General features: G+C 37.5%; 1 protein-coding gene across 1 annotated transcript; it reads right to left on the minus strand.

The window, feature by feature from the left end:
- Window positions 1-488: 488 nt before the first annotated feature.
- Window positions 489-68,600, minus strand: LOC132556141 (atrial natriuretic peptide-converting enzyme-like). The gene is made up of 20 exons (XM_060220530.1): window positions 68,535-68,600; window positions 42,897-43,173; window positions 28,695-28,742; window positions 18,958-19,088; window positions 17,415-17,482; window positions 16,515-16,669; window positions 13,268-13,303; window positions 11,485-11,721; window positions 11,031-11,144; window positions 7,732-7,995; window positions 6,411-6,554; window positions 5,713-5,820; window positions 4,788-4,904; window positions 3,577-3,709; window positions 3,021-3,137; window positions 2,714-2,763; window positions 2,227-2,407; window positions 1,820-2,091; window positions 1,344-1,501; window positions 489-668 (listed from the first exon to the last, which is right to left on the minus strand). The coding sequence occupies exons 1-20, from the start codon at window positions 68,598-68,600 to the stop codon at window positions 489-491; spliced, it is 2,856 nt and encodes a 951-aa protein (XP_060076513.1).
- Window positions 68,601-144,179: the final 75,579 nt, after the last annotated feature.

Raw genomic sequence — 144,179 nt, forward strand, 5'->3', positions numbered from 1 at the left:
AGTTTCATATCAGCATGTAACACAAGTGGACAAATATCCAATTTGTTCATATATGTCTGGTTCGCAGGAATAATTGGGGTTATACACCGTGATGTGATTTCGCCAGCCACAGAAGCATGTTTTGTGCGTAAAGCAGTACCATGCTCGGACAAGAGTTAACGGCTAGTATGTTGAGTCGTCCAGTACATTATGGATTACTTCACATATAACGAAAAACAAAAACCCTGCTTAACATCACAAATACACAAGTCCCCGGAATGGTCCAGAGTGACTGAGATCAAGGGATCGCAAACTTTGGGACAAATCTCCTCTTCTTCAATACACCGTATTACAATATTGTGCGATATTTCCTTTATTACTGCCGTTTTTACAATATTTCTTTGTTGCCATTTACGTTAAACTCTTCTTGGTGACCGCCCCGTTTTTATATACAAATTTATATAGCATCCTTTATTACTATGATGCCACACGTATATGTCACTAAGTCTTCATATACGTAAATGATTGTGCGTGACGTTTCTGATCCATTCTAAGTATAGAGGCACATCAGTGTACACTCCCGGGATGTTGGGCACAGCACATCCTACTCCCCACGAGACCACTCCTGCCACGTACCATGTCGTCCGCCTTTGGTCGGCTGGACACAACAAAGGCCCACCACTGTCGCCCTATAGAACATGACAGAAAAAGTCGAACAAATTATAGGCTGATGAGGTGTCAGAATATTGAGTACATATTACACCTACTAGCTATGTGCCACTATACACCAATAAATCTAATTTCCATTTCCAACCAATTTCATTTTATGTTGTTAATAATGCTACCATGAGGAGGTAAATTTTGATCCTGGCCTTTTACCTAACTTTTGATCTTGACCTTTTACCTCACTTTTGATCCTGACCTTTTACCTCACTTTTGATCCTGACCATTAACCTAATTTTTGATCCTGACACTGAACCTGACCTGGTTTGATAACGAACACCATAACAGATAAGATCACAATGTTTACAAGTTCCGCATCATCATACCAATATATTTAATTTAATTCCGTTTCTTTAAAATTACATATCTACTATCACAGCCCATTGTTAGCAAACAAAGAATTGTTGGTAAATGAAGAGTGGGAAAACAAAAAACAAAAAATGAACTAGATCTAATGTGATAAATGTACACAGTAAAATGCATTGTTTGAAATGAAATATGCTCGATGTTTCCTAAGGTATATCGTTCGGATAAAATAATATGTATGACGTCTTTCATCCTATAGTTAAGTTTGGTAATGATGCTTATAAAAGGACCACCATAGGTATGTGAGTACAAGTTGAATAAGAGCAGACACGTACAGAACACGCATCATGCCCCACTCCGCCTCCGGCACACATCATGTTAGGCGTTAGCTTGTAAGGGGTGGAGATGTCCGACGTGGCGATAGCTTTGCGACAGCTTTCCCAATTCACCACATCCAGATTTACTTCCTGTATAGCTCTTTGGTACTCCAAAGCTGAAATAAGAGACGTAACAAGGACTTGATCTAGGAGCAGTTACTTCAATGAACCAGAAATCCTAGCATGTACTTTAGGAAAGTTCAAATGTAATGTCTTGTTCTGCTTCATGATTTATCCCATATAAGCTACGATAGTGCTGCCATTTTATTCAGAAACTGTAAATCTATTATCTACATAAAGAGAGAAGAAATAAGACACTGAATAAAAAGAGACTTAATCACATAATGTTAAGTAAGCTTAGAGTTACACACATGAAAAATGGATGCACTTAGCTATGCCGGCATACAAACCATAAAGACAAATGTGTTTCTTACCCGTCTCGTTGGCTTTTCCCCAGCCCGTGGCGAAACAACGTGTTCCTACAGGCGTCCTATGTTCCCAGTGTGGCAGACAGATCGGTCTAACGTAGTCATTAAAAAACACCGGTGTTGCCAGTTCTATGAGTGCAATGTCGTTGTCCACTGTTTGTGGGTTATAACCTTCATGCACGTGCAGTGATTTTGGTTTCCGCACTTGTCGGAATTCTGAGTATGTGTCTCGTCTCGTGGCACCAATCTTCAAAGTGATTCCACCAGGGGAGGTTGTCCTAATAAAACAAAATACACTTTTATCACTTTCTGAATTGATATCCTGTTTGCAACATTATGTTGGTATATCTAAAATGTCAAGATACTAGTGCCGTCATCTGGATAACTAGAGTGTAAAGCGTCACGCAACGTACCCTCCGAGACAATGACCAGCAGTTAGAACCCACGTCTCACTTAGAAGCGTACCACCACAGAAGAACCGCTCGGCTGGTCCACCATGCAAGGAGACCATGAAGGGCCAAGTGCCTGGATCCACTTCTTTCCCAGCCACAATCCGCGAAGCAGATTTATAGTTGGCAGGTCTGGTACCACACACTATAAAGAAAAAATATTTAACAGCAATTCTAAAAAAAAATTAAAAGCATATTCTACTCAGTTTTTTGGTCCTGATGGAAGCGCATGAAAGGTCTTTCAGTGGTAGGATTACGAGTACCCGGGAGAAACCCCAGACCCAAAGCCAAAACGGTACATTGAATCAAAGCAGAAACGCTTGACTAAGCATAAAATATTATTATTTCAGGTACGCAAGGTCTTAAAAAGCCATTGCTTAGTTTTAACTACATATATTTCTTTCGATTAGCGAAACACCGAAAGAAGTCCCTTATGTATTATCATCCTTACCAGGAGGTCCGCACCTAACATTCACGACTTGGTTACTCGGACAGGCAACACTGAAAATTAAAAGAAAAAACACCGTTTTAACTGTAATAATGGGTTACTAGAATGATCCATAATTTTCCAACTTGACTGGCAAGTCACAACAGTTTGAGATATATTTTTACATTGGCGGTCTTTATATTTACGTGTAAACATCAAAGGTTCACTCCCAGCATGTGATGGTGCTCTAAATTGAATATTCTTCTGTATATATATATATATATATTTAAATTATCTCTTTTCCTAGGTACATTCAACTAAATGTCGTTACCCTTTTGTTAGAAAACTCTGGAGAACGTTTAGGTCACTAGAGTTGTGCGGCGAGTTGTGGAGGATGGCCTTTGTTCCTCCTGGTTTTGGAGCATTGTTTATATAGCTCACGGCGTACCTGCAAATCAAAACAATATCAAGTGTTAATACAACTTGTATTCCAACTAAGCCCTGACCATTTAAAAGGTATTTGTGTCCCTATAATAATCTGACTTATAAGTGTCCAGTCTATACGGTTTTACTCGTTTGTGTACTATCACGTTGTCTAGGTGATTCTCTTGTTCCTGATGATTACTTTCCCTGGCTAAGACAACTCGAGATTTTTCTCTTTCACCTTTGTCACTCATATGTAACTCTTTATTTTATCAAGAATGGATATTGTTCACTTTACTTACTAATAAACGGTCTTTTTACCAAGGACTTACCTGACCTTGACTATCAACTCGTTGACTGAAAACTTTAATTACAAATAGCCGAGCTGACGTCTGAAGATTAGCCCCTAGCACATGTTTTGACTGTATTTTACTTACTGACAGCCAAGCTGAGTATCTACTTACTCGTAGCCCAGTTGTTGACAAACAAGTTGACTAAATGTGATGTTCCAGTCGTCCGCGCACACTTCCTCCCATGTCCCAGACGCAACGTTGTGGATTTTAACAACACCGCTAGACGTTCCCTCGCCAAGTTTTACTATCAATTATAAAAGAAAATGTTTTTCATGAAACACTTGATTTAAGTTGCTAAGTATCATTGATATTTGTACACCAAACAGTTTGAAGCGTTAAAACGTCACCAAATAACCGATCATCAATATAAAGAAAGTAGAGTGTGCTGCGCTTGAAAAGTTCAAAAATCGCTTTACAACCATCCATACCACTTATTAGCAACGCTTTGGTATAGCTATGGATAGTTTCTCCAAATGTGACAAACATTTGAAGAAAGGAGTTGGAGCTTCTGCCCTGTTAGAGTGCAAGCTTATGGATACGACAACATCAGAGACAGTCAAAAGAGTGAACAGAATAATTTGACTACGCATACCAATACTGTAGATACACTTGCACCATAGACAGCATTCGATTCACATTGGCGGCATAAATCAATGGCATTCAGTCCTACTTGTAAAGAAAGATCATGGGAAAGTCAAAGTATTGGTCCAAAGGATAAGGACACACAGGTGCCCGTAATGCTCCTTGTTTGATGAAAGCATAAACTGAATAAATAGGTGAAAGGAACGAAAAGATGAAAATTAGTATCACCAAGGGAAAAAAAGAACAGAAAACACCAACATATCAACAGAATCATAAACCAAACTCAAATGAAGTAAACTTGTTGCAATATGAGTCATGAAAGGCATGCATGATACGATCCAAAGGCCATGGCATCACAACTGCGATGAAACCTCACAGGACACTTCGAAATAGTATGGTACAGTCAGTGTTTAAGCACATTGTGGAGTGTGCATACAAAATACTAAGCAGTGATGCATTATATATCGGAGGGTCTGGATTTAGTGAGTTTGTGAACACCTAAGAGACTTGGAAAATCAATATGGCGTAGTATACGAAAGTCTTGATGATTACAATTTCGTACATTAAACCTAATAAAAAACTAATATATAATCACGCATGAATCGTCTTATATGTCTATTAATATTTTGTAGGATTCGTTTTCCATTCATATCACTAAAAGAGTCACCCTCTTACTCAGTAATGTGTCATATGATTTCCGGGAATGTTCCAGCCACGGAAAAGATTTAGAGGGTACCTACCACAACCAGCCTCATCAACATCTTCAAAACAGTCTGTGATTCCGTCACACACAGCAGCATTGTCTATACAGAGAGCAGATACTGGTCGACACTGGTACTGGTTACCGGAACAGGAAGCTGTAACATGTATCATACAACTATCTATCAAGGACATACACGAGTAAACAATGGTACCGGTTACCGGAACAGGAAACTATAACGTCTATCATACTACTTTCTATAGAGGGCATACACGAGGAGACACTGGTACCGGTCACCGGAACAGGAAGCTTGAACATGTATCATATTACTTTCTATAGAAGACAGACACGAGTAGACATTTGTACTGGTCACCGGAACAGGAAACTCTAACGTGTATCATACTACTGTCTATAGAGGATAGACACGGATCGACACTGGTACTGGTCACCGGAACAAGAGGCTGTAACATGTACCATATTACTATTTACAGAGGGTATAAACGAGTAGACACTTGTACTGGTCACCGGAACAGGAAGTTATAACATGCATCATAATATTGTCAATGCTGTTATTTTCAAAGTACTCTCATTTCCAAGGATAGAACTGCGGAATTGCCCACTTTGAAAACAAAAATAATAATGAAGAACACAAAAATTTATTTGAACTCCCGCAATCAATACGTGTTTCAAGCTTCGGTAACATTGCGAATATCTGAACCATTGAAAATACATCCTTTACGATAACCAATTGAGGAAAACAATTTCTAATACAGAAGTAATTGTTAAAATACATTAAACGTCATACAGCTCATACCAAATGGCCGCCAATGAAAAAAACACTACTTTATTCTTTCTTCCTTTTCGTCTGTTCGCTATATATTACATTTGTGGTGACTACTAAAATGACGACAAGTTTTCGCCCGTATCAATTCTATTCTTAGTAAAACAGAGCATGTGTCACTTACCGCAATGCATCTCATCTGCCTTGTCGGCACAGTCGATGAAGCCATCACATATCCAGGAAGGTGGGATACATGTGTTGTTGTCACAACGCAATTCTCCCTTCTTACAATCTGAATGGCAAATGGCATCAAATTGAAAACATCCAGTTGTAACATCTATATTCTATACCAAATCATATTAACCGAGTTAATTAAGGAAAAGTGATAAGATCCTATCGTTGCTTAGTGATAACCGTAGCATTGTTTATTGTTATATATCAAAAACTATGATTTATATCCAAGATACGTGATCTATTAATTTAAGTTTAAAATCCGTTGCAATTCTAGTTGCTCTTAAAGAGGCTCCACTGCATCGTCGGTAACCCACAGTCTTGACGTTTACACAATGACACCGTGGGTTACCGACGATGGCTCCACTATTTATCTGTAGCCTATCTTATATTACATTAACAGATGGGAAATATTTAATCAGTCCTATCACCGTTACCAACGTGTCAACGATTTTAAGTTAGGATCATGAGTTATTTTACACGTCGTCATATTTATTACCTTCTATCTGTTTATATGATCAAGGAAAAAGGTTTGATTTACACCAGCAACGTTCATGTGTGGAGATTTTTATCTATAATGCCTGAGAAATAACTACAAAGGTGTGACATGATGAGGTATTAACGTATATCATGGTACCATATGCTATTTACCTTCTATCAGGGGTGGTTCATTTGCCTGGGCGTAACCAATACACACAGACGTATCATTAACATCAGGGAATGCGGAACAGTTCAATGAAGACGGCCAGGGCGCGTGAAAAATCTCCATAAATATTGAACAGCGAGATTTAACGCCTGCAAATAAAAATGAGTTGGAGCCATTTTCAATTACATTCAATATTCCCTAAAACACGGCTGTGCTGCATCTATTAGCTTTACTCTGCGTAAAGTTGAGGTGCCTTTTAATACTACCACCCTTAACTGGGAAATAGTTTCCCTTGCTCTGTGGAACTATTATTAGCGACAAAATGTATTATTTCAAAGCTTCAAGTGATAAATTAAATTACACGTGATCCTCATATTCACAGCTGACAAAAAAATAAATTTAAAGGATTTTATCCCAAAACAAATCAAACAGCAATATATTACTCATTATTCCATTGCCTGCATATGACTTATAATTAACCCGGCTTGGTGATTTCTATCTCTGTATAAAACTCAAGGGATACAATTATGCACATTTTATACTAATACCACCAAAACCACAATTTAATTATAACATGTCCAGGAATATAACAGTGTATGGGCGACTTAAAAAGTGACCCTTTCCAGTCGTGATACTGACTGGCAGTAGGGTTACTCATTTCTTTTCGCCGTTTGTATGTACATGTACATCGTATGTTTAACCACTTTTTCTCCACAAGAAGTAACTCGACAATGCGCTCTTCTATGACATTATCTAGACTGACGGTATATTAAGCAGGAAAGTACATCAGCTGGAGGAGAATACATCTCGTTTTTAGACAACCCTACATGATATACAAAATGGGCGGAGAGATGACCTTGTCAAATCATCGATATATGCCTATGAAAACAATTGCATTTCTGTTGGAATATGTGTTTGGAATCATTAGAAACATGTGTTTCTTCCAATAACCACTTTCGTTTAAAGAGGAATATATGTTCCGTCCACAGAATAAATGTACGATTTTATTCCAATCATTTGTATCTTCCAAAACAAATGGTCTGAACACAACGTTTGTACAAACCCATGAATAACGCATAGTATGCATTCATCAGAACTAGTACTGTTATTTACACATTGGTCCGCATGTATCAGTGAAATAGTCAGATAATGTTCAATGAAATGAAAATGTAAGGACATGTTCCCCACGTGCTAGATCTATCTAGGGTGAGTTTTTCAGTGTTTCGATAAAAGGCTTATACATGTTGTTATATCAACATTCTATCGGTGAAATCACAAACGCGTATTGTCCCGTAACAAATAAATCATATATCTAAAAGTATATACCTTCACACAAACTTCTACATGGAGGAATGGTATGTTGACCAACAACGTCACTTCCAGAACACTTCGGAACAAAAGCTGCACATGCGAAGTAGGAGGCATGTCTGTTGCACATAGTGGCAGATTCAATGTTACTCAGCAGCATTAACATGTCAGCTGCTGATGTCTGGCCTATGTTGCCGGCGTAGTTTGGAAACGCTGTCTCCGTGAACCCAAGGTGAACACAGGTGGCTAACATCGGATTTGTCACCTGCATACACTTCCCAGCTACAAAGTACAGAGAAGTTACAATAATTTATAATGGGCATATGGCGATACTTCCACCACAGAGTGTTAACAACATGAACAAAATAACATCTGAAAGCCGATAAGGAGATCACACACAAAGCGTAAATCATGTTTCAAAACAAAAAACACATGCTGACGACAAAAGATACGTCTAAACAGCATGAAGTATATTAGTTATGTTACGTAAAAGGAAAAACATTATTACTCTACACATTGGCAGGTGCTCTGAATGTTGACGTAGAGAAACAACAAAAAAGGAAATACGTGATAGTTCCAAATAAAGGCACACTATGGAGAATATAATTCCTTACCATGTAAATTGGAAGCAAAATATACATTATTGTTAAGTAATTATCAGTGTTTTAATGAATACTTGCGTTGTTCAGAGTGGTAACCTTGATATTAGGGGTTCAAATTACTCCATACAGTCACAAGTACAAGTATATCAGGAATCTATAATATTGATAAACGTATCTCATTTTCTTTCTAAAGAATATCTGGGTCAAATTAATTTAATCTATTTCCGGATGTCTTTATTTACTTTGGGCGTCTTGCTTCACTGAACAGTAACAGTAAGGTGGGAAAATGCTCTCTTGTTTAATTATACTATTTCTGCGTAATTATATGGTTTTTTTGGGGTTTTTTTTGTGAAATTGTACATATTTGATGATTACACTGATATTTTACTGTTTAAAGGTTATCGCAGATCGTCAAGACAATGTTGATTATTTTATATTAATGATTTTAAAACCCACTTTTCTATTTGTGATAAAAAAGAAACTTACCCTGACAACTGTTTAATTGTGACCCGTCCCAACTGGATATTGTAATAGGATTTGGATTCAACTCTTACAGAAAAAATGAGTACTACATCATTTTATTATACAGGCTATCTAACCTTTCTTTGCAACAAAGTAGCGTTCCTGAAACCACACTGCTGGACAATTGGAAACTGTTTGATTACACACCATGACTTGATGTGTTTATGTCTCTACAACACTTGGCAATCTTATCTAAAAAAAACTCGAGCCACGTATATTTCAGTTACCCAAGTTATTCTTTGTTTGTCTGGAATGCAATTGCAATTTCAACCTGTCATTCACCGACATCCTTTTGTATATATTGCAATATGAATTGCAGACAAGTAAAACACAAATAGATCCTAGCACGTCCGATGTACGGATGCTGTGGAATTGTGAAAGTATCGAGAATGTCGGCACAATCTTTATGACCTTAGAACGGCAACGAGACAGCTCCGTAGCTCTTCAGTGCAGGGAGGACGGGACAAGGTGATAACGCACCTGAAGTCATCTGGGTGGTGATGGAAATTGTTATTGATATTATTGAAGTAAATGTCAGCCATTACAGACCCGTCGCAATAACCAGCAAATTTCTCCGCTATCGGATATCGCTCCGAAAGTGTCGAGTAAGGAGGTGCCTAGAATGACACAGCATATGAAAATGCCATGCATGTTAAGACAATATACCACGAGTGTTTACCATCAAACACTCAGCTTTCAATCAACAATAGTTTTAAAAGTACAATTCCTAAGACGTCGCATGGAAATAGCTACCTGGAAAGATTAATGCGAGGGCAGATTAAAGACTGCACTTCAATTTGCAGCTTTGGGCACAAGGGAAGTAATGAGAATTAATGGGGCACAAACATCACGTTTAATTTTTTTTCGTTGCAAGTAAAGACATCTGTTTATGTCTCTTGGCGGAACAATGTTTACTTTTAATGACTTTGAAACATAGTTTATTTGAGATGCGTCGTAGCAATTTTTACCTTTATTACATTTCATGCGAATCTTATTACACTATAGACGATGTCAGATATCGGCATTAGAAGGCTCCATATACACGGTGTTGAATATTATGAAGGATAACAAACTAACACATTCATTCTGGTGTCGCTGACTAGTTACTTATAATTAAGGTTCAACCAGCCTTTCAAAATAGTTTGGTCATAGTAAACTCAACCCCGCGATCATAGTCATATTCGCCAAGAACACTTGCGCATCAAAACTGAGATAGTGTATTGGCATCTAATGCACGTGTACTCTTTGTGATACGTAAGCGTTGCTTTTATTTGTAATGAGGCATAAGAGACTTATATATCACCATCTGTAAGAATATCATGTGTGACGTTTCGATTCACCAACGTTCATTATCATCTCGAACACTGGTAACTGTGCAATCTGACCATAACTAATAGATTTTGACCACCGAAACGTATGCATATGTGTCTTCGTTATTGAGAGTACCACAATGGTACAATGGTTACTGTTGTAATTATAACGGATAAACGTTTTGATGCCAAAAATAATTATTTCGAGGCTCGGATAGGCAAAAAGACCATTACCAATGTGCACTTTGATGTGCTTTATTAAGATAAATCTCAGTTTTTACATGTAGGAAATAATTCCATGTACACACCAGTTTTTACATGGAGCAACTAATTCCATGTATACACCAGTTTTTAAATTTCGTACATTCCAATTCAATTTACCATTGTTTATATTTGTAAAGCACAAGGCACTTTAATGGATATGTGGATGTTTTAATCAATGTTGCACATAACTTTTGATTGATGTCCATTTAAAAGTTTTGATGAAGTATCTATGACTACGTAATAAAGTCACGTAGATTTAGATAAAGATTTACCTAAAAATACCTCACTTAAGGGTATGATTCCATTAAATCAATACTTGGAGATATAGCAAAGCACTGTCCAATGGACTTTTGTCTTTGGTGAGTTCCTTTCCAGACATATCTGAAACATTGTATTTACCTTGGGAAAAATAAGTTCATTCAAAATTTTAAAAATCAGCAATGACTGTGTGTTGCATAAATTGAGTGTTTGTCTGTTGTTTCCTTGTTAAAATCTTAAATCTAAGATAATATCACTGGAATAAAACTCTAACTCTTTAACAAAACGATGAGTTTATAATTTGTCTGTCTTGCCATAGTTTGACAAAAAGATGATGACGTAAACTAATCAATATACTTACGTGTATAAGGATTGGGCCGACAGACGGATGGGTCATTCGAGTCTGGCAAAGAATTGCAGTGGATGGGCCAGGAAAAATTGCTGGGATAGTGTCCATCACAGTGCCTCTGGACATCTGCAATTCAAAACATAAGCTTTATAATACAACGTTAACTGATTCGAAAATCCTTCCGTGACGTTACTACTCACAGTAAGATCGCGTCAACACGTTTGGTAGTGTAACCGTACCACAATTGGGCATCGTTACCAATTTCAATTTGAAGGGAAGAGCAGTTTGGTAAATGGATTGATTTATTTCGGTAGATACAACGGAAAACATTAACCTAAGAATAACGTATTAATAAAGGGGGGTTCATTTTGACAGTCCTAATGAATGTGAATTCCTTTTACTATTGGTAAATCTATAAAAAGGTAACCTATTGCTTTATAGTTAGTCTTTTTCTAAGATGTTTAACCTTGACAATAGTCCCGGCATGGTGGTATGATACGACCTCCGCTACATTCGGGGGCCCACGCTGAACACCAAAAGTCGTTTGAATAGTCGTAACAGGGAAATGTAAAAAGTTCCCCGTATGTAGATAATGCTGTCATAGCCTGGTGATCTGACATATGACCGAGAGCGTTGGGATACATCGTGTTGTGGTATGTTGTGGCATTTTCACAAACTGGTAAAGTGATTGCGGAACACTGGCCTATAAAGTGCAAAATGAAAGTATGAATTAACAATCGAAAAGTAAATGAAAATTTATGTTAAAAATACATCGAATAATGAAGGGAATAAAACGACAGTGTACGCTTACTATGATACGAAAGATTAGCATTACAAACGACTTTTAACATGACAACAGTTACAATGTCATTACGATTACACATGAAAAGGTAACAGATAATTCACCATTCAACAAACAATAATAATCTATATATCGTTATCTTGAACATCTGCTCTTGAAAAACACCTCTTTTTATAAAAACATGTCTTCCCCATTATCTACACTATCATACGATATTCTTAACTTAGGTTTTTTCATAAGAAGGAGGACGACAGTACATGAGTACGGTCGTCAGTGATACTGAATAAAATTTCGTGTCAAAAGTGTGTGAAAAACAAAGAGGATAGAATCGTTAGTCAGCTGGTGAAATTCGTCAGACATACTATTACCATACACATAGAACCGTACTAGTGCGACTTTTTTTACTTCCACATTAAGGCTGAAATCTTTCTTATGAAAACAGCTACAAAACCTTGTTAAATTCTTCAATTTATTTAAGATATATTGAAGTCTTGTTTTAAATATGAAGAAATAAGTTGGTCACTTTCATTAAGTTTACACACCATAACTGGTAAACAAACTATTTTATGTAAAACACCTACTTCGACGTCGACATCGACCACGCAATCAATATAAGCGTAATGGCTCTAATTAATGCATGTTCCGTTTCTAGATAGTAATAAGCCTCCTTCCAAAAGTTCCAGTGTTTAAATGTCACGGTTAATGTTTTGGAGGGCTGGTAACCAGTATCATGGTAAGCGTGATATCGACGACTGACTGAGGAACCACAGGGTACTCGTTGATGAAGACTTAACCTACATCAATGGAACCTCGTGCTGTGGTGTTATATTCTGATGTTCATACGTAGTGATACATATGGCATTACATTACTTACTTGGATTCAGCCAGATTTATATTACTAATGAAACGGGTTTAAGATACTTAACATGAGTTTTAGGACATTGAATAGGAATTTAAAGATATTCAACACAAGTTATAGGACATTAGATAGAAGTTTAAGGATATTCAACACGAGTTATAGGGTACTAAACATGAGTTCTGATATATAACATTAGTTTCAGGTTTGTGTATATTAAATGTGAGTTTTAGGATATTTAACACGAGCTTCATGATACTTGGTATGATTTATGATATTCATTGTGAGGTTTAGGATAGTTTTTATGAGTTTAGGACTTTTATCATGATATTTGGGATAATTGACATGAGTTTTAGTACTTTTGCCGTTGCCGAGAATGAGTATTAGTATTATACCATTGTCGTTAAATCAGTATTCTAATATATTCATCCTCGCTCCATTATTATTCACTTCTCATTTGAAACTATTTGTTGTTAGACAAAAAATATATATTCATTACTCATCGGTCCTTTTTCTCCCCTTATGGTAATCTGTGTTGAAGACATAACTTTCACTATATAGTGTTATTTAAACAGACGATTGGACACATACCTGATGGCGGTGCTGGAGTTGTAGTAGGGATGATAGCTGCAAGTACATCAACAACGTACTTTACAATACATACTTTTAATTAAAACAGCTACTCACCAGGACAATCAGTCAACCAATTAGAACAGTAAACCATTTGAAAGGGAAAATATGACACCATAAGTATGGGTAGTCGTCCTTTTGAATATCGATATTTAAGATGATATTCCATTAATCCTGACTACACTTACGATTTTAGAATTATAGACAAGATATCAGATTTGGTCAACATATATTACAATATCAAATGCAGGAATAATGAACAATAGGTACACTTATTACAATACAGACATAGCATATACTTGTTACAATTATTGACAAGAACGATAACTCTTCGGGTCGCATAATGTTAACGCACTCGCGTTTCAACTCGTGAACACATGTTCTACTACGTAGGTATTCTTGGGGTATTCAATTTCCCTCCTACGTTAAAATCTTTTGCGTGTTTCCGTACAGCCGAACGACGAGAAAAAGTTGAAATGTATGTATATTCAATGAGGTTTCTGACGAATAAATTTAGATAAAGCCGAACAGTATTATATAAATGAATAATGGATAAAGTTCGTTTGTGGCAGCATAAATTGATGACTGACACAAGTTAAAGGGACTAAAACCAGCAGTGTTCTCTCTATTGCTACAGGATGTTTGGATAAAAGCACATCGATCGATACGTATTATCATTGAAACATTCGAAACAAGTTTGTCATATAATTCCTAGATATAGTTTCTTTACAAAGAGATCATCCGGATGATGTATAAAATAGCAAATATCAAATGAGAGATATATCACAAATCGAATCACGGTGCGTCACCCTTTATTATTTCTCATCTTGGGTCGACCAATAACACGCCTAATGAGGAAATCGACACCGACGTCTATCACCTTTGTCTCGTGCCAATCAGACGGTCGCACCCCCGGCATCCCCAGGAGGGACCGTTTTTACACACTATAACGGTGGCCTCGCTATCCCCGGAGTATGTCTGCCCGCTAATGAAAACGTTCAGATATGTGCAAATGTTATGGCCGCATTTTGTTCAGCTGCGACCTGTTCCTCAAGGCAGACAGATGATACGCTCTGACACACAAATAACAGGAGGAGAGTCCGTAGTCGTTAATGATACGTACTCTCCAAAGTACGGATCTGTATATTCGGCACGAAAAGCCAAACATATCAGCGACGAATGTTGATAGAAAGCTACACGTTCCATGTAAACAATTTGTCCACGACCTTGTACATAGACATAGCCCCAGGATCTCGTATAGATGGTTATCGTTTTCATTAATCAATAGATGTAGAAAACTTCGATAATGATGTAATTTCAATTTCCTTTTCAACTGAAACGTATTCTGTTTTTCAAATTCCAAGATCCACATCAAAAAATATTTTGTGTTAATTTTTTTTTTAGAAAAAGAAACCTAAAGTTATTTGAAAGATTATTAATTCTCCTGCTCCGTTACATATTACGATGTTACGTTCAGGAAATTAACAATACTATCCTGTCAGCATAACGCAGTAGTGCTAGGAACCACTTCTGTCCTGATATCCGTTGGATGTGTTAATGCGGGTTGAGATGGTTAGAGGTGTTACCATGTTACCAAATGCTTAGATCTTTCAAGAGAGTTACATTGGTGAGTTGTCACGGCATTACATTTAGGACAAGATCCAACTTATTTTGTATATCAGTTTTCCAAAGTCAGTAAGTCGAGCACTCGAGATAATATGTATAGCGAGATTATAGACAATAATATTGTTCCTATCCTAAATTAATAAATGCTTTTTATAGAAAACACATCAATTTTCAAGAAAGTCGTACACGTGCTTTGCTCACTACTCAATGAAGTTAAAACTAGATGGTGAACAACTATACAATACATTGTTACATTGAGGACTTGATAACTATGGCTGAAAATTTTCATCTTCATTTCAATTCTAAGGAACAGGTTCGCTCTGATGTTTTTTACAAGGAAAGTGACAGGCGCAACACAATATAGATGGTTCTGATGCTATTTAACTCAACCCAGTTCAAAATTATCATCTGACTGTTGATCTACACCCGCCACCTAATCAGCTAACTATCGTGAAAATGTCTGAACCAGACATCCACCTCTAAGTCCTGAGTTCGAGACCTACGTGGAATAGTCGCGAAGCGCTTGCCGCAGGTCGGCTGTTTTTCACCGTGAACGCCAGCTGTTTCCCATCAACCGATACGTCCTTAAACGACCCTGGTTGTTCATAGGACGTAGAACAACAATGAACTTCACATTTATTTTTACGCGAAATTTCTGTAACTTTATGGTAACATCAAGATTATCCTTCAGTTCTAAGACGCGGCTGTGTAGATATGTATTTCCGATGATTACGAACAATTGATGATTTTGAGTGACGAAGGCTGACTGGTGAAGATTTTTAAACTTGCGTAATCGTAACGTGTATGCTTTATTCCTTGTTGACTTGTCTCAATATGTGTACTGAATTCCATACGTATTGTTACGTGTGTACTGAATTCCTTACGTATCGTTACGTGTGTACTGAATTCCTTACGTATTGTTACGTGTGTATTGAATTCCTTCATTACGTATCGTTACGTGTGTACTGAATTCCTTACGTATTGTTACGTGTGTACTGAATTAGTTACGTATCGTTACGTGTGTACTGAATTCCTTACGTATTGTTACGTGTGTATTGAATTCCTTCATTACGTATCGTTACGTGTGTACTGAATTCCTTACGTATTGTTACGTGTGTACTGAATTAGTTACGTATCGTTACGTGTGTACTGAATTCCTTACGTATCGTTACGTGTGTACTGAATTCCTTACGTATCGTTACGTGTGTACTGAATTCCTTAAGTATCGTTACGTGTGTACTGAATTCCATACGTATTGTTACGTGTGTACTGAATTCCTTAAGTATTGTTACGTTTGTACTGAATTCCTTAAGTATTGTTACGTTTGTACTGAATTCCTTAAGTATTGTTACGTGTGTACTGAATTCCATACGTATTGTTACGTGTATACTGAATTCCTTACGTATCGTCACGTGTATGTTCAATTCCTTCATTACGTATAGTTACGTATGTGCTAAAATTCCTTATGGAAAATGTGCCCTACATTCCTTGATAACGTATTGCAAAAGTCCATGATTATGTAACACGAAGACTGCCTTAGTTATACTTCAGCGTGTTGATTTGACCTTCGCCTGATACATACCTTGAGCATGTATACTGACTGAGTTGAAGTCAGTGGTGAATAGGTCTCCGTCCAGACTACGCTTGAGCAGTGATGACATATATGATTCCGTGTTTGACGTCACTGTGATGGGTGGTATGAAATGGAGGGTGAAACTCACAATGACACTACCAGACCTGCCGTAAGTGAAACATATATGTGAAGTTAGAGAGAACACAATCGTTAGTAGTACAATCTAGAATTAAAATAACTGAGGTCATTTTATTATTCGACAATACATTGAACCTCTCCTACATGAAGTTATAGCCAAACATGTAATAGTTATCAATAAAATTGCATCAAAGATATATTATGTCTTTGGAAAATTACAACTTTAAAGATCTAACGGTATATAAAAGATTATTCTTAAACGTCGTCCCTTCCAGTAACGCCATGTAATGCTCATTTTAGGCACTGCTCGTAAACTGGAGCAACATGTCACAAGTGAGGATATGCTGCCATATTGAATTTTCGAGCCTCTGGCTTGGCAAAACACAAAAAAAATGTTACTCGTTTCATAAATCTCATATGAAATGGAAATGAAATTGTGATATTAGAATTATTTATCACATCAGTTTGCAAACAATCGCGAAATCAATATTTCATCATGCTAATACGAAATATAATCTTGAGGTATTCTGACTCTGTATCCCTTTGTCAGCTGACGACACTGATAACAGAGTAACTTTTAGACAACAACATGACAGTACGATATTGGGGTATTCTAACAGAAACAAAGTATGTTGGGAAAATCACAAGGAAGCAAAGTGTTCAACGTTAAAAGAAGTGTAATTCAAGTAAATGTTAACATTCATGGACAATTCAGACGAACAGACGAATCCCGCTTATTCAGACGGACGGACAGACGTCGGAACTACTTACGTGATGGATTCTATCTCCGTACGATTATAATCTAATCTGTATATACTGCTTTGAAAAACTAATTTCATCTGAAAGGAGACAATAACACAAGTTAAATAACAAATAATGCAGGGAGATTGAAGAGGAATTTATTCATTTATCTTCAAAATGTCGAATCAATGTCTTCCATAAACATATCTTTTAAGCCACACACACACACACACACACACACACACACACACACACACATATATATATATATATATATATAATAGCACATAGCCGTCAACTTACTATGACATGTGCTTGTGCAGCTATCTACTGAAGGGAAAATGGATTCCTTTCAGACGTAATAAGAGTGACAATTCACAGTCCTTTTTCTTCTCTTTTGTGTGTTTTCTTAATTTTATTCCTATTTCGTTTCTCTTTCTGAATAATATTAATCAAATATGACCAGTACGTTTATACCGGGTCAAATAATATGTTTATGGCACATACAGACTGCAAAACCCTCGATGATTTGACAGCAATGTTATGGTTATTTTATATACTCACTCGCCTGTTGGTTCCGTTCTTGTATACCTGGTTCTTGTTTTAGAACGTGACATTACTTACTTGGATTGACCAAACTTTACATGGCCGGTGTCGTCGATGAAGCTAAAGACGCTTACTCTTCCGGAAATGCCTGATCTTATACTCCTAGTACTTTTCAGGAGTCTCCTGCTAATATTTGTTTTGTTCCTATTTTACCTAGTTTTATTGATTTGAGTTTTGATTATAACTGAATTGATAAGTTGGTATTTTCTTGTTGTTTCTAATAGTATAAAATGCACTAAACAAGGTATTTGTTAGCGTGATGGTTATCGTTCTATTGATTTGGTGATATAGATGCATATGCGTATAAAATGCGCTAAACATATATGGCCACACGACTTTTAAGAAATCCCTGCTAAAGACCAATCTATATTTCTAGAAGGAAAGACGTTACAGATGCTGAAGTGCAATTTTAAAACAGTTTTCCTATGATTAAAGCTGAACAATAAGATTCCTTAAAGCCTACGTTTATGTAATGATGGCCAAAACAGAACTAATATTTGCTGTATACTTTTTACGGGGATGTGATTGACATTGACTTTCTAAATAATCTGGTGGACAACAAATGTATAGAAATGCATCCGAGTAATCAAACAAGGATAAAATCAGCATTTATCAGTGTAGCCATCAGTACGAGAAAATCACCCAGCACACTCCCTCCATTCAGCTACTTTGCATATAAATTAACAAGGACCTTTGTACAGGGAAGGATTTTTGTTAAATTAATCAATATTGCCCCCACCCACTTCATCTATCTATATGTTAATCATTCACCATATAGCTATCGTGCGATTTCAGCCATTTCCATGTTTAAGATTTTTCCTATCTTTAAAGATTACACGTGGTTATTTTCAAAGAGTCTGAAGAAGAAACCCGTTAAACTACGATTACAAAGAATTGTAATCACGATTCATGCATATTTGTAGTATGTTACAACAAATATGACACAGGCTAAATAAACAATACTTACTTTATATAAAAAAGCGTCAGAAAACAAGACGTACGCTTCCGAGTCCGTGTTACTATAATCAGGCTTATATATAGAAAATGGCCCCTCGATTACCCGCATGCTTCCCCTAAACGTCGAAGACAGGAAGAGCACTGGAAGGTAAGAATAAATTATTCAGTGAACAACGACGTAAAAATAGCAACGTAAATATTAGGATTGCTTGCACGGTGTTGTTTATAAACCAAGCTGTACAAACGTATACATAATTATATGTATAAAGATAAATACAAAATACAAAAATCATCAGTGTATAAAGAAATATATACAGGCTGTCTCGAGTACACTTTCATCAGTTGGAAATCCAACGCAAAGAAGTAAATAAAGATCAGAGTAAAATTAAATAAGATTGCTTTTGTATGTGAGGTGTGAGCGATTCAGAAAGTAGAAGCGCCATTAACACGCTGGCAGACTTGGCAGAAAAGAACTTGTCTACGGATGATTCATACATTCGTAAATCAAATTGCATATTAATATCACGTCATCAATTTAGCAAAGAAGTATTCAAAAGACAAAATGAGTACACACAGGCATCGAGCATCATATGAAAACAGAAAAATAAGAACAGGGCAAAACTATCAGTAAAACCAAAGAGACTGACCAGGATTCTTTTCCATACGTATTTTAGATTTTAAAGCGGGCAGTTGAATTTGGTATAGGCAATGACATGTCATTATGATAGCTCTGAGAAACGATAAATAAAGATAATTTTTGAAAAATCAACAATTTTACCATATAGCTTCACAATAATGTGACAATAATTAACAAATAAAAAAATTCATTGTTACCGGGGGAATTTCCTTATTTATGGCTTTTAAATACAGCAGATCTTGGAATTGCTTTTGAAACCTAATCCATTATTCAATAGCACAATGGAACAACAATTAGATCGCCAAACCACACCGGACCCCGAAAACAAGATCTGCATTATATTGAATTCGCCTTTAACAGGTAGCAATAAAACTGAATATGACGCAAAACTAAATAACAATTGGTTAAAAAAAGGAATCCAAATTAGAATTACTTTGAATAGCAAAACGTCTGAGCAGACATTACTATAGACATCATGACAAAATAAGTGTTATATCAGAAAACAGACTAAAGATTTTTCTAGAGGTTCCACAAAGTATTTTCCAGATATTATATGCTTACCTTGTTTCTTAACATTTTTCTTGTGACACATGTGCAATCGGTGTAATCCTATTAGACATTGTATTTATTACGCGATAGTAAGTAAAAATGGAAAGAACAACAAGGAAATTACATCTCAGCATAATCATGATCCAATATCAAACCTAATATAACTAGGTCAAACTATGAGCAAAAGGTAGATTTACACGACATGGAGACTCATAAAAAAGTACACAGAAAATTCGACCAAATATTCCGGAAGAGTAAGCGTCTCGAGTTTTATCGACAACCGCCATGTAAATCTTGGTCAGATCAAGTAAGTAATGCCCCCGTACACAAATGAAAAAAGGTATATAACAACGGAAGCGACAAGTATACAATCGAGCCCATTATTGTCATCGACCTACATCTCTCGTGACTTTGTCTATCAGTTTCTGACATCCTGCACGAAAATCGTGATAATGAGAAATGGAAACTCACATTTATCATAAAACCTGGTAGAAGTTTACCCTGTCGAGTTCGTTGTAGGAAACGATCGATGTAAATAGAGTGTGTCGTATCCTTGACTTCCTATTCAGGTGGGTATATACGATTGACAATCAATACATTTCTAGTTATTTAAGGACAAGACATTATCAATTTATCTTAAATGGAAACTTGATTTTTGTTCAAGTCCAGCGATTTTTTCTGGAGCAGGTTTGTTCCCGAGTTTCTGCTGCCTACCATGTTTGATAATGCCAGCCAGGTTAGTGCTATCGGCCTTCAGTGATTTCTTTGAAATATGATTTATTAATGAAATATAAATCTAAATCTGAAGGTTTGGAAAACGATTGTGTGCAGCTATATAAATGTTACAGACGTGTTTTAAATGGAACTATGACATTTCAATCTAAAACAATCGTTGAAGCATTATCAGCCTGTCCAACACCAGGTCTTCAAATAACTAGATCATGCTGTAAGAATTATAACTATACGGATTATCTGTAAGTCGATTATGGGAAATAAACGATCAGAAACACCTTAACGGCGCGCCGTATGATGTTTAAACTCAGTTACAAGTACGTTTATGAGTTTTCTGACACTGAATGCGTCATAACTCTTCAATCCGTATATCGATTGGTTCTTTTCCCGAGTGGTAACTTGTGCTGATCTATCATCGATGTCTTCGTATTTTGATGGTTATCGCGTGTCTGTTCCATAATACAACAGAATCGGTATTTTTTTTCCTCTCGAGTTTCGATGTATCAAACATAGGACAGAAGCGGTGTAGAGATTGCTTGCTTTCAAAAAATATAAATATAAAAATATATTAAAAGTAAACGGGTATTTTACAGTATCATCAGGCTTTATTCTATTGACCAGGAGGACAGTGTCATTTCGTTATCCTCAATGTTCTGTCTGTTGACCAGGAGGACAGTGTCATTTCGTTATCCTCAATGTTCTGTCTGTTGACCAGGAGGACAGTGTCATTTCGTTATCCTCAATGTTCTGTCTGTTGACCAGGAGGACAGTGTCATTTCGTTATCCTCAATGTTCTGTCTGTTGACCAGGAGGACAGTGTCATTTCGTTATCCTCAATGTTCTGTCTGTTGACCAGGAGGACAGTGTCATTTCGTTATCCTCAATGTTCTGTCTGTTGACCAGGAGGACAGTGTCATTTCGTTATCCTCAATGTTCTGTCTGTTGACCAGGAGGACAGTGTCATTTCGTTATCCTCAATGTTCTGTCTGTTGACCAGGAGGACAGTGTCATTTCGTTATCCTCAATGTTCTGTCTGTTGACCAGGAGGACAGTGTCATTTCGTTATCCTCAATGTTCTGTCTGTTGACCAGGAGGACAGTGTCATTTCGTTATCCTCAATGTTCTGTCTGTTGACCAGGAGGACAGTGTCATTTCGTTATCCTCAATGTTCTGTCTGTTGACCAGGAGGACAGTGTCATTTCGTTATCCTCAATGTTCTGTCTGTTGACCAGGAGGACAGTGTCATTTCGTTATCCTCAATGTTCTGTCTGTTGACCAGGAGGACAGTGTCATTTCGTTATCCTCAATGTTCTGTCTGTTGACCAGGAGGACAGTGTCATTTCGTTATCCTCAATGTTCTGTCTGTTGACCAGGAGGACAGTGTCATTTGTTCTGTTATCCTCAATGTTCTGTTCTGTCTGTTGACCAGGAGGACAGTGTCATTTCGTTATCCTCAATGTTCTGTCTGTTGACCAGGAGGACAGTGTCATTAAGGTATTCTCATTGTTCTGTTTGGTGACCAGGAGGACAGTGTCATTAAGGTATTCTCATTGTTCTGTTTGGTGACCAGGAGGACAGTGTCATTTCGTTATCCTCAATGTTCTGTCTGTTGACCAGGAGGACAGTGTCATTTCGTTATCCTCATTGTTCTGTCTGTTGACCAGGAGGACAGTGTCATTTCGTTATCCTCAATGTTCTGTCTGTTGACCAGGAGGACAGTGTCATTTCGTTATCCTCAATGTTCTGTCTGTTGACCAGGAGGACAGTGTCATTAAGGTATTCTCATTGTTCTGTTTGGTGACCAGGAGGACAGTGTCATTTCGGTATTCTCATTGTTCTGTCTGTTGACCAGGAGGACAGTGTCATTAAGGTATCCTCATTGTTCTATTTGTTGACCAGGAGGACAGTGTCATTTCGGTATTCTCATTGTTCTGTTTGTTGACCAGGAGGACAGTGTCATTTCGGTATTCTCATTGTTCTGTTTGGTGACCAGGAGGACAGTGTCATTTCGGTATTCTCATTGTTCTGTTTGGTGACCAGGAGCATAGTGTCATTTCGGTATTCTCATTGTTCTGTTTGTTGACCAGGAGGACAGTGTCATTTCGTTATCCTCAATGTTCTGTCTGTTGACCAGGAGGACAGTGTCATTAAGGTATTCTCATTGTTCTGTTTGGTGACCAGGAGGACAGTGTCATTTCGGTATTCTCATTGTTCTGTTTGTTGACCAGGAGGACAGTGTCATTTCGGTATTCTCATTGTTCTGTCTGTTGACCAGGAGGACAGTGTCATTAAGGTATTCTCATTGTTCTGTTTGGTGACCAGGAGGACAGTGTCATTAAGGTATTCTCATTGTTCTATTTGGTGACCAGGAGGACAGTGTCATTTCGGTATTCTCATTGTTCTGTTTGGTGACCAGGAGGACAGTGTCATTTCGGTATTCTCATTGTTCTGTTTGGTGACCAGGAGGACAGTGTCATTTCGGTATTCTCATTGTTCTGTTTGTTGACCAGGAGGACAGTGTCATTTCGGTATTCTCATTGTTCTGTTTGTTGACCAGGAGGACAGTGTCATTTCATTGTTCTGTTTTCTCATTGTTCTGTTTGGTGACCAGGAGGACAGTGTCATTTAGGTAATCTCATTGTTCTGTTTGTTGACCAGGAGGACAGTGTCATTAAGGTATTCTCATTGTTCTGTTTGTTGACCAGGAGGACAGTGTCATTTCGGTATTCTCATTGTTCTGTTTGGTGACCAGGAGGACAGTGTCATTAAGGTATTCTCATTGTTCTGTTTGTTGACCAGGAGGACAGTGTCATTAAGGTATTCTCATTGTTCTGTTTGTTGACCAGGAGGACAGTGTCATTAAGATATTCTCATTGTTCTGTTTGGTGACCAGGAGGACAGTGTCATTTCGGTATTCTCATTGTTCTGTTTGGTGACCAGGAGGACAGTGTGTCATTGTTCTGTTTCATTAAGGTATTCTTGACCAGGAGGACAGTGTCATTTCGGTATTCTCAATGTTCTGTTTGGTGACCAGGAGGACAGTGTCATTTTCTATTCTCATTGTTCTGTTTGGTGACATTGTTCTGTTTGGTGACCATATTAAGGTATTCTCATTGTTCTGTTTGGTGACCAGGAGGACAGTGTCTAAGGCCTTTTCTGTGTCCTCTATGTTCTGTTTGGTGACCAGGAGGACAGTGTCATTTCGGTATTCTCATTGTTCTGTTTGGTGACCAGGAGGACAGTGTCATTTAGGTCATTTGACCAGGAGGACAGTGTCATTTAGGTAATCTCATTGTTCTGTTTGTTGACCAGGAGGACAGTGTCATTTCGGTATTCTCATTGTTCTGTTTGTTGACCAGGAGGACAGTGTCATTTCGGTATTCTCATTGTTCTATTTGTTGACCAGGAGGACAGTGTCATTTCGGTATTCTCATTGTTCTGTTTGGTGACCAGGAGGACAGTGTCATTTCGGTATTCTCATTATTCTGTTTGGTGACCAGGAGCATAGTGTCATTTCGGTATCCTCAATGTTCTGTTTGGTGACAAGGAGGACAGCGTCTTTTCTATATACTAAGTGTTCTGTTTGGTGATCAGAAGGGCTAAGGCCTTTTCTGTGTCCTCTATGTTCTGTTTGGTGACCAGGAGGACACCGCCTTCTCTATATACTCAGTGTTCTGTTTGGCAATCAGAAGGGCGAAGTCCTGCACTGTGTCCTCTATGTTTTGTTTGGTGACCAAAAGGACAGAGTTTATTTGTATCCTCTATGTTCTGTTTGTTTGGTTAACAAAAAGTCAGTGTCTATTCCGTACACCAATGTTCTGTTTGGCGAACAGGAGGACAGAGTCTTTTTGGTATCCTCAATAATCTGTTTGATGACCAAAATCAATGTCTGTTCTGTATTGATAAAGTTCCTATTTTACAAGTAGGATTTTAATGATCAGATCAGATAGGGCCTTTAATTTTGTTTGATTGCAGTCAGAATTACTTATAAATAGGAGTTTGAGGAAACTGTTGTTATTATTCCTTGCTGACAACATACACATGTGTGTCAGCATTGTTAACATTTATTAGGAACAAGAATAAGCATTATTCCTATGCATGTGTTACATGAAGGGGGGAGGGCATTATATATGTTTACAGGGAATACGATTTTACCTCTGGAATCTGTGCAGGCTCCGTATCATTTTCTCGTCACACGTTGCGATCACTGCTGCGCGTGCCATTGCCGACTTTATGACATTATAGTGATTCCAAATGCAGACCCGTCCGTGGCATCTGTGGTCAGTTGGTAATAGATGTATGTAATTTAGTTAACGTCGAAGTAAAGTATGCGTTTCCACATTTAGCCGACCAAGTTCGACAAGTGTCTCTTCCTAAATATAGATTTCCCACATTACAGAAAGCCGGCTCCTTAGGAAAGACATCACGGACTATGTATCAATGCTTTTGCGGATATGGCCTTTAGTATAGTGCAATATAAGACACTTTGAAGAACCAAAAAGAAGACAATGAGTGACTAAGTCTTAATATATTCAGCTTATTGTCACGTACGTAAAGTTAAATACAGAAATAAAAACCCGCAGCGTGAAAAAATGTCTTCTTTTCGTCTATATCTAGTTTGCTTAGGTCGAACGGTAAATGTATTTCAACATACGCTCCCTTTTACTGACATTTTTGTATTTTGAGTACACATATCAACGTCGATTTCTCCTTGTACAAGGACACACCAAACAGAAACACTGTTATATCTCAACTGTGAGTGCCCTCTTCTAAGAACGGAATATATCATAAATTAAAAATTCATTCATTATTGTGCGAAAAGAAAAAATTAACAAAATACTCGTTGGCTTTGTTATCAGTTTTTCGACGGGTTGTAATAATTAAGAATAAATGAGTGATCTTTTAAGATCCCTTCAGTCAATCTTTCGAAGCTGTATTAAAGATGAAACTTCAAATTAAGAAGGTTGGTGGTTTTAAAGGCTTTCTTTGCTCTCCCTAGCTTCCACAAATTGATGCATGGATAACGGGCGACAAATGGATCTTAATTTTAACCTGGCCCCTTTAACACTTTTAGAGAAGCAGTTGTAACAATCTGCATATATTTTCCTAATTGAGTCGAAAATGACTTTGTGGGATCTTGTTTCCAAATTGATGAAATTTGACGCCGACAAAACTAAGGACTACGATATCATGTACAAAGGGCTTTGTTATCATCCATCCAGCAGCTTATCAAGCGAAACAAGGTAACATGGAAGATAATAGGACTGCTAATCAGCTGCTTTTTGTCTACAGTTAAATCAAAGTGAATAAAGATATCATATTTCGTCAAATTCCCTTTTATTGCTCCGAGAAAAATAATTCAATTTTTTCTTTTTTTTCTTTTTTTTTTCTATTTTTTTTTTCTTCAGATATCATTGCAATTGAAATATGCGTAATAAGAAGGCATGTCGGATAATTACTCCATCATATCGCCGTGAGAAATAATCATATCATGCTTCAAATCAATGTCTGATGGCTACGGGGCTTCACCGACCCGCCTTCAATTTTAGCATGTCCAATTAGGGATCATGGAGGTCTAGTTTACAATATTTCATCATGTCAGAGAAAAAAAAGCAAAATGTTTGTCGACTTCCTAACACATTGACCGAATGAACGACGAAGCATACAAAAACAATACCAAACCATCATAAACCAAAGCTGTGTTTCGGGAATCTAGAGTCTCCTATAAACATGCAAGCATGCGTGGCGATTACATGATTTCAACTCCTGAATAGCAATAAAATGGAAGGTGCCCCTCCTGAACAGTATATTATTAGTATCATTATTATTCAATTGTGGTATATACACTCATCCAATTTTTTTCATTGTTTGTGCAAATTTCAGACTGATATTGTCTTTTTAGGCTAGCGATTTATTCTAGTGTACAGGAAACACCTCAACGCCAGGATGTTATATCAATATAAAACAGTATAAATCATTCTGTAATAGATAACATTGTTCCTCAATTTTTCTTTTATGTCAACATTATGTATAACACCACGTGGTGCACGATCAATCCTGCTTTAAACGCGGAGAAATTATTAGGATTGCCAATATCTTTCCCTAAACCAGTTATTACATTTCGGAATGAAACAACTAGATTGACCATGGGCTGTTACGTGTCTGGTAAGACCTCCTAATACATGACAAATAACGGCGTTAATATGTTCATGTTATATGTGACGTAATCGTAACGATAGAGGGAGCTCCCTGAAAGCCGAAGACCGCTATATACAACCTTTGAGTAAACAAATTATACCGTTTAAGCATATATGAATACTAATTAGTCGACACATGTCTAATAATGAAAGAGTTGCTAATTGGTTAGGCAGCTCCTTAAAACAAAGCACAGGTACTTAAAGCTTTTTGCTTTTGATTGTGACCTAAGTATACTTCAAAGTGTCTGCATATGTACTATATTTGTAACTAATTAAGTTACATGTTGCTATGTCATAATGACATATAGAGATTCTTACAGTTTCAAGGCATATGATATATATGAAAGAAGTGTGAGAAATTTTCAGGCGAAATTAAATCAAAAACTCATGATGAGTTTTGTAAGTCCTACAGAAATTTGAAAACGAATGTAAGATTCTGTTAATTACACAGATTAGAATGAAACAAATGTTCGCGCAAACAGCTTTTGATTACACTAAAACACAATCTAAGAGAACCTTCAGCTAATCACAGCTCACAATTCATATTACACGTTGGTCATGACAACAAATATTGACGATATTGATGTTATGAGAAACAGAGGCTACACAAGTGGTTGTTGTATATGTATACGTGTATAGAGTTTTACAAAGCACACTAATTTGTGTTATCTGTTTTTACCACAATGAAATAGTTTTCCGACGATGAATTCACCTTTTCTGTAACAATATTTGGGGCGTAATATAACCTATATTGAAATGCTGCTGCTGATTAATTGGTAAAACTAACAGTTTCAGAAATATGTGAATTTTTTATGATGTATTAGAAATCTTAAGATGTAATTAACGGGTTTATTACCTGAAACAGAAACTCTTAAGTTAGATATCAAGTCTTGATGAAGACAGTTGCTTGTTATCAGTGTTAAATATATATTTACACTTAAAATAATAATTCATGTAGAGTGTATCAGTATGGGGAATTTCAACGGTCATCGAGAGGATCTCCTTGGAAAATAGTCTCTTTCTTTTCGCGTTTTTAAGTCGTACGTGTCTGATGTCTTGTGGCTCGTTTGACGTTTACTTTGTTCTCATTTGGGAATGTGACAACACTTACATGAACAAGCTATTCCGTGGATGAAGCAACATTTACACTCCTGGAACACCCGTTCTTATTCTTTAATTCGAATCTGTTGTACGTTTTCAGAGGTCTCCGTGTACATTTTGCTTTGTTCATACTTCGCTCACGTTTTTATCGAATTTGAGTTTAAATAAAGATTCTGTACAAATGTCGATAATTTCTCTGTAGTCAATTGCGTGTGTAATGTGACTTATGTGAAGTGTTTTGTTAAAACATATTTTATTTGAAAAATTCGAAAGGAATCGGACACAAGTTATGACAACCTAGAAACGTCCTTTTCCATCAACAATTAATTAAACACTGGAATCATTTTGATTATTGACAATGTAAATGATGTTAAACAAATATTTTTAAATGATGAATACCAGAATAGTAAATCGTCTCTGTGATACAGAATGACGAATACAAGTATAATTAAGCTTCTATGCATTTCCGAATGGTTAATACAAGAATAGTAAAGCTTCTCTGTGATACAGAATGATGCCAAAGCTACTCACCATTAGTTGGTTGATATGGAACTTCTTCTTTTGTTCCTGATCGGGAACCTGAAAAAAAAACATGGTAAATATGAATTTCATTCCATTAGCAACTAGTGATAGACTTAATCGTAAGTCAAGGGTGTTTAGAGCATTCCCATCAGCTGGGGAATCACACCATGTGAACGTGCTCACAAACGACAGGAGACAGACAAAAACAACGACTCAACAGCAATCAGTAATTTGCTATTTTTCTTAAATATTTACCTAATAACTTTGTCTTCATACACCATTAGATAATTATAATGAGATGGACATATGTTTTATCAGTGTACAGAAAATATCGGCTAAACAGGAAGTCCGACATCGAGTCCGACATCGATAAAACCATGTATCGATTGGAATATAGATGCTCAACAGTTTTGTCATAAAGCAATATGATAAAGTAATATTTATTTCATGGATTCAAAGAATAAAAAACTTTGTATCAACTGCAAAGATAAAAATCAGACTAATACGAGTGATTTGTTGGTATAGTGAAACATCATGAAATTAAATTAAATCATGACAATGCAATTAGTTGTTTGCAAAAAGAAAATAGTGTCAAAATAATACAATGTTTGCCTTTTTACTATTCTTTTCGTTTAGTGTACAAGTCGTGGAAGAGCTTGTCTTTGGGAAATTAAGTCTAGAACCACCCACACAATAAGATTCATTATCAGCATTTTATTTGCTCGACTTGTAAATATGGCTTTTTCTTACACAAGGGTCCATTGACAAAAATATATTCTTATGATATCTTCTCCATGGCTAAAAGATTATTTGAGTGGTCGCAAAACAAAGAGGGGTTTTCATTAGAGAAGTATGTTGAGTAGGTGACATTAATGCCGGAGTACCACAAGGGTCAATATTTTGGACATTTTTGTTTCAAATATTTATCATGACATAGCAGACAATTTGTATAATCTTGTTCAAATGTTTGCAGGAGACACTTTTGTCGCCTAATCTTCTAATAACAGTTAAGAAAATGAATATTATATCAACCATGATCTATCAGATACTGAAAACTGGTCAACGCAGTGGCAAGTTAGTTTTGATCCCAATAAAAACGAAGTTGTATTATTTCAAGGTTCTCTTGGAAAATAATGGTGTTGAATTTATAATTCAACAACACCTACTTATAAACGTCTGACTACCATAGATGTATTATTGGATGAAAACGGGAAATGGTCCTCTAAAAAAAATAGTATTTCAAAGTCGGTCTCTAAACATCTTTCAGTGATGCGGGGGTAGAAGTATAAAGATACTTTGTCTAAAACATATGTTGTTTTTGTTTGACCTCTCTTGGAATATACATCTGAATTATGACACGGCTGTACTATAAGAGACTCGGACAAATTATAAAAATTTCAACTAGAGGCAGCTAGAATTGTTACGGGTCTTCCGTGTTTTGAGAGCAGACAATCTCTATATTTCATGACAGGGTGGCCAAAATTTGAAGAGTGTAGAAAGTAGAAAAGATTGATCCTTTTTAATAAAAATATGTACAGAATACTCCGTCGTATCTGAAAAATCTTCTACTCAGGAATGTTAATCACGTAAGCCAACATAATCTAAAGTTAAGTTATACCTCGCTTTTGTTTAGTTACATATGAAAAATCTTTTATTTCGGACATGATTATAACGTGGAATTCGCTAGATATGTCATTTAGGAATTCCGGTGTCTGAATATATTTAAAAGTAGGACTACAATGAATGTAGATAGGGTACATCAATATTATTCATTAGGATTTTTTTTCGTGCTAAACTCAGACACGGTTGTAGTGCGGAAAATTCAGATTAATTTAGTCCATTCTGCTGCATGTACTTGTTCATATCCATTTGGGAATGTTATCCATTCTTTCTTTGAATGCCATTTACACGAAGAAAACAGAGAACAACTTTTTTTTTTAAATTGGCAAGGTACGGAGAGATAGATATAGACATCTTGTTACATGGATCAAGTGTACTTTTTCCTTCCGGCTGTTTGCGAACGTATGAAGAGTTCAAACCGTTTTACATTTCTATAAATAGTAACATCAATAAAATACTTGAGCTGAAATTTTAGAATTATATTACTATCATATTTTCTTCATCATTCTCATACTTAATAACAGGTGCTTTCGGTGCTCGCATCAATCATGTCATTTTATATTTTAATGTTCATTCTATCCTTAAAACTATCATCATGTTAGTAGGCATTTTGTATTTTGCTGTGTATCACCTGTATTGTATGTTATATGGGCAAAGACGTTGATCTTTTTTTTCAACTTGTGTGCAATTCTGTTTGATTTCATCGCGTGAAAATGTGTTTTAACTAAATATGACTTTTTTCTTCGGAAACATCTGACACTGTTCTAGTCAATTAAAGATATGGAAACTTACGTTTTACAAAAATGGTGAAGGTCAAGAACCTAGCATTGAAGAATTTCACTCGCATGTCTATTCTGATATCTATCTCAGCATAAAATTTCCCTTAATTCTGACAATACAAGTGTCGTCTGGCACAATCCCATCTTGTAAATGCCAAGGTCACGTAGAGTCACGTAAGGATCCATTTAAAGCGGTAACAGGTTTAATGACGTGAAGCCGTGATTTACGAAAGGTTTCGGGAACAACAAACAACCTTGAGATAACAGAGAAATGTTTGTTGTCCCATAAAGAAATACAAATGATTGGTTTAGAACATCAAGTCCCGCTCATGGCTGTATATAGTCTTTAACACTACAGTATAAAAACATTCTGTTTATTGGAGCTGCCACGACGTTATAGGTGTTCCTTTGATTAGTTGAGCATAAAAATCCACTGAGTACCACCATGACGTATCAGCGGTTTATAGTAACGCATCTCAAACAATAACAGGTTTAGAATGTTCCCTCGATGCAACAACCCCTTAAAACACTATCTGATTATAAATAGTATCATGTTTATTGGCATTGCCTGATATTATTGGTTGAAGTTATTTAATTACAGTTTCCGCTGATACTTAAAACCTGTATTTACATTCGAGATATAAATAAATCCAATGTAATTCGCCAGGCTGTGGCTGACGCTTGCCACAGTCTTATCTCTACGTAAGTGAACATGAAGAGATATCAAACAGCTAAATGCCTACAGAATATGTCTACTTGTCATTGTTATTCGTTTTCCTGTCGCAAATTCTGTATTGCCTTTATTTAGAAACATTACTACCGTTTCTACGCAGTGGACACACAACTCGCTATTTAACATTAGTACATCGAACTGAAAGCATCAACAATTTTAAACTATTATAAGTCATGATATTTGGTGAGAACTTATTTAAATAGTAAAGTTTACGTACGCAGTTTTAATGTCATGAATTACATTCAAGACATGATGTTTAAAGTAAGTAGTCACACTAATGTTTGATCAATCACGATAAGTTGAATATTGAAGATCATAAAATCACTGTAGAGATATGTATCATCATCACTAACAGTAGATAGAAACATTGTTCAATTCTTCCCAGAATTAATCAGTCTAAGGCAGACACGTTTTTCGCTGTAGAACATCCATTACCGTGTTAGGGTTAGGACCTTTTCTGTGAATGTATCTTTATCCTAATAGGGTTCTCCTAATCACCAGCATCTTATGTATTTATCTTGTGCTATCCCATTCATAACCTATAAACGTGTGACATTTTACACTCTATCAATATACATTGTCCCAGAGTATGAATGTGTAACCACCAATATAGAACATTACACTAGACATGAGAACACCATCAGTCATGTATTTATATCACACGCCACTAAATTGTTCGTGGTTGTTTTTCTCCAGGACATGCCTAGAACAGCTGGATAGTTTTATCCAAATTGACCACAGATAGATTAGCTAATATCCATACCTAGCTATTGTATCTAAACCGTTTTTTTTAATATAAACCTACATATAACACATTAAGCTTTAGATATGCTAGTTTCCCCTTCGGACGTTAAACCAGTAACATAATTCAAATAAAGATCAACGGTTTTAATTGGATCCTGGAAACATCCTTTAAGCAGATTTCTCGCCTCTAATTTTACACTGAAGCAAATGCCAATAATCGGAGCAACGATCTTTCATGTTGGTATGAAGAAATGATTCGTTGTCCTTATATTCTATCAAAATTCCCCACGCTAACAGGGCAGGAAAACCATCTTTACTCTACCGATGACAGCTATAGAGTCGGAAATGATACATAGTTACATCAGATCGAAGAAATTAAAAAGCGTCGGCATGGATACCTTACAATCTCATCTTCATTGAAATATACCTGTTACTAAACATTATACAGGAAACTATCATTCTTCTCCTCTTTGTTTAAAAAGGAGATAGCTGAAACATCTATTTATTTGCTTTTTTCCCCAAGAATGACAAATCGCCCGTAAAATGCAGTGAAAGTAAACTTGATATATAACCTCATCTACAGCAAAATGCACTTAAGCTGAAATATGAAAAAAATATTGTTTTCAAGTGAGGAGAGATCAATCATGAAGATTTCATATTTTCAAATCCTGTTACGGTATATTTTTCAGCATTGTTGGCGGTAGTTGAACTATATGTTCAAGGGGTAAATTCATCTTTGTTAAGAAATACACAAGAATTCACTAAGATCCTGAAATAGGAATTGTTAATACCAAGCAATCGATCAAGAGGCCACCATCCTTAATTCTAATGATTGATGTCACCACACTCACTGCCCTTTACACAGGTGAAATTGCTGAAACCTATCGGGACACCATCTTTTTATTTAAAAAAGAAATTGAATTAAATATCCTTTACAAATTTTCTAGAGTCGTTGCTGTTGCGGTGTCGCAGTGGTATTTTGTTCTGTGAATTTCGCATTAATCATCAAAGAAAGACTCGTGAAGGGATGATGAATGTATTACAAACATCCATTTTTATTTCCACAACACAGGAAACAAGAGATCCCATATGAATTATTATCTGAGCTCAGATGAATAAATCACAAAATCATCATTGTTATTGATAATCGTATACACCAATGGAAAATCGACTTCGAATCAAAGAATTTATCTAGCTTCTTCATTTGGTCAAACAATCTCTTTTGGGAAGAAAACGGTTATTGAATACTATGCTCATATCTTATCCTTTGAAATAACATCTTAATTAAACAAACAAATAATTAGAAACGGCCTTTAACCAATTTTAAAAGTCAAATACGACATATCGACATGTTGAACATTAAATCAACCTAAAAATGGCAACTTCATATTACCAACAGAGAACAAGTCCAGGATGTTTACAGCAAGTAATGTCAGCAAATAATGTCAGTAAATGAGGATCTCAAAAGACTGGTTGGGGCCATGAACAGAATCACAGGTCAACGAACGGAAATACTGACGAAGTTGATGTATAAAAACTGCTATGTAATGAAACATGTGTCATACCTACACATTCTTACCACCTAAAAAACTATGAATTTAAGTACAGCCAGGGAATCGAACCTTCATTAGCTGTAACAACACTAGTGGCTTTATTGGGTTTCTTACCTCTGATTTACGCCTTATCTGTACTGAATTTGGGGTATTATCCTTCAACACTGTTCGTGGGAGATCTTTATTTTTTTATGTCTCACACCAATTTCTATTTCATCAGAGTTAACAGTTAATACTACCGTTGAATTAACCCCTTCAATTGACAAGATTTGTTTGGTGTAAGTGACTGATGCCCTAAAGAGAGTATATAGGCACTACACGAATGCTGCAGAGGTCAGTCAATCCTCGTGTGGTCACCCGTTATTTAGTGTGATACACTGAGGTTATTTAGCTATATCGATACCGGAAATAGAAAACAAATCCCTCGAGTCCTCAATTCCAATAAATGAGACGTAGACAAATTAAATGTAACATGCAATAAATGAAAGAAAAGCAATGGCTTTGAAAATAGAAATATATTAACTAACGTTGTCGATAATAATGAGACAATGATTTCATGGTGTGTACAAATGAACTATGTAATGACTGTTAAATATCGAACTTTTTCTTTTTCTCTTCTACCTTTGTCTAAAGTTCTTTCTTGTTCATGCCATTTTCAAACTACACAAGAGAAGATGGTAGCGCAATATGAACAGTATTTTGTTAGGCTTTTTTCAGTAAAAGCAGTTTATTGCGCATTGCTATCTACTTAAAAGTGATGGGGCTTTCAATCAGATTTCACAGAGCGACGTGTCTAGTATTTTTTAAGGAATTATTAACCTTTTCCTGTCACGGAGTGGATTTTCAGAAAAGAATAATCATGGCAAATTGTACAAAAGACACACAATAATTTAGAACAAAGGAAGAGCCAAACATTTAATTAAACAGCAGCATACAGCTTTTTCGTTCCTACAGAACTCGTCAGTCTTGCTAAGGGCCACAATATTTAAACCTTGGAGACGCCCAAGGAAAAAACAACTCTGATCGGAAGAAATGTCAAAATATTTATGGGTAGGTTGACTCGCATCATAATTCAGTATTTGTTTCTAATATCTGAAAATTTCTAAAGAAAGTGCTTTTTTAATATTGTAAACCGTATCACTATTCGAATGACTAAAATGTTGTATGGAGGTTACTGCAATACATCGAGTACTAAATTTCCACTAGCAGTGTTTACTGCTTCATAAAATACACACAAAATGAATGGCACCTTTCCATACAATTTTAGAATTACATACGGTAGAGCACGATAAGGATTAAAACTGCGTCATACAACTGTTTCGTCCTTATAGGGTAAAGAATCTAAATATTGAAACCTAAGAGATTTATGGAGAAAAACAGAAAATTGATCGAAATAAATGTCAAGATCTAGATGTGAAAGAGCACTAGCCCCGTAATTCAAATAACTTTCATACATCTGATAATTTCAAAAGAATGGCATTACTACTTAATGAAATAAAACATGACATGTAGATTACCTCGGAGTCTAAACGTCCACCGGTAGTGTCTACCACCTGTTATCTCGCAGAATGATCAAAAGACACACAAGTGAATAGCACTAATAGAAATTATAGGTTTAAGTTGTTAGTGTCAGTAAGTCATAACGAACGTAAAGCTACTGTTTGTTTGCAACTGATTTCTTGTGTGGAGTTCCAGATGGACGTTTGCCCTATGAAGTACACTAACTTGGAAATCTCACATGCTATGGTGCTAATAAGGATTTTCTGGCAAAAAATGTTTGAAAACTTTTTAAAGATACTGAATGGTTTAAATGTGGATTTCCTCACACTCGAGTCTATCAACTACTGAGTAATACGAAATGCTCTATTTACAATCGCCAGGTAAAATTAGCCATGGCGTTTTTCTATGAAATGAAATGAGTATCATAAGAGCAAGCTTGAAACACATAGTAACCCATTGGTATTCAGCATATTTCTTCAGCGATTAAAAAAAATCATTTTCATCATCAACTTTTATCTTTCAAAATCCTGTTTAAATGAAAAAAGTCCGTCGTTAATCAATATCTATAATTGAAATTTCAGTGTTAAGGATAATCAGTGGAAACCACGTTATGATATTGACAAGAGAGAATATTTAGAGCGTGTTTCTCTTGGTTCGATATCTCATAAGGTTTTTACTGTATCGTGAGATGCATGTCGTTTAAAAGTGTGATGATCGTAAGCAAAGGTAAATATTGCATTTCTTTGTGCGGTGTCAGGTGCGATGTGTTCAAGGCTTGATACAGTGTAATATGCCCTTTCCTTTCTAAAAATCTGATTGACCTATATCTTTGTGACGAGTGTCATCGATGAATCAGAATATGCTTACCGTTTCATCGCATCATATCCTCCTTGTCATTACTTATATTTGTAGAAATCTCTAAATATTTGCACTAATTTTTAAGTTTAAAAAATGTTTCTCTGTTCGATAAATTCTGAGTGTTTGGTATATATTAATATTATACTAAATCTACCCACAGGTATATGCATATTATGTCTATTGTGGTTTGACTTTTACTTGGCTTAACTCGTCTCATAGGATTAGTCCTTACTCTAATCCACCTTAACAGTATTTTTAGCACCGGATTGAATTATGACTATCATCAACCGAAATTATTGAAGTTTATTATCTACATATACAGGTATCCTCTTTAAATGAATATCCCCTGACGTCTAGCCTATCAAATTGAAACTGTTCATCCTGTAGCTATTATTAGAAAAGATAAACGCCACTTAGTAACACAAAAAAACAAAGAGGGAAATTCAGAATCATTAAGACTCGATCAGACACCAAAACAAAATGAAAGGCAACATTCTGGTCTCCGGAAGAGTAAATATCTTCACCACAGGTAAATTGACGGCCAAATACGATTCTGTTGATGTAAGACTCAGTAGGGGAAGGTGCCCTACTGTTTAACGACGGGAAGGATCATCAGGTAACCAACATGTCGGACTTAACGTCAATCTGCATAAACTTCAGGTTAAATGGGGTGCTACTGCAAAGTTACTTTACTTCATAGCCAAAGATAAAGTAAGGACTACTACCACTTGCTGCACATTGCTGGTTAGTAAAATACATACAGGATATTATATGTGTTTATCTAAATCCTAATGGTTCCTGTGTATCACGTACAAAAACTGTCTGTCCGTCCATCCTCACCATCATCCATCCCGCTATCTATCCACCTCTGCCTCAACTCATCCATCTATCCATTCATCAATTAATTAAAAATACTGATCAGAGATATTTCGGCGAGTATTTCCATGGAAGATTATTGGTAAATTCTTATTTATGTTCTGTTGCAGTAAGCACATTGATGTTGTAGATGTAAGCGATGTTCGGCCAACTTTCTACATAAAACAACATGACCGTATTCTACATAGATGTAAATCAGTCTACATTATCTACAAATACATTGTGTGCGTGTCTATATGTTGTCTATTACTGTTAAACAATGACTTGTCTCAAACAAAATTTGTTCCACAAAATCATGCTTTAACAATCAATACATCAGAACATGTTTAAGAATGCAGGACCAGTACCCCACTTAATTGCGTACGAATTGTTCATCTTCAATTACTTGTTTATTCAGGAACAATCAGACTGACGAAGATTGTCATTTCGATACCACTCAATATTTCCATCAAAACCGCATCTCGTATGCACGCTGAAGTCTAATTATACAAACTGAGTACAATCAATAAACACCAGCTGCTTTCTCTCCCATCAGCTTCAACATTACAAATTAGGGTCTTAGGTAAATCACACTTGATCAGTATATCAGTCCATTGTTAAATCATTCGAATACAGCGGAAATACTCGTCGGAATATAATAAAATATATGAAATTATCATTGATAAAGAAAACTGATGCGTTATATTGCATAATCAAACTAATAAATATAGATCCAATTTGAATTCCGTGTCATCATTTCTTCAATCTCTACCAACTTCAGTATACGCGATGTTTCCAAATTATTTCATTTGATTTGGCTGTGATAATAATGATTAAATCATAGCAGTAGCAATTCAGAGAAGAGAAAACAAATGTTTCACACCGTTTCATATTGTTACATCCAGCACTGTATACTGTAAGACTAAGGAACATCAAATTCTTTAGTGTTTAAGTCAACTGATGAAAGTGTACAAATAGCTCTTATACCTTCAATATCATACAGGCGTATTCAGTATTACTGATTAAACAGTTAAACAGAACTACCATCTATTATTACCACAACGTAATGTTACGACAACATTAAAGCAGAAAACAAGCCATAATCAGTACAATGAGATCATCTTGAAGCAGATCTAACCGTTAGCATATATAGAAATCCATAAATTTCACGTAGGTAGTTTAGGTAACGACCGAAACATTTTAATGTCATGATTAAATAGAAGAAATCCTGTTAAGGTTAATACACATCAATTGTATTGAATTAAAGCAGTAAATGATAGCGTATGAATATTTGAAATTCAATAAAATAGTCCTACTGAAACAAGAGATAAAAAAAAACTATAACTGGATTTCATGGATTTGAAATTATTAAGTATAATTGTTATAGGCTTAGGTTCATCTGTGAGAAAGCTGGCGTTTCTGTTGGTGAATATCTTAGATTGAGTATGGTGCGTGTAAAATCTTACATATAGCAGCACCGCTCCATAACATCCAAACAACTTTCTTATTCGTTGCCGACCATCACTGTATCTTTATTACTTAATTTTCATCTTTAACGGTGTCCTCACTTGTATGGCCTTCGTATAAATGTCGATGGTTACATAAGCTATTGAAACGTGTCTTGACTTCAAGGATTTATAACACTATCATATTATCTCCAGTTGTAATTTAACCCTCAAATTGCACTATGCTTGATGTTATTGCTAAACAGTAATATCACAATGCTTAGTTTTGATGAAATGAAAATATTGAGTCTATATTTGGTTAAACCTCTGATATCTGCGTCTACATTTGATTCTGTCTCTGGTATTAGTCCTATATATAAATATATATATACACTTGGTTGTGCCCTGGGACATTTGTATCTTGTATTTGTGAGACATATTCATTCCGTTGTGCTTGTGGTACTAGCGGTAGGTCTACATTTGCACCAGGTTTTGAACACGTTTTTTCTATATAATGTCTAAATGTCTACATTCGGTTTCGCCTCTGGTATTTAAGGGAATTGTTACCTCCGTTTTTTCTATCGATTTTATGTTTCGATTAAGTTCCGTTGTGTATTTACGATTCAACACTGCTTCCTGTCGCTTATATGACGAAGACAATCAATGACAAGACAATTTAGAAAAAATATTACAAAACAATAAAAGTAAAATCAAAATCTCTCCCCTCAATCCGACTAGTGGTGCATAAAAACCAAATATTTGAAAATAATTTTCTCCAATTCTCTTGTTTTTTTTTTTTTTTTTTTTACAAAGTAAATCGCTGATTTCAAATATAAACGAGTAGATAATTTCTAACGGTTATGAATCCTAACAGCCCGGACTTAGGAAAGTTCTTGACAGTAAGCTGCACGTTCGATTGCAATGCGATATTAACCAAAACAATCTGTGATGAAGATTCTTTTTACCTTTATCACACATATGACGAAATGTATACTAGCGATACATTGTGCTCTAAACATTGATGATATCAACACAAATTATACGTGTCACTACATGAACATGTAACCGACATTCAATGTTTGTGTTTTGAAACTTTGTTTTTGTCCGAATGCCCTTATCCAAAGTTGGAAAGTTGTTAGCGATATTTAGAAAAAAAATGTTTGTCCACCCCCGGCGCACCTGCAGAAAGGAATCAACAGTTTTTATAACTACAATAGCTGTGAGAACAGAAATAGTTTATATGACCTTGCAAACTTTGTATCATAATTGCCAGCAAAATATGTCAGGTTTATAAATCAAACATATTCGTCCATCCAGCTTCCTCCTAAACCATCAAAACATATAATCACATATAACCAGCACTGTCGGATCTCCGCCTACTGGAGCTATCTTTCCACCACAGTTTGTTATATTTTTATAGGTATGACACATTTGCCGTCTCGATGCTTTAGGAACAAGATTGGCTCGTATGAAGCTGCTATGCTGGAACTCTTTCAAAAACTATCTATTCTCAATGGCAATTAACATACTTCGCTTTCAAATATATGCCAGAAGTTTTATCAAGTTAATTGAACGTTAACAATGCGATGATCGAACAAAAGATTTGTACAAAACAAGAGTCTACGTTGTGAAATGTTACACAGAAACCACGTTAAAATAAAAACAAGAGGTTCGGTAAGATGAGAAATTTTATGGTTCGTTTTATAAATATATGAATGAGAACTCATAAAAGATCTTCTCTGTTTAAGTAATAACAACCAGTAGTACAGGAATAGTGGTTAGTATAGAAACAGTGGGAAGTACGGGATTAGTGGTTAGTATAGAAACAGTGGGAAGTATGGGATTAGTGGTAAGTATGGAAACAGTGGGAAGTACGGGATTAGTGGTAAGTATGGAAACAGTGGGAAGTACGGGATTAATGGTTAGTATGGAAACAGTGGAAAGTACGGGATTAGTGGTTAGTACAGAAACAGTGGGAAGTACGAGATTAGTGGTAAGTATGGAAACAGTGGGAAGTAGACAAATAGTTGTTAGTACAGAAACAGTGGGAAGTACGGGATTAGTGGTTAGTATGGAAACAGTGGGAAGTAGACAAATAGTTGTTAGTACAGAAACAGTGGAAGTACAGGAATAGTGGTTAGTATATAAACAGTGGAAAGTACGGGATTAGTGGTTAGTACAGAAACAGTGAGAAGTACGGGATTAGTGGTAAGTACAGAAACAGTGAAAAGTACGAGATTAGTGGTAAGTACAGAAACAGTGAAAAGTACGAGATTAGTGGTTAGTATAGAAACAGTGGGAAGTAGACAAATAGTGGTTAGTACAGAAACAGTGGGAAGTACGAGATTAGTGGTTAGTACAGAAACAGTGGGAAGTATGGGATTAGTGGTTAGTATGGAAACAGTGGGAAGTAGACAAATAGTGGTTAGTACAGAAACAGTGGGAAGTACGGGATTAGTGGTTAGTATGGAAACAGTGGGAAGTACGGGATTAGTGGTTAGTATGGAAACAGTGGGAAGTAGACAAATAGTGGTTAGTACAGAAACAGTGGCAAGTACGGGATTAGTGGTTAGTATGGAAACAGTGGGAAGTAGACAAATAGTGGTTAGTACAGAAACAGTGGGAAGTACGGGATTAGTGGTTAGTATGGAAACAGTGGGAAGTAGACAAATAGTGGTTAGTACAGAAACAGTGGAAGTACAGGAATAGTGGTTAGTATATAAACAGTGGAAAGTACGGGATTAGTGGTTAGTACAGAAACAGTGAGAAGTACGGGATTAGTGGTAAGTATATAAACAGTGGAAAGTACGGGATTAGTGGTTAGTACAGAAACAGTGAAAAGTACGAGATTAGTGGTAAGTACAGAAACAGTGAAAAGTACGAGATTAGTGGTTAGTATAGAAACAGTGGGAAGTACAGGAATTGTGGTTAGTAAATAAAGAGTGGAAAGTACGGGATTAGTGGTAAGTACAGAAACAGTGAAAAGTACGAAATTAGAGGTTAGTATGGAAACAGTGGGAAGTAGACAAATAGTGGTTAGTATAGAAACAGTGAAAGTACAGGAATAGTGGTAAGTATAGAAACAGTGGGAAGTACGGGAATAGTGGTTAGTATAGAAACAGTGGGAAATACAGAAATAGTTGTTAGTACAGACACAGTGGGAAGTACGGGATTAGTGTTTAGTACAGAAACAGTTGAAGTACAGGAATAGTGGTTAGTATAGAAACAGTGCTAAGTACGAGAAAAGTGGTGAGTTCAGAAACAGTGGGAAGTACGTGAAGAGGGGTTAGTATAACAACAATCGAAAGTACAAGAATAGCGGTTAGTATAGCAACAGTGGGAAGTACAAGAATTGCGGTTAGTATAGCAACAGTGGGAAGTACAAGAATGGCGGTTAGTATAGCAACAGTCGAAAGTACAAGAATAGCGGTTAGTATAGCAACAGTGGGAAGTACAAGAATTGCGGTTAGTATAACAACAGTCGAAAGTACAAGAATAGCGGTTAGTATAGCAACAGTCGAAAGTACAAGAATAGCGGTTAGTATAGCAACAGTCGAAAGTACAAGAATAGCGGTTAGTATAGCAACAGTCGAAAGTACAAGAATAGCGGTTAGTATAGAAACAGTGGGAAGTACAAGAATAGCGGTTAGTATAGCAGCAGTCGAAAGTACAAGAATAGCGGTTAGTATAGCAACAGTGGGAAGTACAGGAAACATGTTGAATACCGAAGACGGGAATAAGACGAATAGTTTTGATACAGAAACCGTAGGAAGTTAAAAAATATAGTGTTTAGTTCAGAAATAGTGGGAAGCAGAGTAATAGTAGCGAGTACAGTAACAGTGGAAAGAATAATAATAGTGGTGGTATAGGTGCAGTGAAAAGTATACGGCTAAAGATGAGTACATAAACGGTGAGAAGTACAGGAATAGTAGTAAGTAAAGAAACGGTGGGAAATATAGGTAGTAGTCGAAAGTATGGAGGTAGTATTGGGAAGAATGTTCATAGTCGGAAATATAGAGACAATCAAAAGTACAGTATTGAGTATCAGTATATCATATAAAGAAAAATACGTGCGATATACCAAATATATTCATGACGCAAAAATATACAATAAAAAAGCTCACCTAGAAAGTGTACAAGTAGTCCAATCAGGAGTGCCACCAATATCACTATGACAACGATAGTCACAACTTTTACCACTGACCGCTGCCGGAAGGGGTACGACTTTTTAAAATGGACGTCAGATGGAGGTAGTTCAGTGGTCACGTGGTAGTCCTTTGCACGCGACCCCTTCTCCCCTGGGGTGCCGTTGCCTCCCGTGGAGCCCATACCATGACGTACCAGGTCGTCCTGTGGGTATCGAGAGTCCTCCTCGTGGAACAACGGGTTGTCATAGCAAGCCTGAAGAAGAGTAACACTCTCATCACCACTAGGATATAGTTTTCTGTGAATTACCTTGAGAGGAATCCTGTTAATGATGTCGCCGCTCATGGCCATGAAGCGGACACAGCACTAAGTTAGAGTGACAACAGGTTTACCATCCCCGACAACTGCAGAGCAATATTGCTACGGGTTAGAAGGAAGGGTCGCCCCACGGCGCCTAACATTTGATTTTTGTATCTAAGTTATCATGCTCTATCTTAGGTTACACTTTCTAATTGACCATTGTTGTAAAACGTGTAGAGGCACAGCAGCAGTGACAGCGGAGGGATGTAACTCGCTCGTGTTTGTCTCGCGCCAACGACACAGAGGGTTACAGGTATCAACATATATGCATAGACTTCCGGTAAAATCAATAAGTTATGCCCGCCGTACTAATTCAACTGGATAATGGACGGCTACGTTTGCATGTGAGACCGAGTCATTTATTACTACTTCTCCCACCCCCGTTCTGCCTCCGGACGGGGCTCAACCATCAGCATTACAATGTAGCTTTTAAATGCCGATATATTAAGATTTGATGCCGAAATTCATCCCCGGAAACAAATGGACCGAGTTGGAGTCCTGTCTGAAACTCCTATTATATACGCCGTTCCATGAGTGCGTCTACATGAAAGTACTTGTTTTGGAGCCGGTAATTCATTCTCTTTCTCGTTTAATCAACACATAAATATCCACTTTGAATGGTGGTAAAGCACTAAATTCGCCGGACGGCAGTTCGGATTTGGAAGTTTAGTGTACTATAAATCCGAATAGACATACTGTAAGATTGATAGAATTGCTTTATCCTTTGATTACAGTGTTTAATGGTAACAAGCAACCCCTGATCATTACAACATTGCCAATTATACCAGTTCTCCTGAAGCCAGGGCAGTGTCTGTAGTAACACGCTCCAGAACAAGGCATCCACTTGGTGCCATCACACAGTACCTCATTGTAACAGAGAGACGTAGGAGGATTTTTAGGAGAAATTACTCACTGCCTCAATTATAAGAACAATGGCTGTTCTAAACTTTACTGTACAAGTTTGCTTTTATATGAACAATAACAAGTTGTGGCAAGATTACAGAAACAGTATTGCACACATTGTAAATGAACGGTTTACAAACAGTGGTCTATATATTGTAGCGAAATAAACATCAGTATCATCAAACATTTCTGATCAAATAAAATGTACTGCTCCATAACTAAAGATTTATTATTATATGACTTTGATGTAAGGACATCAAAGGAGCCATTTCTCGTGTGCCGTAAGGTTGTAGTAATACCTGAGCCTCGATATTTACACGAGGAAATCTGAAAACAGTTGATACATGACGACCGTAGTAAGGTAGTATAAAGTTCTCGAGAGGGCTTTATTGCCGTTATGGTTTAAGAATATAGTCACTATTAATCAGAATTCAAAGTCTTATTTCACTGTGAGCGTATTACTGTTCTTGGTACACAGATCTCCTCCGATCGAGGCAAGTCTGATATTTTGTCGTGCAGGTGAGTGGCGCATGCGATATAAATCGTTATTGGAATAAGTTGTTTAAAGCACTATCATAGGTAATGATTATATCAAAGTTCTACCCATCACTTAATGAACACACATGTATGCACGGTTGATGTATAGTCTGGTTGACCCTTGTGAAATACATGTAGGTACAGATTGATCCTTCAGTGTTCATCAAATCCGATGAGCTGTTCTGTGTTTAAAGATATAATAAAACAGACAACAAAGCCTTAGTGTATGATCGTGTTTATGATATGTCAGCAACGGAATGCAATTAGGAAGTAACGAACTGCTGATGAACCAAGTGCAGGCGTTACAGAATTCAAATCGACCCACTCCAATCAATGGACGTCAATCAGACCACTAGATGCTTTGTAGTTTTACTATTGATATATAATTAGAGATAAATGATTCTTAGGGTTATACTGAGATAATTACAAGTTGTCTCAGATAAGAAGGCAGGGCGATAGCCACCTTAACAAAGCAGACGGGAAAATGTTGCTCGATTATCGTTAGTTGGACAGATAAAAAAGTCGAACATTGCTAATAATAACAACACACGTGTATATAGGCAGAGGGTTTTCACCGTTTTGTACAAATTAAAATTACAAAAGCGTTATAGTTATCTTTGATATTTTTGTAAAATACTCTTCATAAAATTCAAATTATAAATGTGTATATAAAATCTACAAACAAGAGGCCCATAGGGCATGTATCCCTAACGTTATCTAATTCGCTGAAATTGATTCATCTAAACTAAGCTAAAAATCATTTGAAATATTTCTATCTATTTATTCTATTAAATCTGCCCTCTGCCCTATGGGAACCAGATGCATCATTTATGCAAATATTTCCTGCACCCGTGAATACTTCAGACAAAAATTGGGACAAATTCCATCATTCCTAAAAATCCATACTTCACAAAAAAGTTTGGTAAGGTCCAATAATTTTGCCCCGCCCTACCTCTCCAATGGGGCCCTGATCCACTGCTTATGAAAAAATGTGTTCTCTATACTTCAGAACAAATTTAGCAAAATCCCATCATTCCTACGGTAGGAGTAGGATTTAAAGGAATTTGCTCGTCTCCCCCCATGCCAAAGGATTCTTCTTAACCCATTGATGCCTCAGACCAAATTTGGCAAACTCTATTCATTTCTAAAGGTGAAGTGGGATCTGAAAGGGATTGCCAACACATCCTGCCCCGGGTGGACAATACCCACGAATTGTCATCTTACTTAAAGTATTCTTCTGACCGAATTTGGTCAAAATCTGCGCTATCGTTCATCACTACAAGCAACTGGTAGAAAAAGTTTACGGAAGGACGAACGACGGATGCCGCGGTATGTTATTAGCTCACTTGGCTCTTCGGGTTCGGCGAGCTGATTATGATCAGTTAAGATAATATTTCATCAACCGAACCATCAAATGTTTTGAATGAAAACAACACTTACGTTTACATATTCTTAGATTGTTGCTATGAAATAAAAACGGTATCATTTAACCGATTGTTTTTTTTTTTTTTGGGGGGGGGGGGGGGGACTTGGGGTCGGATGAAAGAGACAGACAACCATTCCACACTAGTGACACGTTGCACTCCTGTTACTTTCATCGCTACATAACATTTTTATGTCAATGACTAGCTCAGCGACATGCTTATCTATTGTTAACGATAAGGACAACAGCAGTATTACAGGTGGAAGGCTAACGTCCACAGGAGGCTTGTCGGATGAATGATAGGCCGTTGGTCGTCTCTTGTTTTCTCTGAGCAGGAAACCTTCTGACAGGTCTGGGCTGTTCGTTGTCAAGGCTCTACGGAGTATAGGCCCCGCCGAGAAACGGCGTTGTTTGCCTTTCGCGCTTGCTTGTATTGGAACTGTATCAGACAAAAAGGGCGTACCTCGTCGTAACATCTCAACAACAATCTGTGAATCAAAAAGACAACCATCAGCAAAGAAGAGAACTATGTTTTATAGGATATAATATATATAATACTTATTTAAATATAAATAATTACAAAAAAATAAGCATAAAAATTGTTTCAAATACTTTCCGAATAGCTTAAATACAACATAGTGTCAGCACACAAAGACAAACAACAACATGGTGTCAACACACAAAGACAAACAACGAAATAGTGTCAACACACAAAGACAAACCACACAATAGTGTCAACACAACAAGACAAACTACAACATAGTGTCAACACACAAAGACAAACCACAATACATCTGATCACACACAGACAAACTACAACATAGTGTCAACACACAAAGACAAACCACAATACATATGATCACACACAGACAAACTACAACATAGTGTCAACACACAAAGACAAACTACACAATAGTGTCAACACAACAAGACAAACTACAACATAGTGTCAACACACAAAGACAAACCACAATACATCTGATCACACACAGACAAACTACAACATAGTGTCAACACACAAAGACAAACCACAATACATCTGATCACACACAGACAAACTACAACATAGTGTCAACACACAAAGACAAACCACAATACATCTGATCACACACAGACAAACTACAACATAGTGTCAACACACAAAGACAAACTACACAATAGTGTCAACACAACAAGACAAACTACAACATAGTGTCAACACACAAAGACAAACCACAATACATCTGATCACACACAGACAAACTACAACATAGTGTCAACACACAAAGACAAACCACAATACATCTGATCACACACAGACAAACTACAACATAGTGTCAACACACAAAGACAAACTACACAATAGTGTCAACACAACAAGACAAACTACAACATAGTGTCAACACACAAAGACAAACCACAATACATCTGATCACACACAGACAAACTACAACATAGTGTCAACACACAAAGACAAACTACAATACATATGATCACACACAGACAAACTACAACATAGTGTCAACACACAAAGACAAACTACACAATAGTGTCAACACAACAAGACAAACTACAACAAAGTATCAACACACAAAGACAAACTACACAATAGTGTCAACACACAAAGACAAACTACAACATAGTGTCAACACACAAAGACAAACTACAACATAGTGTCAACACACAAAGACAAACTACAACATAGTGTCAACACACAAAGACAAACTACAACATAGTGTCAGCACACAAAGACAAACTACACATAGTGTTAACACACAAAGACAAACTACAACATAGTGTCAACACACAAAGACAAACTACAACATAGTGTCAGCACACAAAGACAAACAACAACATAGTGTCAACACACACAGACAAACAACAACATAGTGTCAACACACAAAGACAAACTACAACATAGTGTCAGCACACAAAGACAAACAACAACATAGTGTCAACACACACAGACAAACAACAACATAGTGTCAACACACAAAGACAAACTACAACATAGTGTCAGCACACAAAGACAAACAACAACAAAGTATCAACACACAAAGACAAACTACAACATAGTGTCAACACACAAAGACAAACTACAACATAGTGTCAACACACAAAGACAAACTACAACATAGTGTCAACACACAAAGACAAACTACACAATAGTGTCAACACAACAAGACAAACTACAACAAAGTATCAACACACAAAGACAAACTACAACATAGTGTCAACACACAAAGACAAACTACAACATAGTGTCAACACACAAAGACAAACTACAACATAGTGTCAACACACAAAGACAAACTACAACATAGTGTCAGCACACAAAGACAAACAACAATACATATGATCACATACAGACAAACTTAAACACAGATTAATTACAACATTGTGTCAACACACGGAGACAAATTATAACAGAGTGACAACACACACAGACAAACTTTAACACAGATAAATTACAACAGATTGACAACATACACAGACAAACTAAAACATAGTGTCGACACTCACAGACAAATTACAACACAGACAAATTACAACAGTGTCAACACACACAAACTGCAACTGCAAGTTTTCAAAAAAAAAAAAAAAAAAGAAAATCTGATAAACAAACAAAAGAATCCCATCCAAAGACAGACTTCAATAAAGTGAGAACACACAAAAAACTTATATCTTATTGGATTATAAACAAAGAAACACTGCACAACACACACAAACTATACCATAGGATAAACGAAGACACATTTTTTCAAAGGGTTAACACACACATAAACAAACTGCACTTTAGGATCAACGAACAGATTGACACACACGGACAAACTGCACCAAACTTAAACATAAGGTTACCACAAACAAAGATAAACTACAACATAGGATCTACGAACAGATTGACACACAGGGACAAACTGCACCAAACTTAAACATAGGGTTAACACAAACAAAGACAGACTACACCATAAGATCAACACACAAAGACTAACTACAGTACAGGATTAACACACAGAGGGACTAACTACACTATAGGATTAACACACAGAGGGACTAACTACACTATATGATTAACACACACAGGGACTAACTACACTACAGGATTAACACACAGAGGGACTAACTACACTATAGGATTAACACACAGAGGGACTAACTACACTACAGGATTAACACACAGAGGGACTAACTACACCATAGTATTAACACACAGAAGACTAACTACACCATAGGATTAACACACAGAGGGACTAACTACACCATAGGATTAACACACAGAGGGACTAACTACACCATAGGATTAACACAAAGAGGGACTAACTACACCATAGTATTAACACACAGAGGGACTAACTACACCATAGGATTAACACACAGAGGGACTAACTACACCATAGGATTAACACACAGAGGGACTAACTACACCATAGGATTAACACACAGAGGGACTAACTACACCATAGGGTTAACACAAAGAGGGACTAACTACACTATAGGATTAACACACAGAGGGACTAACTACACCATTGTATTAACACACAGAAGACTAACTACACAGAGGGACTAACTACACCATAGGATTAACACACAGAGGGACTAACTACACCATAGGATTAACACACAAAGGGACTAACTACATTATAGGATTAACACACAAAGGGACTAACTACATTATAGGATTAACACACAAAGACTAACTACACTATTGGATTAACACAGAGGGACTAACTACACCATAGGATTAACACACAGAGGGACTAACTACGTTATAGGATTAACACAGAGAGGGACAAACTACACCATAGGATTAACACACACAGGGACTAACTACACTATAGGATTAACACACACAGGGACTAACTACACTATGGGATTAACACACACAGGGACTAACTACAAAAAAGGATGAACATACAGAGGTACTAACTACACCATAGGATTAACACACAAAGGGACTAACTACACCATAGGATTAACATACAGAGGGACAAACTACACTTTAGGATCAACAAAGACAAATTTCACCATAATGTCAGCTCACGAAGATACCATACCGTCAATAAAAACATATACACCACAGTGTCAGAACACAAAAAAGGAAACCTATACCATATTATTAACATACAAAACCAAACTACAACAAAGAGCAAATATACAATGACAAACTGAAACTATATTTTTAAGATAAAAAGACAGACCCACGTGTCAACACACAAAAAATCTACACCACACAAAGACAAATTGAACAACATAATGATAGGACAATGGCCCGTAACAGTCATATTTCACAATCGACAGACAGACGGACGAACGGTCCGCAGATAAAAGGCGATTTGAATAGCTCACCATTTGCTGTTTAAGGTATCACACATCTAATGAACAATACCTGAAGTTATAATTAACTGATAAAGTGTAGGAGTTGTTCACGAAAAACAATTGCTCAATCATGTGACAAAATGGCTACCATGTTGAAGTTTTATAGTTAAAGGCTTATAACAACAATATATTATCTTTTTCTTTTTATTAACAAATGATACTTCAGCCATTTTTCTCACTAGAACGACTGAGACTGGAGAAGTAGTCTAAAATATTTGTTCAAAGTGAGGTTTGATTTTGGACCAAACTTAAAAATAGGGTTTGGTCAGGACAATATCAGTATCACTTCTTGTACGCTTAATACATTTTTAACTTACTAATTGGGCTCAAGACCAAATTTGGTTGAAATTCTTCCGCGCATTAAGAAAGATTAGTATCTTAAATCAAAAAAGTGTGTAACTCCCTTGTTTGTAGTCCCTAATGGTGTATTAACTTTTACTTAATTGACAAAAATGCATTGTCCATCCCTAATGATGTTTCAGATCGAATTTGGATAAAATCTACCAAGGCATGGATACGGAGTAGTGTTTTAAAGCAAAATATTTCCTAAAATCCCTTCTGGAACATCGCTCTTAAATCCCTAGGTGTTCTGAATTTTCAGACAAAAATATTGTCTAATTTCCCATTTTGAGGCCGCATCCCAAGGTATCTTGAGGTCGAATCAGCTTTCTGAATTTAGGAATGATTTCCCAACAAAATGAAATTTAAAATCAGATTTGGTTAAAAGCCTCTAGACGTTAAGCAAGGGTAAGGATTTAAAGGAAATGTTTAAAAAACGACAGACGCAGCACAATAGTAATGGCAAACTGCACCACAGTGTTACATGTAACACACAAACTGCACCATTGTGTCAACATACAAACACAAACTGTACCTTAATGTCACCCACCACAACTTTACCATAGTGTCACATACAAAAAAATCTCACCCTTGTATAACAACACTATAATGTCAACATACAGACACAAACTATATAATTTTGCTACACTATAACGACAATAAATCCAATAGTGTCAACATACAAAGACAAATTACATCATAGCGTCAACATGAACACCCAAACCATAAACTTAACCATGTTGTCAACCACCACACAAAGACAAACAACAATACAGTGTCACAATGCATAAAGATACATCATAGTGTCAATATCCACAGACTCACGACACAATATTGCCATAAAGAAACACTACATCATACTGTCAACACACACAAATTGTCAATACATGAAGACAAAACACACCATAGAATCAACAACACAATGACCAATTCCGCCATAGCGTCAACAAAAATACAACCTTCAACATAGTGTAAACTCATACAGATGAAATACATCACGGTGATAACAAACATGGGCAAAAGAAGTCGTAGTGGCAACACACAAAGTACGCTTTTGTTACAACACACACAGAAAATCTACATTAAAGTGTCCCAATAATGTCTGCAAATACTATGTCATTTTATCGAAGTACACAGACAATTAAACCACAATTACAACGTGCAGCAAAGTAAACGACACCACAGTGTCTACACACAAGGACAAAATCCAAAACTATCGAACATAAAAAAACAAAATATGCCATATTGTCGGCGTTAAGAGAAAGCTACACCACAATTTTAACACTCATTGACAATCTACACCACATTCGCAACACACAAACAAACCATAATTTCAACAAACCAAGACAAAAGACAAGAATGTGTCGTCACGCAAAGACAAATGACAGAAATGTGTCATCATACCGACAAATAACTCCACATTGACAACACAGTGACGAAAGATATACAAAATTATGAACATACCAAAATATATATATTTCTATAACAAAGAACAAATATTCCACAGCGTCAACACACTAGACTTTATAAAAATCTGATAAATACCAATTTTATTGTTCCTTGTGTTTGGTATATTGTTGATTGTCTAGAATTGAATACGCATGCGTCTCACATTTTCAACATGCACAAACGGACATTTTTCGAGAACTGAAAAATGCACTCCTGACAACAATTAAGTACTTACGTCAATGTTCCTACAGCGTGTGTGACTTCTGCTCTCTCTGGGTAAAATCTTTTCTCGCCTTCTTGCTATCCTTGTTTATCAAAAACAAGCGTATTCGTTTTTCTTCAGAAGCGTTTATACGGTTGTCTTCTAAATTGCTCGTATTCATTGATCCAGCGCGTTTCAAAAGTGTCTTAATATATCAGGGGATTTTCAAGTGTTAATTGTGAATCTGTTTGTTACTTTGCAAACTGTTACCGTTGCTGTTTCCAAGCAACTGCCGTTGAGACGTGACTTCTACCGTACAATAGATATATCACACTGTTTATCACATTTTTCATATACGAGTGTTGTTTGCAGAGGACATTAACGACGAAACAAACATAAGAACATAGATTATACCGTATGTATGTGAAAACAAAGTTCTTAACGTTTTCCTGTTTTGAAAACCTTGGAGACATAAAAGGTGAATTAAACAATGGTAGATATTTTACGTGACAAATTCCTTGAAATCATATTTTCCTGCAAAGCGCTTGTCTCCAAAGCGACTGTTTCTTCTGGGTGTTTCCAACGGAGTGACAAACATATTTTCAGTCTTACACAAAAAAGAGCAAGAAATTTAGATTTATTCTGCTTTATTTTTCAATGTAGTCCCCTTCCAATACTTCACACCTGTTTTAATTAGTCTGCGAGTCATTAGTGCATTCAACTAGTCACTAACCAAATTGCAAATCAAGTGCTGGTGAAGCAGAATCCCTCGATGGATTCAATGAGCACCTGTATCAGTAGGTTAGCGCATTATTTGTTATTAATCATGTTTCTATTTGGCAGATAATCGTTGTCAGTCACTCCTTTACTATCCAAAACTAGTCTGTATATAACCCTCTTGGTGGATCTAGTGGCTGTGAAAACATACGATGATTTTATGTCACTAGTTTGGGCAGTGTTAATGTTGTCAAAACTAGTACTGGTTGATAGTGGTCCTGAGTGTGTTTGAGAACGGGGTCATCTTCAAAAGTATTTCTGCCAAGCTGAAAGTCGTTCACCAACCATTTGATAGCTGCTGATAAAGGAAAGGTTAACTTGTACTGTAATCTGTTTCGCAAACTGAAATTCAAAGGCCAGGAACTTTTATCAACGCTCCAAACTAAAATCCTAATTGATGTATGTATCCCATTCAGAAAATCCAGCGACACTCGACCCATCAGAAAAAGCGTCCCGTAATATCACTCTTTCTAAATACAGGGAACGACAAACTTACCAAGAGTACTGTACCAACCTTGTCAGGAGAATGAACAAAAAGACACCAAGACACTACAAAAAGCAAACAGCAGAGGAAGTCAAAAGTAACGCTAAAACATTCTCGAACGATGTCTAACAACAGACCAAAATCACCAACCAAAGTATCAAATCTATATACTGGACAAGACGAGCGAGTCACAATAACAGAGGTGTTACCAAACATATTTAACAGTATTTACTTCGGAAACTGAGGAGAATATGTCCAAGGTCAACCGCATAACAAACGAAGCAATAATGCTATTGCACTACCATCCAGTGTTAATACGATGTGTGTTAATGTCCAGACGATATCTTATCACGAGTCCTGTTATTAGTCTGCGACTGTGCATCGTCTTTAATACTTTAACACAGACTGGAATGGTTCCTGTAGAATGGAAGCAAGCAAGTGTCACAGACATTTAAAAAAAAGAGAGACAGCAAATTCGCCAGTGAATTTAGATCTATGAGCTTAACGTATCTATGTTGCAAAGTATTAGAAACAATGATAAATGAAACGATTATAAAGTACATGCAGATCAATAAATCATTTTTCAAGTGAGTGACAAGTTGGATGTATCCTTAGCAGATCCGCCGTTCTACAATTAATACAGGTAACAGATGATTGGATGGAGATTCAGGCAGAAGCAGTGATGTACATGATTGTACTTTCATGAAAGCATTGGACAAGGTCCCCACCAACGACTCGTCTATCAAATGAGCTGGATTATGGCATTTCGGTAAGTAAAGATTCTTAGTTAACATTGTAGTTTCACGGGGATCCCGTGACCTTTTTTGCTTGTCCTACACATATTTAAATACAAACGTAGGTCTGCTCTCAAATAACAAAAACATTATATATAGAAATATTTAACATCACAGATTGCGAAGATTTACAACAAGACCAGCTTAGAGTACAGCATGGAACAAAACATGGCTAGTGCACTGCCAAACACATGCAAAACCATACGGATTGGTAAAAGTAACATCAGTAACTTTAAACTACATTCTAGGAAGACATAAAAGAACATCCTATACAGAAAATGAGACGTATATTAAAAACACCATAGACAATAAAATAGCATTTAATGTCCACACTCAACAAAGACAATAACATAATGGAACCGATCGGGAGACCTATTGGACCACATGAATCTGCCTTTTATACAAAGGTCTTGTGGGACCCAAAGGAAAGTATACCAGGCGATCCCGCAGCTCCTTTCTGATTAAACATATAGAATCAATAGACAAATGTCCAAAGGTGAGCTACTTAGTCAATAGTAGGAATGAACCTATCAAGATAGACTGCAACGTTAGAAGATGTTCTGTCTTCCAGATAATACAGTCTACGATCTGGGGTTACCTTGGATAATACAGTCTACCATTCGGGGTAGCCTTGGATAATACAGTCTACCATCCGCGGTTACCTTGGATAATACAGTCTACCATTAGGAGTTACCTTGGATAATACAGTCTACCATCCGGGGTTTCCTTGAATAATACAGTCTACGATCTGGGGTTACCTTGGATAATACAGTCTACCATCCGGGGTTTCCTTGAATAATAGTCTACCATTCGGGGTAGCCTTGGATAATACAGTCTACCATCCGCGGTTACCTTGGATAATACAGTCTACGATCTGGGGTTTCCTTGAATAATACAGTCTACCATTCGGGGTTACCTTGGATAATACAGTCTAAAATCTGGGGTTACCTTGGATAATACAGTCTACGATCTGGGGTTACCTTGGATAATACAGTCTACGATCTGGGGTTACCTTGGATAATACAGTCTACGATCTGGGGTTACCTTGGATAATACAGTCTACGATCTGGGGTTACCTTGGATAATACAGTCTACCATCCGCGGTTACCTTGGATAATACAGTCTGAAATCTGGGGTTACCTTAGATAATACAGTCTACCATCTGGGGTTACCTTGGATAATACAATCTACCACCCTGGGTTACCTTGGATGATACAGTCTACCACCATGGGTTGTAAGGTCTGTACAAACTTCTAAATCCAGCCATGATCAACATTTCTGTCGGAATATTGGGAAGCATTATGGCCGGTTGAATTTTTAAAATAACATCAAAACAATGGAGACATACGAATCAGCTGCCATGCATTGAAGATAATAAATCATACATAATCAATTTTAACTTAGAATTTAGAACTGCGATAAAACAGCGGAATCATGTTAAATCATATTATCAATCAATTTTTATTTATATAAATGAGCTGAATGCATAGTAACATGTCATTTCTTAAATTCTTGATGAAATCCGTTGTGAATAAACATCCGTTCAAGTGCGTTTTACCATTCAACTAGCAAAAATATGCTATGAAATTTGTTGACGTTTCCCTACGATTAAACTAGATATAACCTAGAATTGTGGTAGAATAAAGTAAGTACCTTTTTATATCTGCCAAATCAAATTATACAAAACCATACAGCAAACACATCCTGAATGTGAACATTAATTATTGATAAGTGAGAATGCTTTTATTCAATAAAGAGTAAGGACATTCACGTAAGAACTAAATATTACTATTTCTGGCAATAATTATCTGATAGGTGGTCACGTGCAATGTTAGTAGCCGCTCCAACTGACCATTCATAGCATTATCAGCTTTTTGGCGACACGTGGCAATAACCTTAATGTGTCTCTGTGCACAATATCTGCGTTCTAATGTCTGTGTACAGTGTTAGTGACTTTATGTCTGTGTATAGTTACAGTGACTTTATGTCTGTGTATAGTTACAGTGTCTTTATGTCTGTGTTTAGTTACAGTGTCTTTGTGTCTGTGTATAGTTACAGTGTCTTTATGTCTGTGTTCAATGTTAGTGTCTTTATGTCTGTGTGCGGTGTTAGTGACTTTATGTCTGTGTACAGTGACGGTGTCCTTATGTCTGTGTATAGTTACAGTGTCTTTATGTCTGTGTTCAGTGTTAGTGTCTTTATGTCTGTGTATAGTTACAGTGTCTTTATATCTGTGTTCAGTGTTAGTTTCTTTATGTCTGTGTATAGTTACAGTGTCTTTATGTCTGTGTACAGTGACGGTGTCTTTATGTCTGTGTACAGTTACAGTGTCTTTATGTCTGTGTAATGTTACAGTGTCTTTATGTCTGTGTTCAGTGTAAGTGTCTTTATGTCTGTGTATAGTTACAGTGTCTTTATGTCTGTGTTCAGTGTTAGTGTCTTTATGTCTGTGTACAGTGTCAGTGTCTTTATGTTTGTGTACAGTTATAGTGTCTTTATGTCTGCGTAGAGTGACGGTGTCTTTATGTCTGTGTATAGTTACAGTGTCTTTATGTCTGTGTTCAGTGTAAGTGTCTTTATGTCTGTGTATAGTTACAGTGTCTTTATGTCTGTGTACAGTGACGGTGTCTTTATGTCTGTGTACAGTTACAGTGTCTTTATGTCTGTGTACAGTGTTAGTTTCTTTATGTCTGTGTACAGTGTCAGTGTCTTTATGTTTGTGTACAGTTATAGTGTCTTTATGTCTGCGTAGAGTGACGGTGTCTTTATGTCTGTGTATAGTTACAGTGTCTTTATGTCTGTGTTCAGTGTAAGTGTCTTTATGTCTGTGTACAGTGACGGTGTCTTTATGTCTGTGTACAGTTACAGTGTCTTTATGTCTGTGTTCAGTGTTTGTTTTTAATTTCTGGATACAGTTTCGATGTCTTAATATCTGTGTACAGTGTTAGTATCTTTATGTCTGTGTAATGTTAGTGTCTTTATGTCTGAGTATCGTGTCATTGATTATGTCTGTGTACAGTTCAATGACTTTATGTCTGTGTAGTTTTAGTGTCTTTATGTCTTTATACAGTGTTAGTGACTTTATGTCTGTGTACAGTGACGGTGTCTTTATGTCTGTGTATAGTTACAGTGTCTTTATGTCTGTGTTCAGTGTAAGTGTCTTTATGTCTGTGTACAGTGTCGGTGTCTTTATGTTTGTGTACAGTGACGATGTCTTTATGTCTGCGTACAGTTACAGTGTCTTTATGTCTGTGTACAGTGTCGGTGTCTTTATGTTTGTGTACAGTGACGATGTCTTTATGTCTGCGTACAGTTACAGTGTCTTCATGTCGGTGTACAGTGTTAGTGTTTTTATGTCTGTGTACAGTGTTAGTGACTTTATGTCTGCGTACAGTGACGGTGTCTTTATGTCTGCGTACAGTGACGATGTCTTTATGTCTGTGTGCAGTGTTAGTGTCTTTATGTCAGTGTACAGTTACAGTGTCTTTATGTCTGTGTACAGTTACAGTGTCTTTATGTCTGTGTTCAGTGTTTGTTTTTAATTTCTGCGTACATTTTCGATGTCTTAATATCTGTGTACAGTGTGTCTTTATGTCTGTGTAATGTTAGTGTCTTTATGTCTGAGTACCGTGTCATTGATTTTGTCTGTGTACAGTTCAATGACTTTATGTCTGTGTAGTGTTAGTGTCTTTATGTTTTTATACAGTGTTAATGACTCTATGTCTGCGTACATTGTCGGTGTCTGTATACAGTGTTAGTGTCTTTATGTCTGCGTACATTGCCGGTGTCTATGTCTTTGTACATAGCCGGTGTCTATGTCTGTGTACATTGTTGGTGTCTATGTCTGTGTGCAGTATCAGTGACTTGATGTCTGTATACAGTGTTAGTGTCTTTATGTCTGTATACAGTATCAGTGACTTTGTGTCTGTGTATAGTGTCGGTGTCTATATCTGTGTACAGTTTCGGTGTCTCTATGTCTGTGTGCAGTATCAGTGACTTTATGTCTGTGTGCGGTGTTAGTGACTTTATGTCTGTGTACAGTGACGGTGTCCTTATGTCTGTGTATAGTTACAGTGTCTTTATGTCTGTGTTCAGTGTTAGTGTCTTTATGTCTGTGTATAGTTACAGTGTCTTTATGTCTGTGTTCAGTGTTAGTTTCTTTATGTCTGTGTATAGTTACAGTGTCTTTATGTCTGTGTACAGTGACGGTGTCTTTATGTCTGTGTACAGTTACAGTGTCTTTATGTCTGTGTAATGTTACAGTGTCTTTATGTCTGTGTTCAGTGTAAGTGTCTTTATGTCTGTGTATAGTTACAGTGTCTTTATGTCTGTGTTCAGTGTTAGTTTCTTATGTCTGTGTACAGTGTCAGTGTCTTTATGTTTGTGTACAGTTATAGTGTCTTTATGTCTGCGTAGAGTGACGGTGTCTTTATGTCTGTGTATAGTTACAGTGTCTTTATGTCTGTGTTCAGTGTAAGTGTCTTTATGTCTGTGTATAGTTACAGTGTCTTTATGGCTGTGCACAGTGACGGTGTCTTTATGTCTGTGTACAGTTAGTGTCTTTATGTCTGTGTACAGTTACAGTGTCTTTATGTCTGTGTTCAGTGTTTGTTTTTAATTTCTGCGTACATTTTCGATGTCTTAATATCTGTGTACAGTGTGTCTTTATGTCTGTGTAATGTTAGTGTCTTTATGTCTGAGTACCGTGTCATTGATTTTGTCTGTGTACAGTTCAATGACTTTATGTCTGTGTAGTGTTAGTGTCTTTATGTTTTTATACAATGTTAGTGACTCTATGTCTGTGTACATTGTCGGTGTCTGTATACAGTGTTAGTGTCTTTATGTCTGCGTACATTGCCGGTGTCTATGTCTTTGTACATAGCCGGTGTCTATGTCTGTGTACATTGTTGGTGTCTATATCTGTGTGCAGTATCAGTGACTTTGTGTCTGTGCATAGTGTCGGTGTCTATATCTGTGTACAGTTTCGGTGTCTCTATGTCTGTGTGCAGTATCAGTGACTTTATGTCTGTGTATAGTGTCGGTGTCTATATCTGTGTACAGTTTCGGTGTCTCTATGTCTGTGTACAGTATCAGTGACTTTATGTTTGTGTACATTGCCGGTGTCTATGTCTGTGTACATTGCCGGTGTCTATGTCTGTGTACAGTATCAGTGACTTGATGTCTGTGTACATTGTCGGTGTCTATGTCTGTGTGCAGTATCAGTGACTTGATGTCTGTGTATAGTGTCGATGTTTTTTATGTCTGTGTACATTGTCGGTGTCTCTATGTCTGTGTACATTGTCGGTGTTTTTATGTCTGTGTATTGTGTCAGTGAGCTTGTATCTGTGTATAGGTATCTTAACTTCTGTCTTTGCAGAGTATTCTTGACCTTATGTCTGTGTTCAATGTCTGCAACGGTATGGCTGAAGTGTCAGTGTCTTTATGTATGTGTACAATGTCATTGACCTTTTGCCCAGTGAACAGCTCAAGTGACCTTGCGTCTCTGTACATTATCAGTAACTTTATGTCTGTGTACACTGTCAGTGACCTTATACTTGTGTTCAGTGTCTGTGACCTTGTATCTGTCTACGGTCTGTGTCACTGACCTCATACCCTGCTAACATTGACAATGACCTTGTCTCCGTCTGTGTATCAGTCACCATGCGTGTGCATTATTTTAGTGATCATGAGTCCGTATGTGTATATTGTCAGTGATCATGTGTCTTTGTATATTGTCAGTGATCATGTGTCTTTGTATATTGTCAGTGATCATGTGTCTTTGTATATTGTCAGTGATCATGTGTCTTTGTATATTGCCAGTGATCATGTGTCTTTGTATATTGTCAGTGATCATGTGTCTTTGTATATTGTCAGTGATCATGTGTCTTTGAATATTGTCAGTGATCATGTGTCTTTGTATATTGTCATTGACCTTGTGTCTTTGAATATTGTCAGTGATCATGTGTCTTTGTATATTGTCATTGACCTTGTGTCTTTGAATATTGTCAGTGATCATGTGTCTTTGTATATTGTCAGTGATCATGTGTCTTCGTATATTGTCAGTGATCATGTGTCTTTGAATATTGTCAGTGATCATGTGTCTTTGAATATTGTCAGTGATCATGTGTCTTTGAATATTGTCAGTGATCATGTGTCTTTGTATATTGTCAGTGATCATGTGTCTTTGTATATTGTCAGTGATCATGTGTCTTTGAATATTGTCAGTGATCATGTGTCTTTGAATATTGTCAGTGATCATGTGTCTTTGTATATTGTCATTGACCTTGTGTCTTTGTATAATGTGTAATGACATTATGTTTGTTACAATTGTTGATGACCTTACATCTATGTACAATATTACTTACGTAATGCCTTTGTGTAAGTGTTAGCAAATACGTTATTTTGTCTGTTCGTTCCGAAATATTGATTTTATGTTTAAAAAATTCTCGACAGCTTCTATACGAAAACATCAACTATCTTGTTTTCTTTTTAACCAGATATATCCGACGAATGAAAGTCTAGCTATGACCTACATCTAAGGTGTCCCCGATATTTAAAAATGTTGGAGATAACACCTTTGCATGTGATTGGCACGATGACACTAATTAATATATAATTCCGCGCGAAAATCGATGAGTCCAAGGTAATAGGGGTATTACGTCATAAAAATACCCTAAACCAAAACAACACACAATAATCTACTGATTACTGAGGGATCATCTATCGGTATGGTAACAGTTACTCTGTCTACTAAGTATGGAGGGTTATCTATCGGTATGGTAATAGTTCCTCTGTCTACTAAGTATGGGGGGATTATCTATCGGTATGGTAACACTTCATCTGTCTACTAAGTATGGTGGGATTATCTATCGGTATGGTAACAGTTCTTCTGTCTACTAAGTATGGAGGGATTATCTATCGGTATGGTAACAGTTCCTCTGTCTACTAAGTATGGAGGGATTATCTATCGGTTCCTGTCTACTAAGTATGGTGGGATTATCTATCGGTATGGTAACAGTTCCTCTGTCTACTAAGTATGGAGGGATTATCTATCGGTATGGTAACAGTTCCTCTGTCTACTAAGTATGGAGGGATTATCTATCAGTATGGTAACAGTTCCTCTGTCTACTAAGTATGGAGGGATTATCTATCGGTATGGTAACAGTTCCTCTGTCTACTAAGTATGGAGGGATTATCTATCGGTATGGTAACAGTTCCTCTGTCTACTAAGTATGGAGGGATTATCTATCGGTATGGTAACAGTTCCTCTGTCTACTAAGTATGGAGGGATTATCTATCGGTATGGTAACAGTTCCTCTGTCTACTAAGTATGGTGGGATTATCTATCGGTATGGTAACAGTTCCTCTGTCTACTAAGTATGGAGGGATTATCTATCGGTATGGTAACAGTTCCTCTGTCTACTAAGTATGGAGGGATTATCTATCGGTATGGTAACACTTCTTCTGTCTACTAAGTATGGAGGGATTATCTATCGGTATGGTGACAGTTTCTCTGTCTACTAAGTACGTAGGGATTATCTATCGGTATGGTAACAGTTCCTCTGTCTACTAAGTATGGAGGGATTATCTATCGGTATGGTATGGTAACAGTTCGGTATGGTAACTGTTCCTCTGTCTACTAAGTATGGAGGGATTATCTATCGGTATGGTAACTGTTCCTCTGTCTACTAAGTATGGTGGGATTATCTATCGGTATGGTAACTGTTCCTCTGTCTACTAAGTATGGTGGGATTATCTATCGGTATGGTAACAGTTCCTCTGTCTACTAAGTATGGAGGGATTATCTATCGGTATGGTAACTGTTCCTCTGTCTACTAAGTATGGTGGGATTATCTATCGGTATGGTGACAGTTCCTCTGTCTACTAAGTATGGAGGGATTATCTATCGGTATGGTAACTGTTCCTCTGTCTACTAAGTATGGAGGGATTATCTATCGGTATGGTAACTGTTCCTCTGTCTACTAAGTATGGAGGGATTATCTATCGGTATGGTAACAGTTCCTCTACTAAGTATGGTGGGATTATCTATCTGTATGGTAACACTTCTTCTGTCTACTAAGTATGGTGGGATTATCTATCGGTATGGTAACAGTTCCTTTACTAAGTATGGGGGGATTATCTATCGGTATGGTAACAGTTCCTCTGTCTACTAAGTACGTAGGGATTATCTATCGGTATGGTAACAGTTCCTCTGTCTACTAAGTACGTAGGGATTATCTATCGGTATGGTAACAGTTCCTCTATAGTTCTATATTTACGTGGATTTATACTTACATAGTCGCTGTAAGGATAATAGTACAGCTTCTGTAAAATAGAGTTTTCCGACATACTTCCCTTTTTTATATACATGGGAATAGTTGTATGTAAATATCGGTAATAAACTGTACCACATTAAAACGATAGCATGCAACACTATAAACTTGTTTGTGAAGTTTCTCTTTAAAAATGGGACTTGGTCTGTACTTCTAATTTAATGATAATAATTAATATCTAGTTTTACTGTACCGTTGATAATATACTTCAATGCAGGTTTTTTATTGATAATTATCTTCCTTTAAGTAACCTTACATGTCATTTAATTCCTGTTGGTATCGAGTAACATCATGATATATCCGATATCACTGATACAATTATTTCACACGAGTATGTCGATTGGGCTTTTTTTCTAAGAAGAGGTTGACTTTAAAAAACCGAGTTTCAGTTGATATGCATATACATAGCATTAACAAGTATTCAGAGAATCGTCATGTCTGCCTGTTCTGTGATAGAGTAGTATACGAATGATATATAAAGTACTACCAATCGCTATTTATCAGAAACGTCCGTTTAATTCCACTTCTTAAATATCGAAAGTGAGATGTTTTCAGATTTCAGGAATTAAACGGTACATCGAAGAGACCCTGACGCTATATTATGTAATGCCACTTATACTCAGTGGTCGCCATAACACGTGGACTATTAAATCTTTTATCCCATGTCTGCTCTGGGATAGTTTTCTACAGTGTCATCTGGGTAAGAATTGTGTTCACTTCCAAAGACAAGGGAGCGGTGCCGTCGTATTCAGTGAAACATAGCGTTGGATCGCTGTAACGTTCTCATTGATGTCGCGACAAAAATACTTATTGTCTCACGTATGACGAGGTACTACCCCCCTAAATAGATCCATTGATACAGGCCTTTAGATCTTCTAGGCATCACAGTTACATTGCTGCATTGTAACACAGCTACACATTCATTTTAAGAAATACTGACACATAACGATGAGAGCTCGGAATAAAACCACAGATAACCACAAGAGTTCTGCCAAGAGCGGCAAAAACATAATCACCAGCGAAATCAGTACACTTTTCCTAATCAACGCATGGGTGTTTTACAGTCATGACTCCTCGAATCCAAATTGGTGCTAATTTGTAAAAATCTTGTTGTATCACGGTTTTAAATCACAAATGATATGAGTCCTACTTTCATGCAAAATGTGATTATGATACGTCTTAAACATCGTATAAATGTACATTGTGTTGAATGTTTTACTTATATGTGTTTGATTCATCCTTTACATGATTTAGGAAATAAATTACCATTGATATATATATAGATACACCAGATAACTAATATTGGCCCCCACCTGATCTGGTAATCACATATAATTATGTGCAGTAGTTTAAAAATTCACATAAAAAATCGTCGTGCTAGTGTGAGCTGAAAGTGCCAGAAAAATATTAAACTTTTCAAATTTTACATAAAACTGGGACACCCCACAGTGGTGTGAACTCCTGCTGACGTCAGAGTTTTAAATACATTAACGTTAATACGTGCTGTATATTTAGAAGCTTTAGACATTTTTAGATCTACCTTTGTCTACCTTGGCAAAAACCGCGGTTTGCAGTGGCGGCGTCACTGGAGGAAGATTCCTCATTAACTGCTGCATCCACTGTAGTAGCGGAAGCTTCTGTGAGATGGCCAGTACCTAATAATCAGTTCCTACATAGTTTACTGTACAATTTTCATAATTTCACAAACCGTTTGTATTTTTTCAAATGATTCATTTTTATTTTCTTCGTTCTGCATTAAAATCATTGAAATAAGGGTTCCAATAATTTCACATGTCTAACCTCAAAAGGTCAACTAAGATACCATATCACAGCCAAAGAGACAATTTTCTTGTCTTGCTTTCTCCTTACAGACCTTCTCAATCTCAACTGTATCATGCCTATCGTCAGTTACAACTTGCACAATATGAAAACTTGACCCAGATTGGCTGGGCGTCTACAAAGTACATATGAGGCGTTGTCTTAAAATTACCTCGAGTAAAAGGGTTAGAAAGACCGTGTCAATATATCGAATATTGATTTCAAAAAGGAAACTAAACCTGTATTCTTCCATCTTCCACATGTCACCCCTGTATACTTGCCACTTTCTCACACCTTGCCAATGCTCCCAACAGCCCTACCACCCCATACGTCTCACTTGCTTAGCATCCTTTACACTGCAGGTAAGGCGTACGAAATGTACAGACAATCCCAATTGTATGATTCATGTAAGAGGTAATTCATTTTGGGATCTGATATTTTGTTTCTGAACTGTCTCTCTTGACACTGGCTCATACTTCGCCTTTATCTGAATGCTCGTTCCTTTAAGAGAGCTTTGGGGACTGTCAACTAGTCTAGACATACCAGAGCTTTTACAATGGTGGTTACTAATCCGTGTTTAACGTCCAGTATTTTGGTAACAAACACTCATCACGTGCATTCACCTAGCATACCTTAAATGTCACGATATGTAAAAAGACGTTAAACAGTATATATACAACCTTTATCATCTATCAACTTGCTCTCTGTCGCAAAAATTGTCAGTGATTTATGGTATTTTGCGGAATATAATCCAGAACACTCGTAAATACAACGCCCCTTAATCACGAATCTAGGACATGTGGATAACGATTAGAACTCTGGTTTATAAAAATGTAATAGATGCAAGTGTGACAAACAAAATTTGGCCACCAATAGCCGTATCAAAAGTGACAGCGATGACATCAACAGGATGGCCATTAGCCGAATCGACGGCTGCAGCTGGTTTTCTGCGTTGAAGAACCACTCGGCATTGGGATAACTAAACTGTCACTTGGAATACGACGTTAGCTCCAGTTTGGGGAAAACGTGTACCCTGTAATACATGGTCATCACTCAATTGTGAAATATGTACAAAATGTCTTCCAAAGACAACTATAACGACACATCAGAGGATCCAATCATGATAATTTATAAGTATTTAAATTTTACATTGACTCGGCGTTAAGATGCGTTCTAATTCAAAAGAGGATATTATGACGTGTTATTGGCGTCGTGATAACGTTCCTGAACTGAAATGAATCCTAGCTTTACATCGCACATCCGAAAGATGACATACGTTAATATATATTGTGAAATGTAAACCTTCAACGTTCCCGTCGCAACCACATTTTATTGTAGAATTACGAAGAAAGTGATATAAATGAAGAAGGAAGTGATATATAGCCATTTAGTTCATGTATGAGTAGATTAATGGTGTGTCTGTTGGAAAATCAATAGAAATATATCAAAAATGATTACAAGGTATTCCATAACGTTACAATTACATTAAAAGTGTCACGCGGTAGATTGTCTGGCCTTTCCAGGGATTCGACAAGGTAAAATCCACATGTCGAATTGGATGGATGAGATATTGCTTATATTGTGATAGTATATGACGAGTTAAGCGTCGATTTGATGAGGATTGCTAACAGCAAACCATCATTGTGTGTATGATACTTTTCACAGACATTGTCTGGAAGCGAGCTGTCGCTTGAAAGCAATACGGTCCAGCTATATGTACGCAACAGCGTCAACCTCACTTGACTTTTCCTTCGCGTTAGAACGACAAATAAAAAAGATATCTTAGGGATGATAAATAAGACGAGAAACCCTTGGTTTTCAACGATATCTACGAAATATGTCGTCGTCAGTCAGTTCTATCAAGGGGATATATGATGGCACATAAATATGATACGAGATTGATCAAACTCATTCTTCCCGGTATATAGCGAGTCTGGAAACTAATGGGCAGCAGTAATTGTATATATTAAGAAAAGAATCAGGACTTTCATAACTCCATATAACTTAGACAATGACTAAAATCTCCAGTTAAAGATCGACAAGAATAATGTGATCAGACAATCCCTAGCTGTGATTCTTCGACTCAGGTGGAAATTTATTTTGCCGTTTATCGAAACATTTACAATATCTTTATTTTATTTCTTATCTTATTAAATTGCAAGATCATTTTAACATTGATATAAAAAATACTCTATGTCAATATGTAAATATTAGTCCCCATTATTTTGTATGTGTCATTATGATGTCAGGTCCTGAAGTTTGTTGTCGATATAGAAAATGTAGAAAACGGAAGTATCAGTAACTGGTTTGTATGAACTACATTTATCAGCATAGAATAGCTTAAAGTGTTTGACCATTACAAACCACCTATCATGTATACAGAGTGCACTAGCTATAGTCACGTATCATTTTCGCACCTTTACGACTGTTTCAGGATACAGATGATAGAGACATCTTACAAGGAAGTAGCCAAACTAGGAAACAACGCAGGCATTGTTAAGGATCCATAGGATGCAAAATATGAATATTTTGAAATACCTTTAATAGGAGAATAGAAAGCATCAAGTAATTCATACACATCCGTCTCAGTATACAAGTATGAACAACATATCGATTCTGAAGGAAATAACAATAACACAGAAGTAGTCTGATAACAACAAAACGACACTTTTTAATTTCTATCGACAATTTCTGCGATTCCACATCAATCAACTAGGATCTAAACACAATAAAACCATATTTACAACACACCACAAAAAATATTCTAAACACAGTAGCAGTCTCAAAAGATATTCGTTCTGTTCATTTCTTAGCAGGAAATTGTACAGCCAATATTTATTCTGTGACCTACTAAGACATTTCCTTAAATTTTACTGGTCCCTGGGTTTATGAACTTTCAAAGTATGAGTGATATTTTCATACATAGCTATAGGTTACACATTAAAAATGCTATGTAAAAAACATACGTAATAGATATATAAAATATAAATTGTAATTACATGTTTTAATCTGTCATTGCCCATGGAATCTTTGTACAGAATATTTTGTTGAATTCACTGCAGCAGTTCTTAAAACAATGAAATCAGAAAGGTGAAAACGGACAATAGACAACGGGCGACGACGAAGACGGATCAGAAATGAATTGTTCAGGTGACCTAAATAGTAATTATAAAGGGAGACCTGTTGAAAATGGCAAAATGAAGTGGACTTAAAGGGGTTTGCTTTTGTAGGCGGACTTGAGAAGGCAACTGAAACCCATATAAATAGTGCATCTGCCGTAAATACCTCAGTGATTTACTAGAACAAAATAGATAGCCAGATGGATGTCGTTGTTTATGCTAGATTTTTACCCCCTGTCGCGATGGTCAATCTATCTGACGAGGCATGAGCCATATAGTTGGCGAGGTTTGGTTCTGATTACACTCCATCAGCCTCGGAACCGTACTCTCGATCTGCAGTGCAGACTTATCATTTCAAGTGAAATGTTAAATAAATTAAGATCGTGTTTGACGGAGATGTCTTCATGTGAACAAGAGAAAAGAGTCTGTCGTTATTCCAGATTTCTCTGAAAATATATGCGTTTTTTATATTAATTTGAATAATGTATAGTCAATATATTTATAAAATAATTTTCTATTTTTGTATGTCACTCCTCTATAATGACTGCCCAATTTCCGATACATATCCCGAGATTTTAAAGAAGCTGGTTTGAAGTACTTTCTTCTGACTTGTCACAGAGGCCATTTGGTTTGTTCTAACAATACAATTTGCCTTCAAAAATATTTTCTTTTTAAAAATTGGTTTAGGCTAGAGCATATTATGACCTCTTTGTCGTACTCACCAGAGTGACGCAGTCCTGATGACCGACCAGATAGAGATTGTGGGTGTCTTGATCACATTCACACATCACACGTTAACAGTTGGAACAATGGCAGGATAAACTACCTTCTTCAGCGCGATAAGTACAGACATAAACACACAACATCATGGAAAATCCAATTTCAAGAAAATTTCGTATCAGATACATTTAAAGCAACTAATGTTCCCGTAACAGCAGCCGTATCAGACAACAGCTGATACTGTTTTATATTAATCGTTTAGTAACAGTAGTATAACGTAGAAACTATATGATTCGATGATTCTGTGAGCAGTACCCTACTACTGGGTATGTTTGGGTGCATGCTGACACTGGACAGGGAGATGGGCCAAGTCAACCTCTTCCCCTCTCTCATTGTTTACATTAGGAACCTTTCAGGAGATAAGTATTTCGGCGTTGGTATGGTGTAGGGTCTTGTTACAGCGAGGTGCGAACACTAACTGACATAGCTATGCTAATTGGAGATTATTGTTGGTAATTTAGTATCGGCAACACTTTTCCCCCTCCACAGTCATAATGGTACCTATTTACAACTGGAGAAAGTATTGCAAACAACACTGGTTCGTTTTTGGGATAAGTATTACTTCACTCTTACAACTAATGACGTCAGTGTTTACTTCATTAGATATATCTGTTTGACGGCTGGAATTCTGTTTAAAAGAATTAACATTACAGACAGGAAGTGTTTTGCTTGTGACACTATTTTTTACGGTAAGTAACACCGCCGACATCACCAAGCAAGTGCACACATGATCATAGGACTTGACAAGGCGTTCGTATATACAGTGGAGGAGAACGAACCTACAATTAATGTGATTTCAGTAGATCATTGACTTCGTTTATCTAATAGTATAACGGTCCACATGTAGAATCCTAAAAAATCAACCATAACCATAGCCACTAACGTAAAACATTTATATGTAGTCTTTGAGATATCATTATCTCCGCTCTTGTACACAAATATTAGGTTATCTTTGGTCGATCTCAAGCGAATTAAATTAACTTACAGCATGTATCAAAATCATGACAAAAACCAGTTTTCTATTCATTGCCGAAGAAAAATTATTTATATGAAATTTATGTATGTAGGAGCATTTATCCAAAACAACAAAACTCTTTGCGGGAAATCAATTTATTTTCTAGACCGAGATGGAAGTGTGCGAATTCATCAGAAAGCAAATTTGTCACACGATACACTCACGTAGGATCGTCACACAACAGAACGACCCAAGAGGCGGGCTCAGCAGTCCACACATGTAAACGGCGAAACGACCCAAGAGGCGGACTCAGCAGTCCACACATGTAAACGGCGGAACGACCCAAGAGGCGGGATCAGCAGTCCACACATGTAAACGGCGGAACGACCCAAGAGGCGGGCTCAGCAGTCCACACATGTAAACAACGGAACGACCCAAGAGGCGGAGTCAGCAGTCCACACATGTAAACGATGGAACGACCCAAGAGGCGGATTCAGCAGTCCACACATGTAAACGGCGGAACGACCGAAGAGGCGGACTCAGCAGTCCACACATGTTAACGATGGAACGACCGAAGAGGCGGACTCAGCAGTCCACACATGTTAACGATGGAACGACCGAAGAGGCGGACTCAGCAGTCCACACATGTAAACGACGGAGTGGCATATATAAACGACATTATGACACAAGAGGCGGACTCATCAGTCCATACTTGTGAACGACGGAACGACTCAAAGGCGGACTAGGCAGTCTATACACGGAAATGACGGAATGTCCCCAGAGGCGGACCCAACGGTGTACACATGTAAGCGGCATTATAACACAAGAGGTGGTACCGGCAGTCTACACATGTAAACGTCATTATAACACAAGACGTGGTACCGGCAGTCTACATATGTAAACGTCATTATAACACAAGAGGTGTTACCGGCAGTCTACATATGTAAACGTCATTATAACACAAGACGTGGTACCGGCAGTCTACATATGTAAACGACGTTATAACACAAGACGTGGTACCGGCAGTCTACATATGTAAACGTCATTATAACACAAGACGTGGTACCGGCAGTCTACATATGTAAACGACATTATAACACAAGACGTGGTACCGGCAGTCTACATATGTAAACGTCATTATAACACAAGACGTGGTACCGGCAGTCTACATATGTAAACGACGTTATAACACAAGAGGTGGTACCGGCAGTCTACATATGTAAACGACATTATAACACAAGAGGTGGTACCGGCAGTCTACATATGTAAACGACATTATAACACAAGACGTGGTACCGGCAGTCTACATATGTAAACGTCATTATAACACAAGACGTGGTACCGGCAGTCTACATATGTAAACGACATTATAACACAAGACGTGGTACCGGCAGTCTACATATGTAAACGTCAGAATAATCGAACAGGCAAAGTCAGAAGTCTACACAAGTAAACGACGGAAAGTTCCAAGAGGCGGACTCAGCTGTCTACACGTGTGAACGACGGGATGACTTGTATAAACGACGGAATGATACATGTTAACGACGGAAAGTTCCAAGAGGCAGACTCAGCTGTCTACACGTGTAACGACTTTATGACACAATAGGCGGACTCGGCAGTCTACACTTGTAAATGACGAAATGGGCATAAAAGACGGACTCAAGTAGTCTACTCGTGTAAACGACGAAATGGGCCATGAGGAAAGATCCTAGAGGGAGACTCAACAGTCTACATGGGTAAATGATGAGTTCTAGGGTACAAAGTAATGCATGCTACAATACAATTGCTAAGGGGAATTTGCATGATGGCCGAAGACAGTGTCAAATACACATTCAAATAATGTTTATACATGAAAATCGACCATATCTGTGATTGCTTGTCCCCTTTCCTCACCTTTCAAATCTTGCGGGTATGAACAAACTCATTGCGAAATTTATCACTACTTTTCAAATGATATATTCCCTGACATTTCTGGTAATATGTAACTGCGCTTTAACATATTTGTTTTTAAGTTTGTGTATATTCTGAACCTTTTCATTGTTCGAATTTAGACTTAAGAGTGTTTATGATACAGGTTGGATATTTGATGCACCTAGAGACATGAGAATCCTCGGTCTACGACTTCTGTAACCTGTTCTGTTCACAATACTTTTATATCTATTTGTCGTTGTAACCATTGATATCTTCTTGACATGAAACTATTGACAGTGTCGTCAACTCGCATAGGGCGAGTCGATACATTGTTTTTATAAATACACGTCGAACATGTTACCAATAGCAACATCAAAAATATCAATTGATGCTTTACTTTAAGATACGACATACCGAAACTCTTGGCACTGTCTGCACTGTATGTGTTAAAAAAAGATGTGTTTGATGCAGTGTCGGATAGTACAGCCCATATAGTTTTCATTTTCATATCTTAAACAAAGCAAGTACCGAGATATCAAATGAATTTTGCTTCAAACACAGAATAGATGAAATGGGGGCTAAGTACGACCAAAGAAGACACTAGATGGCAAACAGTGTGTTCTGGCAGGATTAGCGTCTTTTTAGTGTCGGAACATCGCTTAAAATCATTTATCGGCGACATACCGTACATCTTGGTCAATCCCAAAAAATAATGTGACGTTCTCAAATGAGAACAAGGTTGCTATGCCTGGTGGTTGTGTTGTCAATGGTGATGGATAATATGACTGACAATGTTAACGATACTTGAGTGTAATTTGAATAGCAAAGTATCAAAACGGGCCTACGTAAAACATCGTTATTGCTATGCATCGCCGTGTAGAATATGTTTTAAAAATTTTGCCAGGCGGCAAAAATAAAGAAAAAAAATGCTGACAGAAAATCTTATCTCAAAATAGAATTTTCTGTATCTAAAGGGACAATAATATGACTTAATCATTAACCATGTACCGTCGCAAAACTTTCAATTAATTTGATAAAGTTTAAATCAACGGTGCTTTTTTATTTATATAATACTATTTGATAGCCTTATAGTATCATATCTTGTCACACTAATGCCGTTTTTCCTGTCGCTTTAACTCAGCAGAAATTCTTGCCGACAGACAACACCGCTGTGTTGTATTGCTGCCGACAAATGAAAACCGAGAGGTGCACAAAATTGAGTGGGATCTATGTCACTAGGTCTGCTAATGTCAATAACACACGCATGTCACTTTATTTTGTATAATCAGTATTGTTTACTATGTTTTACTCTTGTAAATGGCAAACATCGCTCTCTCAGTTTGTGATATACTACTTCTACGTATATAAACACTGTATATGAATGTACTGTTAGTATCATACATGTTCTGTAGAAAGACCCAGGGATCGGGTATTCGAGCCAGGTCCCAGTGATAATTGCTTCCCATGACTCACAGAATACGTATTTTTCAAGTATCATTAAGAATAATCCACTCGTTTCATACCATCATTCGAATGGAAACATTTTCAAATCTACATGGACTTATGCATACGTGTGGTTCAGCGTAAAAATGTCTGTATAATCCCAGATTGTTTAGCAATTAACGTACAATTTGCAAGGAAGTGAGCTAACTTTTAAAAGGTCTAACGAGTGATAACAGTTATAATTAAAAGAGCTAACATAAACATACAAGATACGGAATGTATTTCATTTATATTGTCAAAGCCGAGGGACCATTGAGTAAACGTACCATAAGTATATCGAAGCTGAGGGTCGTAAGACATGTATCAAAACACTTGTTATCAGCTGACCAGCCAAACCTCTTAATTTCCATTCTAAATATACTTGGGTCATCATGAGTATTTAACATCTAGATAGTAATACCGACAACCAGTACGGTATAAACACAAAAACACCAGTGACGTAAGGAAACTAAATCGTCGACAGAACGCTAGCGTGCAAAAACGGTTACAAAATACCAAAGTAAATATTTTTGTATACATTCTGTATACCGATAAGTCGTAGGCAGAAGTCGACACATGTCGAGATTCCTACTACCTTGGCTAATTACATATATGCGTATATACCGTTATCTGATTAAGCAGATCTTACCTCAATACAAAGGCCCACCAGGAGGGCATTCCGCTCGCGCTGTTTCCTTACATGCGGCATGACCCCGCCCTGATGAGGTGGGAGTGGTCTGTAGGTAATTTACGTCACTTTTGACCATTGGTCAATGTTGAATTATGACATTCTTACGATTCCTTTCCAACTTTCACCTTCTTCCAAATCCTTTGTTTTCCCTACTGCATTTGTGCATAAGGCTGCATCTTGATCAACAAATACAATAAGACCACACAAGTTTTCAAATTTTCCACACCGGAAGTTCCTTGTCAAATGTTGAGTGTTCGACCTGATTTGCTACTTCTGGCCAGGTGTTGTCTTTTACAACTAGCCACAGGTGGTTCTGATCAGCCGGATACGTCTTATTGGGCAAACGTCCAAACCTACTGACCGCTATAACCAAAAAGTCTGATGACCAGAGCTATTACACCAAGCTGACCAGCGGCGTCCTTACTGTTCAACTGAATGCCCTGTCGATTGCCGCCGTCTGTCTATCAAATATATGTGCCATCTCTGCTGTCTGTTTACCCAACAAAACACCACATTAACAATTTCTCAATAATTATCGCAACCTATGGCACCACAGGGAATCACCAGGAGACCAACTTTTATATATCATTAAAGTAATTAATACTAATTCTATTTCATGCAAATTACTGTCGCGCGTAGCCGCCAATCACAGACTGGCGGAAGATAGATATCGCTCTCTAGCGAAGCCCAAGCATAGCAGTCATGTCAGAGAAAATTAATATCTGAAAGTCGGACTATGTATCATAGATGGTGCTCGACATCACGTGGATCTTAACAAGGGATCAAAGATGGTGCTCGATAGCACGTGGATCTTAACAAGGGATCAAAGATGGTGCTCGACATCACATGGATCTTAACAATAGATCAAAGATGGTGCTCGATAGCACGTGGATCTTAACAAGGGATCAAAGATGGTGCTCGACATCACATGGATCTTAACAATAGATCAAAGATGGTGCTCGATAGCACGTGGATCTTAACAAGGGATCAAAAATGGTGCTCGATATCACATGGATCTTAACTATAGATCAAAGATGGTGCTCGATATCACAACGGACGGGACAAGGGCTCAAAGATGGTGCTTAACATCACAAGGGCCTAAACAGGGTATCTAGGATGGTTACCGACGTTACCCACACGTGGTATTGAAGATGATGATGGACTCAACAAGTGTGATATCTAATAGTATTTAATTGTAACAAGGGATCAAAGATTGCGGTCTATATAACGAGAGTGTACAATTGGAGGCAGACATCAAGATGACATGTTATCGACCCTGGTCAGACTATTGAAATAAAAATTAGGTCACCCCCTGCAGACTCTATCAATTAAAGATAAATGATCCTTAACAATAAATCCCGACCAGGCACTTCATGTATAAATCTAAATTCCCTCTATGGAAACAGAGGCCAACATAATTGCATGCAAATAAGTTTTGAAATATATCGACTTTCCAACATGGAGAAATTCAAAAGGCCGTGTTCAAAAACAAAACTGTTATGAAATTGAGTGATATTTGCTTTAGACCAATTTCTGCATTGTTGTAGGCATGAAGAGTTTTTAATGCTTAATTCACAAGTCTAAAAGCCAATATATCATTACTGTAACAAGTCTACTGCATTTTAAAAAGACAGCAAAACAACTTCATTTTTTATGAAATAAATCAATTGCCGACACCGTTATTTTTTCGGCAATTTAGAAATAAATACAAGCTTTCAATTTGAGTTCAAAAGGGTTTTAATCTGATGAAGCTTGGAAGGTTATAATGAAAACAGCAGCATACACTTTAAAAGTCCATTTCACTGTGTATTTGTCACCATAGAGTACGGTCGTCTAAACACGCGGAGTCCTTAACATATAACTCCGCATCGATCGGGTGATCCATAAAGCACACGTCTTTCTCAAGAACATTGCCCTCTGAGGGCCCCTCCGAGGGCCCCTCCACGGTCCCAAAACGTCACCGACACTCGTCTGGTGTCTCGTCATTTGAGCTGGCGGTCTCTAAGGCACAAGCGTTTCTATGTAGACGACATATTATCTGGACAGCACGCATCTCTCTACTAGAACCATGTAAAAGGTTGACCCATCAATTATTTTCACAAATGTATCGTGTTTTCAGATAGTTGTTTTCCCTTTGTATAGTCTTTATAGTTATTCAAATGTACCGCGTATGTCATCAAGAACCATTCTCGGCAATTTGAATTTCGCATGTGTCTTTTATATTCTAATATATATGCTCTCCGATTCACGTGGTGCAGTTTAAAAAAAACTACTAGGTTCGGAAATAAATGGTGAAGAAAGGCGAAATGTAAATTTCTTTGGTTATTTGAATATATTGTGCGTGCAACATTGCTTTCTTCACTTTCAATGCCTTACTTCAATATTGATCTGTCACCATCATCTGTAGATGGCTTTGTGATGTTACCCTGTATATCTATGTGTTCACGTCATTTATGCGATCTCTGTCTTGCTGCCGCACAAATAGAGCGTAAGAACTGCAAATATTTTCTGTCGCATGATCGTAAATGGCGGCTGATCTTGAACTGTTGATCTTCTCTCCTTTCGTCGTTTTTATTTTTAATGATTCTCTTGACACGACCTCACGTCTGAGTTTTGCGTCCGTGCAATTGAGTATGCCATAAGATCTATACCCAACATACCAAAGCCAGTAAATTAGTACTTGATGTTCTTTGCATGTCGTTCAGCGGCGAATTGGTGCACGAACACTAGTAAGCAGGTTGTCATCAATATCTAACTGGGAAAGGAGATGTTTCAATGTAATGTCGCTTTAAAAGCATCTATCAGATGTCCATTGATCAGTAAACACAGTCTTTATATTTTCATAGCTGTTGCACGTAAAGAAAGCCCGAACAAACAAAAAATAATTGGGTTTTTTTCATTATTGGGTATACCTAAGTGTTTTCGTATTTATGCATTGATGATACACATGCCTGTTGACGTCATCATTGGTACATCTTCCTATTGATGATATTGATGGTTCGCCTGCGCTTGACGTCATTGATGGATAAATGCCTATTGACGTTATTGACAGTTCGCCGGCCTGTTGACGTCATAGGTAGTACATCTGCCTGTTGACGTCGTTGATGAATCATCTGCCTGTTCTCGTCACTGATGATACATCTGCCTGTTGACGTCATTGATGATACATCTGCCTGTTCTCGTCACTGATGATACATCTGCATGTTGACGTCATTGATGGTTCATTTGCCTGTTCTCGTCACTGATGATACATCTGCCTGTTGACGTCATAAGTAGTACATTTGCCTGTTGACGTCACTGATGATACATCTGCCTATTGACGTCATTGATGGTTCATTTGCCTGTTCTCGTCACTGATGATACATCTGCCTGTTGACGTCATTGATGATACATCTGCCTGTTCTCGTCACTGATGATACATCTGCATGTTGACGTCATTGATGGTTCATTTGCCTGTTCTCGTCACTGATGATACATCTGCCTGTTGACGTCATAAGTAGCACATTTGCCTGTTGACGTCACTGATGATACATCTGCCTGTTGACGTCATTGATGGTTCATTTGCCTGTTCTCGTCACTGATGATACATCTGCCTGTTGACGTCATAGGTGGTACATCTGCCTGTTGAAGTCATTGATGAATCATCTGCCTGTTCTCGTCACTGATGATACATCTGCCTGTTGACGTCATTGATGATACATCTGCCTGTTCTCGTCACTGATGATACATCTGCCTGTTGACGTCATAAGTAGTACATTTGCCTGTTGACGTCACTGATGATACATCTGCCTGTTGACGTCATTGATGGTTCATTTGCCTGTTCTCGTCACTGATGATACATCTGCCTGTTCTCGTCACTGATGATACATCTGCATGTTGACGTCATTGATGGTTCATTTGCCTGTTCTCGTCACTGATGATACATCTGCCTGTTGACGTCATAAGTAGTACATTTGCCTGTTGACGTCACTGATGATACATCTGCCTGTTGACGTCATTGGTGGTTCATTTGCCTGTTCTCGTCATTGATGATACATCTGCCTGTTCTCGTCACTGATGATACATCTGCATGTTGACGTCATTGATGGTTCATTTGCCTGTTCTCGTCACTGATGATACATCTGCCTGTTGACGTCATAAGTAGTACATTTGCCTGTTGACGTCACTGATGATACATCTGCCTGTTGACGTCATTGATGGTTCATTTGCCTGTTCTCGTCACTGATGATACATCTGCCTGTTGACGTCATAGGTAGTACATCTGCCTGTTGAAGTCATTGATGAATCATCTGCCTGTTCTCGTCACTGATGATACATCTGCCTGTTGACGTCACTGATGATACATCTGCCTGTTCTCGTCACTGATGATACATCTGCCTGTTGACGTCATTGATGGTTCATTTGCCTGTTCTCGTCACTGATGCTACGTCTGCCTGTTGACGTCATTGGAAGTACATCTGCCTATTAACGATATTGATGGTTCACCTGACGTCATTGATGGTGAAGATGCCTGTTGGTATCATTGATCCTTGTTGATGTCACTGATGGTTCACCTGCCTGTAGACGTCAGTGATTATATAAATTCGTGTAGACGTCATTGATAGAACATCTATCATGACAATATTGGTATACTTATACATTGAGCTATTTCCAGATGATAATACTGTTACTGTTGATCGACTGTATACTACCATCTGGTAACAGTTCAATGCTTATATAGCACGCAAAGATGTGTCTAGTGTTTCTTCGGGAATGCTTACATTGTCGTGTCGCTGAATTCAGAATAACGATGGAAATTCTAAATGGAAGTCGCTCCTCTCTGTAAAATGCTACGATCACTAGAATACTTTGTTTGTAAGGGATGTGTTGAATGTCAAATCGAAGTTTAGCAAGCGACGTTGACAAGCTTGGTAATTTCGGATGCTATGGTGCTTATAAAAATTCCCTAATCAAATCTTAGTGGCGCAGATGTTTGTATTGCGCCTTGTAATGAGTAGGTCTAATTTGAAGTGCTCTCTTTTCATTCCAGTTTCCCTTGAACCTTATCACAAGTATGACCCTGTCGTCTTTAAACAGGTTTGTTATTTTCTACAGGATTAGAGCAGACATCGAGTATGTGTACTATGACAAAGAGTCAATCCTCCGCATTACAAATCCACTGTCTTCAACTGAAATATAACCACACGTGACCTATGACATGGAATGTCCACGACTTACGCGTGACTTACTGTATTGGACGTCTATGAGTGACCAAATACAGGGAATGGCGTTAACGTGATGTAACGTGCATATGATTGCTGTAGAGCCACATTAGACGGATATAGGGTAAGACAATGATGTAATGCATAAAACAATAATCAAATTGCTTACAATGGACAATTATGACGTATTATAAAGTGTTCCTTTGTGTCACGTGTGACATTCCATACAAAATATTCGTCGTGTCACGTTTGACATTCCATACAAAATATCCGTCGTTTGATATTCCATACAAAATATCCATCGTGTCACGTGTGACATTCCATACAAAATATCCGTGATATCACGTGTGACATTCCATACAATCCGTGGTATCCTGTGTGACATTCCATACAAAAATGTCCGTGGTATCCTGTGTGACATTCCATACAAAATATCCGTGGCATCCTGTGTGACATTCCATACAATCCGTGGTATCCTGTGTGACATTCCATACAAAAATGTCCGTGGTATCCTGTGTGACATTCCATACAAAATATCCGTGGTATCCTGTGTGACATTCCATACAAAAATGTCCGTGGTATCCTGTGTGACATTCCATATCCGTGGTATCCTGTGTGACATTCCATACAAAAATGTCCGTGGTATCCTGTGTGACATTCCATACAATCCGTGGTATCCTGTGTGACATTCCATACAAAATATCCGTGGTATCCTGTGTGACATTCCATACAAAATATCCGTGGTATCCTGTGTGACATTCCACACAAAAATGTCCGTGGTATCCTGTGTGACATTCCATACAAAAATGTCCGTGGTATCCTGTGTGACATTCCATACAAAAATGTCCGTGGTATCCTGTGTGACATTCCATACAAAAATGTCCGTGGTATCCTGTGTGACATTCCATACAAAAATGTCCGTGGTATCCTGTGTGACATTCCATACAATCCGTGGTATCCTGTGTGACATTCCATACAAAATATCCGTGGTATCCTGTGTGACATTCCATACAAAAATGTCCGTGGTATCCTGTGTGACATTCCATACAAAAATGTCCGTGGTATCCTGTGTGACATTCCATACAAAAATGTCCGTGGTATCCTGTGTGACATTCCATACAATCCGTGGTATCCTGTGTGACATCCCATACAAAAATGTCCGTGGTATCCTGTGTGACATTCCATACAAAAATGTCCGTGGTATCCTGTGTGACATTCCATACAATCCGTGGTATCCTGTGTGACATTCCATACAATCCGTGGTATCCTGTGTGACATTCCATACGAAATATCCATCGTGTCACGTGTGACATTCCATACAAAATATCCGTGATATCACGTGTGACATTCCATACAATCCGTGGTATCCTGTGTGACATTCCATACAAAATATCCGTGGTATCCTGTGTGACATTCCACACAAAAATGTCCGTGGTATCCTGTGTGACATTCTATACAATCCGTGGTATCCTGTGTGACATTCCATACAATCCGTGGTATCCTGTGTGACATTCCATACAAAATATCCATCGTCACAAAAATGTCCGTGGTATCCTGTGTGACATTCCATACAAAATATCCGTGATATCACGTGTGACATTCCATACAATCCGTGGTATCCTGTGTGACATTCCATACAATCCGTGGTATCCTGTGTGACATTCCATACAAAATATCCGTGGTATCCTGTGTGACATTCCATACAAAATATCCGTGGTATCCTGTGTGACATTCCATACAATCCGTGGTATCCTGTGTGACATTCCATACAAAAATGTCTGTGGTATCCTGTGTGACATTCCACACAAAAATGTCCGTGGTATCCTGTGTGACATTCCATACAAAAATGTCCGTGGTATCCTGTGTGACATTCCATACAATCCGTGGTATCCTGTGTGACATTCCATACAAAAATGTCCGTGGTATCCTGTGTGACATTCCATACAAAAATGTCCGTGGTATAATGTGTGATTGGATAAAAGAAGAGATTCCGTAATTATTATCTTTTCTATTAGTTAAGATAGAATTATGTCAGTCTAAATTATTACCCGCGTGAAGAACGCCTCCTTCACATGATACTCCATCATTCCTAGTTCAGAAAACGACTACAAAAACACGAATGCAATTTCTTTCATTCAATTGCAGTGATTCTTAAATGGGACTCTTAAACGTTTTATATAAGTGATGTCTGGTGCGTAATGACTACAGTGTAATTATCGCACAGGTTATGTTATACCCGGTTTTCCAGGGGGACCGCACGTGATTGGAATGGGTACGACACAGCATTAATTGCACTTGAAATTACAGGTTAAGCTTAAAAGTATTTTCCAAACGTTTATCAGAACAAATAATGCAATGCAGTAAATAACTACAACCAATTTAATCTGTGTTGATTCTTTGCGCGTGTTTATCTGAGGTGAAAATTGAATGTTTTAAATCAGTACATGAAAGCCTGAGATAAGTTTGATCACAATGATATTTTCCCAATGCAATTTTTTGAAGTATCACAATTACCCATGCAACCTTTTCCGAAAGTCCAGGAATCGTTTTTCTTATTTTTTCTTTTTTTAAGCGTTGGTGATGCAGAATGAATAAAATACAAAATTTAAGGTAAACCTCGATAGCAAATATCCTGTACATCTGTATCACATTATCATTATCCTTTGTTAGGCATATCGCTATACAACATTAACATATTACCACAATATCATATTACCACAATATCATATTACTACAATACCAAATTGCAACATTATCACATCAATGCAACATCATATCAATACGTTTCACATCAATACTATTACAATATCACATTACCGCAATATCACATTACATCAACATCACATCAATACAATATCCCATTATTACACTTATACATAACAACAATATCGCATATATACCCCAAAATCAATTTACCGCATTATCATTTTGTTACATCATTACTTTACAGCTCTAGCAAATGAAGACAATGTAAATAAAAATTGATATTGAAATAGAATGATCATACAATTACCCGAAAACTAAACGTGTTGCCATGAAACTGCACTTTTCAAGGTTTTGAAATACTGGCGCAAAATTCGGTTAATGAACCGTAGCAATTTAAAAATGGTAAAAGAATGTCTATGTGAATAATTATGGTTAAAATTTTAAAAAATGTGCATCCAATATCAATTGCTGGCACCAGCTGGCAATATGCATATATAGTATATATAACCTGAGTTGTAGGGACCTTCAGATGAAGTTTGGCGAATGCGTATTGAACACTAGATAGTACAGACTCATTTTCCACTGTTTGTATTGTTCTCATCATGAAAATGTATTTAAAAAACATAAAGAATATATCATTTTGATGATTAACTTCGTGTGATTATTACGTCACACCATGAATTCGTTTTTCAAAACAAACAAAAACCAGGTTACTGAGGGTTGAAACTGAAGGAACAATAGTTAAATACTGAGAGATTGAAACTGGAGACACAGTCGTTAGATTTGAAGCAGTTGAGGCTTGGCAGCAGTCCTTAAATACTGAGAGGTTGAAAGTGGAGACACAGTCGTTAGATTTGAAGCAGTTGAGGCTTGGCAGCAGTCGTGAATTACTGAGAGGTTAAAACTGGAGAAACGGTCGTTAGATTTGAAGCAGTTGAGGCTTGGCAGCAGTCGTGAAATACTGAGAGGTTGAAAGTGGAGAAACAGTCGTTAGATTTGAAGCAGTTGAGGCTTGGCAGCAGTCGCGAAATACTGAGAGATTGAAAATGGAAACACAGTCGTTAGATTTGAAGCAGTTGAGGCTTGGCAGCAGTCGTGAAATACTGAGAGGTTGAAAGTGGAGAAACAGTCGTTAGATTTGAAGCAGTTGAGGCTTGGGCAACCGTCGTTTGATTATGACCTGTTAAAACTGGACCAACAGTCGTTAGATTTTGAGTGAAAGAAACACCCAACAACAAACATGGCGATACTTGGCAAATGTAATGTGAATGCAAGGACATATCTTTTTCCCTCTGTGATATTTATTCTGAATTACATAAAGTTTATACAATTCAGACGAACCTTAACACATTGGCGACATTGTTGACATGATAGATTTGGACTGTGGTGTCATAACCTTTGTGCTGGAATTCGTTTGTTTACGTAGCGACATTTCAACACAAATGTAATGATTATTGCTTTCGCCTTTACACTTTTGAATCAATCAAAGCTTAAAAGTCATTTTTTGTCGCTGAATATCAAATCCGACTTCTAATCGTGAGTTACCGACAGGAATACACGTTCTAAACTACCAACAGGAGAATTATGCTTTTTGAACATGAAACCCTTACAATGGTATCCAAGTGAAAATCGATTGTGTATTATTTGATATGGCAAAACAGTTCAGTTTTTTGACCTCGTATTTTCCTTTGTTTTTCCACCTTTGTGTAATTCTACGTCCTTGCAGTGCATAGATTACACACTGACCTACATCTTGTTTACCCGCCCTTTGATCCGGCGGCCATTACTAACGCGTTCCCTGAATCTGTTCACTTCCGGTACAGGAAAGTTTGACCTGGATTCCCTTGAGTTTGTGTGAAATAACAGCATCGAGACAGCTCTCGATTGTAATTAGAGGCCATTAAACAATTAATTACACATTTTAGTCGTTTTGTATCGATTATCTGCCAGGTATAATGGATTGTTTGTGATGAGATGGAGCTGTGATGCGCTCGGTAGTTACCCCAGGTGAGATGGTCGACATCTCTAATGACAGGCTTGCTAACGATCGTCTCCCGAAGGCATGTTGCTCCCGTCAACCTATGCATCAGAAGTACGGGTATGATTACCTTGTCGTAACTCACCGAGGAAACTGGCAAGTACACTGTCCAAGTGTCGCAGTCAAAAAGTACCACAGTCCATAGGCTCATTACCGTCACAAAATATCTAAGTTTAAGTGCTTATTACAGCCACAATGCCACACTTCAGATACTAGCCTAAATAAATATACATATAAGACTGCGGCCAGTATCATATCTATACATACGTTACGACGTGGTCACCACAAACAAGCAAACATCTTATACTACATATCCATACCATACAACATGGTCACTACTGTACATACCGTACAACATGGTTACTACTGTACATATCATACAACATGGTCACTACTGTACATACCATACAACATGGCCACTACTGTACATACACATACCGTACAACATGGTCACTACTGTACATACCATACAACATGGTCACTACTGTACATACCATACAACATGGCCACTACTGTACATACACATACCATACAACATGGCCACTACTGTACATATGGCCACTACCCATACAACATGGTCACTACTGTACAACATGGTCACTACTGTACATACCAACATACTACGTATACAACACGGTCACTACTGTACATACCGTACAACATGGTCACTACTGTACATACCATACAACATGGTCACTACTGTACATACCGTACAACATGGTCACTACTGTACATACCATACAACATGGTCACTACTGTACATACCATACAACATGGTCACTACTGTACATACCGTACAACATGGTCACTACTGTACATACCGTACAACATGGTCACTACTGTACATACCATACAACATGGTCACTACTGTACATACCGTACAACATGGTCACTACTGTACATACCGTACAACATGGTCACTACTGTACATACCGTACAACATGGTCACTACTGTACATACCCATACCGTACAACATGGTCACTACTGTACATACCCATACCGTACAACATGGTCACTACTGTACATACCGTACAACATGGTCACTACTGTACATACCGTACAACATGGTACATACCACTACTGTACAACATGGTCACTACATACCGTACAACATGGTCACTACTGTACATACCGTACAACATGGCCACTACTGTACATACCGTACAACATGGTCACTACTGTACATACCGTACAACATGGTCACTACTGTACATACCGTACAACATGGTCACTACTGTACATACCGTACAACATGGTCACTACTGTACATACCGTACAACATGGTCACTACTGTACATACCGTACAACATGGTCACTACTGTACATACCGTACAACACGGTCACTACTGTACATACCGTACAACATGGTCACTACTGTACATACCGTACAACATGGTCACTACTGTACATACCGTACAACATGGTCACTACTGTACATACCGTACAACATGGCCACTACTGTACATACCGTACAACACGGTCACTACTGTACATAACGTACAACACGGTCACTACTGTACATAACGTACAACACGGTCACTACTGTACATACCGTACAACATGGTCACTACTGTACATACCGTACAACATGGTCACTACTGTACATAAACATACCGTACAACATGGTCACTACTGTACATACCGTACAACATGGTCACTACTGTACATGTACAACATGGTCACTACTGTACATACCGTACAACATGGTCACTACTGTACATACCGTACAACATGGTCACTACTGTACATACCGTACAACATGGTCACTACTGTACATACCATACAACATGGTCACTACTGTACATACCGTACAACATAGTCACTACTGTACATACCGTTTAACATGGTCACTACTGTACATACCGTACAACATGGTCACTACTGTACATACCCATACCGTACAACATGGTCACTACTGTACATACCCATACCGTACAACATGGTCACTACTGTACATACCGTACAACACGGTCACTACTGTACATACCGTACAACACGGTCACTACTGTACATACCATACCGTACAACATGGTCACTACTGTACATACCGTACAACATGGTCACTACTGTACATACCATACAACATGGCCACTACTGTACATACCCATACCGTACAACATGGCCACTACTGTACATACCCATACCGTACAACACGGTCACTACTGTACATAACGTACAACATTGTCACTACTGTACATACCGAACAACATGGTCAACGATTTCCTACGTTTCAAGGAAGTACATGGAAATTATGAACCATGGATAATGTGGACATTTCCGGTTAAATCTCAACGTGATAGTTCCGTGGTACGATATTCAAACAAAATCTTGGCGACTATTCCAAACTGGATAGAAGGTCGATGTCAACTATGTGGATCTTCATACATTGACATCATACTACATATTGTGACGACTTGTGACGTCACACAATTTCTAAGAATTGAGTATATGATATCGATCATAGAAAGATGTGGCAACGAGTTTGGTGATTATCTAAATAATTTACCACATGAAGAATTCTTAAGGCATCTTTTAGGTAAAGATTCCAAAGCTTTCAAACATTTAATAGACACAAGAACATTTTATCTGGAAAGCACAAAATATATAGCAAATGCCGCCACACTTTACTTTGACAAAACCAGAAATAATCTTATGGCCATCGCATAGAATTGTGTACATTAGATAATTGTGTGTTACATTTAAAAACAAAAGGACTGTTGATATTATCAGCTTTATTGTAACATGCATTATAACAACGGACAATTAGATATATAACTTTGTATAATATTGTATCTCTTATTAAGAGGAATAAAAGATTTGATTGATTGATTGATTGTACATACCATACAACATGGTCACTACTGTACATACCGTACAACATGGCCACTACTGTACATACACATACCGTACAACATGGCCACTACTGTACATACCCATACCATACAACATGGTCACTACTGTACATACCGTACAACATGGCCACTACTGTACATACACATACCGTACAACATGGCCACTACTGTACATACCATACAACATGGTCACTACTGTACATACCATACAACATGGTCACTACTGTACATACCGTACAACATAGTCACTACTGTACATACCGTACAACATGGTCACTACTGTACATACCATACAACATGGCCACTACTGTACATACCCATACCGTACAACATGGTCACTACTGTACATATCGTACAACATGGTTACTACTGTACATACCGTACAACATGGCCACTACTGTACATACCATACAACATGGTCACTACTGTACATACCGTACAACATGGTCACTACTGTACATACCGTACAACATGGTCACTACTGTACATACCGTACAACATGGCCACTACTGTACATACCGTACAACATGGCCACTACTGTACATACCGTACAACATGGTCACTACTGTACATACACATACCGTACAACACGGTCACTACTGTACATACCATACAACACGGTCACTACTGTACATACAGTACAACATGGTCACTATTGTACATACCTACAACACGGTCACTACTGTACATACCGTACAACATGGCCACTACTGTACATACCCTTACCGTACAACATGGTCACTACTGTACATACCGTACAACACGGTCACTACTGTACATACCGTACAACATGGTCACTACTCTACATACCGTACAACATGGTCACCACTGTCCATACCGAACAACATGGTTACTACTGTACATACCGTACAACATGGTCACCACTGTCCATACCGTACAACATGGTTACTACTGTACATACCGTACAACATGGTCACTACTGTACATACACATACCGTACAACATGGCCACTACTGTATATACCCATACCGTACAATATGGTCACTACTGTACATACCCATACCGTACAACATGGTCACTACTGCGCATACCGTACAACATGGTCACTACTATACATACCGTACAACACGGTCACTACTGTACATACCGTACAACATGGTCACTACTGTACATACCCATACCGTACAACATGGCCACTACTGTACATACCATACAACACGGTCACTACTGTACATACAGTACAACATGGTCACTACCGTACATACCTACAACATGGTCACTACTATACATACCGTACAACACGGTCACTACTGTACATACCGTACAACATGGTCACTACTGTACATACCCATACCGTACAACATGGTCACTACTGTACATACCGTACAACACGGTCACTACTGTACATACCGTACAACACGGTCACTACTGTACATACCATACAACACGGTCACTACGGTACATACCGTACAACACGGTCACTACTGTACATACCGTACAACACGGTCACTACTGTACATACCGTACAACGTGGTCACTACTGTACATACCGTACAACATGGTCACTACTGTACATACCGTACAACATGGTCACTACTGTACATACCGTACAACATGGTCACTACTGTACATACACATACCGTACAACATGGCCACTACTGTACATACCCATACCGTACAACATGGTCACTACTGTACATACCGTACAACATGGTCACTACTGTATATACCCATACCGTACAACATGGTCACTACTGTATATACCCATACCGTACAATATGGTCACTACTGTACATACCGTACATACATACAACATGGTCACTACTGTACATACCATACCGTACAACATGGTACAACATGGTCACTACTGTACATACCGTACAACATGGTCACTACTGTACATACCGTACAACATGGTCACTACTGTACATACACATACCTGTACAACCACATGGTCACTACTGTACAACATGGTCACTACTGTACATACAACATGGTCACTACTGTACATACCGTACAACATGGTCACTACTGTACATACCGTACAACATGGTTACTACTGTACATACCGTACAACATGGTCACCACTGTCCATACCGTACAACATGGTTACTACTGTACATACCGTACAACATGGCCACTACTGTACGTACCATACAACATGGTCACTACTGTACATACCGTACAACATGGTCACTACTGTACATCTATATAATACTACATCAAATCCTCACCAATCCCTCTATACTTCACATCCTCACCAATACCTCTATGTAATAAATCACATCCTCACCAATCCCTCTATTTTATACATCACATCATCACCAATCACTATATGTTATACATCACATCCTCTCCATTACCTCTATACATCACATCCTCACCAATCCCTCTATACATCACATCCTCACCAATACCTCTATACATCACATCTTCACCAATCCCTCTATACATCACATCCTCACCAATCCCTCTATACATCAAATCCTCACCAATCCCTCTATATAATACATCACATCCTCACCAATCCCTCTATACTTCACATCCTCACCAATCCCTCTATACTTCACATCCTCACCAATCCCTCTATACTTCACATCCTCACCAATCCCTCTATACATCAAATCCTCACCAATCCCTCTATACATCACATCCTCACCAATCCCTCTATACATCACATCCTCACCAATCCCTCTATACATCACATCCTCACCAATCCCTCTATACTTCACATCCTCACCAATCCCTCTATACTTCACATCCTCACCAATCCCTCTATACTTCACATCCTCACCAATCCCCCTATACATCACATCCTCACCAATCCCTCTATACATCACATCCTCACCAATCCCTCTATGTAATACATCACATCCTCACCAATCCCTCTATACATCACATCCTCACCAATCCCTCTATGTTATACATCACATCCTCACCAATCCCTCTATGTTATACATCACATCCTCACCAATCCCTCTATGTAATACATCACATCCTCACCAATACCTCTATATAATACATCACATCCTCATCAATCCCTCTATACATCACATCCTCATCAATCCCTCTATACAACACATCCTCATCAATCCCTCTATGTAATACATCACATCCTCACCAATCCCTCTATACATCACATCCTCACCAATACCTCTATATAATACATCACATCCTCATCAATCCCTCTATACATCACATCCTCACCAATCCCCCTATACATCACATCCTCACCAATCCCTCTATACATCACATCCTCACCAATCCTTCTATGTAATACATCACATCCTCACCAATACCTCTATATATCACATCCTCATCAATCCCTCTATGTAATACATCACATCCTCACCAATCCCCCTATACATCACATCCTCACCAATCCCTCTATACATCACATCCTCACCAATACCTCTATACATCACATCCTCACCAATCCCTCTATACATCACATCCTCACCAATACCTCTATACATCACATCCTCACCAATACCTCTATACATCACATCCTCACCAATCCCTCTATGTAATACATCATAGCATCAACCAATCCATTCATGTGATAAGTTACATCTTCAACCAATCGATTTATGAAATTATTCACACTCTCAACCAATCTATCCATGTTACACATCACACTCTTAACCAATCCATCCATGTTACACATCACACTCTTAACCAATCCATCCATGTTATTCATCACACTCTTAACCAATCCATCCATGTTATACATCACACTCTTAACCAATCCATCCATGTTATACATCACACTCTCAACCAATCCACCCATGTTATACATCACACTCTCAACCAATCCACCCATGTTACACATCACACTCTCAACCAATCGCTCCATGTTATTCATCACACACTTAACCAATCCATCCATGTTTTACATCTCACTCTCAACCAATTGCTCCACGTTTTACATCACACTCTTAACCAATCCATCCATGTTATACATCACACATCCTCATCAATCCCTCTATACTTCACATCCTCACCAATCCCTCTATACTTCACATCCTCACCAATCCCTCTATACATCAAATCCTCACCAATCCCTCTATACATCACATCCTCACCAATCCCTCTATACATCACATCCTCACCAATCCCTCTATACATCACATCCTCACCAATCCCTCTATACTTCACATCCTCACCAATCCCTCTATACTTCACATCCTCACCAATCCCTCTATACTTCACATCCTCACCAATCCCCCTATACATCACATCCTCACCAATCCCTCTATACATCACATCCTCACCAATCCCTCTATGTAATACATCACATCCTCACCAATCCCTCTATACATCACATCCTCACCAATCCCTCTATGTTATACATCACATCCTCACCAATCCCTCTATGTTATACATCACATCCTCACCAATCCCTCTATGTAATACATCACATCCTCACCAATACCTCTATATAATACATCACATCCTCACCAATACCTCTATATAATACATCATATCCTCATCAATCCCTCTATACATCACATCCTCACCAATCCCCCTATACATCACATCCTCACCAATCCCTCTATACATCACATCCTCACCAATCCTTCTATGTAATACATCACATCCTCACCAATACCTCTATATATCACATCCTCATCAATCCCTCTATGTAATACATCACATCCTCACCAATCCCCCTATACATCACATCCTCACCAATCCCTCTATACATCACATCCTCACCAATCCTTCTATGTAATACATCACATCCTCACCAATACCTCTATATAATACATCACATCCTCATCAATCCCTCTATGTATCACATCCTCATCAATCCCTCTATGTAATACATCACATACTCACCAATCCCTCTATATATCACATCCTCACCAATCCCTCTATACATCACATCCTCACCAATCCCTCTATACATCACATCCTCACCAATCCCTCTATATATCACATCCTCACCAATACCTCTATATAATACATCACATCCTCATCAATCCCTCTATACATCACATCCTCATCAATCCCTCTATACATCAAATCCTCACCAATCCCTCTATATAATACTACATCAAATCCTCACCAATCCCTCTATACTTCACATCCTCACCAATCCCTCTATACATCACATCCTCACCAATCCCTCTATATATCACATCCTCACCAATACCTCTATATAATACATCACATCCTCATCAATCCCTCTATACATCACATCCTCACCAATCCCTCTATACATCACATCCTCACCAATCCCTCTATATATATCACATCCTCACCAATCCCTCTATACATCACATCCTCACCAATCCCTCTATACATCACATCCTCACCAATCCCTCTATATATCACATCCTCACCAATACCTCTATATAATACATCACATCCTCATCAATCCCTCTATACATCACATCCTCACCAATCCCTCTATACATCACATCCTCACCAATCCCTCTATATATCACATCCTCATCAATCCCTCTATGTAATACATCACATCCTCACCAATCCCTCTATACATCACATCCTCACCAATCCCTCTATGTAATACATCACATCCTCACCAATCCCTCTATGTAATACATCACATCCTCACCAATCCCTCTATATAATACATCACATCCTCATCAATCCCTCTATGTAATACATCACATCCTCACCAATCCCTCTATACATCACATCCTCACCAATCCCTCTATACATCACATCCTCACCAATCCCTCTATGTAATATATCACATCCTCACCAATCCCTCTATACATCACATACATACATCATATCCTCACCAATCCCTCTATACATCACATCCTCACCAATCCCTCTATACATCACATCCTCACCAATCCCTCTATACTTCACATCCTCACCAATCCCTCTATACATCACATCCTCACCAATCCCTCTATACATCACATCCTCACCAATCCCTCTATACTTCACATCCTCACCAATCCCTCTATACATCACATCCTCACCAATCCCTCTATACATCACATCCTCACCAATCCCTCTATACTTCACATCCTCACCAATCCCTCTATACATCACATCTTCACCAATCCCTCTATACATCACATCCTCACCAATCCCTCTATACTTCACATCCTCACCAATCCCTCTATACATCACATCCTCACCAATCCCTCTATACATCACATCCTCACCAATACCTCTATACATCACATCCTCACCAATCCCTCTATACATCACATCCTCACCAATACCTCTATACATCACATCCTCACCAATACCTCTATACATCACATCCTCACCAATCCCTCTATGTAATACATCATAGCATCAACCAATCCATTCATGGATATAAGTTACATCTTCAACCAATCGATTTATGAAATTATTCACACTCTCAACCAATCTATCCATGTTACACATCACACTCTTAACCAATCCATCCATGTTACACATCACACTCTTAACCAATCCATCCATGTTATTCATCACACTCTTAACCAATCCATCCATGTTATACATCACACTCTTAACCAATCCATCCATGTTATACATCACACTCTCAACCAATCCACCCATGTTATACATCACACTCTCAACCAATCCATCCATGTTACACATCACACTCTTAACCAATCCATCCATGTTATACATCACACTCTTAACCAATCCATCCATGTTATTCATCACACTCTTAACCAATCCACCCATGTTATACATCACACTCTTAACCAATCCATCCATGTTATTCATCACACTCTTAACCAATCCACCCATGTTATACATCACACTCTCAACCAATCCACCCATGTTACACATCACACTCTCAACCAATCCACCCATGTTATACATCACACTCTTAACCAATCCATCCATGTTATACATCACACTCTCAACCAATCCATCCATGTTTTACATCACACTCTCAACCAATCGCTCCATGTTATACATCACACTCTTAACCAATCCATCCATGTTATACATCACACTCTTAACCAATCCATCCATGTTATACATCACACTCTCAACCAATCCATCCATGTTTTACATCACACTCTCAACCAATCGCTCCATGTTATTCATCACACACTTAACCAATCCATCCATGTTTTACATTACACTCTCAACCAATTGCTCCACGTTTTACATCACACTCTTAACCAATCCATCCATGTTATACATCACACTCTCAACCAATCCATCCATATTAAACATCACACTCTCAACCAATCCATCCATGTTTTACATCACACTCTCAACCAATCGCTCCATGTTATTCATCACACACTTAACCAATCCATCCATGTTTTACATCACACTCTCAACCAATTGCTCCACGTTTTACATCACACTCTTAACCAATCCATCCATGTTATACATCACACTCTCAACCAATCCATCCATATTAAACATCACACTCTCAACCAATCCACCCATGTTACACATCACACTCTCAACCAATCCACCCATGTTATACATCACACTCTCAACCAATCCATCCATATTAAACATCACACTCTCAACCAATCCATCCATGTTTTACATCACACTCTCAACCAATCGCTCCATGTTATTCATCACACACTTAACCAATCCATCCATGTTTTACATCACACTCTCAACCAATTGCTCCACGTTTTACATCACACTCTTAACCAATCCATCCATGTTTTACATCACACTCTTAACCAATCCATCCATGTTATACATCACACTCTCAACCAATCCACCCATGTTATACATCACACTCTCAACCAATCCATCCATGTTATACATCACACTCTCAACCAATCCATCCATGTTACACATCACACTCTCAACCAAAACATCCATGTTATACATCACACTCTCAACCAATCCATCCATGTTTTACATCACACTCTCAGCCAATCGCTCCATGTTATTCATAACACACTTAACCAATTCATCCATGTTTTACATCACACTCTCAACCAATCCATCCATGTTTACATCATACTCTCAACCAATTGCTCCACGTTTTACATCACACTCTGAACCAATCCATCAATGTTAAACATCACACTCTCAACCATTCCTTATATGTAATACTTCACTGCTTCAGCCAATCTATCGTTATAATACATCACACCCATAAGTTTATAACACTACGCACGTTTCAGTTACCCAAATGAGAAAATGTCCATCCTTGTTAGTTAATCAGCGATTTGATACTCTGATAATGTCACTACCCTCTAGTTCATAGTGTTATTTCATACCACATTATAAACAAACATTACAGGAGCTTGAAGGCAAATTTACTGCAGCCATTATAATGGAATGTGAAGAATGCTTTACAATTATAATTAGACCCTTTATAACAACTATAGCTAGACCCTTTATAACAACTAAAACTAGACCCTTTATAACAACTATAGCTAGACCCTTTATAACAACTATGACTAGACCCTTTATAACAACTATACCTAGACCCTTTATAACAACTATAGCAACTATAGTTAGACCCTTTATAACAACTATAGCTAGACCCTTTATAACAACTATAGCTAGACCCTTTATAACAACTATAACTAGACCCTTTATAACAACTATAGCTAGACCCTTTATAACAACTATGACTAGACCCTTTATAACAACTATGACTAGACCCTTTATAACAACTATGACTAGACCCTTTATAAAAACTATAGTTAGACCCTGTATAACAACTTTAGCTAGACCCTTTATAACAACTATAGCTAGACCCTTTATAACAACTATAACTAGACCCTTTATAACAGCTATGACTAGACCCTTTATAACAACTATGACTAGACCCTTTATAACAACTATAGCTAGACCCTTTATAACAACTATAGCTAGACCCTTTATAACAACTATACCTAGACCCTTTATAACAACTATAGCTAGACCCTTTATAACAACTATAGCTAGACCCTTTATAACAACTATAGCTAGACCCTTTATAACAACTATAGCTAGACCCTTTATAACAACTATAGCTAGACCCTTTATAACAACTATAGCTAGACCCTTTATAACAACTATGACTAGACCCTTTATAACAACTATAGCTAGACCCTTTATAACAACTATGACTAGACCCTTTATAACAACTATAGCTAGACCCTTTATAACAACTATAGCTAGACCCTTTATAACAACTATGACTAGACTCTTTATAATAACTATAGCTAGACCCTTTATAACAACTATAACTAGACCCTTTATAACAACTATGACTAGACCCTTTATAACAACTGTAGCTAGACCCTTTATAACAATTTTGACTAGACCCTTTATAACAACTATAGTTAGACCCTTTATAACAACTATGACTAGACCCTTTATAACAACTATAGCTAGACCCTTTATAACAACTATAGCTAGACCCTTTATAATAACTATAGCTAGACCCTTTATAACAACTATGCCTGCTGCGATCGTGTGCTGTATTTTTAATGAAAAACACAATCGAGATAGTGTTATAGGCATGACTTTGTATACTATTATTATTTGTGTAAATAGTAAGGTTGGCTTTATAGATATCTGAGTATAAGATGAACAGAAATTTAATTTACATGTTCTGACGTCTACATATAGATACCACTTGAGGTATCCGCTATTTTGTTTTATCCGAGTCACGGACCGATGGCCAGAATACTACCGTCCCCGGGCCCTGTAAGGGTCGGCATTTAGGCTATGATATATATATAGTTTACAATATCGGGATAGTTCATCATACATCGATGGAAAGATAAAAACCATTGTTCTACTAACTGGCATATGTATCAAAGCAATCAAGTGTTGTAAGCCAAGTATTTTCACTCAATTTCCTCGACAACTTTACTTTCCAGCATACAATGACGGTCAATGACTTTTTGACTGTATATCATTCCCACCAATCTCGCGAGATTTTAATTTTTGATAGTTTTACAGCCACAGGTCATCATTCTCCTTATCACATAATAAATATAAGGTGATGCAAGAAGGCGTCATTTAACATGAATGACATTATTTAAAATGTGCAATATAGAATGAGGACATACAAATATATGTTATTGTTATATTGTTACGCGCACAAAAAATAGTGCCTTATGTCAACTGATACTCAGTGTCGTAACGTTGTTCTAATAACACCTAACACAATACACAAAATCATTTAAGATTGGATCATTTCTCAAATATCGTGATAAGATAATTCAGAAAGTAATTATGTCCAATTGATTATTCTTGTGAAAATTCCGAGAGTGCCTGAGCCGGTTGCAGGTTTGATAAGATCATAGAAGCATGTATTCACCCTTAGGATTTACAAACATACGTCTCGCGCTACACAGAATTGAAATACTGTATATTTCATTGCTTTTCTACATAGATATTGGTAGCGCCGTTTGCTTACAAAACTGTTTTGTCTACTTTCCCTGAAGACAAAGCTAATTCAAAATCCTGCTCTGTCTGTGTGACTTTAAGATGTCATATTTTGTCTCGAGATACACGCCGCACAGTTTTATCAAATAAAAGGGCTTGTTGTATACCATTGTACACTGTTATAGTTAATCCAAGTACCTGTATTTCATGTTTTTGTTGCCTTCTCTGTTTATAGATACAAAATACTTTCTAGTCGGAACGCTCCTTCATTACCAAATATAAATCTGTAACGCCTGATACAAACCCATTTATATCAAAAGTGTTGTTGTACTCAACAAACAGGTAGTGTCATATTGAGAAGATAATTTATTCTTAAGGCTTTCCAAATTATTCATCAGGATATGACTGGTAACTTTCCTCACGGAGATAGTTGTCTGTGTGCTTAAAACGTCTGTCAACATGAAGAAGTCTAACTGGCTTACACTACCGCGAAATCGTGGTTTTAAACAAAATACGTAAAAAGCAAAAATAGATAATTATCTCTCACACCCACATACACATATCCTCACATACATACCCTCACATGCATGTCCTCACACACATGCCCTTCACACACCTCACACACATACCTTAACACACAAACCCTTCACACACCTAACACACATACCCGAACTCACATACCCTAACACACACTTCACACACATACCCTAACACACAAACCCTTCACACACCTAACACACATAACATATAACACACACTTCACACACAACCCTAACACACACCTTCACACACCTCAAATACCCTAACACACAAACCCTTCACACACATACCCTAACACACACACACATATACCCACACATATAACACACACCTCACACATGCCCTAACACACATACCCTAACACACACTTCACACACATACCCTAACACACAAACCCTTCACACACCTCACACATACCCTAACACACACTTCACACACATACCCTAACACACAAACCCTTCACACACCTCACTAACATACCCTAATACACAAACCCTTCACACACCTCACAAATACCCTAACACACAAACCCTTCACACACATACCCTAACACACACCGCACACATATACCCTAACAAACATACCCTAACACACACCTCACACATACCCTAACACACATACCCTAACACACAAACCCTTCACACACCTCACACACATACCCTAACAAACACTCACACACGCACATATACCCTAACACAACTAACTGTATTTGAAATTACAAATTGAACAAACATGAAAACGATATCGATAGGTGTTTTGTGTCAAACACTTGGAGTAATACTGTCGAATCTATCAACAATGTATTTGTTTACAATTTTATAATTAGGTTCTTCCCTTCTCTCTTCTTCCATATCAGGGTCAGACTCAACGATTTGGATGTAGTTGGCTCCGGGAGGTAGCATACTTTAAAACTACTTATTTTTATTATATTTGTAAGAAAAAACAAATACCGAGGTAACAATAAAGTCTAGATTGTATATAGCGAGTGTAGGACTGAAACCGTGTAGATGTGAATCCTTTTCTAGTAATGATTCTAAAAAGTTCCAATCAACGATAGTTCTAGGAAAAAAAAGAATGTTGATAAATCTGTGTATAGATTTTGTTGACTTTATGTTCACCGCTTCTTATCACCTGATGATATGTAAAAGATAGATACAGTCACGTGATTATGTACGGTCGGGCATTCGTTCTTCGATGGGCACTGTGACACAGTCATGTGTTCTCAATGACAAAGATAAGCATGGAGTAAACTTGTAGTGTACTTTATTAAAAGTTGTAGTCTTCTACGTTTTTAAGAAATTTGAAAGAATATACATGTTTTTTTCTTTTCAAGAGCAATAAAATGTTGTAATGATATCCAACTAGCTGATATACTGTAGAATGAGCACACATAGAGTCTGACTGATGTTTATGAAAAATGAAACACTCGAAATGATTAAGTAGGTGCTTGTAAACTACTCGCTCCAAGACTTTTTCAACAGTGGATAAAAGGTCATTTTGACCATTATCAGAAGGAGAATGGCATGCCTTTGGCTATTATCTAAGTGTCTGGAAAAGTACCTGCCGATAAAGACATGTTATAAATAATTTCACGTGGAAACAAACAGTTTGTGATGTATTTTCTAAACAAGGTAACTGATTCCATCCTTACCCGAGGCCTTACCGAGTTTCAATATTTGTAGGTCGTCTCTAATTTCATTGCTATTTAATCTAATAGAACTAAAAGTGTCGTCAGTCTTGGGATCAGTGATTTAAAGCACAATGTTTTCTATTCATTTGATCTGACAAATACAATCATAAGTTTTCCGTCGTTAGTGACAACAGTGATATTATGAGGATCTACAAGAGTAGATTCTGAAGATCCAGGAGACTTCAATCACCGCTACATAGGTACTCCGGTAAGGTTTCGGATCAGAGGACGAGTTTACTGATATCAATAACATTTTCGTAAGATATTTAGCGGGCATGCTTTTGTATGTTAAACTTACTGCGTTCAGACTTCAATTTAGTCATGGCTGAAAGAAGCTTGGTTTTGTGAAAGATGTCATTAATTCCTCACCTTTTTCTTAATTCGGAGGTCATCCAAGTTTTGTCATTTGGTATTAAAGTGACAACTTGAAATAGTAGATACGGATTTTCAAAATTTAGAGAAACCACCAGTAAAATATTCACAGACAATAATTTAGGAAAATATCGCTTGCTACAATTATGATTAGAAATAATGTTATTGATCGTTTGAAAATCTGTCCTCTTGTACAGCCAAGTTTTACACTAAAGCGTAGATCTAAAAGTATAAGGAATTCGAAGACAAGCGGTACATCTATCACAGTTCACTGACGGATGAAACAGTGATTCGGCCATTGAATTTATATTTTGTTTTGACATTTTCTTGTGTTTCAGTGTTTGTGATTACAAGATTTTGTCAAAACATCACATGAACATAACAATGCTGTTTACCTCACACATTTCCAAGCTTTAACATCGCCATCAACATACACTGTAAACACTGTCATGACGTACATGTTTTATAATAACACACAATGATTTCGAATGCACGTTTACCTATCGTGTTTGGTCATGTATTATAGACCGAGTAGACAAACTGATCTCATCAGATTAAGATCAAACTTCTTTTCCAATGTTTGATTAAAAAAGAATATTGATATTCAACAGGTGTCATTGATGAGTCACTTATAAGCAGTGGTTTCTATGGGTTTTGGGTTTAAGTCACGATTCAGTTTGTAAATTTCTTATAAAAAGTAAATAGTAAAAAAATTAATTTTGAAGGAACAATATTCCTGAAAAAAAAACCGATTTTTCCCCAAACTCTCGTTTGAATACCAACCCAGACAGGGTCGCTTATTTCCCTTTCTATATATAGAATCTGACATTCATCGACTCCAGACTGATATACAACAGTCGATACAGCGGTCAGAATTACGAAAGACGATTATTACCACATGAAAAAATATCTCGTTATTACGAGTTACGTTATCGCGTTATCACGAGGTACCTTATCTCGTAAATGTTTTTTGACGTGGTACTAGTCTACTGCCGCATAGTATCCATCATGTCAGTAGAGAATATAGACCTGAAGCCATGTTACAGATTGGCTACAGTATGTAGTGATGTTAACATGGTTGTGTAATGTTTAAAGTAGCTAACTGATGACACTAGTAAGAGAAACAGGTCGGCAATTGTTTATCACACTTCTTAAATACTAAAATCTAACTCGAGTAGCACGGTGCCGGAGTCTACGGATGTTTGGGGGGGAAAAGAATTCATGAGCTTTAGTTAGTATATTGAGCTTGTCATATACCTGGATCATTTATAATGATGAGTGCCATCATATAGATTGGACTAAATATGATTGATATGGACATTTCCTTAGTTAAACTGACTGAAATTACTGAATAGAAATGTAGCCATTGCTATCACTCGGAATTAAATAAACGTAAGATACAGAGAGCTCCACACCAACATTACGTTCATATAGGGGAGGTAATTCTAACAGAAAATATAACGTATTTTCTCTCTTTCCAAGGAATAGGACAACATATGCATTTCTATATCTTAATTTGTTACTTTATGCCTTAATGTAAAATGGAGTACTGCTTCCGGTTTTCGGCGTATCAAATAGTTAACTTAACACATATGTGAATGGCGATTAACTCTGTAGAGACATTAATTTTAATTCCCAAACTCTAGCCTTTGAATAGCTCTGTCCAGGAGCCTGCGGCGTCAGAGAACTACATCTATTACCAACGAAAGACGACGTTCCGCCTACTCATTACAAACTTGATAGCGACACAATGACATACCCGGTCAGTAGTCCAGAGGTGTTCCAAGACCTATATATTCACTTCTGATTTGTTGTTTTGAATAAAAGAACTGTAACAACAAGGTGAGCATTTTATTGATCCCCGGGAAAATATATTGTGATGTTAAGTGATAGGTCAACAAGGCTAGTACAGTAACCCTGGTCTTTGTTTAACATCAACAACAGGGTGAGTACAGTAACTCTGGTCTTTGTTAAACATCAACAACAGGGCTAGTACAGTAACCCTGGTCTTTGTTAAACATCAACAACAGGACGAGTACAGTAACTCTGGTCTTTGTTAAACATCAACAACAGGGTGAGTACAGTAACCCTGGTCTTTGTTAAACATCAACAAGAGGGTGAGTACAGTAACCCTGGTCTTTGTTAAACATCAACAACAGGACTAGTATAGTAACTCTGGTCTTTGTTAAACATCAACAACAGGACGAGTACAGTAACCCTGGTCTTTGTTAAACATCAACAACAGGACTAGTACAGTAACTCTGGTCTTTGTTAAACATCAACAACAGGATGAGTACAGTAACCCTGGTCTTCGTTAAACATCAACAACAGGGCTAGTACAGTAACTCTGGTTTTTGTTAAACATCAACAACAGGACTAGTACAGTAACTCTGGTCTTTGTTTAACATCAACAACAGGGTGAGTACAGTAACCCTGGTCTTTGTTAAACATCAACAACAGGACTAGTACAGTAACCCTGGTCTTTGTTATACATCAACAACAGGGTGAGTACAGTAACTCCTCTGGTCTTTGTTAAACATCAACAACAGGACCAGTACAGTAACCCTGGTCTTTGTTAAACATCAACAACAGGACCAGTACAGTAACTCTGGTCTTTGTTAAACATCAACAAGATGTTTTTTGCATCTTCGTATTTCGTAGTTCAGATGTAAAATACAATATACCGTTGACAAATAAGTGAGTTTTATCATATTTTGAAATGAGATGTATACCTTACAGGTCGTAATTCGATGGTGGATTATTTTGATCCGTTTTAAAGTTAAGTAACAGAAAAGTCTATAGACACTTATCTTTGTGAACGTTAAAAGGTTAAACGTTATATTCTTCCAATCGGTATAAACATTCAAAGTATCTTAAGCAGGACTATATCTGTTAGCATTAATCTGCCGGACTGTTTCAGGTACTATCATTGATTTTATTGACTTCGTTTCACGAGGACTTCTTCAAACTGAAGGCCTATATCTGGAGTAGTTAAGGATTACTTCAAACTGAAGGCCTATACCTGGAGTAGTTAAGGATTACTTCAAAATGAAGGCCTATATCTGGAGTAGTTAAGAATTACTTCAAACTGAAGGCCTATGTCTGGAGTAGTTAAGGATTACTTCAAACTGAAGGCCTATGTCTGGAATAGTTAAGGACTACTTCAAACTGAAGGCCTATATCTGGAGTAGTTAATGACTACTTCGAACTGAAGGCCTATATCTGGAGTAGTTAAGGTCTACTTCCAACTGAAGGCCCATATCTGGAGTAGTTAAGGACTACTTCCAACTGAAGACCTATATCTGGAGTAGTTAAGGACTACTTCAAACTGAAGGCCTATATCTGGAGTAGTTAAGGACTACTTCCAACTGAAGGCCTATGTCTGGAGTAGTTAAGGACTACTTCAAACTGAAGGCCCATATCTGGAGTAGTTAAGGACTACTTCCAACTGAAGGCCCATATCTGGAGTAGTTAAGGACTACTTCAAACTGAAGGCCTATGTCTGGAGTAGTTAAGGACTACTTCCAACTGAAGGCCTATATCTAGAGTTATGTAGTTATAGTAGTTATGAACTGTTGTAAATGAAGTTGTTAAGGATTCTTTTTTACTCATATGGTTAGGGGTTATTTTAACTGAAGACCTATATCGAGTAGTTAAGAGATATTTCGGGTAGATAAATACTAAATTTCTAACGTAGAGTTTCTCCAGCGATCAGCACGAATTCAACCTAGGTAACTATATAAAATTACAGGTATAATATACCTTCACACACATTTTAGAAAGACTTTTGTTTACTGCTTAATGTAACATGTTTACTGACCTTTCCTGGTGATTGAGGTGTCGAGGGATCTCCATCAGTGGACATATTCACTTGTTTCTTGTAACTTGGAAACTTTTCTATTGGAGTATTTCTTCAAACACGAATTAAATTTCTCAACAGAAGTTTATCATGACAGTGCACGACTTCCTTATGTTCACCGTCTTACACACGCATGAGATGTCATGAAGTATGTTTTGCTATATTTATCTGGGCCATGGGTAGAATAGTGTACCTAGAAATAAAGATCAGCACACCATATAGAGAGTAGGAATATTGAGAAAGTCAGGTAGGGGTTGAAGTTAAAAGTTTACAACAAAAAAGATAGTTACAGGTGAATGAGTCCTAACAATAACCCCACAAGGTCGACTGAATATACGACACACACACTGTACCAGTATAAAACGACACGAAAGTACGATAAAGTATGTCAAGCTTAGTAACCTTGGCTTGGATCGGACTAGTTGAAAAATGAAAAGAAAAACTGAAATAATAATAATGCTGAAATTATATTTTCGTTTAATCAGAACATTTTCATAACGCAGATGAAATATATTCCCATATACATAATACACACTAAACGTTAATACATCAAAACGTATTTTGTTTCTGAGACAACGACTCGAGGGGTGTCAGCCAGACTTTGCTTGTTGAAAAGCTGGATAGAGATAATCTGTTTTAAATGAAAAATTCAAATTGAAAATTGAAAACATTCTGTAGTATTTAACAGATGTAGATGTAGATCTTTTCACTAACCACTAATTAACTCAAACTAACCTTTGAGCTGCTGGAGCCTGTTCTCGACTGTTTCGTAAAATTCTTAAGATCGATCTTGTACCGAAACTTGGTCATAAATCACTACAAACAAGTGTTAATGCTAAAGTCAACATCAATGAAACAAATCGAGCTGTGAACCAATGAACCAATACACGATAAAAAACACCAGAAAATCAACGATCTTCTCCATGGAATACACCTCCATATCACCTACTCAAAATCTTATGAAGGTAAATACAATACCACTAGGTATAGTAATACTAAACTACCAGGTAAATACAATACCACTAGGTATAGTAATACTACACAACCAGGTAAATACAATATCACTAGGTGTAGTAATACTACACAACCAGGTAAATACAATATCACTAGGTATAGTAATACTTAACAACCAGGTAAATACAATATCACTAGGTGTAGTAATACTTAACAACCAGGTAAATACAATATCACTAGGTATAGAAATACTACACAACCAGGTAAATACAATATCACTAGGTGTAGTAATACTTAACAACCAGGTAAATACAATATCACTAGGTGTAGTAATACTTAACAACCAGGTAAATACAATATCACTAGGTGTAGTAATACTTAACAACCAGGTAAATACAATATCACTAGGTATAGAAATACTACACAACCAGGTAAATACAATATCACTAGGTGTAGTAAATACAATATCACTAGGTATATAAATACTACACAACCAGGTAAATACAATATCACTAGGTATAGTAATACTACACAACCAGGTAAATACAATACCACTAGGTATAGTAACACTACACAACCAGGTAAATACAATACCACTAGGTATACTAATACTACACAACCAGGTAAATACAATACCACTAGGTATACTAATACTACACAACCAGGTAAATACAATACCACTAGGTGTAGTAACACTACACAACCAGGTAAATACAATACTACTAGGTGTAGTAACACTACACAACCAGGTAAATACAATACTACTAGGTGTAGTAATACTAAACAACCAGGTAAATACAATACCACTGGGTATAGTAATACTACACAACCAGATAAATACAATACCACTAGGTATAGTAATACTACACAACCAGGTAAATACAATACCACTAGGTATAGTAACACTACACAACCAGGTAAATACAATACCGCTAGGTATAGTAATACTACACAACCAGGTAAATACAATACCACTAGTAATACTACACAGCCAGGTAAATACAATACCATTAGGTATAGTAACACTACACAACCAGGTAAATACAATACCACTAGGTATAGTAATACTACACAACCAGGTAAATACAATATCACTAGGTATAGTAACACTACACAACCAGGTAAACACAATACCACTAGGTATAGTAATACTACACAACCAGGTAAATACAATACCACTAGGTATAGAAATACTACACCACCAGGTAAATACAATACCACTAGTTATACTACACAACCAGATAAATACAATACCACTAGGTATAGTAATACTACACAACCAGGTAAATACAATACCACTAGGTATAGTAATACTACACCACCAGGTAAATACGATACCACTAGGTATAGTAACACTACACAACCAGGTAAATACAATATCACTAGGTATAGTAACACTACACAACCAGGTAAATACAATACCACTAGGTATAGTAACACTACACAACCAGGTAAATACAATACCACTAGGTATAGTAATACTACACAACCAGGTAAATACAATACCACTAGGTATAGTAATACTACACCACCAGGTAAATACAATACCACTAGGTATAGTAATACTACACAGCCAGGTAAATACAATACCACTAGGTATAGTAATACTACACAACCAGGTAAATACAATATCACTAGGTATAGTAATACTACACCACCAGGTAAATACAATATCACTAGGTATAGTAATACTACACCACCAGGTAAATACAATACCACTAGGTATAGTAATACTACACAGCCAGGTAAATACAATACCACTAGGTATATTTACAGTAAATAATGTCTTGTATTACATCAGCTTCATCTTTACTCTTATCAATATCATGACAAGTTGATGTGCTTATTTCTTTAATATACATATACTGGCACAATCTGATGTCACAAATTATTATTTATTGTAAAGAGTCACATCTGTTGTGCAGTACAGCGTACGTTAATTGTATAGTAACTTTAAAGCTTGTTAGTCTCAGTCCTCAAACAAGGAGAAATAAAGAGGATAATGACACATTGACGGCAACGGATGTTTATCACAAATGTTTCCCAATATAGTCGTCTCTGTGTGCTCGTGGGAAGTGTTGACAGTCTGTGTAAGGTTCTTGAGTGTTGTCAGTCTCTCCCCTGGTCCATTTGGGCTCATGGTGTCATAGGTTGGATAAGAGAGGAGGTGTTTCTTTCGTAACATATTCCATATGTGGCCTGTTAGATTGACGTCTAGTAGACCTAAATGACAAACTTAGAAATATTATATGTTATGGCGATAATGATGAAAAAAAAACATTTTGTGGCAAATAACATGTTTGACGACAAATTTCTTTTTTAATGATTTGAAAGCTTTGTAACTTGTCACTAACTTCAGATATATCACTGTACCGAAAGTCCAGGTAAATACGATTCCACTAGGCCAAGATGTCCCGTTTTGTTTGTCTGGGAGACCTCTAGATTTATTCCTACACCAACTGAATCACTGTAAATTAAAGTATACAGTCTCATATACTACAATTTGCCGTATTAATGATATAAAGACGAATGTAACATGTAAGTATTATATTGATGTCTACCAAAATTACTTTAAGTGGACGTTTCACCTTGAATGTATGTATTAATACGATTGATCACGTGACGTGTTTAGCCCGATATACTCCCGTATGTCACACTTGTATGACATAACCTGTTTAGTTTGAGAGATGTTAACAGACACACTTGTATGATATAACCTGTTTAGTGTGAGAAATATTAACAGACACTCACTTGTATGATATAACCTGTTTAGTGTGAGAGATATTAACAGACACTCACTTGTATGATATAACCTGTTTAGTGTGAGAAATGTTAACAGACGCTCACTTGTATGATATAACCTGGTTGGTGTGATAACTGTTAACAGACACTCACTTGTATGACATAACCTGTTTAGTGTGAGAGATGTTAACAGACACTCACTTGTATGATATAACCTGTTTAGTGTGAGAGATGTTAACAGACACTCACTTGTATGATATAACCTGTTTAGTGTGATAACTGTTAACAGACACTCACTTGTATGATATAACCTGTTTAGTGTGAGAGATGTTAACAGACACTCACTTGTATGATATAACCTGTTTAGTGTGAGAGATGTTAACAGACACTCACTTGTATGCCATAACCTGTTTAGTGTGATAAATATTAACAGACACTCACTTGTATGATATAACCTGTTTAGTGTGATAACTGTTAACAGACACTCACTTGTATGACATAACCTGTTTAGTGTGATAACTGTTAACAGACACTCACTTGTATGATATAACCTGTTTAGTGTGAGAGATGTTAACAGACGCTCACTTGTATGATATAACCTGTTTAGTGTGATAAATATTAACAGACACTCACTTGTATGATATAACCTGTTTAGTGTGATAAATATTAACAGACACTCACTTGTATGATATAACCTGTTTAGTGTGATAACTGTTAACAGACACTCACTTGTATGATATAACCTGTTTAGTGTGATAACTGTTAACAGACACTCACTTGTATGACATAACCTGTTTAGTGTGATAACTGTTAACAGACACTCACTTGTATGATATAACCTGTTTAGTGTGAGAGATATTAACAGACACACTTGTATGACATAACCTGTTTAGTGTGAGAGATGTTAACAGACACTCACTTGTATGACATAACCTGTTTAGTGTGATAAATATTAACAGACACTCACTTGTATGACATAACCTGTTTAGTGTGAGAGATGTTAACAGACACTCACTTGTATGATATAACCTGTTTAGTGTGATAACTGTTAACAGACACTTACTTGTATGACATAACCTGTTTAGTGTGATAAATATTAACAGACACTCACTTGTATGACATAACCTGTTTAGTGTGATAACTGTTAACAGACACTCACTTGTATGATATAACCTGTTTAGTGTGAGAGATGTTAACAGACACTCACTTGTATGACATAACCTGTTTAGTGTGATAAATATTAACAGACACTCACTTGTATGACATAACCTGTTTAGTGTGAGAGATATTAACAGACACTCACTTGTATGATATAACCTGTTTAGTGTGAGAGATGTTAACAGACACTCACTTGTATGATATAACCTGGTTAGTGTGAGAGATGTTAACAGACACTCACTTGTATGACATAACCTGGTTAGTGTGAGAGATATTAACAGACACTCACTTGTATGACATAACCTGGTTAGTGTGAGAGATATTAACAGACGCTCACTTGTATGACATAACCTGGTTAGTGTGAGAGATATTAACAGACGCTCACTTGTATGATATAACCTGTTTAGTGTGATAACTGTTAACAGACACTCACTTGTATGATATAACCTGTTTAGTGTGAGAGATATTAACAGACACTCACTTGTATGATATAACCTGTTTAGTTTGAGAGATGTTGACAGACACTCACTTGTATGACATAACCTGTTTAGTGTGAGAGATATTAACAGACACTCACTTGTATGATATAACCTGTTTAGTGTGAGAGATATTAACAGACACTCACTTGTATGACATGACCTGTTTAGTGTGAGAGTTGTTAACAGACACTCATTTGCATGACATGACCTGTTTAGTGTGAGAGATGTTAACAGACACTCACTTGTATGATATAACCTGTTTAGTTTGAGATATGTTAACAGACACACTTGTATGATATAACCTGTTTAGTGTGAGAGATGTTACTACCGATGAAGGGAAGGTGTGAACGTTTCAAGTACTGTAGTACTGAACAAAGTATTGATAGTATTGTACTGAAGTACTTCACCAATCGAATTCCTTAAATTTATGCAACAAGCTCTCTGATTGGCAGAGCCAAGTCTAGATCGATTGTGGGTGGAGCCAGGTGAAAAAATACTGTGTAGACATCGGCATTTTACAAACACTCGACTGTCGCGAGAGGTTAATTGGAAGAGTCCAAGTCACAGGTGGCTTCAGATCAGACCTAATTGGGTTGTCCCTTTTGTTTCGTTCTACACCCAATGATACCTTGCTTTTCCATCGATGGTACAACGAGAAAACGAAAGTTACTCAGTACTAAACTAATTTACGTACAAAATATATATCAACAGGTTAGATCACTGGGACCGGAGAATTCATAACATCTTAACAGTGAATATAGTCATATAGTCATTCTGTACTAGTTTTATTCATATATTTATTTTTTTGAAACCTGGTTAGGGGGAGAGGTTGGCTCAAAATATTTCGGTTTAAGCCCAAGCTCTATTATATGTAACAAAGAATTACGAATTACCTGGGACCTCCTGATATATGCCGATAATTCATACTGCATTAAAAGATAAAGGAATTCTGTGTTCCCATATATTTTTTATTTTATTTTTTATCTTTCCATCGAAGATTATACATATCCGCAACATGTGAAAAAACTTTGAAGTTGGTTGGGCGGAATATCTAGAGCATTTACTACTGCAAGTTCCAGAAATTCTGACACAAGTCGGGTATTTGCCCGATGCCTCTGTCTCATGACATTGAATACATATTCAGTTACGTTGTATTCCGGGGAACAAGGCGGCTGAAAAACCAGGGACACGCCATATTCTTTCAGCATATTCCTTAAAATGCGCTCTCCCTGTCTATGGTGATGGAATCCACAATTATCCATCACAACCACATCGCCTTGTACAAAAACAGGATTCCCCATATCGTTCGTATCGGACATAATTTCGTCGAAGAAAATTTTGCGTACTGTTGCCGTCGTCGGACATGTTTCCAGCGATTACTTAGTAATTGTTATGTAACTGATAGTGTACAATAACTCCGCCTACCGGAACAAATTGGGTGTCAGATCAACTATTCAGGTTGTCTAAACTCCGCCCCCGACCAATCACAGAGGTCGTTGTATACTTGACTCGATTATTTGAATACTTCAATACAATAGTATCAATACTTTGTTCAATATTATAGTAAGTGTGTCGTTCACACCTTCCCTTCATCGGTAGTAACAGACGCTCACTTGTATGATATAACCTGTTTAGTGTGAGAGATGTTAACAGACACTCACTTGTATGACATGACCTGTTTAGTGTGAGAGATGTTGACAGACACTCACTTGTATGACATGACCTGTTTAGTGTGAGAGATGTTGACAGACACTCACTTGTATGATATAACCTGGTTAGTGTGAGAGATGTTAACAGACACTCACTTGTATGATATAACCTGGTTAGTGTGATAAATGTTGACAGTCACAAACTGGTAGATACCGGCACCTGAACTAATAAGATAGAAACAGAACACATCTCGATGTCAAGTAATGCTGTAATATACGTAAATACGATAGGTACATTGTTTGAAATAATTGGTATTTTTTTCCTCGTCGGAATCTTGAAAATGAGGATTAGCCTTATTTGAATTATAATCTGTATTGAGCTACGATACTTAAACTTTGATCAACATATGTAAGGTAGACGAAATTCAGCTCCATGCATCAGGTTTTCTCTACCCAGTATATATCATGTGAATTCTAGTTTCTGTTATATAAACATTAATAGTATTGCTATACTAGAAAAAATACTTGAATATACCAATCTACACCAGAAAAATAATCAATATGACCACTTTTCATTATGATTGTCATTTCGTCTCACTAATTTCCACCTTAGTGTACATTGGATTATGGTACAGCCGAAACGTCCTGTCATTCCATCACATGTGGTCATCGAAACGTCACATATCACTTTCTCTCGTGACATAAGGATAGCTATTCAATAAGTTATTTTTACCACAGAAAATGTTTCACAGCAAGACAATGCTTGTTGTTCAATATTTATACATTTTCTATTACTATATTGGACCTTTGGTTTCTCGTTGGGGTTTCACAAGTTTTTCCTCCCTGTTCCAGATTTTCTGTTCTTTCTGTGGTATCCTCCTTGTATCCAGGTCCTTATTTTGGTATCCTCAATATTCCACATTAATGGTCCTTACGTTGAATTCATCCCTGTTCCAGATTCCTAGTCCTTACTTTGGTTTCCTCCCTGTTCCGTGTTCTGGAGTTCCAGTCCTTACTTTGGTATTCTCCATGTTCCGTGTTCTGAAATTCCCGTCCTTACTTTGGTGTCCTCCCTGTTCCGTGTTCTGGAGTTCCAGTCCTTACTTTGGTGTTCTCTCTGTTCCGTGTTCTGGAGTTCCAGTCCCTACTTTGGTTTCCTCCCTGTTCCGTGTTCTGGAGTTCCAGTCCTTACTTTGGTATCCTCCCTGTTCCGTGTTCTGGAGTTCCCGTCCTTACTTGGTGTTCTCTCTGTTCCGTGTTCTGGAGTTCCAGTCCCTACTTTGGTTTCCTCCCTGTTCCGTGTTCTGGAGTTCCAGTCCTTACTTTGGTATCCTCCCTGTTCCGTGTTCTGGAGTTCCAGTCCTTACTTTGGTTTCCTCCCTGTTCCGTGTCCAAGAGTTCCAGTCCTTACTTTGGTAGTCTCCATGTTCCGTGTTCTGGAGTTCCCGTCCTTACTATGGTGTTCTCCCTGTTCCGTGTTCTGGAGTTCCAGTCCTTACTTTGGTTTCCTCCCTGTTCCGTGTTCTGGAGTTCCAGTCCTTACTTTGGTATCCTCCCTGTTCCGTGTTCAAGAGTTCCAGTCCTTACTTTGGTAGTCTCCATTCTCCCTGTTCCGTGTTCTGGAGTTCCCGTCCTTACTTTGGTATTCTTCCTGTTCCGTGTTCTGGAGTTCCAATCCTTACTTTGGTTTCCTCCCTGTTCCGTGTTCCGGAGTTCCCGTCCTTACCTTGGCATTCTCCCTGTTCCGTGTTCTGGAGTTCCCGTCCTTACCTTGGCATTCTCCCTGTTCCGTGTTCTGGAGTTCCCGTCCTTACTTTGGTATTCTTCCTGTTCCGTGTTCTGGAGTTCCCGTCCTTACCTTGGCATTCTCCATGTTCCGTGTTCTGGAGTTCCCGTCCTTACCTTGGCATTCTCCCTGTTCCGTGTTCTGGAGTTCCCGTCCTTACTTTGGTATTCTTCCTGTTCCGTGTTCTGGAGTTCCCGTCCTTACCTTGGCATTCTCCCTGTTCCGTGTTCTGGAGTTCCCGTCCTTACCTTGGCATTCTCCCTGTTCCGTGTTCTGGAGTTCCCGTCCTTACCTTGGCATTCTCCCTGTTCCGTGTTCTGGAGTTCCCGTCCTTACCTTGGCATTCTCCCTGTTCCGTGTTCTGGAGTTCCCGTCCTTACCTTGGCATTCTCCCTGTTCCGTGTTCTGGAGTTCCCGTCCTTACCTTGCATTCTTCCTCCCTGTTCCAGTTCCCGTCCTTACCTTGGCATTCTCCCTGTTCCGTGTTCTGGAGTTCCCGTCCTTACCTTGGCATTCTCCCTGTTCCGTGTTCTGGAGTTCCCGTCCTTACCTTGGCATTCTCCCTGTTCCGTGTTCTGGAGTTCCCGTCCTTACCTTGGCATTTCTGTTCCCTGTTCCGTGTTCTGGAGTTCCCGTCCTTACTTCCGTGGTTTCTCCCTGTTCCGTGTTCTGGAGTTCCCGTCCTTACTATGGTGTTCTCCCTGTTCCGTGTTCTGGAGTTCCCGTCCTTACCTTGGCATTCTCCCTGTTCCGTGTTCTGGAGTTCCCGTCCTTATTCTCCATGTTGGCTGGAGTTCCAATCTTACCTGTTCCCCGTGTTCTGGAGTTCCCGTCCTTCCTTGGCACCGTGTTCTGGAGTTGGTTTCCTCCCATTCTCCTTGGCATTCTCCTGTTCCAATCCTTACTGTTCCGTGTTCCGGAGTTCCCGTCCTTACCTTGGCATTCTCCCTGTTCCGTGTTCTGGAGTTCCAATCCTTACTTTGGTTTCCTCCCTGTTTCGTGTTCTGGAGTTCCCGTCCTTACCTTGGCATTCTCCCTGTTCCGTGTTCTGGAGTTCCAATCCTTACTTTGGTTTCCTCCCTGTTTCGTGTTCCGGAGTTCCCGTCCTTACCTTGGCATTCTCCCTGTTCCGTGTTCTGGAGTTCCAATCCTTACTTTGGTTTCCTCCCTGTTCCGTGTTCCGGAGTTCCCGTCCTTACCTTGGCATTCTCCATGTTCGGTCCTCTGGAATTTTGAGTACTGTTCAGTACGAATTTTATTGGTTTTATTAGCAGTTTTGAAGTTTGTGACTTTAACCCAATGTTCACTGATGTTCATTCTCGACTGAATTGTTAGTTTTACTATAAAGCTGGAAAAATTTAGAAAAACTTTGCTGTTGAACCTAAATCACTCGAATTCGTTAAATGGGATCAAATTAAAGCAGAGTAGTATACTGGAACAGTTAATGGAGATCAATTAAAGAGAATAAGAGAACAGATAAACATCTTGAATGCTCATAATGGTGTTGAAAATGTAGTATTTATCAAGTTGTGTCAGAGTTTTGTGATATATTGTTGAACACAGCACGAGAGACAATAGGTGTTAAAATGTGCATAAGAACAGGTAAAAAAACGAAACCGAAAGTAAAGGCTAAAAATAAACCCTGTTTTGATAAAAAGTGTGACGATGCTCGAGTACTATTTAACAAAAATAATTCAAAGTATATACAATATCGGAAACAATTTAATAAAAGGGTTAATGAATATATTTCAAAACGTACTCATGATTTACGCGTATCTGCTAAGTTATAAAAAAAATATCAACTAAAACAAAATATAGTGAAAATAGCGATATAACCATTGATTCACTGTTACCTTTTTCAAAGAATGTGTAAATATGTATGATAATATCAAATCATGTGTGAAGTTGAAAAATACAAGGTTGGAATTATTGTCATGTAGGGGTAAGGCAGGGCAAAAATTTTGTCTCCGTTTTTATTCTCTATCTTTCTCAATCTTCCGTAATAATAGTATACTTCCTTTGGAACTAAAGATAAATTCCACAATTAACTTAAAACTTTGGTGGAACTTTTGGTCCTGCATTATGCTGATGATACTATCATTCTTTCCGACTGAATGTTTACAGAAAGCTTTGAAAGTTTTTTAAAAGTTATTGTAAAACGTGAAAATTTGAACCTAATATGAAAAAAAAGGCTGTGACTTTTTGTCAAAATTTTTTCAAAATATACGGTCAAAAAACTGAAGAAGTGGAGAGTTTTAACTATTTGGGTGTAACATTTAATTATGGTGGAAATTTCTATATTTTTAAGCGGAAGCTATGTGAGCAACCCCAAAGTGCTATTTTTTTAGTTTATCGAAAAACTAAAAATCAACACTTCCCATTGATTTTTAACACAGATTATTTGATACTGTAGTGAAGCCTTTTTTACTATACGGGCCAGAAATATGGGTTTATGAAAATATGAAGACTGTCAAACAAGTTCAGATGAAATTTTGTAAAAAAAAAAAAAAAAGAAAGAAAAAAAAAAATAGGGTTGAGAAATACTTTATGGTTTATGATGAACGTGGCCGTTATCCCATGGAAGTTATCGCAAACCTAAGAATGATGAAATTTTACAATTCACTCATTAGGAATGTGTCTAAACTAAGTAAATTCAGTATGTAGATTGATGTACCAGTTGTATGTTAGTAATTTGTGTAAGTTCAAATGGACTGAATTTATCAAATCATATTCTGATGATGTAGGACGAAATGCCATTTTCCAGAACCAGTGTAGCATTAGTGAACACTACACTAAAATACTTTTTAAACAAAATTGATAGATCAATTTATGCAAAAGTGGAAGTCCGATATTGAAAGTTCTTATCGTGGTGAATTTTCTGGTAATTTTAAAATAACTCTTGAAACCATACCCGACTCTGCATTCAGAGAAAAGGAGACTGATCTTATGTAAATTTAGATAATATGAAATTTTCAATCGAAACAAGAAGGTGACACACTGTCCAAGGTGTGCGGATGATAGACTCGAGACAGAAATTTCTATCATCTACTATCGTCGTAATTCTAATCTAGTTGAAATGTATGGGATATTATCAGGTTTGTCCCAAAAATGTTTAATTCTCTTTGTCTTTTATTAAGCAATTTAAACAAAGTATTGTAAAAATTCATGTCAACATTATGTAGTATTACTGTATACTTACCATCATTTTGTTATTTATCTGTGATAAGATAGTGTATAACCTCATTAATGCATTTTAACATATCTGAGAAAATCAAACAAAAAAAATCTTGGAAACTTGGAAACTATCGGGTCGTGTCAGTCAGATATCATCATGTTTATTCTGCGTCTGACAGCTAATTGTTTTACTTGCGTGACTATCAGACATGGAATAAGGTTACTATTTCCGGACTACGAGTAGGCGGTGATGAGATATCATAATCAGGTTATGTAAACGTTTGACAAATCAAGGACTTAATGTCTACCTACGTCAGCTTCTGTCACAACCTAACGAATTACTGACTTTCAAATCTATTTCAGGTGAAATAACGAATTATATTAAATCTTATAAAAAATATATCCTTCGTAAGATATCTATCTTTAAGTCTTATCATGTGTTTCACATACTTTATTTTCGATGTTGTACCAGGAAGTGTAAGAAATTCGTAGTTTGTAAAAAGAAATATCCATTTCACTTTACCTTTATAAAACACGTCCTATATATTCATATATCTTATGCTATAAATAGAATACACCACTGACATTGCCCCTCCAGTAAATGTTGATTACAATTACCTGAGAAAACCTATGCTACCTGTATATAGCAATTCTCTAAACATGGTTCCAAATGGAATCTTCAATATTTCGTTTTTATGTGAGAGAAAAAAGAAAAAAAAAGGATTATAAGGCAGTAAACCACGTGCTTTAGATGAACTGTCTATCATTTATACGTGATTAGATGAGTGTCAATACATCGCATTGTAACTGTATCAGGTTGACAGTTTGAGTCCTGGCGGAGGCTGCTTTGAGGAAAGAGACTATCACTGAACGTCAAAGTACACAGTTCCTAAGATAGGAACGTGAGAGTAAATGGACTGGGTATACTTCTCTCTATACTGTATAATTTGCTGTGTGGTATGTACTTTTATTAGGAAGTAGAGTTATAAAGCAATAAAAAGAATTCCTACTCCTTTCTGTGACATAGAAACACACATTCTTCTCATAAAACATATATAAAGTCCACTTGACCCAATATCATTCAGTTGGCCATGTTCACATCATTGAAGATTTATTGCTTCTGAACAATAAACATGGGTGTAAACGTAAGAATAATGTAGCTTCGAACACTTGATATACCCGAGGACATGACTAGGTCGACTATTTTCCAGGAAAGATAAACCGAATCTTGCAAGTGAAGATGAAGTAACAGGGTATATCAATGTGAAATTACACTGCAGTGCATCGCCACAAAACAAGACCTCTACCAAGCCCATATATATGTGTACATACATTCCAAGGGACATAACTCTGTCAGGCTTGTGAAGTATCGGAAGTCCCATCACCGAGGGACTGTTGGCATTTTGTATATTAAATATATCCCGAACTCCCATGCAAAGAAAACGTATTGTCTATAAAGATCTCAAATAACATACATTTCCGTCCCGGTAGTTTGAATATTAACAGGATGATACTTCCAGAGTGCTCTCGTTGCGTGATGTCATTGTTTATTGTGACCTGTTGTCCTGGTTCTCACCGATCGACTGACTTAACCCTTCATTCAGGAAGTGCGCTATCCACTTACATGTCACTGTACTAATTCAGGAAATCATGTTCAAACCATTTATAATCTGTAATTCGAGATACGACAAACATAAATTAGATTATGAAAATTAAAAAAACCATATCCTATGTCACCTGAAGTCGAAGATATTGCGTAGCCAGATATATAAAGATACTTACAAAAATAATAAGTTCTAAATACGTAAAAAGTTATTTATAGAACATGTCACTGTCGTATGATTCTCTCTATATACCGAATATTTATATTAAAATTGTTTAATATACATAACATCACTGAGTGTATTTCACTACCAGGTAAATCATTGCACTATAAATACATTCAATACAGTCGATCCGTGTTGTATCGTAGCTACCTTTGTTACATTACACGTCCATTTAAAGGGGTTGCTACAGACATAATTACCACCTCTAGCATTTACTTACATGAACAACAAAACATGACATGCAATAAATGAAAAGAGTTACCGAGAGACTATAGAAAATTATACATCACTATATTTATAAATGAATGTGACTCCGACCATTCGCAAAGATCACGTTTTCAATGAATTGTGAGTCAAACAGTGTCGTATATGTTTTTAAATGACCGTTGTATGATAATGACATCGTTGTAATGTATTCAAGGCAAGGTTTCCTATCTTAACAGTATGTGATATATGTGTCCCACTGTAGTATGTATAGAACCATGTCACCACTGTGGTGTTACATACACTGTAGTATGTATAGAACCATGTCACCACTGTGGTGATACATACACTGTAGTATGTATAGAACCATGTCACCACTGTGGTGTTACATACACTGTAGTATGTATAGAACCATGTCACCACTGTGGTGTTACATACATATAACATACACTGTAGTATGTATAGAACCATGTCACCACTGTGGTGTTACATACACTGTAGTATGTATAGAACCATGTCACCACTGTGGTGTTACATACACTGTAGTATGTATAGAACCATGTCACCACTGTGGTGTTACATACACTGTAGTATGTATAGAACCATGTCACCACTGTGGTGTTACATACATATAACATACACTGTAGTATGTAAAGAACCATGTCACCACTGTGGTGTTACATACACTGTAGTATGTATAGAACCATGTCACCACTGTGGTGTTACATACACTGTAGTATGTATAGAACCATGTCACCACTGTGGTGTTACATACACTGTAGTATGTATAGAACCATGTCACCACTGTGGTGTTACATACACTGTAGCATGTGGTACATACATATAACATACACTGTAGTATGTATAGAACCATGTCACCAACGTGGTGATTCATACACGTAACATATACTGTAGTATGTATAGAACCATGTCACCACTGTGGTGTTACATACACTGTAGTATGTATAGAACCATGTCACCACTGTGGTGTTACATACACTGTAGTATGTATAGAACCATGTCACCACTGTGGTGTTACATACACTGTAGTATGTATAGAACCATGTCACCACTGTGGTGTTACATACACTGTAGTATGTATAGAACCATGTCACCACTGTGGTGTTACATACACTGTAGTATGTATAGAACCATGTCACCACTGTGGTGTTACATACATATAACATACACTGTAGTATGTATAGAACCATGTCACCACTGTGGTGTTACATACACTGTAGTATGTATAGAACCATGTCACCACTGTGGTGTTACATACACTGTAGTATGTATAGAACCATGTCACCACTGTGGTGTTACATACACTGTAGTATGTATAGAACCATGTCACCACTGTGGTGTTACATACACTGTAGTATGTATAGAACCATGTCACCACTGTGGTGATACATACACGTAACATACACTGTAGTATGTATAGAACCATGTCACCACTGTGGTGTTACATACACTGTAGTATGTATAGAACCATGTCACCACTGTGGTGTTACATACACTGTAGTATGTTTAGAAACTTTTAATGACTGTGTTTTTACATACATTGTTGTATGTATAGAACCATGTCACCACTGTGGTGTTACATACACTGTAGTATGTATAGAACCATGTCACCACTGTGGTGTTACATACACTGTAGTATGTATAGAACCATGTCACCACTGTGGTGTTACATACACTGTAGTATGTATAGAACCATGTCACCACTGTGGTGTTACATACATACACTGTAGTATGTATAGAACCATGTCACCACTGTGGTGTTACATACACTGTAGTATGTATAGAACCATGTCACCACTGTGGTGTTACATACATATAACATACACTGTAGTATGTATAGAACCATGTCACCACTGTGGTGTTACATACACTGTAGTATGTATAGAACCATGTCACCACTGTGGTGTTACATACACTGTAGTATGTATAGAACCATGTCACCACTGTGGTGTTACATACACTGTAGTATGTATAGAACCATGTCACCACTGTGGTGTTACATACATATAACATACACTGTAGTATGTATAGAACCATGTCACCACTGTGGTGTATAGAACATGTCACCACTGTGGTGTTACATACACTGTAGTATGTATAGAACCATGTCACCACTGTGGTGTTACATACACATGTATAGAACCATGTCACCACTGTGGTGTTACATACTGTAGTATGTATGTATAGAACCATGTCACCACTGTGGTGTTACATACACTGTAGTATGTATAGAACCATGTCACCACTGTGGTGTTACATACACTGTAGTATGTATAGAACCATGTCACCACTGTGGTGTTACATACACTGTAGTATGTATAGAACCATGTCACCACTGTGGTGTATAGAACCATGTCACCACTGTGGTGTTACATACATATAACATACACTGTAGTATGTAAAGAACCATGTCACCACTGTGGTGTTACATACACTGTAGTATGTATAGAACCATGTCACCACTGTGGTGTATGTCACCATACACTGTAGTATGTATAGAACCATGTCACCACTGTGGTGTTACATACACTGTAGTATGTATAGAACCATGTCACCACTGTGGTGTTACATACATATAACATACACTGTAGAACCATGTCACCACTGTGGTGTTACATACATGTACATACACTGTAGTATGTATAGAACCATGTCACCACTGTGGTGTTACATACACTGTAGTATGTATAGAACCATGTCACCACTGTGGTGTTACATACACTGTAGTATGTATAGAACCATGTCACCACTGTGGTGTTACATACACTGTAGTATGTATAGAACCATGTCACCACTGTGGTGTTACATACACTGTAGTATGTATAGAACCATGTCACCACTGTGGTGTTACATACACTGTAGTATGTATAGAACCATGTCACCACTGTGGTGTTACATATATATAACATACACTGTAGTATGTAAAGAACCATGTCACCACTGTGGTGTTACATACACTGTAGTATGTATAGAACCATGTCACCACTGTGGTGTTACATACATACACTGTAGTATGTATAGAACCATGTCACCACTGTGGTGTTACATACACTGTAGTATGTATAGAACCATGTCACCACTGTGGTGTTACATACACTGTAGTATGTATAGAACCATGTCACCACTGTGGTGTTACATACACTGTAGTATGTATAGAACCATGTCACCACTGTGGTGTGTTACATACACTGTACATATGTATGTATAGAACCATGTCACCACTGTGGTGTACATACATACACTGTAGTATGTATAGAACCATGTCACTACTTTGTTTATACATACACTGTAGTATGTATAGAACCATGTCACCACTGTGGTGTTACATACACTGTAGTATGTATAGAACCATGTCACCACTGTGGTGTTACATACATATAACATACACTGTAGTATGTATAGAACCATGTCACCACTGTGGTGTTACATACACTGTAGTATGTATAGAACCATGTCACCACTGTGGTGTTACATACACTGTAGTATGTATAGAACCATGTCAACACTGTGGTGTTACATACACTGTAGTATGTATAGAACCATGTCACCACTGTGGTGTTACATACACTGTAGTATGTATAGAACCATGTCACCACTGTGGTGTTACATACACTGTAGTATGTATAGAACCATGTCACCACTGTGGTGTTACATACACTGTAGTATGTATAGAACCATGTCACCACTGTGGTGTTACATACACTGTAGTATGTATAGAACCATGTCACCACTGTGGTGTTACATACACTGTAGTATGTATAGAACCATGTCACCACTGTGGTGTTACATACATATAACATACACTGTAGTATGTATAGAACCATGTCACCACTGTGGTGTTACATACACTGTAGTATGTATAGAACATGTCACCACTGTGGTGTACATACACTGTAGTATGTATAGAACCATGTCACCACTGTGGTGTGGTATACATGTCACCACACTGTAGTATGTATAGAACCATGTCACCACTGTGGTGTTACATACATATAACATACACTGTAGTATGTAAAGAACCATGTCACCACTGTGGTGTTACATACACTGTAGTATGTATAGAACCATGTCACCACTGTGGTGTTACATACACTGTAGTATGTATAGAACCATGTCACCACTGTGGTGTTACATACACTGTAGTATGTATAGAACCATGTCACCACTGTGGTGATCCATACATATAACATACACTGTAGTATGTATAGAACCATGTCACCACTGTGGTGTTACATACATATAACATACACTGTAGTATGTAAAGAACCATGTCACCACTGTGGTGTTACATACATATAACATACACTGTAGTATGTAAAGAACCATGTCACCACTGTGGTGTTACATACACTGTAGTATGTATAGAACCATGTCACCACTGTGGTGTTACATACACTGTAGTATGTATAGAACCATGTCACCACTGTGGTGTTACATACACTGTAGTATGTATAGAACCATGTCACCACTGTGGTGTTACATACACTGTAGTATGTATAGAACCATGTCACCACTGTGGTGTTACATACACTGTAGTATGTATAGAACCATGTCACCACTGTGGTGTTACATACACTGTAGTATGTATAGAACCATGTCACCACTGTGGTGTTACATACACTGTAGTATGTATAGAACCATGTCACCACTGTGGTGTTACATACACTGTAGTATGTATAGAACCATGTCACCACTGTGGTGTTACATACACTGTAGTATGTATAGAACCATGTCACCACTGTGGTGTTACATACACTGTAGTATGTATAGAACCATGTCACCACTGTGGTGTTACATACACTGTAGTATGTATAGAACCATGTCACCACTGTGGTGTTACATACACTGTAGTATGTATAGAACCATGTCACCACTGTGGTGATACATACACTGTAGTATGTATAGAACCATGTCACCACTGTGGTGTTACATACACTGTAGTATGTAAAGAACCATGTCACCACTGTGGTGTTACATACATATAACATACACTGTAGTATGTAAAGAACCATGTCACCACTGTGGTGATACATACACTGTAGTATGTATAGAACCATGTCACCACTGTGGTGTTACATACACTGTAGTATGTATAGAACCATGTCACCACTGTGGTGTTACATACACTGTAGTATGTATAGAACCATGTCACCACTGTGGTGTTACATACACTGTAGTATGTATAGAACCATGTCACCACTGTGGTGTTACATACACTGTAGTATGTAAAGAACCATGTCACCACTGTGGTGTTACATACACGTAACATACACTGTAGTATGTATAGAACCATGTCACCACTGTGGTGATACATACACGTAACATACACTGTAGTATGTATAGAACCATGTCACCACTGTGGTGATACATACACTGTAGTATGTATAGAACCATGTCACCACTGTGGTGTTACATACACTGTAGTATGTATAGAACCATGTCACCACTGTGGTGTTACATACACTGTAGTATGTATAGAACCATGTCACCACTGTGGTGTTACATACACTGTAGTATGTATAGAACCATGTCACCACTGTGGTGATTCATACACGTAACATACACTGTAGTATGTATAGAACCATGTCACCACTGTGGTGTTACATGCACTGTAGTATGTATAGAACCATGTCACCACTGTGGTGTTACATACACTGTAGTATGTATAGAACCATGTCACCAACGTGGTGATTCATACACGTAACATACACTGTAGTATGTATAGAACCATGTCACCAACGTGGTGATTCATACACGTAACATACACTGTGATCCAAATACTGACTAGAATAGTGTCGTTTAATTATGGAATATCTTACATGAACTTTCTATTAAACACTTACATAATTTATCATACTTTAATTAATATTTATTGGGTACAACATTGAGTTAAAACGGTCTCAGGAAGATACTGAATATTTATAAAAATTATTAATCACGAACCAGATTGTTGTAACTATTTATAAATCTATCATCCCTGTTCTGTGTCGAAGGCTTCCTGGCATGGTATCGTTTTGTTTGTGTATTTTTTTGTGTTGTAAGCATATGTCTTATTATATGTAGGATATATTTATCAGCAGCAATCAATGTACTAGAAAATTGTGATATTCTTTTCTCTTTGGTTATGACATCTCCATTTAAAACATATAAATGTAATTTTCACCTGTGTGCACAAACCTATGACATAAAGTGTATTATTCTGAAGTTTGTCAATCACGTCTTATGAAATTTTCTTTTACACTACCCGGTTTGTGCTACCATGGTTGTGTCTTTGAGCAAGACACTTTACCTTAATTTTTCTGGATGACCTCCCGTATGTTGTTCAGCGAGATAGCCACCAGCTACCACAAGGAAATCCCGCCTTTCAATGACGCTGATCACTACCAACAATCATTATAATAATGTTCACCAACATTATATAATGTATTTTGGAACATTTCCATCGGGTTGGTAATGTCAATAGAATAGAAGTTCTTATAATACAACCAGTAGAAGATTAGAGTGTAACGTTTCGGTGACTACACGGTCACATTCATCTTATAACACAACCAGTAGAAGATTAGAGTGTGACGTTTCGGTGACTACACGGTCACCTTCATTTTATAACACAACCAGTAGAAGATTGGAGTGTAACGTTTCGGTAACTACACGGTCACCTTCATTTTATAACACAACCAGTAGAAGATTAGAGTGTATCGTTTCTGTGACTACACGGTCACCTTCATCTTATAACACAACCAGTAGAAGATTAGAGTGTGACGTTTCTGTGACTACACGGTCACCTTCATCTTATAACACGACTAGTAGAAGATTAGAGTGTGACGTTTCTGTGACTACACGGTCACCTTCATCTTATAACACAACCAGTAGAAGATTTTAGAGTGTAACGTTTCGGTGACTACACGGTCACCTTCATCTTATAACACAACCAGTAGAAGATTAGAGTGTGACGTTTCGGTGACTACACGGTCACCTCCATCTTATAACACAACCAGTAGAAGATTAGAGTGTGACGTTTCGGTGATTACACGGTCACCTTCATCTTATAACACAACCAGTAGAAGATTAGAGTGTGACGTTTCGGTGACTACACGGTCACCTCCATCTTATAACACAACCAGTAGAAGATTGTATAACACAACCAGTAGAATAGAAGACATAATAACACAACCAGTAGAATAGACGACATAATAACACAACCAGTAGAAGATTAGAGTGTGACGTTTCAATGTCTACACGGTCACCTTCATCTTATAACACTACCAGTAGAAGATTAGAGTGTAACGTTTCAATGTCTACACGGTCACCTTCATCTTATAACACAACCAGTAGAAGATTAGAGTGTAACGTTTCAATGTCTACACGGTCACCTTCGTCTTATAACACAACCAGTAGAAGATTAGAGTGTAACGTTTCGATGACTACATGGTCACCTTCATCAGACAAATGACCAGTGTGAAGAGTACTAACACAGGCATACGAAGTGTACGAGATGGTACAGAACAGACCAACTTTTAGAATTATTATATACTGTAGCATGACAATATCAACCGAGCACGTTTTTCATTGCTAAACAAAAAGTAGGGATTTTTCTCATCTCGACTGTGCAAATAACACGCATGTACCATATGGACATTGTAAGGCATTTGCCCCGGATAACTTCGTCATCTATTGATGCAGTTTTTCTTAATCTTGGTAATTATAATAGACAATTAAACTTGGTCATTATAAGAAATATAAAACATTCTTAGTGTGTGTGGAAAGGAGGGGTCTTTTTCTGTTTTTTTTCTCAACTGGACTTAAAGCGACATCACGGTAAAACGATTTTTGTTCCTACTGATTTTTTATCATTGTATATATATATATATATATATATATATATCAATTGTATCACTTCATGCATTATGACAGTTGGTCTTTGCTGAGATCTACACATAAAGAGGTTAATTAACAGTCGTTAATAGGGAGTCATTATCTGTTGATCAACAGCCTGGATGTGTAAATTTTTGCGTTAATAATATATGATAACGCATGCGCACAACAACACACCACTGCCTGTAAACAAAAATTAATTAACATTTGCAACACCCTTAACAAAATCCGGTGCAGAAGGGAGCGATTTTACTGACTGTGTCCCTTCTGCCGCAGTAATTGCTGACCGCCATCATGTGTTCTTGTTTACAAAATAACTGTCTCGTATTGAAAACTATCGCATGTTGTTATCAAAGCTGAATCTGAGTTTCCTGAACCGAAGAAGTGGTCAAGCTGGACACTGGAAATCGACTTTGAATATCGGGATAACAAAGAAACGTTAATGGAAGTGTATAAAACACGTGCAATCAATAACTAAATGAGTGTTCTCACACAGATTTCCCTGTTTATCCTTACATACAGACACAATGTACTACTTTTTACAAAAAATCGGGTATAATGAGACTTATTCTCGCTATTATTAAATTATTGTAACATTGGTAGTAGCTATGCCTACTTCAATGCCAGGTCAGAGAAAGTGATATCACTAAGTACAGAAAAGATGACGCAATATAAATGAAGATTATTCAGTTCCATGACTATCAACATTCCTGTTACCTGGAAAAGGCTGTTCCTTCCGAAGAAATTATTAAAATAGCTCGCTGTAGACGAACCGAAAGTAATCCTCTGGATATACCAGTGGTGCACGACCTCGCTGGCCCCACATCCGGGTATGCACTTGTGCGGCTTCTTGCAAAGACTATCAAAACATAAAGATGACGGGGAATAATGAAAAAAAAAAAAAAAACACATTTGTGTGAAAACTAAAAGACCATGTCTGATCCTAAGTTTCAAAGTAAGGGAAGATAATCTAGTGTAAGGATTTAAATGGGCAGTTCTATACAAAACTTTAGGCGCTGGTAAGGCAACCTACTTCGAGGTTTACTCCTGGTAGTCCATCTGCACTCTGTAAACATCTTTTCTTTTTCCACATATGTTGTTTGTTAATTATGTAGATATGATGATGTTGTCCTCTAAAAGTGAAGCAAAATTTGGTACCAAAGTGGTAAATGTGGCCTCGGTGCCAACTGTCCCTGCTTTGTAAATAGACAAGATAATTGGTTGGCAAATGGTAGTACTCCCTTTCCCTCACACTGGCAGAGGAAATTTATGCTTAAAAAGCGGTCGGCATGAGAATGATAACAGAAGAATGCCTTTAGTTCAGTGAACAAAATCAGAATTATGTATGAAAATGGACATTTTCCTGTTACACATATTCAGAATATGTTGATTTTTAGGTCTGGCTTTCAAAATTCTTTCCTTTTGAAAAGTCATTACTAGAGCAAAAGTTCCAGTCAGATTTCACACATCCTTACTTGTGTCGGAAAGCCTATCATATGTATGTTCTTATGTTAGACTGAAGTTTTTTAAATTTTCTAAAGAAGTCAATTTGATATAGATTCACCCCCATAACATTACTTAGACACAAATTTGTCAGAATTTTCCTGTTTTGTTTTCAGTGTTAAGTAATGACAAGACGATTTATCCATTTTTATAACTTTGTTTTACGTTATAGAAACGGATTATTCACTAATATCATTTAAAATTCCACGTTCTTTAAACTTTCTGAGCAGTATATTACCTAAAACACGTATTCAAGGCTTTAAGAGAAATGTGAATGTTCTGGAAAATTTCTGACATTTTCTCGTTTAATGAGTACTCACTCAATCAAAACATCGCTCAAGACCTATCTGTTGGCGACAAGTTCTTCATATCAATGGATTACCTACCATAAATCATATTTACAAGCTATCGACAAGTCACATGATCATCGCCTCTATATACCCTTACTCACGTCTTGATTATTCGGAATCCGGGAATAAATGTAGGATTGACAATGCTCCTCATCAGAAGTTTATCTCAGAAGAAATTCTCCACTCATAGAAAATTCTAATCCGTCATTTTTTCAGACTTAACGGAATCTATTTTACATTTTTGCATCTTCGTCACCATATGTAAGACCCGTCGTCACGTATCCCGTCACCATATGTAACAACCGTCGTCACGTATCCCGCCACCATAGGTAACACCCGTCGTCATGTCTCCCATCACCATATGTAACACCCGTCATCATGTCTCCCGTCACCATATGATGTAACACCCGTGATCATGTCTCCCGTCACCATATGTAACACCCGTCATCATGTCTCCCGTCACCATATGTAACACCCGTCATCATGTCTCCCGTCACCATGATGTAACACCCGTCATCATGTTTCCCGTCACCATATGTAACACCCGTCATCATGTCTCCCGTCACCATATGTAACACCCGTCGTCACGTCTCCCTTCACCATAGGTAACACCCGTCGTCATGTCTCCCGTCACGATATGTAACACCCGTCATCACGTCTCCCGTTACCATATGTAACACCCGTCGTCATGTCTCCCGTCACCATATGTAACACCCGATGTCATGTCTCCCCTCACCATATGTGACACCCGTCATCATGTCTCCCGTCACCATATGATGTAACACCAGACGTCATGTCTCCCGTCACCATATGTGACACCCGTCATCATGTCTCCCGTCACCATATGTAACACCCGTCGTCATGTCTCCCCTCACCATATGTGACACCCGTCATCATGTCTCCCGTCACCATATGATGTAACACCCGACGTCATGTCTCCCGTCACCATATGTGACACCCGTCATCATGTCTCCCGTCACCATATCTAAAATGATTTTCTTTATGTTTACCTTGGTGATTACTCACTCATTATTGACGACGCTTAATGTGACACATGTTTCTCCGAGAATCAATCCCAACCATAGATTCGTTGACTGAATTGACCAATCAGTGTCGTCGTGGTTAAATGTTTTACGAAGATGGCGGCCCTGACCTATCTTAGTTTCAACGAGTGCAGTCTAGTAAATGAAAATATAACAAAGTCATGTTACCCAGCGTAAACTACACTTGTTTTGTAGATTTCTATTCTAAAAGTAATGTTGAAAGATTTTGCATGTTCATTAATTTTTTTTTAATTGACTTCAGTGAATTAAGTTCATGTTTCCGAAACAATTTAAGGTTTACATAGTGTCTGTTAAGGTTTTATTATTATTCTACAGAAATTAAATATCAGAAAAACAGAAAAAAAAAGAAAAAAAATGTGAAAATGCCAATATGTTAATACACAACCTATATCCATGCTTAATATATGACAAACAGAATTGATAAATACCTTGAAACGAGAACTATCTTACGTTATTCATCCTATATATATATATGTATATCTTGTTTGTCAAATAAACCGAAAGTTTCCATCTTAGTTTGTCCCTGGGTACCCAATGTTTTTGCATTTAAAGGTGATGATCTAAGAACTCTGTCAACTCTTCCAGTTCATATAGTTTTGGATTCTTAGTCTTGTCTATTGTTCTAAATATTCTTTTTTGTCTCTTCGCCGCAGTGTTTGTCCACGAGGAACTTGTTTACATTACTGTCCCAGGAATCCACCACTTGTGTCCTTATAATCATTCGGATCTAATATAGGAATGTGTTCTATAGCATCAAAGCAATTTACATATTATTTTCAATATTACTGAGAAACTTAATCCTCTAAGCGCTTGAAAAAATAGGAAAAAACCTTAGAATCCAATTTATATTGATGTGTTTTGAATGAGGTTGATGTTCGTTAGAATCCTTGAGAAAATATCAAATGATGAAATAGTGAATAAATCTTATGGATTTAGATAATAGTATTCTGCACACTGCACACGAGGCGACGAGGCCGCTGGTACGCGAACGCTGTATGCCACGTGTAGGCCAGCAACGTGGAAACGGTCCACGTGCGTATAGGGTTATCTCCCTTGAGCGAAAGGTATCATGTTACTATTTATTTTAACTGTTATGCCCGTTGGTTTTTTTTAAAGATATGCGTATTGTTCCTTTTGTATCAATACATATCTGATGTCAGTGTGAATGCTCATTATGACGAGTGAAAGCCCTCCTGCGAGAGGACATGTGTTGTTATAAGTATATTTATACTATGTCCTTTGTCAATAAAAAATATTCTGCACGCTGTGTATTCATTTTAAAATAGTAGTAATAAAGGTAATTCTTTTAATTGTGTTTATTATGTTTAACATTGCCATTTTGTCTCTCGGCTTCATATATATATATGGACAAATTACTATACGCATATTTATAAATAAAGCGAAGATCCTTTGATCACATCAATAAATCAATTATTTTATTCCTCTTATTAAGAGATACAAAAGTATACAAAATTATATATTTGAATATATATTATATGATATGTCTTACAACATCTTTGATATTATCAACAGTCATTTTAGTTTTTTTAAATGCAGCACACAATTAACAAATGTACACACTTTTATGCTATGTGCATAAGATTATTATCTTAATTTGTAAAGTTTGGCAGCATCTGATATGTATTTAGCACTCTCCAGATCAAATGCTTTAGAGTCTATGAAAGGTGCGAAAATTTTGGAATTTTTACCTAAAAGGCGTCTGGAAAACTCTTAGTGAGGTAAAATGTGATCAGCAAACTCTTTGTCTTAATTGTTGTATGATCGATATCATACAATCAATTCTGAGTAATTGTGTGACGTCACATGACGTCACCATGTGTAGTTTCATATCAATGTATAACGATCCACATTGCTGACATTGACTTTTAATCCAGCTCGGAATAGTCGTCAAGACATTGTCCGAGTACCGTACCGCGGAACTATCACGTGGAGTTTTTGTCGAAATTGTCCACATTACCCATGGTTCATAATGTCCGTGTATTTCCTTAAATCGTAGAAAATCATTGTTTTCCTCCACTCGGCCTGCAAGTAGCGCGTTTTCTGAATAAAATGTCACATTTTTAACATTTTGTTTCCAACCTGTTTTCGAGGAGAATGTGGCAGTGTCCAAATATGTATTTAAATCACTGTTTAATTCATAATTGTTATCGTGAAACTGGTACAATCACTGAATTAAAATGTCTTTAGGTAACATATACGACGGTAGCTTAATGAGGGAACACAGAAAATTCAGTTTCCTTTGTTCCATTACCGTTTCTATTCTTATTAGACCCAGTAAGGACTCTGCTAGGTCTCGTCGGGTATGTATTGGAAGACACTGGGTTTTCTTAGCTAGCTGATATTGTAATTCCCTGATTTGCTGTATATCCTTCTATGCCGGGTTACACAAAAAACTCTTATCCATACTACACTCTTGGAAGAACCACCTTCTTGTACAAATTTATAGTGTTTAACGGGTTTGTTCTCCGGCAATCCGATCCAGATTTGGTGATCAGATGAAATGAATTCTTGTCCTTCGAGTATGCGTTCTGTATCGCTCCAGAGCACTTAAAATCTTCTGATAAAAGCATATCAACGTGTTTTTTACGATTTTGATGTTTTTAAACTCTTGTCCATAAGTGTCCATGTTGTTTAAGCGTTTTCCTTTCAAAAATATACCTATTGTCTTCTTTTCTATAACGGAAGTGCATAGTCTTTGTATATCCGGTCAGATGTCCTGCATATTTTAAGGGACGATGAGGAAATGGTCAACAGAACTAAGTCATATGCGAGTACAGGGTTTCCACATTGTATGTCTATTATCATTGTTCCCTCTCTCGAATTTTCCAAATCAGTCGACTAATAATTTATGTATATAATATATAAAACGTGGAAGCAATCCTACCTTGCCTGATACCAGAACGAGCAGGCACCGTTCGTGATGTAGCACCGTGGACCATTGTAGCGCTTGATATATCACTGTACGCATTCACAAACAATTTCAACACATTCCCTCTAATACCGAATTCATATATTTTTCTCATCAGCCCAGTGTGCCAGACGGTATCGAATGCCGTCTGTGTATACAGAAAGGCTATATACACTTTGCCGTGATTCTCAAGATTCCAATAAACACATTCTCTTACGTTAAAAGACACAGTTCCACAAACAAGGCGTTTTTGAACTGACAAACTTTTCCATCATATTGTATCCGAAGTAAAGATATGGGCCGGTAATTATTTGGGATTAGACCATGCCTTGTGGTTATTCTTATATAATGGTATGATAATCCCGTGTTTCCAGAATTTTGGTATAGTTCCCCGAGTGTGAACAGAATTGAACATTTTTAAAATACAAGGTAACGAATTGCACCCACCATACCGGAAGTGCTCGCGGCAAATATGATCTGGACCCGGGGTTTTCTCAGTTTTGTGTCTTTAATCGCGTTATCTATTTCTGCGAAGATATCATTTTTACATTGAGTACTTCAAGACTATCCGGTTCCGCATGATGTCGTTTTGGTATTTTCGTTTCTGTTTCAATACGAACTCCATTGTAAATGTTTTCGGAATAGCTCGCCAAGCCTTAAGAGATGTATTGACAAATTACTGTACGCATATCTATAAATAAAGCAAAGGTTCTTTGATCAAAGTCAACAATACCTGAGGACTGTTAGAAACCTCTTATAAGTGTGGTCTATAGGTACCTAGCAAATCACTTTACTCTGGAATTCTATTGGACGAATTCTTTCGCACGAAATATCGAACCTGTATATCTAAACTTTGCCTTCCGCACATAATTTATCTATAGAAACGGACAGAGTCAATACTAATGAGAACAAAAATATTGTAGGGGTCGTTATTTAAACATAAAACGTGAATATTATAATATATTTTGGTTTGCAGAAAATATCAAACTCTAAAGGTAAAATATATAACGACCATTTTACTGGCGAAATCCTTCCACGTATAAACTTGTACAGTTATTATGTTGATGATATTAACTAACTTCCTACACTAACTTGGTTTAGACTTAAGTATGAGATAGTACTACCAGAACTTAACTAAATAATTATAATACATTAATTTGATTTGGTCTGGTATGTATATGAATAATGTATCTTTTTATCATTATTGATTGTGTAAATAACACGTCGACAAGGAGGAGGAGGAGGATGTGGAGAGTCCTGATGATTTTATTATCATTGAATAACATGATGATGATGATGATGATGATGATGATGATGATGATGATGCTCGCTGGCTGTACATTATATAATATCATTTGCACGTTACATTTATACAGTAAGTTGTAAAACGTAAAGAATAAAATTGAATTGAATACGTGTAAAAGACGTTAACTAGAACGAATAATGAATGAGAAATAAAGCTAGATCAAATTTCTGTCCTACAACTTCTTAATGCTGGAGTTTTAAGTGTTCACATCTACAAGTTTTATAATCATATAAGCTATGAATAGATAAGCAGCTACATACAGAAATATCGACTTTTTGAAAGTTAATTTGATCATCCAAACCGGGATTCGATATGTTGGAATTAAATTTCGTATTCTGAATGTACATGTGACGGTATAACAGATTTATCAGGAAACAATGCATATTTCAGCTGAATAATGACTAAATATGGTAGTCTTGTCTAAAACCATACAGTATATACGTTGTACTGTACCTTTCATGAATTGATGAAGAATTTACGAACAATGTTTGTATACTTTATGATGAAGAATGAACACTTTTATGTGTAGAATTATTGGTATTTTTAGAACTATATAAAAGTTTATATGTTTTATAACTGGTGATGTAGAACTACAGAATACTTTTACAAAATGTATTCCTGGTGATGTAGAACTATAAAACCAGTTTTACAAAATGTATTACTGGTGATGTAGAACTATAAAACCAGTTTTACAAAATGTATTACTGGTGATGTAGAACTATAAAACCAGTTTTACAAAATGTATTACTGTTGATGTAGAACTATAAAACAGTAGATATCCTCGTTCCTTGTGTTTTATATTTGTTACCTTAGTTTATACCGTACATATACAGAACACAATAATGTATATATTATTTGCATTGTTTGAGGTGTAGGGATATAAAATCGCGTTTAGATTACGTGGTCTGAAGGGCAAAGTGAGCTTACGGCATACCTCAGCAACCGTGGTCCGTCTAGCCGTCCGGTCGTCAGTATTACATTCAAATCGCTACTACTACTATTAACGACTGAGCGGATTTTGACCAAGTGTGCATCTTTGGTTGTAGGGAACTCAATTTTATAACCAATGGTAGGTCTAAATCAAATTTGTATAAACTGTGGAACTAAGCCCCTCGGGAAAGAGGGGCAGTGACCAATAGTGGAAATATGTAGCATTTTTAAAAATTCTTCTGTTGGGATGCTAAGCTTCTGTCCCAATTTGGGAACTGCCTTGGTTAAAGCGGAATACATGTTGTACAAACAGTGGGTCTCGGTCCCCTGGGATGGAGCGCCGGAAGCCAATGCAGGAAAAAGAAAAAAATTTCTTTAAAATCTTTTTTCTGTAGGAATGGCAGGATTCTGTCCTAAACTTGTCTGAAGCATGCCACGGCGAAAGAGTATGTTATATAAATCATTTGTCTGACTCCCGGGGGCGGAGGGGTGTGGCCCACAAGGAGAATTTCCGGGGCGGAGGAATGGGGCCCACAAGAAGAATCCCGGGGAAGGGGGCCACAAGGCGAATCCAAAAGGAAAATCCTGGGGGCGAAGGGGGTAGGGCCCACAAGGAGAATCCCCGGGGCGGAGGGATGTGGCCCACATGGAGAAGTCAATATAAACCTTTAGATTTTGTTGTTTTATTCAGTTTGTGTAAATTATTTTCTAAATTGGTGTTACCCTTCATATAGAACTATAACTATTACTATGTTGTTTTGCTATCTCGTCCCGGCCTACCCGATTTATGTTTAAAGACGTTAAGACGATACGAAAGTATCAAGTACATGCAGCAAGCTCCTGCCTGGTCCCGGCTGGAACGTTTTCAGACGACATAATAGCTCTGTGTGCGGTGATTAACGCACTCAGGGAATTGAAAATAATGGTTTGTTAGTTATTAGACGTAGTTATTAATTGAATAGGTAATGTACAGCACCTGTTGAATGTACATCAAAGTCGGCAATGACGGATCCGTCACGTGTAACGCCAGCATTCCAAACACGCCCGTCAAATAACTTACTGCGTAGTTGTTACACGCCAGCGCGTGATTTCCTATCAGTAATGCGTATTCCGAAACATTAGCATAGAACTGACTACATATCACATGATCAGGTTCTTACTGCATATTTCACGCTTTTCACAATGGAAGGTGTGGGTGATAATAAACCACTTGCTACACCATAGTCCAGTGCACACCTTATTCAACCAACGGCTGTGTGCAGTGGACTGTTGTAACAAACGATTAAGAAACGAGAAGAAAAATCAATAATTAAAACTTAGTAAATAATGAAGTGGATAATAGTGATGAATACATCAATTATACTATATATACATCCAGAACGATCGGTACAAATCCTTACACATATAACACATAGTTGATAGTATTATTTTTGGAACTCCTCCTCTTTTTCTGAAAAAGAGTGTAATCTCCTATATTTGCTTGATCGCAAAGTGACGCGTTCAAATATACAATTCCTTGAATGATACGCATAGGAATTACTTGAAATACTAATGGAGCGGAAAAACTCGTGTTTGCAAGTATCCTGCACATTAAAACGATTTCATGTAGAATGCACAACTTACGGTTATTTTCCCATCTTTGTTTAATAAAACTCCAGAACGGATTTTCCTCTTGTATCGAATACTGAGTTACCCAATTAACCAGGCTTTTTCATCTTCTCGGACTATTTTCTGGTGAAAAATCAATAATATCCATATGATAGTTTGGTGATTTTTAGGCAAAAAAACCACACAAATCCTCACATGAAAACAATCTTGGTGTCCATTGTAACGGATGACGGTAGTGCGATAGGAATACTGAGCCAAGAGCTCCCTGGTACAGGCATGGTTTTGGCGTAACAGAGGCATGGTTTTGGCGTAACGAGGCATGGTTTTGGCGTAACAGAGGCATGGTTTTGGCGTAACAGAGGCATGGTTTTGGCGTAACGAGGCATGGTTTTAGCGAAACAGAGGCATGGTTTTGGCGTAACAGAGGCATGGTTTTGGCGTAACGAGGCATGGTTTTAGCGAAACAGAGGCATGGTTTTGGCGTAACAGAGGCATGGTTTTGGCGTAGCAGAGGGATGGTTTTGGCGTAACAGAAGCATGATTTTCCCGCAACAGAGGCATGGTTTTCGCGTAACAGATGATTTATTGATAAATCCCGAGTAAGGGGAATCTTCTTATCTCAAATAAACAGGAAGAGGAAGTGAAAAAAGTCATTTAGTCAGCCCCTCGCCCTAACTTTGTATTGTTTGTATGATTTACTTGTATCTGATGAGTAAGTTTCCTATCGACTTAGCAATACTGTTGATAGTTTAATTACATTGACTGTTCGGTACTCGATATGACCAGCGGGAGATGTTGACTGCTGAATATATCTACCATCACTCCACCAAATGACTCATCCTCTTCTATTTTTTATGTTGTAAATTTAACTTATGGACACAAAAATCTCGTGGGTATGCTAAACAGCTCCTCACTGGCCCTCCATACATCTTCTTCAGTTTGTCCTATATGAACAGTCCAATGTTGATATTTTGTGCCACCTTGACTGCAATGCAATTTCGTAAACAAACACTTTTATTTGTGTTTTGAAGTTATTCTGTGTGTAATTTGATCAAAATCAACATACGTTTTGAAAAACGACACCCACGCAAAGTAATCAAAATCTCCATCATTTATGTTAGAGCGCTACTTCATACCACAGAAATCCTTCCACCTAGCCTGGTCTGTGTAGAATATTGTCAGTGTAATACTCGGTTACTGCTTTCTGCTATAGGGTACTACGATGTTTTCCTCTGATGTTATAGTATAGTATGGTATTGTAATACATGGTATTGTACTGATATAGTATTACATGGTAGTGGACTGATATTGTATTACATTGTATAGGCATGATATTATATTACATGGTAGTGGAATGATATTGTATTACATGGTAGTGAACTGATATTACATGGTAGTGAACTGATATAGTATTACATGGTAGTGGACTGATATTGTATTACATTGTATAGGCATGATATTATATTACATGGTAGTGGAATGATATTATATTACATGGTAGTGAACTGATATTGTATTACATGGTAGTGAACTGATATTGTGAACTGATATTGTATTACATAGTGAACTGATATTGGTAGTACATGGTAGTGAACTGATATTGTATTATTGTATATACATGGTGGATATTATATTATGGTAGTGAACTGATATTGTATTACATGGTAGTGAACTGATATTGTATTACATGGTAGTGAACTGATATTGTATTACATGGTAGTGAACTGATATTGTATTACATGGTAGTGAACTGATATTATATTACATGGTAGTGAACTGATATTATATTACATGGTAGTGAACTGATATTGTATTACATGGTAGTGAACTGATATTGTATTACATGGTAGTGAACTGATATTGTATTACATTGTATTGTACAGATGTTGTATTACATTGTATTGGAATAACATTGTATATTGTATTACATGGTAGTGAACTGATATTGTATAACATTGTATTGTTACATTGTATTACATGGTAGTGAACTGATATTGTATTACATTGTAGATGATATTATATTACATGGTAGTGGAATGATATTGTATTACATGGTTGAACATGGTAGTGATATAGTATTACATGGATATTGATATTATATTACATGGAATGATATTGTATTACATGGTAGTGAACTGATATTGTATTACATGGTAGTGAACTGATATTGTATTACATGGTGTTGGAATGATATTGTATTACATGGTAGTGAACTGATATTGTATTATATGGTAGTGAACTGATATTGTATTACATTGTATTGTACAGATGTTGTATTACATTGTATTGGAATAATATTGTATAACATTGTATTGTACAGATATTGTATTACATTGTATTGGAATGATATAGAATTACATAGTATAGGAATGATATTGTATTACATGGCATTTGACTGGTATTGTATTACATGGCATTTGACTGGTATTGTATTACATGGTATTTGACTGGTATTGTATTACATGGTATTTGACTGGTTTACCAGTGTGTTTACGTGGTGATATGCTCAGCAAACAATAAATTAAACACGTCTGGTGTTGTTGATCTATACGCACTACAGATCTAGACAACCGTCCGAGATATATATTATTTTGAACATCATTAATAGCTTAAGTATGTACTTCATACACCTGAAGATTGTGTACGTCGTTAGTTACATAAACATATCACAGGAAGAAAAACGAGTTATTTAGCAAGTATCTCACAATTAGGTAAACGATCCTATCATGTGCTGTACTTAGACACGCTATTTTGTATATAGTAAGAAACATAACACGTCATGATTAAATGTTCTCTATACAACACCGACTGTCATTCATTATTAGGACATTTCAAATGTTCTCTATACAACACCGACCGTCATTCATTATTAGGACATTTCAAATGTTCTCTATACAACACCGACCGTCATTCATTATTAGGACATTTCAAATGTTCTCTATACAACACCGACCGTCATTCATTAATAGGACATTTCAAATATGAATGACATTTGGTAAACTTTAGACAAAAGAGAAAGTGAAATAAAACAAAAACAAAACAAAAAACAGCAACATGATGACGTCATTCATCTCCAAGCAAATGAAGCATCCTGTTAAAGTGTACCAATGAAATATTGTTGTGATGATTCATGTTCTTTCTCAAAAAATGTTCTAAAAACAAAAATACCACCATATTCAGCAGTTTACATAATATATTCGACAATTTAATTTGATTGTATACTGGATTATCAGCCGTATAAACATAATTTAATTTATTGAACATTGGGGTTTGTGCACCTTCCCATCGAGAACTTGACGTTGCCTTTACACCACTTTGAATTGTCTCCAGTCGCCTGATAATCTTCACAATTTAGGCGCTTTGCATCACTGACGAGTCCTAGTATGATGCACTTTGACTCATTGCCTGGCTTTACCCATCTGATTAAAATACAGATCTAAATGTACCACACTTATACTTTCTGTTCGTTAAGATCAATGAGCGGAATGTATTGGAGTGGTACATTAAGATGCCTATTTTAATCAGATTGTACTGTATCTAATTCAGAATGTGTATTAAAACGTGTTATTCACTTGTATGTCTTTTGTACGATCTAGTTCCCCTCATGTGAGGATCCGAGGTGCGTGGATCGACGCTCCCTATCCGTGGCGGTTTTGTTTCTCTTGAAGCTGAGCAATGGACTGGTCTGTGCTATATGTGGTTGTGTCCTTTTGTAGACACTTTACGCTAATTGCTCTGGATGACATACAACGATCCTCTCGTATGTTGTTCAAATATATAGCCACCAGTACTACAGTGAGAACTCAAAGTTACCCCGGCGTTTCATGAGGTAGTAAATTCTACAAACAAACAAAAATTGAGTGCTATGACGTGTTTGTATCTTTCAACTGAATGTAATGATTGATATAAATATTATAGTTTTTACATTGCATCATGGTGGATACCAAAAGTTAGTGTTATGTGACACTAAAACAAATCGGACTTCATTGTAGAGACATGGTGTGAGCAGCATTATCTGTTACCACTTGCTGACTACATCATCTAAAGACGTTACGTCCTGTAAGCCACGGGGTGTAGGCGGTACAGCGGGTGAATCGCTTGTCGGTGTGGCAATCGTTTTTACAGAGAATTTTGTAGAGTGTGTTGGTAAATTTCGATATTTTGTGTTTAGTTTGAGTAGCACTATAACAAAACCTTCTTCAACATGGACCATGTATCAATTCCCACAAATATATCAGGCTAGAGTCCCTTAGTCTAGAAACGCTTTGGCACTAAGCGTAGATCGAAGCAATGCATGGCGCATTAAAACCAATAATGTTTGCTAAAGTGGGCGAATTAATTTGTACTTCCATATTCACTTACTTCTAGTTACTCTAGTAACTATGACATCAATGTCAAAGAATTTCTAGTTTAATCGACTGCAACAAAAAGAAGAAAAAAAATCCAACAACATGTTTCCGGCGAAATGTGGTAATGGTTTACAATCTTAAAGATACGTAGGAGGGAATCGCGTAGGAAGTGAAAAAATGTATACCGGATTTTGTTTTGTCACACCTGCGTACAGAATCTAATTTTGAGAGTACCAATAACTAACTCTGATATTAAAACAATTCTTACTATTGAGATTTTTATCGGTGCTGATCAGATAGATAATAAATCAGCTGTTTTAACGACGTGTTTACCATATTTATATCAAATCACCATTCTGACCACTCAGCGTTAACATGCTTTAAGTGCATCCTTTAAATACATTTTAAGGTAGCTAGTCACTGTACTCAAACTCACCTACGATCAACACAATTTCTATGCTGTCTGCTGAAAGCTAAGCTTTGAATTGGACGCGTGATTCAATATTTACATGTTTGAGATGAGATCATAATCAGTGGTATCTATTTAAAACACTAAAAATACAGGTGATGGAAGTCGTTATGATATCGTTATACAATGTAGATAGAAGTATTAGCCTGCAGACATTCAGAAACTCGTGATAAACTAAAAATTTGTCAGAACCTATGTGTTAATACAGAAGAAACAAAGTAGCGATACGATCCCATTGTTTACAATTGTTTTGATATTGGTACTTTAAAATTCAGATTCTGTAACCAGATTGTTTCTATTCACACTAGCGATTTCTTTCCTGGTAACTTCAAATTGTAAGAGATCTCCCTCTCCCCGCTCCTCCCTCCCCCTTCCTCTACCCACTCTTCCCTCCCCTTTCCTGTACCCGCTCCTCCATTCCCCCCTCCCATCTCCTTCCTTCTTCCCGCTCCTCTCTCCCTCTTCCTCTACCCGATCCTCCATCCCCTCCTCCCTCCCATCCCTTTCCCCTCCTTTCCCCTCCTCCCTCCCCATCCCTTTCCCCTCCCTTCCCCTCTCCCTTCCCCCTCCCTTCCCTCTCTCTTCCCGTTTCCTCTACCCGTTCCTCCCTCCCCTTCCTCTACCCGCTCCTCCCTCCCCTCCCTTCCCCCTACCTTCCTCTTCCCACTACCCGCTCCTCCCTCCCCCTTCCCTTCCCCTCTCCATTCATCCACCCGTCCCCTTAATTTTACTTGCTCCTTCTTCCATCCCTTCTCCTTCCCTCTAACAACTCCTCCTTCACCTCGCTTCCCCTCCCTTATCCTTCCCTCTAGCCGCTCCTGCCTCCCCCTTCGTCTACCCGCTCCTCTTTCCCCCTCCCTTCCCCTTCCCTCTACCCGCTCCTCCCCCCTTCCTCTACCCGCTCCTCTCTCCCCCTTCCTCTACCCGCTCCTCTTTCCCCCCCTCCCTTCCCCTTCCCTCTACCCGCTCCTCCCTCCCCCTTCCTCTACCCGCTCCTCCCTGATCCTTCATCAACCCTCTCCTCTTCCCCCCTCCCATTCCCCTTCCCTCTACCCGCTCCTCCCTCCCCCTTCCTTTACCCGCTCCTCCCTTCTCCTTCCCTCTACCTGCTCCTCCCTCCACCCTCCCTTCCCCTTCCCTCTACCCGCTCCTTCCACTCCCTCAACTCCTTTCCCCTTTCCGCTAACCGCTCCTCCCTCCCCCCTCCCTTCCTCTTCCCTCTACCCGCTCCTCCCTCCCCCTACCTCTTCTCGCTCCTTCCTCTCCATCCCTTCCCCTCCCCTTCCCCCTCCCTTTCCGCTCCCTCCCTTCTCCCTCCCCGAGTGCAGAACATTTCGCTGGAAGCACATTACGAGCATTTCCTCATTTTTCAATTGATTAAACAAGAAATTGTTGTTAGACATTGGAATCATGGTTACTTGAAATAAAAGTTAATATGAAAGTACAAATAAATTCGCCTATTTTGCATTTAAGTCTTGATTTTAATTTTAGCCCCACCCTACCCCGACAAGCAACAGAGCCTGTTACGCCTGCCGTTGTACCACCTATATACACGCTGTGTACCCACTGAATAAACGTTAATATACACAATGTATAAAGTCTTGATCACAGCTACAGGAACATAAACAAAGTTGTTCGAGGGCCATGACCGAAGTTGTTTATGTACCCTTGCTAAGGGTGAAGGTCATCTGATTTTATACTCAATCATTTATCCTGTCCGTTAAAAGAGTGTCTTGTTATCGTTTGACGAAAGTAACACAAGTATCTAATTCGTTGTCACTAAACAGAAAACATTCAAAGGAAGATATTTTAATCAAATTTTAAACTTCAGGATGGGGTTCTTACCTTCGTGTTGTTATAGCTGTGAAGTTTGGTATACCTGTGTGGTATTATAGCTGTATGATGTTTCAAATACCTTTGTGGTGTGTTATACATGTGTGGTGTGTTATAGCTGTGTGGTGCGTTATAGCTGCGAAGTGTGTTATGCCTGCGTAGTGTGTTATACCTGTGTGGTGTGTTATACCTGTGTAGTGTGTTATAACTGTGTGGTGTGTTATACCTGTGTGGTGTGTTATACCTGTGTGGTGTGTTATAGCTGTGTGGTGTGTTATACCTGTGTGGTGTGTTATACCTGTGAAGTGTGTTATACATGTGTGGTGTGTTATAGCTGTGTGGTGTGTTATAGCTGTGTGGTATGTTATAGCTGTGTGGTGTGTTATACCTGTGTGTTGTGTTATACCTGTGTGGTTTGTTATAGCTGTGAAGTGTGTTATAGCTGTGTGGTGTGTTATACCTGTGTGGTGTGTTATAGCTGTGAAGTGTGTTATAGCTGTGTGGTGTGTTATACCTGTGTGCTGTGTTATAGCTGTGAAGTGTGTTATACCTGTGTGGTGTGTTATACCTGTGTGGTGTGTTATACCTGTATGGTGTGTTATAGCTGTGAAGTGTGTTATACCTGTGTGGTGTGTTATACCTGTGTGGTGTGTTATAGCTGTGAAGTGTGTTATACCTGTGAAGTGTGTTATAGCTGTGAAGTGTGTTATAGCTGTGTGGTATGTTATAGCTGTGCGGTGTGTTATACCTGTGTGGTGTGTTATACCTGTGTGGTGTGTTATAGCTGTGTGGTGTGTTATACCTGTGTGGTGTGTTATAGCTGTGAAGTGTGTTATAGCTGTGTGGTGTGTTATACCTGTGTGGTGTGTTATACCTGTGTGGTGTGTTATAGCTGTGAAGTGTGTTATACCTGTGAAGTGTGTTATAGCTGTGTGGTGTGTTATACTTGTGTGGTGTGTTATAGCTGTGTGGTGTGTTATACCTGTGTGGTGTGTTATACCTTTGAGTTTGTGTTACCAGTGTGTTTGGTTTTACCGTTGTGGTGTGTTATACGTATGGTGCATGTGACATCTGTGTGGTGTGTTATATAAATGATGTTTGTCATACCTGTGTTGTGTGTTACACCTGTATTATGAATTTACTTCCCGATAGCTCCAAACAAGTGTTACAAACATCCGTCGAAAAAAACTAGAAAGGTGATAATTTAATGTTCATAAATACATCAAGAGATAAACGTAGATAATAGTTCAGTAAGTCATATCTTTAGGGGTCAATCAAAACAGTTCAGAAGAACAGAGCTACAATGTGATTACCGATCACATATCGATCCATTGATTTTTCAGATTCGATTAAAGGAAGGAAACAGACATGTGTTAAAAATAAAAATGAAACAAAGATGTAATATGAAAAATATTAATAATCGGAGATTATAAAAATGTAGAAGGAAAATAAGACTAGGTGTTCCAGAAGAGTTAGCGATACCCGCTATAGAAATCTTGGCAAATCAAAGTAAGTACTGCCAAGTTTAGATGGGGATTAACAACAACAAAAGCAGCAGGCGTGTAAACCAGCACGTCGCACAGGGGAATAACATGTTCCCCTAATGAGATAACTATGACGACCATAAAAATGCCCTTAGTCTTAATCAACCGGCCTATCTCAAAACTCTGTGTTGTTTATCGGTCTACTGTCGACATCTTGCATAGTAATCGTGTTATTGGGAACAAGCACTTGAATATATTCACTTGCGAGGTGTAAACACCATTGATTGTGGAAAATGATGGAAAAAATGCCCTATGACGCAGTATGGTTGACCTATAATTATTTATGAATTTAAAAGACAGGTAAGTATAGCTGCTAAAGAGAAAACATGACCTGCTTTGAGTCCAATATCACCACACACGCTTATAGAATAATCACGTGACATTTTAACAGAGAACTGTTACTGATGATGACGACGTCTACAACCAGGTGTGTTTGTTTGTTAGTTCAAAAGCATGTACAATGTAGTTGGAAATCGCATTTATGTATCAACATAAATGACTTACATTGTATTTTCTAAGGTAAAAATTCATAGGTAAAATGCAGGTTAAACTTAGTTTTCAGGTCACAACAATGTGTATACAAATTTGTCACTACTGACTTCAGCAGTTGTTTAATGTCCATTAAAATAAAGTATCCATGGTAACCTAAAACACAGCGCTTACAAAACACCAAAATAACTAAATATACATGGATCTTGTCAACAGCAAAGCCTTGAGCAATTTAATCAGATTCGAACTCCGTTTCTTACCATGAGAAATGCCCAGTTTCAATTTTACTACAAAGCAAGTAATCGGGAGGGTTAAAAACATGATATGTTCCAGTGTTTCATGTAGTTACAGTATTTTAAACTTAGAGCGAATGGAAATTCGAACCGAAATGCAAGCTAAGGAATAAGGTAAAATAAAGTTTAATTCTCCTAATCTCATACGGGCACCTTGTCATCAGCTGAGTGGATCCGGGACCTGACACCTGACCGTCTGCGGATCAGTGTAGTATACCCGGCCTGTTTGGTGACTTGTCAGTAATGATGTATGACACCTAGTTTGTTCTATTAAACCGGATGCAGCTTTGCCATCACACCACTGACACTATATCTTGGCTGTACTCGTGTGCTGGTCGTGTCATATCGACCGCGGACTGTGTGATCTGTCATCTACCCATCCCGTGTGGACTGATGACGTCATGAAGTAGACATCAGTAGAAAATGAATCGGTGTGACCGGTATAAGATTGTAATATACTTCCATTGAAAGCACACATTTCTATTTGCAAC

This window comes from Ylistrum balloti, unplaced genomic scaffold, assembly GCF_031769215.1.
Source record: "Ylistrum balloti isolate Yb309-2 unplaced genomic scaffold, AGI_CSIRO_Ybal_v1 Utg370552, whole genome shotgun sequence".
Lineage (NCBI taxonomy): Eukaryota > Metazoa > Mollusca > Bivalvia > Pectinida > Pectinidae > Ylistrum > Ylistrum balloti.

What these genes read in the sequence shown, in the direction of transcription:
- LOC132556141 (XM_060220530.1), bottom strand. Translation starts at nt 68,600, where the DNA reads ATGTGTGAATGTGATCAAGACACCCACAATCTCTATCTGGTCGGTCAT. An exon ending in ACTACTTGTACACTTTCTAG is followed by an intron (nt 28,743 to 42,896) that starts GTGAGCTTTTTT and finishes TTTTTTTTTCAG; the next exon opens with GTTCCCGATCAGGAACAAAA. An exon ending in CAGAGTTTTCTAACAAAAGG is followed by an intron (nt 2,764 to 3,020) that starts GTAACGACATTT and finishes TTTAATTTTCAG; the next exon opens with TGTTGCCTGTCCGAGTAACC.